General features: G+C 27.3%; 10 protein-coding genes, 2 long non-coding RNA genes, 1 other non-coding gene and 2 pseudogenes across 21 annotated transcripts; 8 read left to right on the plus strand and 7 right to left on the minus strand.

Moving 5' to 3' along the window:
• The first annotated feature begins 3,235 nt into the window (after nucleotides 1-3,235).
• LOC107167281 (fatty acid synthase-like) lies at nucleotides 3,236-31,450 on the plus strand. Its single transcript, XM_015516259.2, has 28 exons — nucleotides 3,236-3,628; nucleotides 10,464-10,619; nucleotides 10,702-11,073; nucleotides 11,132-11,370; nucleotides 11,439-11,672; nucleotides 11,727-12,050; nucleotides 12,122-12,355; nucleotides 16,832-17,021; nucleotides 17,084-17,310; nucleotides 17,379-17,828; nucleotides 17,895-17,999; nucleotides 18,068-18,179; nucleotides 26,095-26,355; nucleotides 26,438-26,772; nucleotides 26,851-26,997; nucleotides 27,067-27,476; nucleotides 27,539-27,733; nucleotides 27,791-27,836; nucleotides 27,916-28,092; nucleotides 28,154-28,333; nucleotides 28,415-28,613; nucleotides 28,683-28,863; nucleotides 28,945-29,287; nucleotides 29,363-29,624; nucleotides 29,733-30,007; nucleotides 30,066-30,278; nucleotides 30,660-30,809; nucleotides 30,901-31,450. The coding sequence occupies exons 1-28, from the start codon at nucleotides 3,484-3,486 to the stop codon at nucleotides 31,012-31,014; spliced, it is 6,276 nt and encodes a 2,091-aa protein (XP_015371745.2). The 5' UTR covers nucleotides 3,236-3,483; the 3' UTR covers nucleotides 31,015-31,450.
• On the minus strand, nucleotides 20,420-21,227 carry LOC149059076 (uncharacterized; annotated as a pseudogene).
• LOC149059077 (uncharacterized) lies at nucleotides 21,857-22,452 on the minus strand (annotated as a pseudogene).
• On the minus strand, nucleotides 30,393-36,615 carry LOC107167282 (endoplasmic reticulum aminopeptidase 2-like). 2 transcript variants are annotated; one of them, XM_015516260.2, is made up of 17 exons: nucleotides 36,476-36,615; nucleotides 36,099-36,391; nucleotides 35,819-36,007; nucleotides 35,599-35,757; nucleotides 35,404-35,510; nucleotides 34,978-35,342; nucleotides 34,750-34,867; nucleotides 34,611-34,692; nucleotides 33,783-33,861; nucleotides 33,587-33,700; nucleotides 33,276-33,498; nucleotides 32,894-33,156; nucleotides 32,623-32,816; nucleotides 31,835-32,002; nucleotides 31,618-31,764; nucleotides 31,452-31,527; nucleotides 30,393-31,379 (listed from the first exon to the last, which is right to left on the minus strand). In XM_015516260.2, the coding sequence occupies exons 2-17, from the start codon at nucleotides 36,377-36,379 to the stop codon at nucleotides 31,173-31,175; spliced, it is 2,772 nt and encodes a 923-aa protein (XP_015371746.2). In that variant the 5' UTR covers nucleotides 36,380-36,391; nucleotides 36,476-36,615; the 3' UTR covers nucleotides 30,393-31,172. The 2 variants fall into 2 exon arrangements, with proteins under 2 accessions (XP_015371746.2, XP_015371747.2); XM_015516261.2 differs by lacking the exon at nucleotides 36,476-36,615 and having other exon boundaries at nucleotides 36,099-36,445.
• Nucleotides 36,616-36,736: 121 nt separating this feature from the next.
• On the plus strand, nucleotides 36,737-47,215 carry LOC149059078 (uncharacterized). Of its 3 annotated transcripts, none has more exons than XR_016190378.1 (5): nucleotides 36,737-36,948; nucleotides 45,498-45,579; nucleotides 46,345-46,428; nucleotides 46,489-46,596; nucleotides 46,928-47,215. It is a non-coding gene; the product is annotated as an uncharacterized LOC149059078 (long non-coding RNA). The 3 variants fall into 3 exon arrangements; XR_016190379.1 differs by lacking the exon at nucleotides 36,737-36,948 and adding an exon at nucleotides 42,987-43,533; XR_016190377.1 differs by lacking the exon at nucleotides 36,737-36,948 and adding an exon at nucleotides 43,575-45,277.
• Nucleotides 47,216-49,665: 2,450 nt separating this feature from the next.
• CREG (Cellular Repressor of E1A-stimulated Genes) lies at nucleotides 49,666-53,654 on the minus strand. 2 transcript variants are annotated; one of them, XM_015516249.2, is made up of 6 exons: nucleotides 53,500-53,654; nucleotides 53,068-53,125; nucleotides 51,598-51,752; nucleotides 51,324-51,443; nucleotides 51,150-51,240; nucleotides 49,666-51,086 (listed from the first exon to the last, which is right to left on the minus strand). In XM_015516249.2, the coding sequence occupies exons 2-6, from the start codon at nucleotides 53,093-53,095 to the stop codon at nucleotides 50,902-50,904; spliced, it is 579 nt and encodes a 192-aa protein (XP_015371735.1). In that variant the 5' UTR covers nucleotides 53,096-53,125; nucleotides 53,500-53,654; the 3' UTR covers nucleotides 49,666-50,901. The 2 variants fall into 2 exon arrangements, with proteins under 2 accessions (XP_015371735.1, XP_015371734.1); XM_015516248.2 differs by having other exon boundaries at nucleotides 53,068-53,652.
• A 205-nt stretch (nucleotides 53,655-53,859) lies between these two features.
• On the plus strand, nucleotides 53,860-61,027 carry mRpL35 (mitochondrial ribosomal protein L35). Of its 3 annotated transcripts, none has more exons than XM_089220183.1 (5): nucleotides 53,860-53,924; nucleotides 54,861-54,921; nucleotides 56,860-57,049; nucleotides 60,316-60,423; nucleotides 60,725-61,027. In XM_089220183.1, the coding sequence occupies exons 1-5, from the start codon at nucleotides 53,919-53,921 to the stop codon at nucleotides 60,954-60,956; spliced, it is 597 nt and encodes a 198-aa protein (XP_089076309.1). In that variant the 5' UTR covers nucleotides 53,860-53,918; the 3' UTR covers nucleotides 60,957-61,027. The 3 variants fall into 3 exon arrangements, with proteins under 3 accessions (XP_089076309.1, XP_015371766.2, XP_015371767.2); XM_015516280.2 differs by lacking the exon at nucleotides 53,860-53,924 and adding an exon at nucleotides 54,630-54,784; XM_015516281.2 differs by lacking the exon at nucleotides 53,860-53,924 and adding an exon at nucleotides 54,686-54,772.
• LOC107167288 (major facilitator superfamily domain-containing protein 12-like) lies at nucleotides 60,657-75,650 on the minus strand. The gene is made up of 9 exons (XM_015516279.2): nucleotides 75,303-75,650; nucleotides 72,942-73,247; nucleotides 64,746-64,829; nucleotides 64,433-64,628; nucleotides 64,056-64,179; nucleotides 63,404-63,757; nucleotides 62,128-62,239; nucleotides 61,365-61,515; nucleotides 60,657-61,293 (listed from the first exon to the last, which is right to left on the minus strand). Exons 2-9 carry the CDS (start codon nucleotides 73,207-73,209, stop codon nucleotides 61,137-61,139), a joined length of 1,446 nt encoding a protein of 481 aa, XP_015371765.2. The 5' UTR covers nucleotides 73,210-73,247; nucleotides 75,303-75,650; the 3' UTR covers nucleotides 60,657-61,136.
• A 1,438-nt stretch (nucleotides 75,651-77,088) lies between these two features.
• Nucleotides 77,089-80,331, minus strand: Sf3b6 (splicing factor 3b subunit 6). Its single transcript, XM_015516250.2, has 5 exons — nucleotides 80,189-80,331; nucleotides 80,087-80,146; nucleotides 79,868-79,986; nucleotides 77,452-77,581; nucleotides 77,089-77,385 (listed from the first exon to the last, which is right to left on the minus strand). The coding sequence occupies exons 2-5, from the start codon at nucleotides 80,117-80,119 to the stop codon at nucleotides 77,293-77,295; spliced, it is 375 nt and encodes a 124-aa protein (XP_015371736.1). The 5' UTR covers nucleotides 80,120-80,146; nucleotides 80,189-80,331; the 3' UTR covers nucleotides 77,089-77,292.
• LOC149059079 (THAP domain-containing protein 3-like) lies at nucleotides 80,178-81,699 on the minus strand. The gene is made up of 2 exons (XM_089220607.1): nucleotides 81,558-81,699; nucleotides 80,178-81,473 (listed from the first exon to the last, which is right to left on the minus strand). The coding sequence occupies exons 1-2, from the start codon at nucleotides 81,620-81,622 to the stop codon at nucleotides 81,245-81,247; spliced, it is 294 nt and encodes a 97-aa protein (XP_089076733.1). The 5' UTR covers nucleotides 81,623-81,699; the 3' UTR covers nucleotides 80,178-81,244.
• LOC149059080 (uncharacterized) lies at nucleotides 80,841-81,804 on the plus strand. Its single transcript, XR_016190454.1, has 2 exons — nucleotides 80,841-80,953; nucleotides 81,096-81,804. It is a non-coding gene; the product is annotated as an uncharacterized LOC149059080 (long non-coding RNA).
• Nucleotides 81,805-85,505: 3,701 nt separating this feature from the next.
• On the plus strand, nucleotides 85,506-85,577 carry TRNAE-CUC (transfer RNA glutamic acid (anticodon CUC)). Its single transcript has one exon. It is a non-coding gene; the product is annotated as a tRNA-Glu (tRNA).
• A 6,040-nt stretch (nucleotides 85,578-91,617) lies between these two features.
• Nucleotides 91,618-94,248, plus strand: Uch-L5 (ubiquitin carboxy-terminal hydrolase L5). 3 transcript variants are annotated; one of them, XM_015516247.2, is made up of 8 exons: nucleotides 91,618-91,767; nucleotides 91,961-92,038; nucleotides 92,110-92,173; nucleotides 92,747-92,852; nucleotides 93,112-93,299; nucleotides 93,356-93,562; nucleotides 93,630-93,729; nucleotides 93,798-94,248. In XM_015516247.2, exons 2-8 carry the CDS (start codon nucleotides 91,966-91,968, stop codon nucleotides 94,026-94,028), a joined length of 969 nt encoding a protein of 322 aa, XP_015371733.1. In that variant the 5' UTR covers nucleotides 91,618-91,767; nucleotides 91,961-91,965; the 3' UTR covers nucleotides 94,029-94,248. The 3 variants fall into 3 exon arrangements, with proteins under 3 accessions (XP_015371733.1, XP_015371732.1, XP_089075213.1); XM_015516246.2 differs by having other exon boundaries at nucleotides 91,631-91,772; XM_089219087.1 differs by having other exon boundaries at nucleotides 91,646-91,772; nucleotides 91,857-92,038.
• Nucleotides 94,249-97,076: 2,828 nt separating this feature from the next.
• On the plus strand, nucleotides 97,077-101,034 carry LOC107167272 (microprocessor complex subunit DGCR8-like). Its single transcript, XM_089219086.1, has 3 exons — nucleotides 97,077-97,517; nucleotides 98,688-99,637; nucleotides 99,740-101,034. The coding sequence occupies exons 2-3, from the start codon at nucleotides 98,703-98,705 to the stop codon at nucleotides 100,758-100,760; spliced, it is 1,956 nt and encodes a 651-aa protein (XP_089075212.1). The 5' UTR covers nucleotides 97,077-97,517; nucleotides 98,688-98,702; the 3' UTR covers nucleotides 100,761-101,034.
• Nucleotides 101,035-112,494: 11,460 nt separating this feature from the next.
• Nucleotides 112,495-118,028, plus strand: LOC149059082 (uncharacterized). The gene is made up of 3 exons (XM_089218542.1): nucleotides 112,495-115,729; nucleotides 115,777-117,798; nucleotides 117,889-118,028. Exons 1-3 carry the CDS (start codon nucleotides 112,495-112,497, stop codon nucleotides 118,026-118,028), a joined length of 5,397 nt encoding a protein of 1,798 aa, XP_089074668.1.
• The last annotated feature ends 26,151 nt before the right edge of the window (nucleotides 118,029-144,179 follow it).

The following is a 144,179-nucleotide window of genomic DNA, read 5'->3' on the forward strand; positions in this document are numbered from 1 at the left end:
TTTAATATAATAATGAATAATAATATTAATAGATATTAGTCAACGCGTGGACCGCAGGTGATGCGCAACGTGTTTATTCACATTGATGTGTTACGTGGGTATAATTAATCACGACACGTAATAATAACTGTTGTAATAATAATTACAACGATGATAATAACGACAACAGAGGAGCGAGAGGGCACTTTAAAAAGGGAGCACTTCCCTGCCCGTAAAAGGTATACCTATCGCGGTTGCATGTTTGCTAATTCATTAGTAGTATTATATGCGCTCGTAAAACGCTTCTCGTAGACATACGATCAACCTATTACACATACATACACGACTCACATATTTTAAAACTATAAGAGGGTCCGTTGCATAAGTAATACCCTCTCTCGAAACACAATATAAAATACCTACTACCTACCCTACCTTATACAATATATATATGCATTATGGACTGAATTATATTTTTATACTACAGATGTGCATAAGTGCTTGTTGATCAGTAACGTATTTACCATGAGTAAAGATTGAGGTGACCGAAATCCTATATCACTCACCAGCAAGCATTTTATATTTTATTTTTCAAAAATTATTATAACATTTAATAAATGTATGAATTAGAAGATTTTTGTATGGTCATCATTCCTCAAAATAATATTATAATTTGTTATTGACTATGATAATGAACCAGTGACGTACCTAACCGGATAAGAATGTCCGACGAGGGAGCCTCAGGGAGCAAGTAGGGGCAGTTTCCCCCTTGGATTTTTTGTGGGTCAGTTTATCAAAATTTCATATGTAATATTTATAAAATATCATAATTTTTAATTTGAAAATTATAATTTTATGATAAGGTTGCTTATAGCTACTGGCCGCAGCTGTTAGCAAATGTAATAATTAATATTATATGACCAAGTAGCCGATTGGTATTAACCGATTAATAACTATATGATTTAAGTTAAATCATCACCAATATTTCTATTATGTTTACATAAATAATCAAAATAGTTACTTACTTTTTACAGGATAACTAATTACATAGGCATATAAATTACGGACATAAATACTAGGGAAAAAGTTGAAATACATTTTCCGTGTAGGTACTTTATTTTTAATTATTATATACATATAATATATTTTTATCATAAATTCATAATAGACAATGTCACAACAACTTTTATGTTGAATTCCAGTTAGAATATTTTTATTACAAAAATCTGCGGAATCGGGTAGATATGTAATAGCCAATAGGTATATATTTTTTTTCATTTAACTTTGCAATTATAATTAATAGTTTTAACAATTTGAGGTAATAGATATATATTTGGTACCTGCATAGCTGCATTAAGTTTTTTCCGTACAATTCGTACCTATTCAATTTTGCTTTATCTTTGGATTTTTAATGGTCTTCAAATTTAAAGTAAGATATTTAATAACTGCCTCCCTTCCTTGAAAATGTTTTACTGAAAGTACACCACTGTAATGTTTCGGTCCGGAACCGAAGGCGTATGAAATAATCCAGTGCATATTAGTTACCTCCCAAAATATACGAATTGCCTACCAGCCTTATCGTTACTAAAAAGTTTATTATGCATTATTTGCATCCGATAATTAGGTAGTTCATAATTATGTGCGAGTTGCCTTCCGTATCAAGTATAGTGATTCATAATCTTCACTATGAAACACCTCGTAAATACGTAAATCGAATTTAATTAAATATTATGTAATAATATACATTATCAGGTAGGTATATATTATAAACATTATACATTTAAATTTATACAAATAATAAATAACTTTAAAAAATAATAATATAATAAGTAAATAAAAATAAAAACTGCTGGTAGGTATAATACCTACAATTAGTCAATAAAATAAAATATATTATGTTAATGTAATTACCTATAGTCAATAAAAAAATTATTTGGCACAACATTGCTTAAGCTTATATTTACTATCTATGTAATATTTTTATGTATTCAAAATATGATTTTTTTTCCTTTCAACTTTTTTATTTGAGTACCAATGAAGTTTATTTTTTTATAATTTTTAAGCGTGCATGTAGTTTAGGCCTACAAGAAATTCATATTAAAATTACTGTCTCGGTCTGAATTAAACTTTGATAAATTTATAAATATTACAATGTGGAAACTCAAAATAGCTATTAAATTAGATATGGAAAGATCCACATGCATTTGTTGTGCGCTGAATGCTTGAACTCTTTCCTGTAATCCGTAATAATATAATATACAATATAAATATAATATTATCTTTAATGATTAGTGCCTTAAGTGCCTTTACTCGTTTAGGTATAATTGTATAATTGTATCAAAAATCATATATTATAACGTGTTACACTTCGAAATTACAAACTTATTTTGATACATGTTTGAAACTACATATGCATATTTTATTACCTGTTCATTAGGAGACAACTCGTATATAGTCAGGACTCAGGAGGCAATTCGTATAAAAATAATTGACCTTTTTGACTTCGAGAGGCAACTAGTATAGTAGTATGCAGTGTATGCACCCAAAAAATCCATCCAGTGTTGTTATTAATTTAAAACCCATTATTTAATTTAATATATGATTTTTATAAGCGGATATAAGTACATCACATATCTTAAATACACTGCAGATGCGTTGAGGTGGTTTATTCTCTAATTCCATATTATTATTATTATTGTTATTGTTATTATTATTATTATTATTATTTATCGAATTATATTATTTTAATTTTATACTGAACGTGGCCGGACACGGTGAGTTCGACGAGATTCTACAATAGGAGGGAAAAAAATATCAGTAAGTATACTCTTACATCACGCATCGGTATTACAGATGACTAGACATTTTGATGTTGCAGAGCATTTAAAACTCTAATATTACTCTTAAAATAGAGATGCACACTTCTGCAGGTTAATTATTTCCAAAACCGTAGTAACACTATGATGGATGTAATTTTTATTATTATACGTAATATTATATAGAATTTTGTATTGACATTTTATATCTTATCTTGTAATAACGAGACCCATCTTATGCAATAATATGAATTTTGTTTTAATTAAAAGAGAAATTAATTATGTATCACATTAAACACTTCTATTTATTTATGACTTTTTTTCTCACAAAGAGTAGCACATTCTGTCTTACGATCTAATTATCATTTGTCCCTGACCTTTAAACGTAGGAATACATAATGTAGAAACAATTGGTTATCGTGTACAGGTTTGAAATTAAAGTCTACTTACAAAGTCGTTCGCCGAGTGTCAAAATCTAACAATTGTAATGAATTTATTCGACTGTATCGATAATCAGATACCCCTTACCTAATTACGAATCTAGTGTATATAGTCGTAGGTTTTTTTATTCGGTCTTCCGTGCACGACGGTTGTTTCAGCTTATGTAGGTAAAGTGCATTTGGTTTCGTTATATACAATACAAACATATTTTTCACAATTTGTATAATTCACTATTCGGGTTTATAATATGGAGGACAAGGAAGATATTTTCGAAGTCGTCATATCCGGCGTGGGTGGAAAATTTCCCATGTCGGAAAACATGGATGAACTGAGAATACATTTGAACAATAAAGTGAATATGGTAACCGAGAATGATTGCAGATGGAATAAAGGTGAGTTCATCTCTACAGCATAGAATTTTAATTATTTATTAATAGTAATTTAACAGTATTACGAATAAAATAATAAACCTGAAAGTGGATAAAATAATAATTTATTTTTAATATTGGAAATTACTTTTACATATTAAAACAAATATAATAATATATAATAAAAATAGACACATTATTTTTTTTAATAATAATAGGATAATAATAAAATAATAATAATATTATTAAAATTGTTTTTCTTTGATTTTAGTAATACATATTTAATACTATAACTTGTATATACATACTAACCTAAACCCCTAACCCATGTATATACTATGTACATATATATTACTATCACCATATATTATTATGTAGTTTATTATAACTTTATATAAACATTAGATTACATTTTGATATTATTTTGTGTAACATTATATATAACAGTATACCTATATGGTATCGATTAACAAAATGAGAAATAACTCAAAATTAAAAAGACAAAATATAATACATAATTCTTTGATCAAAAAGATTCGGAGAATTTGTTTTCTAAATATTTACGTAAGAACATTAAAACTCAAATAGTTGGATTTTTAGTACCCAATACAATTAAAAATAAGTAGAAATTAAATCACAATTATTTTGTTTTAAGTCTTGTAATATAATTATGTTTATCTTTCGATGTTGGCTTTGGAGTGTTTATCCATCGGCTGCATTCAAATTGCATACCTAAAAAAAGTCCAAGCCACCTCTTAAAGGGGTCTGTCTGAATTATGTGCTGTATACCAACAAGTTTATTTATCATGCATTATGTGCACAACTTTTTTTATACATAAGAATATTTACCATCTGTATTAAATTTATACATTAGGTAATAATATGATGGTTAGATTACAAAGCTGGGTGGCTTGATTAAAGGGGTTTCCAAGCGACACTACTTCACAGTGTCAACAATTTAGACTTTTTTTGAACTTGAACTACTCAATTTTTTTTTTAAACGTATACCTATATATTATAGAAGCGCTTTACGATAAGGTTGTTATAATTTATTAGTTTCAATATTAAAATATTTTTTATAATATGAATTAACTAACATACCTAAACCTTTTTATGAAATGCTATGACTATTTTGTTATTCAAAATAAGATGATGTGACCGGTATTATTATTATTATATATTTTCCATATTTGCCTTATTTTATTATTAACAAATTGTGATATTCTACATCCAAAATGTCAACAAAAAAACTCCATCAAATTGCGTAATATTATTGAAGTAAAACTTCTTTCTTGAGGTATGGATGGAGAAAAAAATCGTAACGGAAAAATGAAACGTCACGAAAAAATGAAACGGTGTATGAATGCGTGTGTATGACTGCGAAAGAAATCGCTTGAATAGTTAAATGTTATTCAGTATGTATTTTATGTGTTTTTTTTAAGTAAATCTTCTTTCTTGAGATATGGATGGAGAAAAAAATCGTCACGAAAAATGAAACTAATTATTATTATTATATTATTACCTAACTTATGATTTAACGGACCAAATACTTATGAAAGAAGTTTTACTTCCCCAGAGTGTAACTCACACACTCTCATTTTTATTTATCTGAAATATGATGAAAAAATATAAAATACATTCACTAGATTACCTCTGATATTTATATATTTTATTGTAATGTATCAAAAGTTCTTTCCTTTAGTGGAGAAGTAAGTTAAATTATTTTATTTATTATAATATTAATAACATTATATTAATATATTATATACGGAATCAATTCGAGAAAACTCCCCAAGATAGGTATGGCATGCAATTTAAACATTCCAATTTATGATTATTTCTTTGACTTAAAATTTGAATGCACTGTTGCCTACCTATTACCGATTGATCTTTTTATTCCTTATTTTTTATATACTCCAGCATAACTTTTTAAATGTTTCAATTTTGGTTTTCTTGATCTTAAAAATTTTCAAAATTATTACGCCGTATGTGTACATTACCTCACTCCACACCAAACTTGCTGCCTTTATGGTGAAGAAGTTTTTCATTTTATAGAAAGCTGCTTTGGTTATCCTATTTCTTATATCCGCCACACCCCTTCTAATCTTCTATCATTTGTGATATTGTTTCTTATAGATATGTAAAATTATTAACTATTTCTATTATAGTATCATATAATACTATATTTTCGCGCCCATAACATTATGTTATCCAATGCATACAAGTATCCAAGTTTTCCCCTTATTAATTTTCATAGGATTCTATATTTACCTATTAATAACTATATGACTGTACCTATTCAGTGGCGGCTCGTGAGGTTCATATAAGGCGGTGCATAAAAATTGTATAAGATTGTGTAAGATGTTAAAAAATATTAACCATGAAGCAATATGATTTCAATATATTTTATTATCAATATTATATTGCTTATATTATACCTACTATAAATTATAGTTATTAAGTTGACTCACTAGTGAGCTGTACACCAGCGGCATTTAAACGATAATGAACATGTGGTACGTTATCATTTCGACGAACAACGCGACATCGCGGCATTATAAAAATAAGTTCGGTCATAACTCATAAATATTAAAGAATGGATAAGCCATAATCACGAAGTAGAGAAGATAAGGTGACATTACTCTCGTATCTTTCAATGTTACAATATTGACGCAAAAAATCTCGGCAGTTTGGTAGTTCAGAATTGATCACCAGAGTACGCTACCATTCGCACGAAGGCCGACTTTTACGAGTCATAAAGTAGATTATTTTATATTTTAATTTTATTTATTTTAATTGTTATTCAAATGTCAATAATGTGCATGCCAATATAATATATTTTATGTTATATTGTATAGATTATTAAAATACACAATTGTTTTGGAATCGTGTACCAATTATTATGTAAGCATTGTAATAATATATGGTATTCAGCCATATCGTACAAATATATTGATTTAAATAAAATGTGTGATATTTATATATTCATTCATTAATTGATACATATATGCACAAAAATGGAATTAGTAAATAGATACAATTTAGTACAATTTATAGGTATAAGGTACTGGTACTAGTTCAAACTGCTAATAAAAGCTCAAATATACTGACTGCTACTACCTACTAACCCAAGTCCCAAGTTACTTGGGCCAGTTGTGCCAAGTAGGTACACCCAAGTCCTAAATACCCAAACAAAAAAATCTTAATTATATTTATGTTTTATGTAGGTATCCATATTATAATATATAAAAAAAAAAATTAAATATTAAGTATGATGTAGAAAAAATAGATCTACAATAGAGAATTGAATATATTATCAATTAAAATAATAATATAATATACATAATAATAAATAATTATATTAATACTTATAAATTGATAATATTATATTTTTAATTCTCATTTAGGTACCTAATTGGTTATTTACTTGTACCATCTAAAGAACTATGAAATTATTTACCAAGTAATATAATAATATATAAATATATAATAAATATAAATACGCAATTAATTTACATAGGTTTAATATATTATGTATTTGTATATTAATTAATAATTATTATTATTAGTTTTAGCTCAAAGATGCCATTTGCTAAATTATTGCAAAAACTGAAATACAAAAAAAATTTATTATTTTTAATGAGCTAAGGACAGACAAATTTAATATAAAATTACTCGGGTGTGATGAACATGTAAATGCATTAACCAAAAATATAATAACATTTTATTTACATTCCAGAATGTATTTTGTATGTGAGAAAAAAATAAAAAACAAAAAAACTTAGCTAAGTACTAAGCAATCTAAACTCGTATTATAACAATGTAACATATAATTGTTAAAATATAATACATTTTAAACAAAAATTTCTTCATAAAATCTATATTAAATTGTACATATTTGAATAGAATAATTACTTACAAATAATTGTTACTTGGTTAATATCTTAAATTCTTAACTAATAGTATCGAAAACAATAAAAATGTATATAATTTTTATTATTTTACATTAAAAACAATGTAATCATAATATAAAAACTGGCCTTCAGGCGAATGGTGGCGCTACCTACCGTACTGCCTAGAAAATTTGCGACCGGAATATGTACAAGTGGTGTCACCTTATCTTCTCTTAGGGTGACCAGATGTCTCTTATAAAAAAAGAGGACATTTTTATTTTTTACTAATATTATGGATAGGTACTTTAAAATTATTCATAATATACAAAACATACTTGTGATATTTATTTAACACAATTTTATCATACTCAGTTGGCTGATTGAAGCACAATATAAACAGCATAATAAAAATCTAACATATCTATTAGAAACAATAAAACAAAAATAATCGACCAAAACTAAATGCAAATTCAAAACATTTATTTTTAACCTTTTCAAACAACCTTAGAGATTGCAGGCGTACAATCCATTGATCGGAAACTATGGTGATGTACAACTGTATGAAATGCGAGTGTACCCTCCACTGCACTAACTTTCAAAATTTCAGGTGTATTTTTGTTAATAACAAAATTACTTAAATTGTTAGATGATGAAACCGCAGAACTAGCTACCTATTCTTGACTTATGTTTAGTTGTGTCTAAATGAGCTTTTAAATCATAAGACCCTGACAAAAATGTAAAAATACTAAGCATATTAATGAATTTAAAATATATAAATCTGTTGAAGGAAAACATACCTTTATTGGCAACTGAAACATAGCAATCACAGACGATACATTTGGCTTCACTAACGTCACGGCCATCAACAAAACTTTTAAATGATTCCTTCAGTCGATCATTGAAGATACATTTTCTCTTAGGCATTTTTAAAAACACTAATGAAATGACTATATAGGTATTAATGTATTATTGTATTAACTATTACTGTCTATTAGATATTTATTTTTTTTTAAAGTCTTGATTAATAAATATTTATTAATTATCTTTTGGTCTTATCATTGTCTAGGAAAGTCAATTGGTTTAAATGTTTTTATATTTTATGGCATAATATTATATTCTTATTCCATTGTTAGTTCTAAAAATAACTATACTGTGATAGTAATAATAATAGAAAAGTTCTTGTAAATCTTATCACAATATCTTATCACATCAACACAATATATAACCACAGATTACATGTAATCTGTGATATAACTATCTACAGGACAACTTACAACTGTCTACAGCCATAACAAGCCATAATCAGAATTTTGTCTATAATCGTGTGCAATACTCATGTTATCACCAATTCTATAAATTATTTTTTGGAAATATAATATCGTTTAAAATACATTTTACCACTGAATAGAGACTACGTATAAAAAAGAGGACATTTTGACTTTTTATTTAAAAGAGCCCGGACAACAGAGGACACTCCTAAAAAGAGGACAAATCCTCGTAAAAGAGGACGTCTGGTCACCCTATCTTCTCTACATCGTGGCCACGATTTAAGATAGTACTATCTTAGGTTAGGTTAGGTAAACATTGAAACCTTTCTAGAAATTTACCACGGCTCAACCATCTAACATCCGTATGCAGTAATAAATCACAATTCTGAGAATCGTTTTCTTCTAATTGTAATTTAAAAAGTCGCCTTTGCAAGCTTCGTGAACGTATAGAATTGGCTATTTTAAAACTGTACAGTATACACAGACACAAAAAAAAACCACACATCATTGTAAAATCAATACATTCATCTCAGAATCTAAAACAGTTTTTCTCATTTCACTATTCCGGCACTTTTCTCGCTATTTCATTAATATAGCCATGGCCTATCCATTCTTTAATATCTATGAGTTCGGTGCACTTATTTAATAGAGGGTGCCACACCCGCATGTGTTGTCTCTGTCTTACAGTTAGTAGCGTAACATAGCAAAAACTCCAAACGTAACATGGCTAACCTAACACATTAATATCAAGGCTCTCTAGCAAAAACTGTTTGGCGCAGGAAAGAACTGATTATGCTAATTATGCTACAGTTATCACTATAAAACGAAATTTTCACCAGATAAAAAGGAGAATTTCGTCTTTTTTTTCGATATCAGAAATACAAAAAAAGTTATTCATGCTTAAAAACACACAGAAATCATGTATTATAAAAGAATAAGAACTTTTTTTGTATAATTGATATTAAGTAAATAAAAACGATATTGCACAGATAAAATTCTCCTTTTTATATGGTGAGAATTTTGTTTCTTATTTATAACTGTAACTTTCTCGGTTCTTTCCCGCGCGAAACAGTTTTTGCTATGTTACGCACTTGTATGACGGAGACAATACATGCGGCTTTGGCGTCCTCTAAAATGTGCTCCAAACTTCCATATTATATATTACTAAGTACTAACCGACGTGTTGAGGCATGTAACTAATTCTTACACCGTGTATAGATTCTCTTCTTAATACGAAAAGTTGTAAAAACTATTATTACAGTCTACAGAATATGTGTATATAATAATCAACTATAAATATATGTTACCACAGGAATCTAATGATTTTTTGGATACTTTTTTAAGCGGTACACATATTTCTATGCACCATATCATGATCCGCTACTGACTGTATTTTTGTGTGTAAATATGTAATAAGTACAAAGAATAATATCATCGTATATGATCATACTGTATCATAATTATTATTAATTAATAATTAATATTATATAGGTACCTATAGTTTGTACCAAATAAGAGCGCACCACGGCACGTTAGCGCATCTAAATAATCCCTGGACCCCCTGGACGAGTTTATTCACTCTGTCATTGTTTCGCCCGATTTTCGTGCGCTGCCCAGTGCGCTCTTATTTGATACAGACTATATTATGTACAAACGTATTGATGATATTTATTTTAATTTAAAATTATATAATTTCAGATGAATGGCCAGGAATTCCAGCTGCCACAGGAAAAATAAGTGTATATCAAAAATTGGATGATACATTTTTGGGAATAAATTCACGACTCGCAAAAGCATTAGATCCTTTGACAAGATCTTTATTGGAAAGAGTTTATGAAGCAATAATTGATGCAGGTATTTTAAGTTCAAAAATGTATATAAAATCAATTTTATTAAGGTATTAATCCTTTTTTGGTTTATCTAATTCCTTGATGAGGACTGAATCCGAAACATTTATATGGATCAAAAACTTCTGTTTACACGGCTTCATGTGTCAGTGATAGTGAAGCGATTGGATGTGATGAGAAATTAACTACACCATTTTGGCTTCTTGCACATGTCAGAGCTCTTTTGGCAAATAGAGTTTCTAACATATTTAATTTACAAGGACCAAGTTATACAATTGATTCATCCTGGATTGGTGGTATAGAAATTTTAAAACAAGCTGCTGCGGATGTAGCAAATGGTAGGATTAAAGCAGCATTGGTTGGCGTAACCAATATTATTTGGCATCCAGATATGGCAAAACATTGGTTAGGATTAGACAAACTTAGTGTTGATGGAATTTGTCGGTCATTCGATGAAAATGGTATGCAATTATGATTATTCATTTTTAATTTTTTTAAATGTAAATATGTTATTTACAGCTAGTGGATATGGTCGAAGCGAAGGTGTTGTTGTACTTTTACTCCAAAGGTCTACTGATGCATTACGTTCTTATGGTACTATTTTGCACTGTGATGCTGGACTTTACATGGAAAAAGCTATCAACTTTATACGACCATCTGAAGATTCATTCCGTGAATTTTTCAAATCATTCTATGAGGATTGTAAAATTTCACCAGCAAATATTTCTTATTTAGAATCAGATGGATCTGGTTGCAAAGTATTAAATTATTCATTTTTTTAAATACAGATGGGAAATGAATTATGTTAAAGTAAAATTATTTTTAGTATTATGAAGAAAAAGAGCTTAATGTATCATCAGAAATTTTCTGTGAAAATCAAAGGATCTCTCCCTTACTAATTGGATCAATTAAAAGTAACTTAGGACATACCGAAGGTGCATCAAGTTTGATAGCAATTGTGAAAGCATTAATAGTGTTAGATTCTGGTATTATTCCACCTAATATCAACTTTGTATCACCAAATAACAAAATTGAAGCTTTAAAGAAAGAAAAAATGAAGGTAAAAATTATCTAATATAAAATAATAGGTGTAGTTCTAAACAATTTTTGATAGGTGGTCACGGAACCTACAAAGTTAGAGGGTACTATTGTTGCAACAACAACTTTGGGAATGCCATCATCCATTGGTCATGTTCTACTTAAACAGAATCCTAAAACTAAGATGTATCTTCAACTAGGACCCAGTCAAAGACTAGTTTTATTGTCATCAAGAACAGAAAAAGGAATTTCTGAAGCAATAGACAGAGTCATATCTTTGCCTAGGGATGACGAATATTTAGGACTTATTCAAAATGCCTTCAGTGAAAATATAACTGGCCATTTTCACAGAGGATATGCAATAATCAACGAAGAAGTTTCAACAACATTTGGCGTACAAGCAAGTGCATTACACATCCAGAAAGATGGTTTAATGTTATACATTGCATTATAATTGTATTTATTTTTTAGGAGATAGGTGAATTCAATCGTCCAGTATGGTTTGTTTTTGCTGGTATGGGATCACAGTGGCCTGGAATGGCGTCTGATCTAATGGAAATACCATGCTTTGCTGATAGTGTTAAACGATGTGATAAATACATTCGTCCTATTGGTTACGATATTTTTGACATATTAACAAATCCAGATCCTGAAATTCTTAAACAAAAACCAATAATTTCATTCTTAGCAATAACTACTATGCACGTGAGTGAAATTAACTATCATGCTGTATAGAGTCGAGACGTGAATTTGTATCTTATGTAGATTATCTTTTTTTATTTACATTTTTTTTTTTTTTTTGGTATGAAAGACGTTATTACAATCTATTTAATACACAATAATATTCTAAATGGACTAACCTGTAAAGAGGTTAAAATTTGTATGCTTGACATAGTAACCGTTAGGTTGGCGTATTGGCGACGTCCATCGTCACTATTCAAACGTTATAGGAATTTATAGATGATTTTTTTTATCATCAATAAAAACATTTCGATAATTTACGATGGATGGCCAACTTTTTTCTATGGTTTGCAAAATAAAAAAAAAAAATTGAAATTTATTGTTTCATAACAAATCAATACTTATTATTTACTTTATAATAACATAATATACTTATTTCTTAACATGATTTTAAATAATTGATTTTTCTTATACTATTTTTATGCAACTAATTACAATGATTTTTTTAATAAGAATGTTGAATTTGTTTAGTATTATCTCTTTGTAATTTGTTTGAAGTTTAGTTGAAGTATTACATTTTTTAAAAGAAAAGTTTTTATATGCTTCGATATTTATTTTTTATACAAGAAAAACTTTTTTCACATAGGTATTCTGTATTTTGAGCCAAATTAAATATAAAGCCGATTCTAACGCCAAGCTATGAAGTTCTAGAAAATCTTCCTCTGCATTTCTGAAATAGTTTAATTTCTAACAACTCTTTGTATTTACATTTTAAAACTGTTGTAAAGTAAACTAGAAATAATTTCCAATTGCATATTAGGGTTATGTATATTTTTTAAGATTGTATGTCGCTATGATAAAAGGATAAACTTTATATTTATTTTAAGCTTTAAAGGATAAATCATTTTGGATTCTAATAAGAGCAATGAATGTATTGGTTTTACAATGATGTATGTGTCGTGTGTGTCTGTTTTTTTTTTAAATGTGTATTAGTGTACTCAGTTGAAGTCAAAATAATGTTTCAATTTCCAATTTCAGTATCTTTTTCAGTGTAAAAGGGAATCTAGTTGGTATATTAAGGAGGTAAACATTTTAAATTCCTTGTAGTTTTCATAGTTTTCAAAAGCACCGGAAAAAGCAAAAAAATTAATTTACGCAAAATCAGTTTTTGATAAAATAGATGTACATTACTGTAGATACCTATTTTAAATTTTTGCTGAATGTTAATATTATTATTTCCTATACACCATAACATTTTCTAAGTATTTTGATTCGTGTTTAACTATTTATAGGCATATGAAATATGAAATTTTTGATTATTATTAATTATTTTAGATTCTGAGCGGAGCGATGAATGTATTGATTTTACCATGATGTGTGTGTTTTTTTTTTGTCTGTCATCACGTTTTGGGACAGTAAAAATGCTTCGATTTTTGACTTCAGTACCTCGTTTAATCAGAAAGTGAATTTAGTTGGTACTTTGGGGGGTCAAAAGTAAAAAATTCTTAATACTTTTCTAAATAATCGAGGAAAACAAACTAAAAATTAAGGGAAAAACGGGAAATTTTACGCACAATCATTTTTTGACAAAATCAATTTTGGTTATTGATGTAACTTTAAAACAAATGACCATAGATACATGAAATTTTTACCGAATGTTTAAATAAGTATATTATATCCACCATGCAATTTTCAAAAAATTTCGACTCAAGTTGAACTATTCATAAGCATTTGAAATTTTCGATCATTATTAGTTTTTTTAAAATTAATATCGATACAAATTTATTTGTTAAGCAGAAAAGCTTGAAAATTTAATTCAAGGCTCTTAACATATTTTTACAATAGCAGTTAAAAAATAAAAGAAATTCATAGTCACATTTTTTTTTTTATAAGCATTCAAAGATTGAATTTTGACAAAATACGTAAAAATCACAAAAATTCACAAATTATTTTAAGCTAGAAATTCATAAAAAATTTTCTATTTAAATCTAAGATTTCAAAATTTAATACAAGATTCCTTACAAGTTTTTCAATCTTTATCACAAATAAAAATTCCACCGGAAATTCAAATTAAATTTTTATGAGCATTTGAAATTTAAATTTTTACAACATTGGATTTTCACTTTTAGCGATTTCCTTAATTTGGTGTAACTCTAAAAAAAATGACCGCAGATACTTGAAATTTTCACTGAATGTTTATATAGGCATTTTATATATTTGATAAAATTTTCAAAATATTTAGATTTGTTTTGAGCTATTTACTGACATTTTAATTTTTCAACTTTTTTAATTTTTTTTTCTATAAATATCGATAAAAATTTATTTGTTCGGTAGAAAAGCTTGAAAATTTAATACAAGACTTCTAACACATTGTAACAATAGCAGTTAAAAAATATTAAAAATTCGTAGGCACGATTTTTTTTAATAAGCATTTAAAGTTCAAATTTTTAATAAATACGTAAAAATTACGGCAATGTTCAAATTATCTTAGATAGAAATTCATAAAAGTTTATCTTTTTAATTCTAAGATTTGAAAATTTAATACAAGGCTTCTAACATATTTTTACAATAGCAGTTGCAAAATAAAAGGAATACATAGTCACAATTTTTATTTATAATCATTTAAATTTCAAATTTTGACAACATATTATGTAAAAATCACTAAAATTCGTAAATTATTTTATGCTATAGAAATTCATAAAAAAATTTCCTTTTATATCTAAGATTTCAAAATTTAATACAAGGCTCATAATATATTTTTACAATAGCAATTGAAAAATAAAAGAAATATATTGTCACAATTTTTATTTATAAGCATTTAAAGTTCAAATTTTGACTAAATACGTAAAAATTACGGCAATGTTCAAATTATTTTATGCTAGAAATCATAAAAAATTTTCCTTTTATATCTAAGAATTTTAAATTTTATATAAGGCTCCTAATATATTTTTACAATAGCAAGTGAAATATAAAAGAAATATATTGGCACAATATTTTTTTTTTACAAGCATTCAAAGTTTGAATTTTAACAACATATGTAAAAATCACGAAAATCACGAAAATTCGCAAATCATTTTAAACTAGAAATTATTAAAAACTTTTATTTTTAAATCTAAGATTTGAAAATTTTTAATAATTTATAATATATCCTAGACAAATAAACCGTCTTCGCTCAGAATCGTTTTTCGTATACAATGATATAATATCATTGGATTCAAATTTAATTCCATCCATTACAGTAACCCACTTGTAACCTACTGTACAGCAGAGCGACATCCACGACTTACCCGTATTTTTTTACTTGTTGGTAACAATATTTTTGATCGATCAATAAACTTGAAAATGTGTTACAAAGTTACTCATAAGTTTGTATACCTTTATAAAAAAATAAAAAATGTCCCCTTGTAACCTACTGTACTACAGATCATCAACCTGCCTTTTTGAATTTAAATTATTTTTAGATAGATTAAATATTTAAGGTATATTAATAACAAGTAAGATACTAGATATTTCAAATTATCTTTTGAATTTTTATTGCTTTAACACTTTCAATTGAAAAAAAAAAATACTTATCTTTTTGCATTATATCCATCTCTTGTTTTCAATCGTGAAACCTATAAATCATGAAGTGTTGTCTCCGTCTTACAAGTCCGTAACATGGCAAATTTTACGCTCATCAAATCACGATTAGCTTCGTTGGTTTAAAATATAATGTGAATTTACCTCTTATAAAAATTAAAGGTAACATTATTATCTAAGGTGTTTTATGGGAATTTCATTTTATTTTAATTTTAAAGCGAGTTATGAGTATTTTAAAGTTGTAAATTGTTTGTGTATCTTAAAATACTCATGACTCGTTTTAAAATTAAAATATAATGAAATTCCCATAAAATACCTTAGATAATAATCTTGTCTTTAATTTCTATGACAGGTAAATTAACTTTAAATTTTAAACTAACGGAGTTAAACGTGATCTGCTGAGCGTAAAATTTGCTTTGTAAAGATGGAGACAATACATGAGAGTGTGGCGTCCTCGTAAAATTTAAGAATTTAAGAAAAAACTTTTAAATTCTAACTATAGTAATTAATGTAGTAATTTTACATGTATTTCATTATTTATTAAATAATAGTATTTATATTCAATGTTTTTAGTAATAGAGACAGTTGGTTGAACTAATTAATTAGTAATGTTGGCTGATTGTCCGTTTTTACTCAGAATTGTATTTTGTGTATAGACGTATAGTGATTTTATATCGTTGAATTCAAATTTAACACATACATTCAATAACTAAATACTCTTCGATTTTAAGCTTCACTCAACATCAAATGTATATAGCAGTGCGGTTACCTATTTTAGCCCCTTTTATTTCTGAAAGTACATGTTTTACGAGCATATCTGATTATGATTCAGTTATTGGTTAAATACTATGCAAAATTCTGAAATGAAATTTAGTATATTTATTTATGATAGTTATTATTTGTGAATAATTGGTGTTTTAGATCGCATTTGTTGATCTATTAGCAAAACTTGGTATTCATCCCGATTTTATGTTTGGTCATTCTTTGGGTGAAAACGGATGCGCTTATGCTGATGGATGTTTCAATACGTATCAAACTTTAATGGCAGCATATGCTAGAGGCAAAGTATCTGAATTCTTAAAGCCAGAAAAAGGCCTAATGGCAGCGGTAGGTAAGTGTGCTATTTTAAATAATATATAGCAAGAAAATATTTTAATAATATGATTCTTTTAGGCTTAAGTTATCAAAATATACCAGATTTGCCATCTAGTATTGACATAGGATGTCATAATTCTGAAGATAATGTTACTTTAAGTGGTCCTTCTGATGACTTGGAACATTACTTAGAAACTCTGAAAAAACGAAACGTTTTTGTTAGAACTGTAAATTCAAATGGTATTGCGTATCATTCAAGAATGGTCATAAGACAAGCTGAATTTGTTCAGAAATTTATTGAAAAAGTAAATTTGTTATTGGTGAAGTAACATTTAACAGATTTTATTACAAAAATATATTTATATTTTATCAGGCAGTACCAAATCCAAAGAAACGATCTTCTAGATGGATATCAACTTCTATACCAGAAGAAAATTGGAATAGTGAATTAGCACAATTTAGCTCTGGAAAATATCACGCAAATAATTTTAAGAAAACTGTTTATTTTTCCGAAGCATGTCAAAAAATACCAAAAAATGTTATAGTCATAGAAATAGCGCCTCATGGTCTATTTCAAGGAATATTAAAATCGGCCTTAGATAGTTCATGTAAAATTGTCTCTGTAGCAAAACGAGGAAGTAAAAGTCCACTAAAGCATTTTCTAACAACACTTGGTGAACTCTATTCTAGTGGACTTCACATTAATTTAGATGCTATCTATCCTTCACCAGAGTATCCTGTTTCGAGAGGAACTCCGAGCTTAGCCCCTCTTGTATCTTGGAACCATGAAGAAACTTGGGCAATTAACACATATTATAGTGATGTAAGTATTTACTATACACAAAAAGCCATTTATTTTTATTTTATTCATGTATATTTTGGTTTTCAGTCAAATTCAAACTATGTACAACTTTGTTTATTTGATAAAACAACTAGACATCTTTTAGGACATAAAGTCAATGATGTAATTGTGGTGCCTTTGTCATTTTTCATTGTATGTTTGTAATGATAAATAGTTTATTTTTAGTGGTGTAATTTAGTAAATTAATTTTATTGTTCCAGACAGAAGTATTGAAATCACTAGAAAATAAGCAATCAGCCATTTTAAATAAACCGTACCAAATAATATTTGAAAACGTTTTTGTTCATACACCTCTAATTTCAACCGCCAAGGGTAAATATTACCTTTATTTTATATTAAATATAGATATTACCATGGTTATAACTATTTTAAATGTCAAAAATTGTAAATTAATTTCTAGACAAAGATGATTGTGATAGATGGTGATCAGTCCTTTCATTTTTTTTTAATTTGAAGTATATTCTAGCTGGCTCTGATCAAAGTGATGAGTCTATTTATTATACAAAATTATGCACATTTTTGCTATTATCACCTTCTAGATTTGTAAAAAATTGTTAAGTTGGTACTTGATGAAGGTCAAAAGTAAAATTTTCAAGTATCATTTTCAAAATGTTTTGGAAAATCAAAATATAATTATTAAAAATCTGGAATTTTCACGTAAAAAGTGTCTAAGGACTTAATTCTTTCCCCAACTATAATATCGGTTATGTTAATATTTTCATGCCGTATATTATTATTTCTTATACATGCAATTTCATTACACTGACCTCAATCATGATGCATTTTCAACAACTATTAATTATTAAATAGACTTTCCTGTTTATTATTTTTAAATTATTATTATTATTTAAAAATTGTACTGTAAGTATTTTGAAATGATATTTTAAAGTAATTTGCTTTAGGATGACCTTGTAAAAATTTCAATAAGCTTGTGTAACCTTTTTTAATATTCTGTGATGCATTTGGGCATTATTTTATCAATCCCTTCTTTTCGACATATTTGGGATTGTCCGTGAATCCCACGGGTAAACGAAAATTTTGCATTTTTCAAGTGATTAGATTCACTAAAATTATCATTTTAAATTGAACTGCATCGTTTCTTTAATTTTCTAGTAAAAATGTATTCAATCGAGGAACTAACTTAGCCAAGATTCATATTTGGAACATTGCATGTAAACGTAATAAGCTAATAACTAACAGTAACACAACAACGAGTTCACGCTTATGTTCACGCAATACTGATATTCGAGCTATAATTATTATTTATTATGTTTAGATTGAAATAATATTTGATTTTAATCCTAATAGTTAATCTTTCATAGTTTGTTTTGTACCTATACCTATTAGACTATCGTCTATCATACTCACTCAGCTCAACATTATATGTGATCTGCCATCCTAAGGGAGAATGCCGTAAGTTTCTTTCGTGCAATTTCGAGAAAAATGCATTTTTATGTTTAGTAGTTCTATTTTCATAAATATAATATTTTTCAAAGTAAAATACATATTTTCTTACGGAAATATACTCAATGAATGCAATGGAACTATTCAATTTTATTTAAAATGCAATTATTTAGAATAGGTTACTTGGCAAAAATGCCGTAATTCTGGTTACGGCTTCTTTCCGTAGCATACCAAAATGTACTAATCACTAACAATTGAAGAAATAACGCCGTATATTATCAATACTAATTTTTTTTTTAATTTATAACACAATTTGAAAGTAATTACAATATCTTTATCTTGAAATCAAAGTCATCTAGTCATTATACATTTTTAATATACATAAAAATTAAAATTAAAATTAAAATATATGAAAATATGAAATACACAAAATAAATTATTAAAAGAGATACATGTAGCAGCTTAACATATTATATAATTTAGATGAATTATTGTTTATGTACCGTTATATTTTCCCAAAATTGTTTTCTATTTTTTGGGAGAATTTGACTCAAATTTGAAAGAATATCGTCACGTTTTTCTTTTGGTATTCCACAATTTTCTGTATGCGAAGATGGCAGAGTTATTCCTTTTTTGTTCATATACTTTTTTTGAACGAAATCTAATGTTGTTCATCATTAAACTGACTTTTAGTAAACAATATGTATTTTCCACGTTCAGCTTTTATTGAAACAATGTCTCTCAACAAAACTCTATTTGTGGACTTTAATAGTTTCTGTTGTGCCTTATAATCTTTCCATTGAAAAAAATTAGAAAAACTCATTTTTTTTATGTTAACATTTCCTTTATTGGCCGCCCCTTCTGCTTTAGCAAAATCTTCGAAATCGTAGGTTTTCTTCTGACGTTTTAAAGAAAGTTCCAATTGATGGTGGAATTTATCGGCTGACATAAATGTGTGCCCGGCTTTAAAATAATTTAAAACAATTTCTTGGGCACAAATATCATCTGAGTTGACTATGTATACTAAAAATGATAATAAACACCAGTTCATATTTTGACTGCTGCAGTTATCCACCCAAATTGTCAATTTCTGGGCATTGCGATAGTGCAAGAAAAATGAATAAAATGTACTGACCAAGTCTTCCTTTTTACGTCCACTTAATACTTCCATGCCATACGCATGCAAATGGAAAAATATGTTTATTTCCTCCGACAGGTACAAAGCTTTCATTGTATGCAACTATTCGTTTAGTAAACAAAACTTTTTAGATGTATCACGTGGTTACACGTGGCAACATAATAACTTTTTGCAGATCTACTGTAACATAAATAGATTATGCATTGAATTCATTTTTCGCGTGCTCTTGGTACAGGGCTCTTGTAACATTGGCTTTTTTTTTATGTACAGAGTAAGTTCGGCAAATTTCACAATCGTCAACTAAATTGTCTTTTGCGTGTTCATGAATTTTTAAACTTTCAGATACCTCACACATTCATGACCGAGGGTACAGTAAACGATATATTTATTTTAGAAACCTGATTTCTATAATTATCATACGAAATCGAATATTGATGTTCAGGATATTTTTCTAAAAAAAGTTGATGCATTAGCGTAACTGTGATGTCACTCGGTAAATACCGAATATTCGGAGCATGCTCACGCCGATAGTGTGATACAGTCGGGTTAAATGACTCGATATGGTCTTCTATTAAATGTTGATATAAATATTTTTTAGTCGGTTTCTTGCCACGAAGATCATCAGGAGCTTCTACTTGACCATTGGGATAATGTCTTAATATATCTAGAACTCTATCATTTGTTTTTTTAAAGCCTAAAGTGGTTAAAAAAAAGGGTTTGCATACTTGTATTTTGATACCTTGGTCATCAGTTATATACAGTTTTAAAGCATTTTTGCGGTTAGTCAGTTCGGTATTTTTACGTGTTTTAACATCCATGTATTAACCAGTGTTAGGAACAGATAACAAAAAAATCATCTGGATAAAGATAAAGATAACAACACTAAATTTTATCTAAGATACAGATAAAAGATAAACAAATTTTATTCATCTAACAAAAAGATAAAAGATAAAAATATTTTATCCAGATAAATAACAAATAATTATATAAATTAAAATTAAAACAACTAATTTAAAAAAAACATATATAATGTCATGTAAGTACATGCCTATATAATATGTTTACTTTCGACTTAACTTATTATATCATGATGTGTATCACCAAACATTAACTTCAACACATATAATTATATAAGGAACCAATAAGATCCAAGGGACTCTAGGGAGTAACAAAGTATAAATAAAAATTTGGGAAGTCACCCTGCTGAAGAAGTTGTCGAGTGGACCAAAAACAAAATTCACATAGTTAATAATATTTTTGGTACAGATCTATCTAATTTTCACTAAAAAATTTATCTTTTAAATTTATCTAGATAAGTCAAATATTTATCTAAAATAAATACTTAGATAACTAATATTTATTTATCTAGATAAGATAAAAGATAAAATAATTATTATCTGGATAATTTATCTAGATAAATTTATCTAGATAAGTCCTAACACTGGTATTAACACGTACTCAATATGAAAACTCTACGTTCCTTCCCGGTCATATTCCAATATTGTAAGTTCACATCAAATCGTCTTTCTTCTGTAATTTTTCCAAAACACTGTTTTTGGCAATTTTCTTTATCGCAGCCTGGTAACACCCTGTGCCGATCTTTTTCTAAGTCTAATTTTATTTTTTTCGCATTTCTACACTTGTTAAATATTTTTTCCTTTTCCCAAGTTCTCCGGATTTCGTGAAAAGATCTACTTCATCGTTAACCACAATACCATCATTAAAATAAATAGGTAACTCTGATATATTATTTACGACGGATTCATTATCATCTGAAAATTAGATACACCCAATTCTTTATTTTTTTAATGAAATGATAATCATCTAATATTTTAAGTTATAATTTTACTATTTTACCTTGAATGAGTTCTTTAATTCCATCTAAATAAGTCTGATGCAATTGTAGTTGTTGAGTCTGGTGAACCTGGTATAACATTTATGTTTGGTTCATAAACAACTTCATGTTGTGTATCCATTGGAAAAATAAAAATTGAACTTCTTCAATTCACGACGATATACTCGTATCATAGATAACTGAACGAAATATAGAATGTGTATGGTGTACAACAGCAAAACTCCAAACATTATCAGTAATTTAAAATTAAATTATAAGATACGGCTTATTGATGACCAGTTTTCTAAACAACAATGCCGTAAATATAGATTAAAATATAATTAAGTGCTAAGTAAAAACGCCGTATTTTTTAAAAAGATACGGCAATCTTCCTTAGCAAACTGTGATTACGGCGTTTTTGCTAAGCATCGATTATATTTAATTACAATTGCTATATTAAATATAGTAATGTGTTAATTTCACCGTGTGTTTTATTTTTGTGTGAGTCTGTACACTGTCTGTGAAAAAAATTTATTGTTTTCAGTATCTTTTCCGATGGAAAGTGATTATTAGCGATGCATTCTGAAAGTCAAAATTTAAAATTGTCAGTACTTTTTGAAAGCACTGGGGGGGAGCGGGTAAGTAGATGTCGCTCTGCTGTACAGAAGGTTGCAAGTAGATTACTATAATATATGGTATTAAATTTAAATCCAATGATATAACATCATTGTATACGAAAAAAAATTCTGAGTGGAGACAGGTTGTCTCTAGTCTAGGATATTTTATACTATATTATTAATTATATTGTTATTATTTCAACAAAAAAATCTAGGTGTACCTACCTATAAAATAACTTTCAAATTTATCAAATCAGATTCATTATGTATCCGATACACTCATTCATTCATAGTATATACAAATATACAATATACTATAAAAAGTCATTAACGACATTCTAACTTTTAATATTAGAATATAAAGTAAAAGTATACTTTAGGAATTTCAAGTACCTACCCAAGAATAATATTTTTAAATTTTAACAATGTACCTTAAATTGTTTTTCTTGATTATTTAATATGTAATTTCATACAAATTTGAACTTAAAATAGCAATAAAAAAAATTGTGTTTGTATAATTTTTAGATTTTTTTGTTGCAAAATTAACTACTTACGAAAAACCTTGTTTTAAATTGTCAATCCTTATAGCTATAAAAGTTAAATGTTTTATACATTTTATCTACTAAATAATTTGTAAATTTGCAATTAAATACATTTTATCAAAATTTGGAATTTAAACGGTTATGAAAAAAAACTGTGTCTATGCATATTTAATGATTTTTAGTGTGAGTATGTATTTTTAATATTTTATAACTACCACTGTAACAATATATTATAGGAGCCTTGTTTTAAATTTTGAAGCTTTTTTACCAAACGAATACAATTTTATTGTTATTTATAAAAAAACAATTAAAATGATCGAAAATTTCAAATGTTTATAAATAACTTAAAAAGATATTTATATATTTTGAAAATTTTATCAAGTATAGAAAATGCCAGTATAAACATTCAGTGAAAAATGTGTCTACGGTAATTTGTTTTAGAGTTATGCCAATATCATAATTCGATTTTCCCAAAATTTATTTTATGTAAAATTTCACGTTTTCCCTAAATTTTTGAAAACTACTGTGAAATTCAAAATTTGACTTCTACAGTGCACCAACTAGATTCACTTTCCAACCGGAAAAGCTATTAAAGTTTAAAATTAAAATATTATTTCGACAACTTATCGTGTACACAGACACAAAAAAAAACACACATCATTATAAAATCAATACATTCATCTCTACGCTCAGAATCTAAAATAGGAATTTTCATGCAAAATCGGTTTTCGAAAAAATCAATTTTGGTTTTTAGTGTATCTCTAAAATAAAAATGTTAACAGTTAAATTTCTTACAATTTAGAACGAGATTCTTCGTAACTTTTTATAAGTGGAAATTAAAAATGTATAACTTTTTTTTTTGAGCACCTGCATTTCAAATTTCTATAAAATACGTTAGTCATGAAAATTTAAAAATTATTCTGGGTTAGAAATTCATGAAATTTTTTTTTAGATCTAATATTTGAAAATTTAATACATGGTTCCTCAAATTTCGTCTACCTTAAAAAATATCTACTGTAAAGTTAAATTTTATTTTTATGAGCATTTGAAGTTAAAATTTTTGCAACATTAGATTTACAACATGATTTATCATAGAAAAATGTTCTTATTTTGCTGTAGTTCAAAAATGAATACTTAAAATTCTTAAAATACTAGTATGTAGATACAATTTACACCAAGCGTTTATTTTAACATTTTCTATACTTTATACAATTTTCAAAATATTTTGACTAGTTTTTAGCTGTTTCCAGACATATTTTCAATTTTTTAAGTTTTTTCTTTTCATTAGTGTCAATAAAATTTTATTTGTTGGGTCAAAAAGCTTGAAAATTTAATACAAAACTCCTGATATATTGTTAGGTAAGTAGTTGATTCTGTGATTAAAAAATTTAAAAAATATTTAAACACAGTTTTTATAGTAGTTATTTATATTATGAAATTACATATTAAATAACCAAGAGCAACGAATTTAGTTATTTTATTATAATTTAAAAATATTAATTTATCAACTGAAAATGTCAAAGTACATTGTTATATGCAAATAATATTAATTCAACCTACCAGCTAAATTAGTTTTAATAACAATATAAATATAATAAAAAATATCCTAGTCTTAACAATCCACTCAAAATCTTTTTTCGTATACACTGATATTATATCATTGAGTTCAAATTAAACACCATCCATTACAATGATACTTGCAACCCACTGTAGGTTTATTAGATCGTCACCCACTAACCAACTTCTTTTAATTTTATACCTTTTAAATGTTTTGTAAAATATTATTAGAATAATCTATATTAAATTCTGTATAAAAATGTAAAATTATTAAAGTCTATGATTTGCATTTTAATCATCAATGTATTAAATCTTTTTAATATTACTTGTAGATTACAGTGGTTCTCAAGCTTTTTTGGTTCACGGCACATCGTTATACATCACAAGTTTTCACGGCACACTTAATACAAATGTAATGAAATAAATTACTGTTTTCAATATTTTTACCAGCATAATTACAAATATCAGAAACTTCTCGCGGCACACCTAGTCGATCTCCCGGCACAGTATTGTGCCGTGGCACACTGGCTGAGAACCACTATTATGATATATTCTACAGTGTGGAATATATTATAAATAAATAAAATGTTTTAAATTTACTAAATTGCTAATATTCCAGAACCGTTATTCAGATTAAATAGTTTAATTTAAGAATTTATATAATTTTAAATTCAAACACTTATCAAGACTTATTATTGTATTATAAAATTACTCATATAAGAAATAAGATTATGTAAATACCAAAAATACAAAAAAAAAATGGTGCAGTCACAATTATTTTTATGACCAATTCAATTTAAGATGTTGTCGTATAGGTTTATCGTGTATGAATTTTATCTGGACCACAATGAGACGATTACGTTATATTCGAATTTTATAGTAAAAAAATTAAACCATGTTTCCAACAAATTATCACCCTTCGTTGTTTATTTTCGTTATTATTGTAATTCTAGGAGTTTGTATTTTGTCGCAAAAAAAGCTTTAACAGATTACAGACACTTATGTTCAATTACAACTCAAATTTACTATGTATCAAATGTACTAATCATTACAAAATGATGTGCTTCAAATATTTAATATATGAATGACTAAATTAAAAATCATATATTTACTATAATATTAAATAATATTTTAGAATCCAATGGTTTCTATACACAAATTCAACCAGGTACTGGTTCTTTCGAAGTAATAGAATCTCGAGATGTATTATTATCTGGGTTGGTGCATATTGATGATAGTAACCATCTTATTAGTCCAGAACCGCCAACAGATTATGAAGTTAATATTGAAAATGAATGGATATCAGACAATGAAATATATAGATTATTTTCTGAAAATAATATTAATTTCTCAGATCCTTATTGTACCATTCAAAAAATACTTATTCTCGATAAAGGTATTGTATTTTATAAAATATAAAATAAGTACTTACAAGCTATCAAAATACTTGCATTACTACATTATTCATAAGTTTTTAGGTTTCCTGGCAAATATATTTTGGAAAAACGATCTTAACATCAACCTCAACTCACTGATGCAATTAAAAATGTTTGCTGATCTTCAATCACATCATGACATGCCTTTGCTTCCATCTTGGTTTAGAAGTTTAGTTATCGATGATGAAATAATCAAAAATATTAAACACGGATCGATGGTTTATATTACATATGATAATCGAACTAATGTTATTAGAGGGCCTGGGATAGAAATTGAAACTTTAAAGACTTCCACTTTCCCAATAATTGATCCACTGCCTATGAATTTGAATGTTCAAAAAGTTCAATTTGTTGAACAACCTAATCCCAAAATTAAAGTAATTTCAATTAACTATTATTTTAAATTCTAATAATAAAAATTATTCATTTGTTATTATTGTTGTTTATTTGTTTAGAACTTTGTGCAGTTTTTAAGCATTTGTGTACAACTTGTCAAAAATACAGTAAATTCATCATCAAAGTTAAAAACCAAATTAAAAATTAATGATGATATATTCGTAGAAACATTTAAAAGGGTTTTTGAAATACAGCCATTTTTAAAGGTTGTAATTTATTTTTATTTATATGTTCATTTAAGATACCTATTTATTATATATTTTTTTGTATATCAGGCAGATGTTGAAGAATATTCAAATTTCCAAATAACAGACTTAATACCAAATCATGTACTCCTCTTGATAACTGACCATTTAAATGAAAAATTAAATAAAGATATTAAAAATTGCACAGGAAAAGTATTTATTTTGATAAAGAATTCAACTGTTGACGATACATATACTACAATTGTTCAATATGAGCATAATGGTTCTATTTATCGTCTAATAACACGACTGGTGAAATTACCGAACAAAATTTTAGAGGTTAGCACTAAAAATAGTTCTTGGATAGATAACATAGTACAAGGACTTAAATCGCTATCTAGTAATATTTCGCCTATAGTTTTGATTAAAAATGATTCAGAAAATTCATTGCATAATATGGTGGAAAAAATCGAAAATATCAATTCTATAATTGGTTTTAGGTAAACATTTGTATTTATAATAGAAAACTGATTTACAATTTACCATTACATTCATTTTTTAGATATGTCTTACTTTACGATGGTGTACAATTGTTTGATTTGACAAAAACCTTCTTTAGGGAACAACTATTTAAAGGGTTAAGGCAAAACATATTAAAAAATAACTGCTGGGGTAGTTATAATATACTTCCTTGTATGGATAATCTCTCTTCAGAGTTAATTGCTAATGAATTGCAAACATATGTTAACCAGGAAAGGTCTGTATAAAAAACAAAACTATGAATGTTTTCCATCTAACATTTATTTACTTTTAGTGATTTATTCATCAAGTATATTGGATCTTTTAAAACAAATTTAATGGTAATAAATACTCATTAATATTTCAATGAATCTATTGCTTTATATTATATTATAATTGGTTATGGTATTTTTAATAAAGGAAGATGAAGTATGTTCTCAATATTCGGGTGTAGACAATGAAGGAAATACTGTAATGGGTATTTTAAAGTATAAATCTAAAAATAAGCGATACGAAATTGATAATATTCTTAAGTGGTATGTAAATTCTGAAATGACCTTGGAAGAATCAGTTAAATGTCCGTTAGCTTACTTAATGGTAATTATATTATTTGAATTTATTTTTATGAAATTTTAATAGTTTTTAAAAATGTTTACAGGCTTACTATTGTATGGTAAGTAAAGCACATGTTAAATTTGGGGATTCAATACTTATACATAATGGGTGTTCAAAAGATGGACAAGCATTTATAAGAGTTGCTTTCGGATTTAATTGTAAGATCTACGTAACTACATATAATAATGACCAATCTGACTTTATAAAAAGTTTATTTCCAAAGGTAATGAATAATAGAATCTTTAAAAATAGTTTTAGCTACTTTGATAAATGAAAAATTTTGAATTCTTGCAATAATTAATAGTTGAATAGCGGCAATATACTAGATCTAAATAATAGCAAGTTTGAAATACAATTAATGAGCTTAACAAATGGAAAAGGATGTGACATCGTTATTAATGCTATACCAACTGAATTCCTATTAGCTTCTCTTCGATGTGTAAAACAATTTGGTTCTTTTGTACACATCGGTGCACAAGATATAAATGTACATACAGAAATTGGTAAGAATGGTGTTAAAATATAAATATAACTAAATGATTACCTACATTTAATTTATTTAATTTGCACAGGCATGTACATGTTTATGAAAAATATTTCTTTATACGGAGTTCGAGATTTATTGAACATAGTTAATTCTCCTGTCGAAAACAAAAACCATCTCAAGCAACTTGTTGAAAATGGTATCAAGGATAAAATAGTTGTTAAATTATATGAAAATATTTCAAAAACTAATAAAACATCTACTAACAAGTACGATCTAAAATTTAAATGAAATTGTTTTTGAGATAAATTTTATTAATTTATTGTCATATTTTTATACATCTTATTTAGTGTCAATAATTCAGAAAAAGTAATTGAAACAAATAACTCAGATCATAAATTCGTTAAAAAAGAAATGGCATACATAATTATTGGTTCAGCAACGAATTTATGGATAAAAACCGTTAATTGGCTTCTTCAACAAGACGCAAAAAAATTGATATTTATCATTAATGGTACCAATTCAATAATGAGAAGGAGTCAAAGAACTATATATTCATTAATTCAAAAGTACTCCGATGTTTCGTTTATTATGACTTCGGCTGAAAGGTTTAATACTGTAAAAGAAGGGGAAACATTGTTACGGGAATTCGTATCATATTCAAAAATTGAAGCATTATTTTGTGTAGAAATGGTATGTGAAGTTACATAGTATAACATTCTATAAATTTAAACAAAAATCTATTTTTATTTTATTATAATTGTTAAGGGTGGTTCAAAATTAAGGAATGTTGACAAAGCTTGTAGAAATGTTATACCAGATTTAAAACATTTCATATGCATGCAGAGTGATGCGATCGAAGTCTGCGAGTCAAGGAGCAACGCAAATTCTAATTGCATTAACGTGCAGTGTGATAAATCAGTTCGAAAACCAGAAATCATATTAAAGTTTATAAACAAAGTGATAGAGTCTGTAAATGATTCTAAACCCATTTCAGTTGTTTTTAATGATCCGTTAATATCTGAACACGGTTAGTTTACGATCTAAAACACTAAATTTATATGTTTGATTATAAATATATATTTTAATAATACAATTATTCATAATGTATACCTCAACATTTTTTTTATTTTCTTAGAAAACATTGATTCAATCTCAGAATACTTACCTAAAACCATCAAAGAATTACTTGAACTCAATATTGATTTACCGGAATATCCACGATTTGAACAATGTACATCCAAAAGTATTCCGAATACTGGTAATAATAGTCTATCGCCAGTATTCATTGTTCCTGGATTAGGAATTTCTCGAATACAACCTTTAATCAATCAAATTATGCATCCGGTCTTTTGTGCTAAATTTCCATCGTACATTAACTCTGTCGAAAATGCAGCACTAGGATTACTATGGGTAACTATCATACAATTAATCTTAAAATCTTCATATTTATAGCACTATTTATTCGTAGCCCTTGAAACAAATTCAATCGGAAGGACCGTTCACGATCGTCGGCGAGACGTGGGGTGGAAATATTGCGGTTGAACTTGCAAAGATAATGGAAGGATTTGGTGAAACTGTCAATCTTATATTACTGGATGGCTGTCCATCTGATAATAAAAAGCGTTTAAAGCTTGTAGATAAAGTAGACTTTGAACAATTGAATGGAGATTCGAAGGCAAAGGTAAACTATGTCACCACAGTTAAAATCATTAGTAACAAACTTCAAGGTACCTTTTAATAGTAATAAAATTACTAATTTGTTCTGTCAAATATATCCACAACCATACAAATAAAATAAGAACAATTTATACAGTTAATTTATTTGAAAAAATGTTTGTTATCATATAAAACTTATAATGATATAAATATTATGTAAAAACATTTTAGTCGTACTTTGTAATTTCATTAAAAATAAATTGTTTTCTGATGACATACAAATGCTTAAATTGCAAATGCAACAATTGCATGTATTATGTATAATATATTCAGTATGAGTTAAAAATAGTTTTTCGAAAAAGCCAAATTATGAATCTATTTAATCTAATTTATCAAATTTTTTCAGGAAAAAATAAATGGTTCGATAGATGTGCTTATGAATCAATTAAGTGCATTAAGAGATTTCGTTCCTAATAACACTCAACTTGAAGCTAATACAATCATTGCTAGACCATTTACTCCGGATATTTTGGACTCCTGTATTCATTTTGAAAAAGTATGTTTACAAATATTTATATATAAATAATACATTTAGTTTATTTGATTTTACCATATTTTTATATTGTATTTATGAATTTTTTTTACAGAATCATTGTGGCAAACTAACAGTACACATTTCTAAAAAGTCATCGTATATTGAATTTATCAATAGTTTGGAAGCTGCTACTATTATAAATGAAAATGCATCATTTAAGTGGTAGTTTAATAAAATATTTAGTAACATATTGTGTTATAAAATTAATTTAGAAAATCATTTATTACTATACAAATTTTAAAATGTCTTAAAACTGGAAAATATTAACTTAATTAAAATCCTAATATTATGTAGTTTTAGTGTCATATATATATATATATTAATTTATCCAATGACAAATGATGGCACATCTCTGAATTGGAACTCGTGTGGTCTCCATGGTTCTTGCAAAGCGTTTGTGAGCCACCCGTCTAAGGGTGTGAGATGCTTCTTTACCCAATCAACTTGAATTTTAACTTTCTCCAGTGCATTTTTTATGATATCATCCACAGAAACAAAATGACGTTTATTTCTTTGATAAAACTCAGTAGCCTATAAAACAAACACATAATATATAGTATTATACTTTATTTACAAAAATATATTTTGAAAATCACGACAAACCTTATTCAATCCTTCTTCTGTTCTAAAATTGTTAAATGACGTTTTAACAAAATATTCCCATACAGTCTTCTCCAGCCTAAAATCCACAACATTATTATTATAGTATATTGGTTTTCAAAAAATACCATTATTTGCATATAGGTATTCTAATTATTATATTAATTACTTAGTGCTTAGATATTCGAAGTTTTTCATCATGAATTTAAACATTGTTTCGTGTCCTAATGATACGGAACTCATAACAGTCAACATTGTTAACATATCCTCCTCGCTAAACTTATGATCTCCACTCATCAACGTCAAATTCAACATTCTTTTATACATAGGTTAAGTTATTTAGTTTATATTTTTGATTTCAATATTTTTAGTTTAACATTTGTTACCTGACAAATTTCGTTTCATTTTTAGGGCAGCTAGCTAATGATCTGAATATAAATAATCGTTCTGTTTGAGACTTATTTTTTGGATAATACATAATCCTATGTAATCCAAACTCCCACTCGTCCAGTGTTCCATATCCGAGAAGTATACATAGGTAATTATCCAAGAATCTATAGTTATTAATAAGAATGTAACAGAAAAAAAAGTATAGTTAATTAGTCATAAACATGATTAGTGATTACATAACCATGCACACATACCTAGTTTTAACGATTAATGTACTACTAAAATCCGTTTTTTCTTTTTGTTACTTTAATTGAATCCTAAATCATAGGTTTATATAGGTGCAAGCGATTTGGTTAAGTTAGATTATTAATTTTCTAATACGAGTACTTTCGTATTTTTTTTGTTTAATTCTTAAGTTCTTTAAATTCAAAAATATTATTACTATATTTATTTTTGTTTGTATACTTAGGCTTTTAATCGAAAAAGATTATACTTTTATAATAAGTACCTAGGTAGGTACATAATATTAGATTAAATTCCTATATTATTATTATTATAATAATCACCATAAAAATTAATACAATTTGCACTGTCTAATATCATGTGAATATAAATGTATATATATATAATGTATCTACGATGAAATGTGCTTGTAAAAATCCAAAACCTATGAAGTGATAATAGGTTATCCCCCCCCCCCCTCACAAAAAATAAGAAGCTTCTAGTATGTGATTTACAATGAAAAATTACTCAAGTCAAATTTAGTAGAAAAATTACAACGTACAACTTATCCTCGTCGGGATTTGACGTATTCGTTCTCGATTGAACATCACGGGCTTCTGTCAGACAAGTTGAATGTCCTGTTTCACACAGTAAACGCTTATTTTCTGCACGAAAATTTGCCTTCCAACTAGATTCTCCTCTTTCTGGTTGTTCTAGCGCAGCGTTCACAGATTTCAACATTTTTTTCAAGTATATCTGTTGAAAAACGATATTGCATTACATATTTTAAATGAAGATATATACCTATAATAAATTAGTTGTTGAAAACGGACATCATATTTAGGAGCCACCGGCGTTCCCTGGAACTTAATGCGCAATCTCGTGGCTAATCCGAAATACGTTTTCCAAACAGCAGGCTCTGGCTCTTGCTCAATAAGTTTGCTGACGTTGAATGCATACACATAACACAATCGACCAGATAAAGCAAGTGTTAGGGAGTCGTGCAATAACTGTTGACGAATGCTTACTGGAAAACGCTTCGAATGTTGGGCTATTAGTTCCCAATTCTTTAGGTCATAGTTAACAATAAATGGTCCTGGAATAAGATGATAAGTATTCCGATTATCATTTAAGAAAAACTTGACCATATAAATTTCAAAACCAGTAAAATAGTTCAATATATTCATAGACTACGAAACCATAATAATGACCTACCTAAGCTTCCTGGATTTAAGAGTACGAATTGATTATTTGTGAAGTTATACTGTTTCATTTCTACCTCTTGACTTGCTATTGGTTTCAACCAACTTATATTTCTAACTGGTACGGTCAAATTGTTTTGTGATACAACAATATTGGGAATCCACCATAAATAATTTTTAGTGTTCTTAGCGGGGGATGACACGTCATCCTCGTCGTCATTTAATACAAATGGTTCCTAGTTGACATACACGTGTATTATATTGAATTGTAATGACTTTCGATACGATATTTGTTATTATTACAAATTAACTAAAAAACATTACCTGCATAACTTGAACGGTTGTGTTTATGTAATTTCTCCTAAATGTAACCACAGGTAATCGATCAGCTTGTAACCACGGCTTTACAATTTGTTCAATTGAAACTGGACTTCTATTCTAAAATATTAAATTGTAAATATTATTCAACTTGAAATAGGTACACAATTTAATGTAAAAATTTTAAATTATTATAACATACTCTGATCAATACACCAGCATGATACGCTCCATCTGACAATTTGTTCCAAAAATCAGTTTCAGAGTAAGCATGATATTCTCTTTGAAAAAATGTATTTCATTAACAACTTCAAAATAAATTATCTAATACTATAATAGGTAATTAATAATAATATGTTTTACAAAAACAATTTCAATTACAATTTCAATATTTAACTTCGATATAAAAATGTTATCAAACAATTATGGATATAACGAAATAAATAATTAAATATTATTATATATCAGCTATAAAAATTAAGATATACACCATTTATTCATAGGATGATCAATAACAGTATTTTGCCAATGATTTGATTTTAACACACGTAGTTGGTATAATTAAAAAAACTAGCCATTAGTGACACTTTAGTGTTGATTTACAAAATTGACATAATTACATGCAATTTTCAAGTTACAGCAAGGATTATCTGGAAGGTTTGGTATATGTAAACTTTTTACAAACTAAGTAGGTAGTAGTTTGGTATAACATGAAATGTATTACTAAAAATTTTACGTTTTTGTAAATTTTTTTGATGTTAAAATATTTATGAAGAATAAAATTAGAAATTATAATGAATGAAGTATTAGACATTTTTCAAAGTGAGATATTTTGAAATGTTTAAATTTTATTAAGTTCGGATGTTTGAGTATTGAGTTAGGTACATCCCATAGTTATAAACCGTAAATCTCAATAGGATTATAAGTGATTTTAAACAAAAGAGGATTTGAGTATTGTTGAATGAGCATTAAAGACAAAATTACTCAATACATTTTTAATTATAATATTATATTTTAAGCATAAACGTACTTGCTAGACATAAAATATTGGATTGTTTGTCGGAATGAGTGAGGTCCAAATATGTGTTCGAGCATTCCCAATACGAAACGAACTAAAAACATAAATTATTGGTTATTTGTACTAATTAGATAAATTTGAGAATCATTACTTTTTGTTGCATTTAGAGCTTCCATTTGAGATTTTATTTCTGTAAAACCAGGTTTATCGTATTCTAAATACATTCCATACATGTCACTAACATATGAATTGAACACCGGCTTCTCTAACTAAAATTAATAACACAATATTATTAATCATCCTATCCTCGTAAGTGCATACATACAATGGATATATAAGTGTATATTTGTATATATTACATTAGGTATAATAGTTTTACCTGCCATGCCACCTTATCGGCTAAAAATTTTGACAATGCTAGGGTTAATGAAGACGGAAACAGTGGCGTTGTGAGATGATCGGTCCATTGTAATGATGTGTATTTTGCAAGAAGATGGGCAATCCAAAAATCATCACGTTTCTTAGAAAGGTCTACTTCTTTAAACATTTGTAACCCCCAAGCATCGATAGGCTTATCATCAGTATAACCAGGAAGTGCCACTAAATTTAGTTCTGGCAGAGGGTATGGTCTAGACAAGTAAAGTTCTAGATTAACTAGAACTGCTGGAAGCATTTTTTGCGCCGTATTCAACGATCTTAAAATGTCTTCTTTACCCCACACACCAACTTTAGCTCCATTATTCTCTGCATATGAATTATTGTGTTATTATTTCTATAAATTGATTATTTTTGTAATACAACTTACCACCCATTGGCGGATGCTTAAAATCAGACTGGAACATGGCTAAAGAATTAACAGACATTGGCGGTGACCTAGAAAAATGATCTCGAACCCATACGCCTTCAGAAGTCCTGTAGGTAAGTATAATAAAAAAACTTAGTTCAATTCTGAACAGTTTATTGTAACCACGCATATAAAAATAATGTACATATTACATACACATTTGTTGTATCAACTAACGGCATAGTTGTCAGAACATGAAAGTCTCCTTTATGAGCAACTGAAAGCTCTATCCATGTTTTCAAATTAGGTTTTTCGAAACAAGGAAATACATAATGAGCTCCTCCTCCTTTCAATAAATTCATAGCTACATACCACCTAAAAATATATTTAAAAAATAATACAATTATGCTATAATTCTCGAAAATTAAAGACTAACTTCTTCAATTGTGAATGTTTTGAATTAGAATACGTTGATTGATAAAATGGACTAGACGAATCACTTCCTAAAGTCCCATCGAATAAAATTTCTACTTGATATGTAACATCTTTCTTAATGCTCTGTTTAGTTGTGATTTGAAACTTATGAATGTCCTTTCGTTTCACTAATTTTGTGACTGTTAATGAACTATAAAATATTTAAATATTCATTATTACATAAGTATTTTTCTATAATTTGTATTTTTTAAAATCATTTTTACGCATTACGCTATACATACATTTCTTCCATCGAAACTTCATCTTCTTCTGACGAGTCCAAATTCGCAACACGAGTGACTTTAACCTCACGATCGACCACATTGAGAGTTGAGTGTACGTCTAGTGTAATAGAATCAACCGACTGATTCCCTGTATTGATGATGTCGATGCGGACTTTACCTTTGAATACGCCGTCACCTGGATACGGATGTAAGTCTAAACGATAACCTCTTGGTACAATCAAACCCTGTACTGCGATGGATATAACTAAAAGGCACGCAGCCAAAAACCAGCGAGCCATAGCAACCTGCAGCTACAAGTCAAACATAAAATCACTTCAAAAATATACTTCGGTAAAAATGTTTAAGTCATGAAGTGCATTCAATTTATAACTAACCTAATGGTCAATGTTGCTGGTCGTCGATCAACATTTGAATGATTTTTACTATGCTAACAGTCTCAGTCAAGTCAATCTATAAGCACACTGTATTTATTTAAATACCAGTCCAAATAAAGAAAGGGTAAATTTATTATTGGACGTGTGAATTTAGGTAGGTAATAATAATATACTACATCCTTATCAAGTCCCTCAGTATACTTAAACAGGATGTTTATTTCACTTACGTGAATATCCTATTTTATTAAATAACAAAACACTTCATAATGGTTTTGTTAAGCTAAAAATTACGACCGGTTTTAAAAATGACTTGCTTGCTATTTTACTGTGTTCACGAGTATCTCTATGGAGTAACAGTGGTTTACTTTTCATCTTCCTTTAAAATTAAACATTTTTAAAACACTTGGGTTTTAGATCATATTTGTACGCGACACTGATATATTTGTGCACGTTGAATATCATTTTATCGCGAGGTTAGTTAAAAATTTTAAATTATATTTAAATATTCAAATTATAGTATTAAACAAGTGATAATGTTAATGTATTTTGCATTGTGTTCATTAGTTACTACAAAATTATATTAAATGTGATCAAGATGTATTTTATATTATAAGCTTATGCATTATAAATTGGTTATAATGGATCTCAAGATATCACACAATATTGCCCATTATAACCGATATCAATCAAAACATTTTAATCTCTTTCCATTACATTACATTTTTTACTTTCATAATGTCTAAGATATATTTTTTTTTAAATATTTGTTATTTTATAGTTAAAAAAATATATTTGATATGTTCGAACTATTTATTCATATAATAGTATACCTATTTACGGTATACAAACGGTCTATTTTTTTAAATTGTACCACAAAAACATGTCAGAATTATTTAAATGTTAATTTTTTTTTTTTAATTTTCATTCAAAAATATAAAAAGATGACACCGTTTTTAGAAAATATATTGTATCCAAATTCGTGTCTTATGAAATAAATCATAAAAGATAATTAATTGTTTACATTTCATAAAAAACAAATATTGTAAAAAATATTGCATGTTTGCTGTAAAAAAAATTTCAATAATATTATTCAATATATTCAAGGTAAGATAAGCTTATAAGTTAGTAAATATAGTTCTATATAAATCTATACAAATGTAAATTTTAAAATTTTTGTTAATTTCAAAATCTTTGATGGATGTTTAAAATATAGTCAATTACACTATTTTAGACATAAACCGGCTCATAACCAAAGTTATCATATCTTACAATTATAATTTTAAGATCAATCAAAAAAAAAAAAAAATGTAATGTATATATTATTACTTTAATTTATATATTATTATAACACAATTGATACAAGTATGAAAATATTTTGTTTAATTTATAAACAGATTTTATAGATTATTAAAAGATTTTTTTAATTTTGAAATTTACTTTAGATTTTTGTTTTTATTTTATTTGACTTTTTCTATTAACTTTTCATTGTTATTTTCATCTTATTTTAAATTTGAAAAGTGTTTACATTATAAATTTTAAATAATTATTTATCATAATTACATCTATTATGTTGCATTTCATATGGTTCTTCAAATATATCAAATATTACTTATAAATTATAAGTAGGTATTAATTTAAGGACAGTTTGATAACAATTTATTGTACATTGCTGAATTATTTTACATTTTTATTGAATTACATACATATTATAAGCACATGTACTTTTTTTTATATTTATTTAATTTTATACAAGTTTTTTTTTTAAACTGATCTACATGTTTTTAGATTCTGAGAAATAATTTACTTCCACATTTTATTCTGTTTAAAAAATATATGTATATTTATTTTTCATTAATTATTTAGTATTTTATATTTATAAAATATTTTAATTTAATATAATTGTTTTAAACTAAAAATGTGAACTTAAAAAAAACAATTGAATAATAAAAGTGAACTTGATACAGACTGACAGTTGGATATTTGTCTCCTCGTTTCACCATACTAAACCCAAATATTTTATTATATATATTCAGCCGACTGAACGAGCCATTCAATAACTGATGACTGGCAACACATTTTTAATGGTTTAAAATTCTGATGAAATATATCTATAGATTTAAAGTTTAAATCTTGATATCTATCTAATCTATATCCACAGATAGTGAAATTAATTGAAAAATTTTTAGATAATGATTTTTGATAAAACTATATCGTAAATACAACAAAGAAAGTAAGAAATAGAATAAAACATGAAATTAAATTTACCAATTATTTAACATAATATAATATTACCTGAAAATTATAGGTAAAACAGTAGGAATTCACAAATTCACAATGCTGTGCCTAATAATAAAATTGTTTGATTACATTAAGGGCTCTGAACCATTGTTCACTATACCACTAAACATATTATAAATCCAACATCAAGACATTTTTTTTTTCTAAAAATTATGATTATACTTACAATTGGTTATAATTTGAAGTTTGAACGAACTATTTATTTGATGTTGTTTAAATTGGTGAACAGAAATAATATGGTTCTGACTAAATATCGCCTCTATACTTCTGAAAGTCCAAAAGATATCTATTTTTTTTGTTACACATCCTGCGATCTAAAATTATTTTATATAATAATGTATTCATTTTTTACCAAACATGTATTATGTATAATTTATTTACTACACAGATTAAATTTTGATTTAGATTCCTTCAACACTCATGACGAAATTGAAGTTGTACTCATTTAGATATAATGTTATGATTTCGTTGACTAATTTCTTTGTCCGTTATATTTCAATTTTTCTATTTTTGTTCGATGTTCTCAATAATTTCATATTTTCGAAGAAAAAAAATTGTTGAATTTGTATAGTTTTTTTTACTGTTTAAAATTTGAATCTTTTTCTTGTTAAATATTGTACCTTAACTTTTTTCTCGTTATTCGTTATTTTGGCAATAGTAATAATAATTTCAAACGAAAAATTCCCTTTCCCTCCAAGTTTAAGTTTCAAAATCATTAATACAAAGATTTTTATAACTTTAACATTATCGTCTATTTAATATTGTATAAGTATAACATATTAAGTAAATAATTGTTTTTTTAAAAAGTATTTTCCAAATTATAACCTTTTAACAAATACTTACAAATATTATACCTATACGTTCGACATTGGTTAATAAAAATATAATGCTTACAAGTCTGAAGTCAATGTCAAATAGTACGACTAGTACGAGGATGGTATGAATTGATGAACAGAAATATGTCTGTGGTATAAATATTTTAAAATTAATCTAAATATTTTGAAAAATTTTTATGTAAAATACCTACCTAAATAATAATATAAAATATAATTGTAAAAAAGTTTTAAACTTCTTAAAAAAGAAGATTATTGAATTACAATTTACAACTAAATAAACCAAATCTATAGACTTTAAATGCCTTCAAATAATCTGTGCATTCTTATTTTTATATTTTTATATATTTAAAAAAATCAACTTAGAGGACTCTAGTATTAAATTGTAAAACGTTATAACAGTATATGCCAATATAGGTATGTACTAAAATCAATAATAATTTAATAATTGATACTCAAATCAAATTTGAGTTTGAAAATGTAATAGAAATTTCTATATATATTCTACTTGTATTGCCATTTCATGTTCACAAAAACATATAAAATATAACTTTGAACCAGTGGCGTAATTATGGGGGAAGATATGAGGATATATCCCCCTTCCCTCAGAGACTTTTTTTTTTTAAAAACAACCATAATTTTATTAAATTCCCGTAAACACTTGGCTTTAAAAGATTTTAAAATAAGAAATACAAGAATTCGTTTACGTTATTATAGTTGAGATTTGTTTTTATTTTATTAGTTTAAACTGGGATATACCTCAACAATTACAATATATGACAAGAAAATTGTACGATTCATACTTAAAAGATAACTTTTAAAACAATATTATTATATCATTTACCTCATTTAATTTATCATAACAAATTAATATATAATAGCATCATATAAGAAATGTAATGGTAAAGGGGATATACTATTACAGTTCCGGATAGACAAGGTATCGGCCCACCGAGTTTTAGTTTTTTAACCGGCCCTAAAAGGGGCCTTTTTCAAATAAAAATGTATAAATTGATCTAGATTGTACGTAGCGCACAGAGTTAAATAAATTTATTCAAATTTATGTTATGAAATAATTTCCCAAACACTTAAGATCGACATTTTTTGGAACACTCTTGAGCTATTTACAGCCTTACAGGCATAATAAATTTTCGATTTTTTTTCTATTGTCAATAAATAATTATTTGCTCTGTCAAAAAACTTGAAAATTGAATTAAAATGATTCATCATCATTATATATCATTTATAAAATTGAAAAAAATTTACCAAAATCGTGATCATTTGTAAATAATTTTGTAGTTAAAAATTCAAAAACCATTTTCTTTTTATATCTAAGATTTTAAAAAAAATCAGGTAAGTGGATATAGCTCTGCTGTTTAATAAATATTGTATGAAAAACTCGCATGATATTATGAAATCAATACATTCAACGCTCCGCTCAAAATCTAAAATGTAAAAGAATTAAAACATTTCAAAAATGCTACCATATATGAAAAATATTAATATAAACATTTTGTTAAATTGTCATGTATCAACTTACTATCAACGGGGGGCGGGGGGGGGGGGTTTGCTTAACAGTTTATAGAGAATTTTTCAAAAATCGGTTTTCAAAAAATTACCATTTTTATCACTTTTTTTGTGTTTTCTGACGCTTTAAAAAACTACTGGGAATTTTACCTCTCAAAAGTAATAACTTTAGATTCATTTTTCTATCAAAAATAATGCTAAAGTATCGAGAATCTGATCATTTTTACCACCCAAATGTTGATGACAGACAGAAAATGCTGAGTGTTAAAAAAATCTAAAGACATCACTTCAACAGTTTTGGCCTTTTTTTAAAATAATATAGTATGTATAAGATATACATTTTTAGTAGTATGTAAAATTTATGTTTTTTTTTGGAGGTAAATTTGTGTAAGTAAGTCGTTTTTAATTAAAAATAAATGCATATTTAAGCGCATATTTTTAAGATTTTTAGCACATAAAGTAGCAAGCCCTGGTAATAATATAAGACATTAACCAGTCCCTAAAATATCCAAATTTTCGTACTACACACATAGACACATAGTCCCAAATCAGTCAAATCTAAATTATACAATATACATAGTACCTATCAATTAATGATAATATGTATTTACAATAAATAATTTTATTTAAATAAAGTAGTACCTCAAAATTCAAATAAACAAATTTAAAGATTCTTTAAAAAAAATATTTGTGAAATAGAATTTTTCTTAAAAAAAATTTTTTTTGTATATAAACCATTTTAAGTGTACAAAATGCATGAAAATAATAATACATAATATCAGTAAATAAATAAAAATAAATTTAAATTACCTATATTAAGTATATAAATTATAGTTTTTTTTTTTTGATTCTTTGTGGCCGAAGAACTTTTTGATATCCTGAATTAATAGGTATTGTTGTATTAAAATTGTATAGAACATTATTATAAAGGTTATTATTATAACACACTTTTAAATTTTGTACTACACACTGCGTTTTTCGTACTACACAAAGTGTGTCGTACTACACACAATTTTAGGGACTGACATTAACTATTACAATGATCGTGCCTACGTATTTTTAATATTTTTTAACTGCTATTGTTACAAGTTGTTTGAAGCCTTGTATTAAATTTTCAAGCTTTTCTACCGAACAAATAATTTTTTATCGATATTTATAGAAAAAAAAACTAAAAAAAGTTGAAAAATTAAAATGTCAGTAAACAGCTCAAAACAAATCTAAATATTTTGAAAATTTTATCAAATATTGAAAATGGCTATATAAACATTCAGTCAAAATTTCAAGTATCTGCGGACATTTGTTTTAGAGTTACACCAAAATAAGGAAATCGCTAAAAGTGAAAATCCAATGTTGTAAAAATTTAAATTTAAAATGCTCATAAGAATTTAATTTGAATTTCCGGTGGACTTTTTATTTGTCAAAATTCAAACTTTGAATGCTTATAAAAAAGAATTGTGACTATGAATTTATTTTATTTTTCAACTGCTATTGTAAAAATATGTTAGGAGCCTTGTATTAAATTTTCAAATCTAAGAATTACAAAGAAAAACTTTTATGAATTTCTATCTAAGATGATTTAAACATGTCCGTAATTTTTACGTATTTAGTCAAAATTTGAACTTTAAATGCTTATAAAAAAAATGTTGATGGTGAAACCGTTTATTTAAAACAACTAGGTAGCTCATTTTTTACAATTTTTCAATAAGTATTTATATTTTTTTGAATAAATTATTTGAACCATAATTCTTAAAAAAATCGTTCAAAATACTATTATTGTGAATTATCAGACATCTTAGAATTCTTAGATCATTTATTATCCATTTAATTTTCATTTATTTATCATGTATCAATTTTCCATTTTTTCATTTGTCAGGTACCTACCTATGTAATAATAATCATATATTCTAATATATTAAATATAGATTTTTGTCTTTCATTTTCATTTAATACTATAAATTAATTATAAAAATGAATGAAAATTTTCTAATATAAAGCAATACTAATACATTTATAATATTTCCATATAGGTAGGTGGTAGGTACACTACGGTAAACGTTATTAAATAATAATATATTAGTTAGGTATAATACATTTCAATCTTCAGATACAAATTAGCGAAAATTCAAAATTCCAACCGACTTATGGCTAATATCATATTAAATACTTGCATAAATACGATACATTATGATGAGTTCGTTTATGAGAATACATGATAACGAGAATAGCAGCACGATAACAACATATTTTTGTTCGAGTCACGTAGGAACATTATACTCACTTTTACATCAAGTGTAGATTAGAATTTATAAGGGCATATCACTTAAAAATAATTAAACAGTTCCCGGAGCACACGTTTAATTCAGTTATTAAAAAAATATTCGAACGAGTACCTAATTGAATGTAAGTAATACGTGGATATTCGATTAATAAAATACAACAAGTTTAATCTGTATAAGTATCTATAAGTATTAAAAAAAAATTTTTTAACTAATAGAGATGAATCGGTAATTTTACTTTTGTTACATTTTTTTCATTACTTCAATAAAACATACTACAAAAGAAATAAATTGAAATAAAATGGCATGCCAAATTATTTGTTGTATATAGCCTTAATGGAAATACTAATACGTTTAAACAAGACATATAGTTATTTCTGTAGGTAAGGTACCTATTGAAGTCGTAAAAAACTTAAACATTTTTTGTCAACAATAGCTATATTATAATAGTGGTTTGTATTATTAAATAAGTGAAACTGCCATCTATTATATTTAACGACAATGCATAGTTTCCGACCATTTATTTCTATGTAGTCTAAAAGTGATGAAATGTTTTTAATATTTTTTTACTTGTTTAGTTGTATATTTATATCAAATACTAATTTAACTATTCAATTATATTAGGTACTTTAAACAGTTAATCTTAATTCTTAAGAGGACGCTACACAGGTCGATTCACTCTAGTTTTTAAATTAACGGAGCTAAATGTGATCTGCTGAGGATAAATTTGCCATTTTATGTACTTGTAAGACGAAGACAACAAGTGTCAGTGTTGCGTCCTCTTAATAATTAAAGAGGTCTTACTATAAAAAAATTCATCAAACTTTTCAAAAATGATCTATAGTTATATTTTATTATTCATTATATTTAATTAAGCAAGTAATATTTTGAAAATATTTGCAATTTTTGATATTCAAATTATTTTTCTTTGTGAAAACACTGATCTTAATATAATACCTAACTAATGAGTTATAGGGTGAGGATTTTAATGCAAAGTGCGTTTCTTTATTTCTTTATTTTTTTATTAGATAATGCTCTCCAAGTACACAATATTATTCGTCTCATGTAATGAGCAGTGACAGATATAGCGGGGGTGCAGGGGGTGCAATGCACCGGGGCCTCAAGACTGAGGTTATATTAGGCATGACAAAATAAATATTTTGTCATGATATTAGGGGCCTCAGATCAAAGTCCTATATTTTTTAAATTAACTATCAATATTTAATAATATATTATAATGAAATGAATAATTTATTTTAAGAAGTTACTGACAACTATTTATTTATAGATAGGACTGTTGCAATTTCAGATAATTCTATTTATCATTGTTATTGTCCGTTGTACAGATCTATTTTTAAACACATTACTTATAGACTTATAGTATACTAGTATAGTAGTATACACTATACGTCGTATACTGTTTTTGTATAATCTATAATCCTAACCTATCCTATCATTTTATTTTTTCGTCTAGACGATGATGGCAATGCATTACTGCCTTGTCTAGCTGGACGAACTATAGATAACCATTAACCGTTGTTATACTTTATAAATTTATTTATATAGTGAATGATATAATTTACGAATTACGGATACTCAATCAGTGTTATTGGATTTCGATCAAATTATTTTATACTTTATAATATTATTACTTATTTTTTACGTACGCTATTATGTTATTTTTTTTCATTTATTGACTAAAAACGTAAATTACTTATGTACACTATCTTTTATTGACTTTTTAAAAAAAAAGTCTAATAACAGACAGTTTGAAAGCGGAGCATCCAAAAGACGTAGAAAAAATATACAAAACAATGAATTAAAAACATATAAAGGATTAATGAATAATTTTGTATTCATAAATTCAGGTAATAATGCCCGTAATTATGCAATGCTCAATATTTTATACAATTATAAATTTTTCAATTTGTAGGTATAAATGAGCTAGTTTTTTTTTAATTATAAAATAAAGATCATAAATAGTAGATAGTATTAGTTAATAGTATTATACCTAGCTCAATCAGTTGATTGTTGTAAATTAATTGAAATTTTAGGTAATTATTATCAATGTAATTTTCTTATTTTTAGAAGTAGAACTGAAAGCACAAGATAACCCTGAATAATTGTAGTTATTACTAATGAGGAAAGTGTTTGCCAATCAAAAATTACTGTAAGTAATTTACTATTTTTTTGATTAATATTTAAGAACCTATATAAAATAATATATTTTATTTAGGTGGTGTAGAGCAAAAAGTTCAAAGTAATCATGAAAATATAGACATTTTTAATGAGTTAAATGAACAAGTTAACCAAATGAATAAAAATGAATCAATAAATAAATTTATTAATTGTAGTTTTATATAATATATTAAATATTTAAATGTTAACTTAGGTAAACTATAAGTACCTAGATCATACAAATTATGATTATGATATTTCAGTTCATCCAATTAGTTAAAAATAAAATAAACATACTAAAACTAGTAAAACTAAATCACACCAAATATTAACATTTTTCATGTAGGTTCTTTCAATCTTCAATTTTTTGTTTTTTTATTTTTTTAATTTATTTATTTCTGATATATCATTCATATAATAACAAGTATATAATAAATAATATAACAAATTTACTTAACACTTTTAAGTATGCTTGTGGTTATTTAAATATATAAAATTAAATTAAATGTAATAACAAATTTTTGTCAATACAATAGACAATTATAGTGTTTTTTGTTTTAAATTGATACCTACATAATATGAAGTTGTTGTACTAAGAATAAATTATACATTATAAATTAAGGAAAACTTTGAAAACTTTTTTGTATTAAATAAATCACAAATAGGAATTAGGTATATAGTTCAATCAAAATATAGTTAAAAATTAACTGAAATTTTAGGGAATTATAATTTATAAATGTAATTTTTTTATTTTTAGAAGAAGAACAAAAGGTACATGATCAACCTGATATTATAATTATTACTAATGAGGAAAATGTTTGCCAATCAAAAAATACTCAAAGTAGTGTACTTTTTTTGATTATTTTTTTTTTAAATTTATAAATTAATATATTTTATTTAGGTAGTGTTGAGCAAAAAGTTCAAAGTAATCATGGAAATATAGAAATTGTTAATGAGTTAAATGAACAAGCAAACCAAATTAATAAAAATGAATCAATGGAAATCCAAGGTAATTTATTGTTTATATTTTTATTAATTGTAGTTTAAATATAATTTAATAAAGTAGATGTGATCCTGCTTTATAAATCATAAAATTTATGATTGTGATATTTCAGTAAGTCAAATTAATAAATAATAAACAAACATACTAAAACTAAGTCACAAGAAGAATCAAGAAGTATTTACATTTTATTATGTATTGGTTCTTACTTTTTTTCAAACAAAGGTGTTCAATTCATTACAATTAACATTTTAGTATTGAATACAATAATAAAAAGATCATTAGTGATGGGTACCTTCAGTATTATTTTGAATTTAATGGTTTAATTTACTTTATTCAGGTCTGAACTTACTTCATGATTATCCAACTGATCAAGCACATTTTCTTGGAATAACATTAACAAGTGTAATCAAAAGATCTATTAAAATATGGACCACGTAGACCAAAAATTGAATTTCCTCGCAATGAAGACAAAAGAAAATTTTCAGTAGAATATTATTATTTATCATCAAAATCTGGTAATCATATTCCTTGTACATGGCTTTGCTATTCACCTATCCTAAATTATGTTTATTGTGAATCATGTTGGCTTTTTGCTGACAGACAATATATAAATTATAATTCTAAATGGAGTACTGGAATAGATAACTGGCAACATCTTTCTCAAAAAATATTTAAACATGAAAGTTCAATTCAACATATTGAATCTGTAAAAATTCGATCTATGTGGGCAAAGAATAAAGTTTTAGATAGTCAACTAGAAAATCAATTATCGGAAGAGGCTGCATTCTGGAGAAGTATACTGGAAAGAATTATAATGATAATTTTACATTTAACTAGTGGAAATACTGCTCTTCGAGAAAATGAAGGTAAATTTAGCTCAAAAAATCAGTTTTCCGAAGGTAAATTTTTACTAACCATTAGATTAGTTGCAAATTATGATCCCATATTGAGCAAATGTATTAATTGTGAGAAAAGCAAAATCAAGTATCTGAGTCACACAATAGTTGATGAATTAATTGGAATTTTATCTTCTGATCTACTCAAAACTATTTGTAATGAAATAAAGTTATGCTAATGTTTTTCCATTATAATGGATTCTACTTTAGATATAACTAAACTGGATCAGCTGAGTGTTATTATTCGGTATAGGTACTGTCATAAATTTTGAAGAGAAGAAACTAGGAGTTAAGGAGTCATTTGTAGGTTTTTTTGAGTTAAAACACCACTGAGCTGCTGATTATACACAGATGATATGAGAAATTCTATCAAAACTTGACTTGGATATTAACAAATGACGTGGATAAGATTATGATGGGGCATCTGTGATGAGCGGAGTCCATTCTGGCGTTCAAACTAGAATAAAAGAACTTGTTCCATCAGCTTCATATATTCATTGTTGTAGTCACAATCTTAATTTAGTAATTTCTGATGCAGCTAAATGTCATAGTAAAGTATTGAATTTTTTTGACACAGTTCAAGCAATTTTTAATTTTTTTGATAGTAGTGCGCCAAGATGGGCTCTTTTAGCATTTGGACATGATATTTCTATTAAAATTCGTACAAAAGTTCTAAAAAAAGTGTGCCCTACTAGGTGGGAAGCTCAACATGATGCAATATTTTCCTTGAAAGAATGTAATATAGATGTACTTAAATTGTTGACTCACATTATTCTAACTAGTAATAAAACATCACAAAAAACATTAGCCAATAACATTTTGTAGCTTTGAGTTTTGGTTTGTCCTTTGTGTCAGAATATGAGATTGGCCAATTATTATTGATTTTTTTGATTTTTCTATATCAGTGTTAACTGTTAATACTCCTCGAACATGTATGTTACTTTTTTTGCAGCAATGCCATGTAATTACATTTTTCTTAATGTGCTTTATAACTTCATAACATATGTAGGAGTGTTCTCAAAACATAGGTTATTTATAATTACCTATTTTGATTTTATTTAAATATATCCATTGTAGGTAAAATACTAAAATAACACTATAGCTGAAAATTTAAAAATCAAACAGTAACACTGGGGATAAGTGTAGGAAACTTCAAACTGAAAGTATTTTATGCAACAGTGCTATTCTAACCCAAGAAAAATCTTAGGAAATTTCCCCCATTAATATGTGAATAAGTGTCATAAATTGAACAAAAATAATAATTAATAGGGTATTTTGTAGATAAACTACCTATTATCTTAAAATCAATCAAATTTTTCTTAAATAGAATTAGACTCATGTATAATAAATTATATAATAATTTAAGTTGAAGTTTATATGTTTAGTGTAGGTAAAGTACTGAAGTGTATATACTAAGGTTATATACACTAGTGGATCTCAACCTTTTTATGTTGACAACCCAAAATATTTACCCAACTTTTCATGCTACCTTTTGGAAAATAAAGTTCATTAGGGTGCTACTTACCCTTCCCCACCACCTTAATTTTTTTTAAATTATCATAACTAAAAGAAACTTAATTAACTTTTTATCTTACTTATATTATTTTTTTATAACTCATATTTTGATGACCCATTAAAAATTATTCGTAACCCAAAACTGGGTAGGTTAGGTTTAGGCTAACCTAACCCTATGATTGAGAACCACTGATATACACTTTTATTAATACATGGTCCCCGTATTCCACCATAATTATATGACACATTTTTTAGTCATACACTAGGTATTAACTTCTAAGATACCTAACTTTATTATTTTTGGGTCCAAAAAATCATTTTATAGAATACTATTACTATTGTTATACAATCAATAGTATAATTAAGTAAACTTGATATTTTTATTTTTTTTAATAAACGTACAATCTATACAAATAGTACAATAAGTATATCGTATATGTGATGTAAGTAAATACCTGTTGTATAGATTGTACTATTGTACTGCTATTGATTGTATATTTATTATAGATACCCTTGATATAATTAATGTTTGTATAAATAAATAAGTAGATATTTCTTACTAGTTTCAAGAACTATAAATGAGTCACATTTTGATTTGATTTTATACTAGACTTGAAATCACTTTTCTTTTACTGATTGTCATAGACTCTACCAAATTAATCGCTTTCACATTGTATAATATTTATTTTAATGAACTATCTTATACATATTGATTTAGAGTAAGATGGTTAAGCGTGTAAGCTACCCACCATAAAATGCTACCTATCAAAAAACTATAAGCATTTAGTATGTTACCTACTGGAAAATATGACATAATTACATCTCACACTTATTCTTAATATACATAAATTATGTTATATTTTTTTATGGAAAAGTACCTGTGACTTGAGTTATTATTAAGAGTTAGGTATTCTATTTTTTAAACATAATTTTTACTAAGCCTTAAATACCTTATTAGTACTAGCCCTATTAGTAATTCTCTCATAACAAAAAACAGTTTACAATAAATTTATGATTTACAAACCAGATTATTATACATAACATAAAAAAGCATATACATTCATAATATATAAATTATTTTATTTTATTGAGCAATAAAAATTAACATTTAAAATGTCTTAGGAAATATTATATAACCTAACATTTATATAAAATTATGTTTATGATAAAGATGTTACCTAAATCAATTTCTTTAAAATATATAACACAAAAAGATACAAGTATATATACAGGGTGATTCTTTTATCAAACAACACTCATTATTTAAAAAAGTATTGACTTTTTTCAAAATATTTTTTTACATAGTTTCAAGTTGTTAAAAAACCAACGTTTTTATTAAAAAATTATATTTTTTATCCTTATCATTTTTTACTTTTTTGAATGACAACATAGAGTTTTAATTTCATATTCCAAAGCAGAATATTTTTCCAAGTATTTTGATTCATAAAAATCGAATTTAGGGCTAGTAGTTTATGAGTTATAAGTATTTAAAGTTTAGATTGGCAGAGTGGGTGGTACGGGGTAACCCTGCAAAATGTTTGCTCACTACTCCGCTTGTCTGAACTTTAAATACTTATAAAGTTATAACTCAAAAACTACTCGTCCTAAATTCATAAAAATCAAAATACTTAGAAAAATATTCTGCTTTGGAATATGAAATTAAAACTCTATGTTGTCATTCTAAAAAGTAAAAAACAAAAAAAACGATAAGGATAAAAAATATTTTGAAAAAAGTCAATACTTTTTAAAATAATGAGTATTGTTTGAAAAAAGAATCACCCAGTATATATATGAATTAATGAATAATACATTTATACCATAAATCAGTCTATAAGTTATGATTGGCCATTTTTAATATAATATTCATACATTTTATTTTAAAAAGAGCACCTATATAATTTTAAAATTCTTCATCAATAATGACATTTTCTTTAACTGTAATAATTGTGTGTCTTGATTTGGGCCAATATTTGAAAGTTGGAGTTGCATTGAAATATTCAGCAATAGTTGGATACTTACGACCACCAAATGTATCAATGAGTGTAATATGTTCAATATTTACTTTTGCAAATTGCCATTTGTGACCTAAGACAATAAAATAAAGTTTATTTTATAAATTAAAAAACATTTCTTAAATAATTAATTTACCTGGCACAAGAATGTTCCATTTACGCATAACAGGATGCCTGGTCCATAAAGCTGTTTTGGCTACATTCCATTCAGAATCAGTTTTATCCAACTAAAATTAATTAAAAAAATATTTGTGATAGAATAATTAAAATTTCAGAAAAAAATTTGATGTTCTGAGATTAGGTTAGGTACCTTAACAAACTTTCCAGTCAATGTAAGCTGTGCACATCGTGGATCTTCAGGGTCATAAGATTTTTTATTGCAATAACCAGACTGTGCCAAACTCAACACTAGAGAACATTTTTTTGTTTTCTGAAAAATAAAGAACAACCAATTTCAATAACAATACTAGCATGTCCATAATTTATTTTTATTATGACACGAAACATAGTAAATTTTACCAAATTCATTATTTAATATGTATCAATCATTTTTGACATGATGTATGGTAAACTATAATATTTACCATAACATCTTGAAATGATAAGTCCATTGGTGAAGCCATAATGTAGGGAACACCGGAACTATTATTGATTGTTCCGTCACTAACTGAATAGACCCTACCCATTGGCATACCATCCATAAATGACTGGTTTCCCAAATAAGATAGTGTTGCCCAATCTATTTAAAGACAGACATTTAAAAAATCATTTAATAGGTAAATTTATAAAATATTTAAATAAAATAATAATATAATATTTATAATATACCTATAACAGCTAAACCATAAACATAATATTTTTATAAGATAAAAATAAATTTGGTTTTATGCAATATTTTTTATAAATAATAAACATATTACACACTTTAAAAAATTCTAATATAATAGTATAGCACGTATATTAGTATAAAATATAAAATGTTAAAATGCAATATGTTATAACTAATAAGTAATAATCATTTGTATGTACATAAATACATAACTTTAAACATGTTATTTTTCTTAGATATTATAATTAATTCACAGTGTTAGGTAAATTACTTTTAAACAGTAATGAAGTTACTTTACTCGTTACTTAGAGAGAAATGTAATAAAGTTACTTTATTCGTTACTCTAATAAAATTGCAATGAAATTACTTTACTTTTCAAATTGAAAAGTGACTCATTACTTTCTCGTTACAAAAAAAATAAATATTATTTTTATATTTCTTTACAATATTATCATCATTATGCCTGGCAATAATGTTACTAGAAATACATTACTTATAGTAAATAGATATAATTTGAAAAAGAAATCAATATATTACAATATTATTATTTTATATTTATTTATGTTTTAAATTAACTTTACACAATAGTATATCTTCAAAGTTTTTGTCACTCATACGCGACCTTTTTTTAGAACAAATGTTCCCTGAAACACTAAACAACCGTTTTACAGAAGTACTGGATGGTAAAGCAGTGTTGTATTTAATAAAAATATTCTTTACTAATGTCATTTAATTCAAAATTGTGAGATCAGCTGTATAAAGAGCTTTAATAAATATATATAATATATTACTATACTAGATTGGTAAACATTTTAATACCTGCATTATAGATATATATATATATTTTTCAATTTGTAAAAGGTAGGTACTTAATAATTCGAAACTGTAACGCGTTATTCAATAGAAATTACTTATCAAAAGTAATTTCTATTACATTTTCGTTACTTGAAAATAATTCTAATGAAATTACGTAACACGTTACAAGCAAAGTAACACTGTTATAGAAACGCGTTACTTTTGTTACGTTACTACTCAACACTGTTAATTTAATATAGTTACCTATAAAAAAATTATACTTTTTTAAATAAACATTATTAATCATTAACAATTTTTAATAAAACAATTGGCACTTGGCAGTTACACATTTAATAGGTTCTTCAGTTCTTGGTTAGGTATTTATAAAATTAATTTCCTATTAAAATACAAAATAAGTTTGAAATATTACCTGAATTATGAACAATATATCTAGACATTAGGGCAATGTCCCTGACTGGTGGTGGATCCTGTGTAAAATGGAAGAACGATATGCATTCCACATTATTGTAAAATTGATTAATAAGTATTAATAGAAAAATTAACTGAACAAGAACCATTTTCGACAGTTTTATAAATTTTTTTATACTTTTAATAAACACAATACGTAACCTATTAGTGCGGCTACTCAAAAGAACATTCAATATGGTGGAATAATAAAATTATTGTGGTCTGTCGAAGTACAAAGTAGGTATTTATAGGAAATACAATCATCGATTACATGTAGTGCTATTGTGATATAAAAAACACCAATGTCACAAATGAGGAGTTCGAAAAACAAAGACAAAAGAAGGGCAATACGGGTTTAATTGTATGCGCATTATTTATTATGCTAAATTATTACTTCATTTCACAGGCCACAGCTCTAGTTGCTACGGAGTACGGAGTTTTATGCACATAAATAAATAATAATACTTAATAATAATATTGGAGTGTGCTAAATCAATAATATTATGTTGTTTGTTATTAATCTCAAGTATTGTTATTACAAAACATTAAACATACCATAGATAATAAAGAATGGATAGGCCATAATTCCTTATCATATGTTCTCAAACAATTATTTATTAAAGTAGGTGCTTTTTTTCTAATCCATGATTTTTTTTCATGAAATTTTGTATTTATTTCTAAAATATTTTTGAACATTTTATTTATAAATTTTATAAATTATAAAATATTTAAGAGTGAATAGTGCCCGAGTACCATAGTGGATATAAAGTCCAATTCTCCAATTTAATTTATATAGTTTTCAGGTATTTGTTTATGTATGTAAGTATAATATTATAGACAATATAAATATGCATATATAAATATATTATAAAAGTAAGTGAAATTATAATAAAAATTAAAATAAACAAATGCTACAAACGGCCAAATTTAATGTTTTGATCATTAACTTTCCTGATTTCATGAAATAAACGGATATCTAGATATTTTAGGGCAATCAATTTAATTAATTGATCCTAGTGTGAATCCTAAAATGATTCTTGCACTGGGAAAACAAATTTGTATAACGTTTATACAAATTCACTTTAACTTTTGTAAATAAATAAAATAAGTGGTGGGCTAAAATATTAGATTTTCACAAGTCGAGATAACAGGCACCTTTGTGAGACAGAAGATATCTGCTCTTTCGGAACGCGGCACCTAAATGTTATAAGCATAGCCGTGGCCTATGGCCTATCCATTCTTTATTATCTATGAAACATACTCCCTTAGAGGTACGATTTAAAATAGTATGGTTGCCCATCGACTACAGCACGATTAAATCTTTAATCGTGGACTACAGTAATGTGGTAATATGGCTTATCCGACAAGGCGACAAATGTCAATATGAACAGGGTACAGTCTACACTTTGCTGTACAACGCCACCTCATGTTGGTCACACTGTAACCACAAGGTAACCGTCGTATAACCACGACTCTGATCATTATATAACCACTCTTATCAATTTTCGGACAACTTACGTCAACAGCTGCCAGCCACCCATATAATATAAGTGATAAAAGTGATAACTTGATAAAATAGTAAAATTGACAAAATTGTAGAATGTAGATCTTCTAGGATTAGGAGGTAATCCATATTATTCTGCTTGAAAATACAAAAAATATAAAAGGTTTGATATCGAGTGAGTAGTATTTATCCACTATCAGTTTTTTAATTAACCACAGTCTTAAGTATGTATTATAATTATTAATTTACAGGTGACAATTGCAAAAACTTTCAAAACCATGTTTAAACGAGCTTGTGGTTCTATTATATCTGGTTAGTAACTTAATCTATATCTGTTGGAAGTATAAGTTTAGATTAGACTAAAATGAAACAAATGTTTGCAGATAATTAAGATAAACTTATTATATTATTATTTAGATACAATTGGGTACTACAAATATATCATCTACTCATATAACTTGGTTATACTAAATTAATTTTTGATTTGTTGTGTGATTAAATTTCTACCTATATATTATTTTTTTTAATGCAAATGAAGTACCTATTTAGTTATATTATGCTTGAAATGAAGCTCTTCTAAAGAAATTAAGGCATGATTTTAGTTTAGCTCCCTTGTGATTTTTCAATCTTTTTATTTATTCCTGTGTATAGTACCTATAGTAGTACCTATATGTATAACCTATAGTATGTATAGTTTTTTCAAAAATAATTAATGTGACATCAAAATTTGTTGGTCAGGCCTAGTTTCAAAATTATAGCAAATTGAAGTATTAAAATATTGTAGCAAAAAAAGTAACTCGGACTACACACAATTCATGGTAATCTTTGCTGGGTATAATACTATATAATATGTGCTTTTACATAACAAATTGAGAGATCTTTTTGATGTACTTTCTTGTTATACGAAACTACGGCTATTATCGGGACTACCTCCGTTATTGCGACTACCGCTGTTTTTTTGTGAAACATCACAATCCTGTTATCTAAGACTACCTTATTTTTATTTTTATTAAGAGAATGTCGTACATGCGGGGGCGATTTTAATTAATTTTTTTTAATCTGTAGGTATTGCAAAGATGGCCACATTCGAATTTTATTTATATATAAAGAAAAAGAAAAAGAAAATATTGAAATCATTTGTAATATAATTTTCACGGCGCACACTGGAGGTGCTACAGCCAGACTTGGCGTAAATATAAAAATTATAAATACAAAAATTATGGCCATATATTCAAATTATAACTATATAATATATATGAAAAAAAGAAATAACATTAATGTCGTCACCAAACACGATCAAAAATGGTAAAATAATATTATATTATTTTAAATAATAAATGTAAAAATGATAAATCCACAAATAAAATAGTAAAAAATGATGGACACATATACAAATTAATAAATATCAATAAAAAACTCATTATTTTATATTTATATTTATGTATAATATATTTGCGACGCTAAAATGCAGCCTATGGATAGGTATCATTCAGCTAATTGTGATGGCCACAATAACGGAGATAGTCTTGGGTGGTAGTCGCGAAAATAGACATAGTCTCGTATAACAGGAAAATACCATTTTGGTAGTCTTAGATAACAGGATTGTGATGTTGTCAAAAAACAAGTTAGTCTCGCATAACAGGAAAATATCCTTTTTTATTTTAATTGCCCGAGCATGTGCTGCGAGTAAGTGACCACACTAGCTAGTAGCTGTATATTATGTACTTCTAATAATTTCCTAATAAACTAGAATTATTCCGAAATTCAGTATTTTAAAACCACTGAAATATTTAAAGGTATAAAATATGTTTATCTCTCATTAGAATCTAATGTATTTCATTTATTTAGTATTTTTTTTGCTCTTAAATCTTTGAACAACAATAAGTTAGTAATATTTATGACTAATTGCACTTAAAATCATCTTAATAATTGTTTTACCCTTTATAAATTTCAAAAAATAAAAATAAGGTTTCTCCTTAAAGATTTCTTTATGACCCATATTTTTTCTCTTTTAAAATATTTGGTATTTGTGCCAATTCCAAGTATATTTATCTAAGCAAAAAAAAAAAAAAAATTATATCACTAGTTATCACGAATGTTATTTTAAAGAGAAAATAGGTACCTATACAAAAACTAAAAAGCATCTATAAAGAAAAAACAACTCTGGTTTAAATCCAGTAAAACCATACCTATACTAATATTATATAATAACATTCAAACTATCTACTAAATAATACTTTATATTTTTAGGTGTCCGCCTTATGCGGTTACAAGTAGAGAATGTTTCAAGTAAAACTACAGGATCTAATTTATTTAGTTCTTTAAATATGAACTTAAGCAATTTTGAAACAAATCGGTTCTATTCTTCCTTTTTATCCTTCAATTTGAAATCAGAAGGGATTATGACCAAGAATACACCTATTGCTCAATCTAGTATCATGTAAGTACTATTTTAAAATGTAGTAATTTTTATTTATGGAATATTTTTTTTTTTTTTTTGTGTCTGTGTACAGCATAACTAGTTGAAATAATGCTTCAATTTCAAACTTTAGGGGTGGTTTCCGATGTAAAAGTAAATATCCTTGGTGCATTATAGAGGTCAAAAAGAAACATTTTCCAATAGTTTTCAAAAAAATCAAGAAAAACAAAAAAAAAAAAATGATTGGAATTTTTACGCAAAACCAGTTTTCGACCAAATCGATTTTTTTATATGGTTGTAATTCAAAAACTAATCACTGTATATACTTGAAATTTTCACCAAATGTTTATGTTAGTGTTATCTATATACAGTTTAATTTTCAAAAAATTTCGACTTATTTTGAGATATTTATAAACCACTGAAATTTTCGATTTTTATGAGAATTTTTTTTTGAAGTGTTGGTAAAAAAATTTAAGATGACCAAAAAAACTTAAAAATTTAATACAAGGTTCCTTATGAGTTGTTCTTATTGTAGCTAAAAAAAATTAAAAATCGTAAGTCACAATTTTTTTTTATAAGCGTTTATAGTTCAAATTTTTACGAAATCTGTCAAAAACGTGAAATTTTGCAAGTAATTTTGAAGTTAAAAAATTATAAAAATGTTTGTGTTTATAACTAAGGATTAAAAATACAACACTAAGTTTTCCTTTAAGTAGCTATAGAGAAAACTCAAAGCATCATTAATCATTATAGGAAAAATTTTAAGTGCGTTTGAATTTTAAATTTTTACGAAATGGCGTAACGATAACGATTTATCCTCAAACGATTTTAAACATTTGTTATTATTCAAAAAGTATAAGTCGTAGATACTTGAAAATTTTACCAGTTATTTAGATTGGCATTTTCTTTAAATGATTTAATTTTCAAAATATTCTGACTTTTTTTGAGGTATTTATAGATAACTGAAATTTTCAATTTTTCTGAAAAATTTTTTTGGCCTTATCAAAATACTTGAAAATTTAATACAAAGTTTCTCATAAGTTATTCTTATAGTGATTAAAAAATTATAAGAATACATATGCACAATTTTTTTTATTAGCATTTGAAAGTTCAAATATTGACAAAAATTCATCAAAACTATGAATATTTGCAAATTATTTTGTAGTTCAAAATTCATAATATCGTTTGTATTTTTATCTAAGGTTATAAAATTCAACACTAAGTTTTCCATAAGTTTTGCTTCAAATAGCTCTATAGAAAATTTGAAGCGTCATTATAGGAAAATGTTTGAGCATTTTAAATTTTTATGAAATCAGGTATATGAATATCTTGATAACTACATGCAATGTTTTTGGAAAAATTGATTAACCATGTCTTATTCAAAATGTGTCATAATTGAAAAATAATATATTTGTTTCAAAATAGAATATAATATGACAATATTTAAATATAATTTATCCTAGACTGACAAATCATCTCCGTTCAGAATCGTTTTTCGTATACAATGATACCTATCATTGCATTCAAATCTAACCTAACCATGGGCGTAACTAGGATTTAATAGCTACAGGGGACCTAGAAAACCCAAGTCCAAGATAATTTGTGGGGGGCTTTGCCCCCCCCCCACCCCTCTAAGCATCCCTAGCATTTAGTAATCACAAGAGTCCTCTAAAATCAAAATTTAAAATAAACCATAGAATCAAAATATAACCTAGTCAATAAAAACAAATTTACATTATAATTTATAACTGTATACGCCTATATTTTGATGAAAATAGTTTTAAAATATCATCATCGTTTATTACATTGGATAGTTATCTTTCTATATTAAGTATAGTCAGATCACTAAATCTGTTTCGGGTCATAGTTGACCTAATCCTATTATACACATTTAGTGTATTACTATAATAAATTGTTAAACTATGACTTAATTCTCCTCATACAAGAAAAAGATCGCTCACACGTAGCTGAGCTGATGGGTATAGCAAATGCAGTCTTTAATAATAAATAAACATTTGGATAAACTTCTTGTTGTACAACTGATTTTAACAGTTGAGATTGTATTATATAATAGTACTATAATCACTAACCAGTAACTGCTGTACGATATAAGTATATAACTAATATGTCTATACAAAAATACGCTAATACGGGTAGGTACCTATTTAAAGATAACAAATATAATAAGTGGGTTTTGGTCTTCGGGACATACAATACAATCCTATAAATACTTTGTAGTTTGTGTAAAACTTTTAACTGATAAACAATCATAATAAGTCTCATACCCGCGTCGTACATTCAATAATTATTAATGTACCTACCATACTTTTACCTGTACATACCTTTACTCATTAGTATTTATTGACTCAATACAATACGTCAAGACAATTTCTTCCGCTATAACTATAGGTAACCAATTACTTATAAATTTGTTTTTGGTACATCCACAATAAAACAATGTCAATATGTATACAATATTTATTAATTATGACTATTATGAGTTATGACATATGAGTTATTTTAAACATTTTTTTTCTTATTTTATCGGATTTGGGTTTTAGCTAAAGGCTCAATTTGAGGCTAAAATGTAAAACCTTCTAGGGGGGCTAAATACAGTTGCAGGGGGGCTAAGCCCCCCTAGCCCCCTCCCCTAGTTACGCCGATGAACCTAACCTAGTCATAGGTCCATCCCACCACCTAATGTACAGCAGAACGACATTCACTTACCTGCTATTTTTATATTTAATGTTTTCATATAAACTTATAATGTATTGAAAACACTATATACTTACATATAAACTAGTATACTTTGTCTCATATAACATTAAAATTAGGCACTAGACAGACAGCTTCTGCAGCAGCATTGGGTGTGGTGAATATGTTCCACATTTCAGAAGTGTTACTTTATCATTCCAATAACAATGTAGCTTGTATTTTGCTAAGATTAACACAGTAAAGACATTTTTTGGAAACAAAATCTGTTAGCAAAAACCAATTTACTCTATATATTGGTGTAATCAGACCAAAATTAACAAAAATCTATCATTGCTATACCTAAGGATGATACTTTTATTTGAGGCATAGTATATGTATGTATTTGAAAATTATTTAAAAGTAAAAAATAAATTTTATTATCGCATTACTATGATATAATATGACAAAGAACTTAAAAATCAGGATATAGTATAAATGTATAGTATTATTGATTGATAATTATAATTTATAATAATAATATTTAGTTACCATACTTGTATTTTACTTTTATTAACAAATGTATCTTGTTTTAGGTTTGATTTCAACCTTCAACAAAAGAGAAATCTAACAAAGTTCTCATTGCAAAAAGGCAAAAGGAAAACTGTTAAAACAGTTGTTGATCGATTTTATCGCTTGGGATGGTAAATTTTAAATATTTAACAAGTTAAATTTTTTACTCACTTAATTTTAAATTTAAATTAATATAGGTATTTTATATATCTAATCTATTAACTTTTTGTTTTAGAAATCCTCTGATACCTTTGTTTAAATTATATTTTATACAAAAATGTGAACATTTATTTATTACAAATGGAATATTTTTTTAATTATATTAACTATTAAGTATACAGTATAAATTATGTTTAAATAAATATTTTAAAAATATGATATTTATCTCAAAATAATAATTCTTTTGTTTAATATTAGTATATACATTTTTAGGGGTATATGGATTAGAACTAAATGTGGACGACAAAAGAAGTTGTGGAAAAAACCAGCTGCTAGAAAACGAAGATTGAGACAACACGTGTTTTGTAATGCCAAACAGTCTACGCTTTTAGATAAAATGACTACAAAATATTGGAAGAAAAGGAGGTTTTATCCAGATGATCCATATGAACCATATCACGATAGAGAAGAGTATCCATTTACCAGAAAAATTCCAATATCTTAATGTAAAACAGTTGTAATATCTTTAAAGTGTTTGTAAGAAATAGATAATTAACATGCACTTATAGTATTTTATATTAGTTGTATTTAAATTATTTGTTATTATCAATAACTAAAATATTCAAAATATTTCTAACCTAACCTAAAAATAGTTAAGGAACATATTTTATTTTTACAATTCAATTTAAATAACTATCGGAGATGATGAACTCTTTGTCGTCTTTATAAGTCTTTTTGGTATTGTTAAAAACACCAATAAACCAATTAGGGCAAGTGATCCACTGCTAAATGCTAAAACATCTCTGTAATAATGAGAGCATTTTTCCAAATCTGTGCATTTCCTAGAAAAAAATATATATATATATAAATTATCATTTGTTTGTAATAAAAAACAATTTGTTTAACTTATTACATGAATTCTATTCCAATGATAACTAAACCATTAATCAATTTATCAGAAAATGTAACTGAACTGTATATGAATGCTCCACAATCTATATCATTCCCAATAAGGTTCGCAGTGACACTAAGGCTTAAAACTGAAGTTATTGCACTTCCTGAACCTTAAAAATAAAATAATAGTTTATATTTTAAAAATGTTTAAAATTATGTTCAAAAGATTTAATTTAATGATTAATTGAATACAACTTTTTTATAATTATTTTATACTTTGATACTAAGAATACACATAATGTTATAATAATTAAAGCCAATGCCCAATGCATAATTAAAATGAATCTTGAAACAAATTACTCATAATTCGTTGTTTAAATTTTGGTTAGAATTTAAAAAAAAAAAGGTTTAACCAGCTATCATAAAAACACATCATTTACTAACTTATCATATTTAAATAACAATTATAAAGTATTTAAGTACAATTATTTAACCTTTATAGCTTAAAATAAAATAGTATGTGCATTAAGTATTCATTTGAAACTCTTGCACGCTTACTTATGAATATATAACTAATAAGGAAAAATTTTTAAATGTACCTTAAAAATAACATTAAAAAGAGTACTCCTAAACATAGGTGCATTACATATATTATAGTCATTATATAAACATACTTGTTTATTTTTAAACAGACAAATAATATAATTAATATATTTAAATATTTACTTAATTTAATAATTTATTCTTATTATTTAATGGCTTAAAAATTAAAAATGTGTTACCATAGCATACAGCAGCTAAACATAAGTAGTGATAAGTCAGTCCGTTATTAGGATTGAAGAATACCAATAATGATCCAAAAATTGATATCATACTACCAATTGTAAATATCACCTAAAGACATAAACAAAATATTACCTTACATGATACATGGTTAACTAATACAACAATTAAAGTGTGATTTTTGGGGAGGTTCTATCATTAATTTACTTTAAAAATATGTTCTACATCAGACATATGTAAAATATTTGAGGATTATTACCATTAATTTAAACATTTGAATAACTCAGAAACTACTTGTAAGAATTTTAATTTAAATGCATCAACATTTTCAAAAAAAATCAGAGCTCTAACTTTAATATCATTTATACAAAAAAAGTTTTTACTGTTTCAAAATTTTTTTGTATTTTTTAAACTCAAATAATTTTGTTTGTAGTCCCGAAAAAATATAACCATATTTCAGATCCATATACTTTAACATGCACTATTTAATTATTAAAAATATAATTCATGGTTCAGATATTAAACGTTGAAAAAGATCATAGGGGATCATCCTGTTCGTCCCCAACCTGTTTGACCATCACTAAACCATTTAACTATACTTTTTTACCTTTAAAACGACTCATGTATGAGTACAAGATCTATTAGTAGATACTAACTTACCTACTGCTAACTTGGCTTTATTATTACTTATTAGTTAATTATTATTGTATTTACCATTTATAATTTATCATTAATTAGATATATTTAGGTATAAATGTAATATGGCTAAGAATTATTATAAATTATAACAATATATATTTTCACCGTACAGGATCCGGCTAAAAAACCTCCAGTTTTTCAAAAAGCAGTTAGGTATAAATACACAAAGATACAGAAAAAATCTTTTTATTTTTTAATTACAACTACTTAGCATTTTCTGGTGTTGTTATGGTCAAAAGTAGGTCAGACGGTTTTTTTTTTCTTAAATGCAGAACCCATTGCTCTAAAGTTGACCCAAACATGCGTTGTTTATCCATCTGGAACAGAATCATGTCGGTCAAGTTGGGCGAAATGCTCGCTGAGTATAAATCGCAGAACTACCATTATACGATTATACTCCTCTACGATGAATTGCATCTAATACCTATTAAAAATGGCATGTATACCGCTATCGGTAGATACCTGCTCCATATAGTTGTATCACCATTATACAACTCAAACAGCACAATCTCTGAAACTCTAAATATGGGAGATTTTTGCCGGACCTTGTAGTATACAAATACTATTCGAACTTACTTTATCAGATTTAAAACATGGTTCAACGTATTCCACGCCTATAGATGTGATCAAAGAAGACACATACGCCACCAACGGTATGCTAGCAATGGAACCAGATTCATCAATTGCCGATTCGTTGATGAAAAGCGGTATATAGATCAGAGCTATATTTATCAATAGCTTACAAGTTGTAAACACGACAGCCACTTGGTACAGTTGAAGGTTTTTACAAAATGTCAGTATTTTATCGAAATTTATCTTCCGATTCTGCCTGTACATCAAATTTTTATTGGTGTTTCGTGGGCTTTTCAATAGCCCGTGGAAAATAAACGCCGATACCACTCCAATCGTTGTAGCAATTAACGCTAACATCTATATTATATGACATAATATTTTTAAGTAAATTGTGTACGTTAAGTCGTTAACTAATACTTCCGTATAAGTTAGGTTAGGTAAGCTACGTTATATGTATATATGTAGGTGATTGTACCAATATATTATATTATGATATATAATAATTATAATTCAATAATTCATAAATCACGAGTAGGTAGTAGGTATAAATTATAAATATTATAATATAGACATCTAGGTGTAGTCCTAGATTAAAATAAATATACTAAAAATCTATGGTATAGTTAGTAGACCTCTGATATATTTTAAAACTAACTTGAAATTTTTCTGAGTCGTTAGGACCAATTAGACTACTCATATTTCCGTTTTTTCGTACACCTCTGAATACTAACCAAGCAATGATGAACATTAAAATATTTGTGGACACTGTGAATACATATCTATATAAACACGAAATATTTGCAATTAGACGATACGATGCAGGTAATATAACTATTACAGTACATACTATTATTATACACAGATGACTATGTAAATAAAATATAAATTATAAACAAACAATGAAATATGAAAATATTATTTTTCCATTTATTAGTCAATCTATTTAATGGCGAATGGCCGCTGTATATATAATATTATGTATTATAAATTATAAGTAATTACTAATCATATAATAAATAATCTCAAACACACCTTATTGAAGTTAATTTTCCTCTCTCTAAAGACAAATCAGTCAGCTCTGGTATCAACGACAAGTGAGAAATTTGAACTAGAGCCCATGCCATTTGGAATGTTAATATCGCGCAAATATAAATCAAGGTGATTACAGCTATGGATAAATTCCAAGCATAATATATTAACGGAAAACTTATGGCTTCTATTACTGTGCCTGGAAATTTTGTGAATGTTCAATTAGTTTTTACTTGAGTAATAATAATAAATAATACTATTGCATTATAAAAACTACCAACAGAAATAATTTATATAATATTAAAGTTGTATTTACCTAAAAGTACCCAATTTTTCTTTTTCCCAAATTTGTCCACTATGATTCCAACAAATGGTGTTGCTATTGCATCTACAGTTTGACCTATACATAAATTATTATCAGTAAGTAATAAGTATATTATATTATATTATATTCATAACGTAGGTACTTAAGTACTTTATGGTTGTAGGGACAACTGGATAATTGGGTGTGTCCGTGTGTGACGGGAATACGGGATGGTCTAGATGACAGTCGGCAGATAAACCCAAGAAGAAGAAAAAGTATTATCTAGACCACTAGACCAGGATACCAGGTATGTCAAACTCAAAATATCAAGTGGGCAAAATAATATATTGAAAAGCTTAATACTATGCGGGTCGCACATAAAAATTAGAAAAAAATTCTTATTCGGTTAGTTTATCAGTAGATTAGACAGTATAATAATGAATACCAAATATTCGGCAAATAAACCATTCTCAAAGAATCTAAGATATTTGTGACACGGAATTAATATTTTAGATTCTGAGCGGAGCGATGAATGTATTGATTTTACCATGATGTGTTTTTTTTTTTTTTTTTTTTTGTGTCTGTCATCACGTTTTGGGGCAGTAAAAATGCTTCGATTTTTGACTTCAGTACCTCGTTCGATCAGAAAGTGAATCTAGTTGGTACTTTGGGGAGTCAAAAGTAAAAAATTCTTAATACTTTTCTAAATAATTGAGAAAAACAAACTAAAAATTAAGGGAAAAACGGGAAATTTTACGCACACTCATTTTTCGACAAAATCGATTTTGGTTTTTGATGTAACTTTAAAACAAATGACCATATATACATGAAATTTTTACCGAATGTTTATATAAGTATATTCTATCCACCATGCAATTTTCAAAAAATTTCGACTTAAGTTGAACTATTCATAGGCATTTTAAATTTTCGATCATTATTAGTTTTTTTAAAATTAATATCGATAAAAATTTATTTGTTAGGCAGAAAAACTTGAAAATTTAATACAAGGCTCTTAACATATTGTTACAATAGCAGTTGAAAAATAAAAGAAATTCATAGTCACAATTTTTTTTTATAAGCATTCAAAGTTTGAATTTTGACAAAATACGTAAAAATCACGAAAATTCACAAATTATTTTAAGCTAGAAATTCATAAAAAATTTTCTTTTTAAATCTAAAATTTAAAAATTTAATACAAGATTCCTTACAAGTTTTTCAATCTTTATCACAAATAAAAATTCCACCGGAAATTCAAATTAAATTTAAATTTTTACAACATTGGATTTTCACTTTTAGCGATTTCCTTATTTTGGTGTAACTCTAAAACAAATTACCGCAGATACTTGAAATTTTGACTGAATGTTTATATAGGCGTTTTATATATTTGATACAATTTTCAAAATATTTAGATTTGTTTTGAGCTGTTTACTGACATTTTAATTTTTCAACTTTTTTAGTTTTTTTAACTATAAATATCGATAAAAATTTATTTGTTCGGTAGAAAAGCTTGAAAATTAAATACAAGGCTTCTAACACATTGTAACAATAGAAGTTAAAAAATATTAAAAATTCGTAGGCACGATTTTTTTTTATAAGCATTTAAAGTTCAAATTTTGACTAAATACGTAAAAATTACGGCAATGTTCAAATTATCTTAAATAGAAATTCATAAAAGTTTTCCTTTTTAATTCTAAGATTTGAAAATTTAATACAAGGCTCCTAACATATTTTTACAATAGCAGTTGCAAAATAAAAGGAATACATAGTCACAATTTTTTTTTAAGCATTTAAAGTTTGAGTTTTGACAACATATTATGTAAAAATCACGAAAATACAGAAATTATTTTAAGCTAGAAATTCATAAAAAATTTTCTTTTTATATCTAAGATTTGAAAATTTAATACAAAGCTCATAATATATTTTTACAATAAAAATTGAAAAATAAAAGAAATGCGTAGTCACAATTTTTTTTTACAAGCATTCAAAGTTTGAATTTTGACAACATATGTAAAAATCACGAAAATTCGCAAATTATTTCAAACTAGAAATTCATAAAATTTTTTCTTTTTAAATCTAAGATTTGAAAATTTTTAATAATCTATAATATATCCTAGACAGATAAACCGTCTTCGCTCAGAATCGTTTTTTGTATACAATGATATAATACATTGGATTCAAATTAATTCCATCCATTACAGTAACCCACTTGTAACCTACTGTACAGCAGAGCGACATACACGACTTACCCGCTTTTTTTATTATGTTATTTTATGTTTTGGTTCATCAATATTAGTAGCCGTGGGCCATAAAAATATGAGCTGAGGGCCGAATATGTTGGACATGCCTGATCTAGACTATAAAGTTAATCTATAGTGTTACACTTAAGATTTATACTTTCCTAGCAGAAAATATGCTTAAGTAGAAAGTTGAAACATTTTTACGGTCCAAAAAGGCGGTTACAGACATAAAAAACACATCATTGTAAAATCAATACAATATCATTTCTCTACTCAAAATCTAAAACCAGAAACCGCTATTTTAATAAGAGTAGGAAAATTTTTATTTTTTATTATAAATTCATTAGTGGTTATATTGTCAATATATTTCAATGTCAATAGGAACTAGTCCCTATGATTTCTTTCATGAATTAATTTTTTACCAATTGGAAATTATTAAAGAAGAAATAAACATTGGACCAAGGTACAATTTATAACTCTCCCATACATAATATTAAATTGGCAATAATATTTATTTTCTACATACCTAATGTGCACTAATTAATTTCTTAATAAATATGACGAATAAAGATATACTTAAGTGATTAATGGTTATATTATATTACATAAATATTATGAAATAGTTATACCACAAATAACGAACACATTACAGTAATATTCAACTCCATAATAACTACAGTAGTAGGTAGTGTAAGTTATTCATGCATGATCTCATCGTCATCACTCATCACTTGACAAAATAAAACGAAATAAAATCACGAGATAGGCACACGCGTGACGCGTCTTAGATAATCAGTAAAATTGTCATGTGATAAATTTATAATATTCAATGATATATATTACGGACTAAGTAGGAAATCTGGGCATTATAATATAACAATGCCCATGCAGTGGGCACTGTGCACAAGAATCATAATTTTAATATTCAAATGCATAGTCAAATTGTTCATACATTGGCCGGGCATTGTACTAGATTGCCCGTACAAAGTGTACCCTGCCTGGATTCAAGTGAGTAGGTAGTGTATATTAAAAACCGCGCGCTGCTCAAATGTATATATCGAATTGCATTTATACGTATTACGTAACAATATCATATAATTATCATTACAAGACTATACTTAGATATTTTATTCGTACGTGACAATGTGACAGCTGCTGCCGATATTACGAACCTATTTGTAATATTAACGATAAAGTGATCATATAGTATAATTATGGCTATTTAGATAATATTTCAAAATGGAATCGTAAATATAAAATTCCTATTCCATATTTTCTAATGATTATTGTATACTACATCATTGCGTCACTTAGTCTGCCATTAGGTAAGTGGATGACATATCCGTATGTGTCATCTCCTTCTTATAAGTTCGTATAACATAGATAATTTACGCTCAGTACATAGGTAGATCACGTTTAGCTCCGTCATAGTTTAAGATTTAATTTAAAATTAAAGGCAAGATTATTATATAGGGCATCTCTTGGATTTTTTATTATATTTTAATTTTAAAGTGAGTTATGAATATTTTAAGATATACAAACAATTTACGATTTTAAAATACTCATAACTCGCTTTAAAATTAAAATATAATAAAAAGTCTATGAGATGACCTAGATCAGCAGTTCTCAACCTTTTTTATATCCACGTACCAAATACACAGCTTGAAAATGTTCACATAGGTACCACATGATCAAATAACGTTTTTTTATTCATATAAAAAATGTATTCGTTATTCAATATATGTGAAACTGTAATTTATTAGCATCTACAAAATTATGATAATATTATAATTTATAAGCATTTAATGCATAAAAAAAAATGTACAGTTTGGTATATTGCTATTAACATCGAGTAAATCAATTAAACCAAATAATGTTTAATGTGAATAACTATTAATTATGTTTCATTCGGCGCATACTATAGTTGCCTCCCAAAATATACGAATCGCCTCCCATATATATAATTAAGTATAGTTATAGTGGTTCATAAACTTCACAAAACAGTTTCACATACCACATAAATAGGTAATGTTTATTCATTATTAAAAATATCAGACTTGGTAAAAACAATAATAATATAAAAATAATCAATACAAATAAAACATATTTTACTACTAATTAAAAATATATAGTGCAGTTAAAAAACATCAGTCTTGTAGGTATAATATATAGAATAATGTTATAATAGTAATTTTAGACAAACATTTGCTGTTTGGGATACGACATTTAAAAAAAATTATTTATTACTCATTATTTATAAAAAAAATTACACATCTATAAAAATAATAAATCAATAAGTCAAACAAAATAGGAAGTAGTACCTATTATTAGTCAATAACATAAATGCATGGTAATAATAATTGAATATAATATGTAAGTATATTGTATATAATGGAAAATTATTTATAACATTGCTTAGGCTTGTATTTTTTAGCCAATATTTGTAGGTACCTACTCAAAATTTGATATTTTTTTTTCACTCAGCTTTTTTATTTGGGTATCAATGAAAAATATTTTAATATAATCGTATCAAATACGAAAGTAATATTGTATAACAAAAGTCATAAATTACGACTTTGAAATTACAAAGTTATTTTGTTATACTGCTACATGATGTTTGAAAATGTTTGGAACCACTCATATATTTATTACTTGACTAATGGGAGGCAACTATAGTAATAGACCCTTTTCGTTTATGATAACATTTAGGGTACGTCGGGAGGAAACTCGTATATAGTCGGGAGGCAATTCTTATAAAAATTATGGGCCTTTTTGACTTCGGGAGGCAACTAGTGTGCGCCCAATTCATTTTATTTTATTTTTTATGAAAGGTGATTTTCTTAGGATAACATTCCGCTTACTACAGGTTGAAAAACGCTGCCCTAGATAATAATGTAACCTTTAATATGTATAAAAGATCAATTCACTTTAAATTTTAAACTAACGGAGCTAAACGCGCGTGATATGATGAGCGTAAAATTTGCAATGTTACGTACTTGTGTAAGACGGGAACAACACATACGGGTCTGGCATCCTATTAACGTAACATGTATAGTGTTCTTTTTTTCTTTTGGTCAACATTCTTAACTATTTTCTATTGCAATTTTGCAAAGTGGTGATGGAATATAATTCACCAATAAAGTTATAATTGAGTTGTGTAGTATATGTGGGGAGAACTTAAGATTGTCCATGGAAAGCCTTGACACTCATAAAATCAAAGATCTGTTGACAGAGCCAATCAAATAAGTCATTCAATATACCTAATATATCTATACTCGCAACATAAGCTTTTAAATTTGTTCAATTTATGAAGAATCGGAGTGTTCACCTTAGTATATAAGGATGTACGGAACTATGTTTGAAAAATTGAAACACCTGCTAAAGTTGACTTAAAATCAACCCAAATTCTAATACAAATTTACCTATCTTCTATTAATATATCTACCTATTAATCTCTACATTAAAATCAGAGGATGAATTAGAAAAAGTTCTAAGCTGTGGAGTTGTCATCGAAAACATAAACAAGACATACGAAATAAGTGTTGGAAATTATAAAGACGACAGTGCAAAATCATTTTTTAAGTAGATACTCGTAAGATGTTTTATTTAATTTTTAATATATTTAATCTATATAGTGTCCAAATCTAATTGGGCATCGTATACTTATACAATGACAGGGTAATTTTAACTTAAGTTATTCCAACTTTCCATTGAAATTTGGCTTTGTGCTTTGTGCACAATGCCCAACTTCCTACTTCGCCTATAAGATATATGTATACAATACCATACAGTGGACGCCGCTTATAAGACTGACGGTTCAGTCACTTAATACTTAATAGACTCAAACTCATCTGAACGGTCCGGATATAAAATCCAAATACATTATAAAAAATTTGGTTATAGAACTCAAATTTCGTAAATGAAAAAATGGTAGAAAATAAACATTTTTGGTTAAAATTTAGAAATAAATTTGGTTTCAAATTTTACCATGGTGTGATGTGATGTGTTTTTATTTTTTATTTTTTTGTGTCTGTCATCACGTTTTGGGGCAGTAAAAGTGCTTCGATTTTTGACTTCAGTACCTCGTTCGATCAGAAAGTGAATCTAGTTGGTACTTTAGGTGGTCAAAAGTAAAAAATTCTCAATATTTTTCTAAATAATCGGGATAAACAAACTAAAAATTAAGGGGAAAACGGGAAATTTTACGCACAATCAGTTTTCGACAAAATCGATTTTGGTTTTTGATGACACTTTAAAACAAATGACAATAGATACATGCAATTTTCACCAAATGTTTATGTAATTATATTCTATCCACCATGCAATTTTCAAAAAATTTCGACTCAAGTTGAACTATTCATAAGCATTTGAAATTTTCGATCATTATTAATTTTTTTTAAATTAATATCGATAAAAAGTTATTTGTTGGGTAGAAAAACTTGACAATTTAATACAATACTCTTAACATATTATTGTTACAATAGCAATTGAAAAATAAAATAAATTCATAGTCACCATTTTTTTTTACAAGCATTTAAATTTTAATTTTGACAACATACGTAAAAATCACGAAAATTCACAAATTATTTTATGCTAGAAATTCATAAAAAATTTTCTTTTTAAATCTAAGATTTGAAAATATTTAATAATCTCTAATATATCCTAGACAGATAAACCGTTTTCGCTCAGAATCGTTTTTCGTATACAATGATATAATATCATTGAATTCAAATTTAATTCCATTTCCATCCATTACAGTAACCCACTTGTAACCTATTGCATGTACAGCAGAGTGACATCCACTTTCCCGCTTTTTTTATAATGAGATTATATCTGTACTGCACTAAAGAACGCCAAAATATAAGGAAAGTATTTAATTTTTTTACGATAAAAGTATTAGAGAGAGGTTTAATTGACAACCAAAAAATTACTATTACATTTGTAATATATTTTTAAAAAAAAATTATAAAAATTAATTATTTAAATAAATTGTAGGTACGCGTATATTATAGAATTAAAGACCGATGACGACGATTGCGGGAAATACCACCGACAACGACACTAAAAACACTAAACAGTAAACAACAGCTGCTTTTTTCTATAATATTTATTAATTTTAAATTTTTATGGAGTGTCATATACATTATACATAAGACATAACTGAATAAGTATTGGCCAATTATCCGTAATTTCTTATTGGGCGTTGCGGAACAGTTTAATAAAAAACTTACTATACTTTTATTTATTACTTTCGATTAGCCTTATTTAATATAGCCAGTATAGGTACTTTTTAAATTAGTATATTCAAAAATAAACTAAAATGTTAAAAATTATATGTATTTCTTCTTTTTTTATAATTTGTTTGATTGTATATTAGGTAAATAGGTAATATATATAATAATAATAGGCTATATTACCTACTTTATACTTACCTAATATACAATCAAACAAATTATAAAAAAAGAAAAAATACATATAATTTTTAACATTTTAGTTTATTTTTGAATATACTAATTTAAAAAGTACCTATACATATATTGGCTATTTTAAGAAAAGCTTAAGAGTATACGGCGTATAATATGTAGTATACCTTATGGAAACATTACTGCCTATACTACATAATTAATAATTATTCATCTATAGTATTTAAAACGATGTAGATTAGATCAAGAACCTAGATAACCTAATCCCAATGCTTATATTATATGATAGGTATACCTACAACACCTATATATCTTATTATAATCTTTAAACGTTCAAATGTTGAAGAGCAAATTTCAAATCAGTGCATGTTAATCATAACTGATGCTTTCTCTAAATTGCATGAATATTTTTATGGAGAAATATTTATATAGGTACCTATTGATATTAGTGATGATTACAAAATACTAGATATTATAGTATGCATATTATGTATTTATGTATAGTATATTGTATATAATATATAAATAACTGTGTTAATAATACTCGCCGAAAAACAACAGAAATCCAGCGGTGGTTGCGGGTACACCAACTACGTTTTGCATGAATACCATGGTGTAAGAAAACCAAATGGCCGCGGTAATGTCATTGAACACGTGTCCAAAGCCGAAAGCCACGCGCCGACTGCTATCAACGGGCCGCTGTAGTTGTTGATGAAGCGGACGTTCGTTGCGATGATCCTCGGCTGCTGACGACCGGTCATCCTCCTCGCTCAGCAACCGTTCATATTCGTCGCCGCAGTTCTCACACCGATCCATTATTGTGTGTAACGTTTGTTATTATTGAATTATAATATCTAACATAACCACAGTTGCAATCAAAATTCAAAATATGTGGAACCATTATATAATTATTCGAATCAGTCATCAGCGAAGGATATAGAAGAATATTTGATATCTGACCGATCTGCAGGGGGTAAGGGAGGGAGATTTCATTTATTTAAACGTACGCAACACAAATATTTATCATATACATTTTTAAATATTACAAACGTATCAAATCAACCAATAGCAATATTAGCAATAATATTTTATTGTTATATATTATTATAATTTAGATATGACGTAATTAATGCGTAATATAATTAATATAATGTAGGTACCTACTACAACTACAGGGTCTTCCAGATATTGTATGAAAAATAACATTATCCCCACCACTTTGTTAGCCAAATTTGGAAGACCCTACGGTAGTGGCGTTCACCCTATGTACAAGATACAGGCACCGCTATTGCTACACCTTTGATAGAGTTTGTGGTGGGGAACGGGGGTAGGTGCATATGTCTGAGTAAGTTAAATTTAAAACTAACTTAAACGAATGGATAGAAAGTGGAAATAATGACAAATTTTTGATCTTTTTTTAATTATTGCTATTTGCTGATAAATATTTTTTTGCCAAATCAAAATACTTTATACATATAGTTAAGGAATTACAATTTATAATAAGGTATCAAAAAATCTAAAACATATTATATTAACACTAATTTTATTTTAAGGTTAGTATTTTTTAAATTACTAATTTAATAAAAAAATAACTAATCAAAGCTACACATTTGAAATTGCAGTTTTGACGAAATGACATATTTAAACGAAGAATAACGTCGTTAATTATTCTGTTGTGATTCAAAAATATTATTAATGGTCAATGGATACTTGTAAGTTGTAATTATAAATTTTTAGGTATATTATTATATTTTATACACACAATGACTTTCAAATGCCAAGTTTTCGGAAATAAATTACATCAAATGTCATTAATAGTGCTACCTAGACACCTAGTATAGTAGTATATTAAAATATACTTAATTAAAAAAGCTGATGGACGGCTTCGCTTAGAACGTTTTTCGTATATAATTATTTTATTACATTAGGTATTGAATTCAAATTTAACATATCCATTATCAGTGGCGTAGCCAGGGGGGGGTTTTGGGTGTTTAAACCCCCCCCATTGACTTTCAACATCTAATAAATTATTATATATTTCATTAATTCTAGTACCTACTATCTATGAAAATATATGACATAAAACGTTTCTGAATATTCAGAGAACTCGTCCAGAAACGACAGAAACCTGATTGATATTTGATAATAATAATAATATTATATTTTTAATATTATCTGCACGAGTTTTCAAAAACACTGTGGTTATGACCACGATTAAAGATATTATTTATGGTTATTATCTTTTTCCACATTAAAAAGATTGAAAACATATTTACGAAACACCACATGTGAAAATAGGTTGAATGGTTTAGCAATGATGAATATACATAATGATATAATAATAGACCCTGATGATGTCCTAAATAAATTAGCGACTAAAACAAGAAGAATACGGTTGATGTAAATATTGTAATGTGATTAAAATTTTGTTTGACATTAATAAATAAATGCTTTAATTGAAATTTGAAGTACAATACAATTTGAAATAATTTGTTTTATATATACCTAAACCGTAAACCCCCCCATTGAAAAATCCTGGCTACGCCACTGTCCATTATATTATACTTTATAGTGATTCACTCGAACTTACTGCACAGTAGAACGGTACCATCAGCACAGTTGCCTACCTCTCTAAAGTGTATTTAATTGCAAATTACTTATACATAAAGCTTAAATATCTCTTTAAAAATATGAAATATTTTTAGGAATCCCTTAGAATCATCACTAACTCGAACGACACGTGACGAATAGAAGTCGTTTTTATACCGCATTACCTACCCGTGTATAAAGCTAAGGCATAACCATATAAGTATACAATAACTATATGTATATCTAGTAATATTATTATTATAGTATACATCATTAATTTTAATTTACGAGTATAAATAATGAAATATATAATTGTGTACCTGAAAAACGCATTATAACACCATATGTTATGAGCGCTTTTTCACTTTTTCTTCACGCATATGTATCACCTCAACTTATAGATATTTCAGCCCTCAGGTACCTATATATCTATCGGTTGTATCTTGGAATCGCTGATATACGAACATCTAATGTAGGTATACAATTTGTTTATATAAGTACACCAGCCGATTTATAACGCGTGTAAATGATGGCGATTATGACATTTAAAAATTAAATTGTCTACGAACCATTGGCAAACAATACTGATATTGTGATTAACGAAATAACGAAAAAAGTACGCAAGACAGTGTTGTCCAGATCGCCGACAGACACTGCGCTATGACGGGTTTCTTGGGCGATGGAAGCCCGCGCAGTTCCGCCGATGTGTTGTGATGTAACCCGAACACATTATAAGCATAGAGGTAGATATATCATATTATAATGTACATGATATTATGTTATTATAATACCATTATAAAGGTAGGTAGGTACCTACGCACATTGTTGCTAATGTTCAAGTTAGCTGTGTGTAGTGGGGTGATGATCACGACCTGCCCGTACGGCGTTCTGTAAACTGTATAGTTTATAGTTGTCAGTTAGGGCGGTACTGCTGTCTACTAATCTTCCGGCTTCTCGTTACCACACATAAATACATAATGTATTCTTTGTTTATATTGGTAATAATTTATACGTCGCATTTATTACAAAATTGTAACACACTGATATATACATGTGTGTGTGTGTAAATATTTAATACACATTTACTAACTTACTACCGGATTTATGGCCATAAAGTCTCTTGTCTTTCAAATACTATTTGTTATAATAATATTTTTTAGAATATACCTAATTCATGTATTCTACATGACGTGTTGTATTATTGTCGTAGAATTCGAAAGTCACCATTTGACGTATTATAAAATTATATATGATGTTGGACGAAACTCATAACTCACAGGTTAAGTTATTAATAGTTTTCTTATAGGTACCCACTAACCAGATTGTTGTTACTTTCTTGGATTTCTTGGAACAATTCAAATTGTATTTTAAAAATCAAAAATATATTGTTGTTATTTTCTACTAATCTCATAGGTATTTACTCGAAATCTGCAAGGGACGTGCCGGACCTCTATTAGGACAAAAGTTATGGATTTTCTTTGAATCAAAGGCGATCAGGGCTGGACCATTTTATGAAAAAAGTAATAGGCCAGATCGTGGTGGACTTTCCTTAAATCAAACTACAAAAACTTCAGACTGGACTTTCTCATAAAATATTATTCTATGATAATACTGGAAAAAAATATATGGGGTTAACGGTTAACCGTACTGTGTTTAGTCAATACAATTTTTAGTGGACATTGGGCAGGATAAAAGAATTTAAAAAAAAATTGGTCTATTCAGGTCAGGCTTACTTACGACAAATTGTCCATGGATTGAGCCAGACTTTTTGTTTTAAATGGATATATCCCGAACAGGCAGTTTTAAAAAAATATGTACCAAACATGGGTGGGCTCGCTCACCAAATACTATTCCCGGGCTAGGTTTTCTAAAAATCATCCTGAGCCGGATTAAGACAGGCTTAATCGTGAAAAACTATTCTCGGCCTAGGCCAGGCTGTAAATCATCAGCCCGTGCAGACCCCTAGTATTTAGCAACTTAAGAATTAAGGCACATCTCAAAATTACAATCTATGCTAGCTTAAATCATTAGTTGTTATCGGTCATAACTCATAACCAATATTAAATGTGTATTAGACAGTATCGGTAAAGTTTATGATAGACTGAATGCTGTTTATAGTTGAATATATTTAAAATAAAATACATCAAAGTTGCTTATAGTTGAATATTTTTAAAATTAGATACATCAAAGTTATATCTATAATTTTAATTTAATATTTACATATTCTGTTATAGTTAATCAATATCATGCACATTATATGTATTTTTCAATCAGTTATCAGCAGAAAAAATTACTAGTCTATAATTAGATCTAATTTTCTTCACTGAGGCCATATTTCATTTTGACTTTTTCTAATTCGGCTTTCTTCTTGTCTGTATCCAATTTTTTAAATGCTTTGGTTGACTAAACAACATAAAACATAACATGATATTACAATATTTTTATAACTAAAAAAAATGAAAATGATACCTGATAATATAAGACGACTAGGTATCGGTTGCACACATTGAATCCAGACAAGTGATCACAGGCATTCTTTGCATCAAATATATCTTCATATACTACAAATGCAGTTCCTCTTGTATCTGGAGTGTTGCCTCTATAAAATAAAAATAGTTACTAACTTAATTTTAAGTTGAGATTAAAGTACAATTTATGGTATCATTGAAACTTTTCAAAATATAATGTAAATGCATTAGATTAGAACATTGAAATAATTGTGTTGCAGTATAACAATATATTAATTATCTTGCAATGTATAAATATGTAATTTATTTTTTATTCATGTAACAGCTTGTTTTAAAGGCAGTAGCAGTCCTCTTTAGAATTGATTTATAGAAATAGTTTGACATTATTGGAAAAGTCAAGAACTGACATTTCTTTTAAGCATTATTTAAACCAGGCATGTCAAAGTATTGACTGCATAAAATACATTGAAGCTTTCTATAAGATCTGCATATACAAATTTATTGGAAAAAATAAAAATATGTTATTAGTAACATAATGGATTTAAAATATAAATCATCCATTAATATTGCTATTTGTAGGCTATAAAAAAATAATCCATAAACATTTTTAAGACAGATACGACCAACACATGAGTAGCATTCTCTTAAAAAGGGAAGAATGGTATGGTTGGAAACCAGAGATTATTGTAAATGAAAATTGAGCTAACAGAAGACTAAATATTTTGAACAATAGAGTACTTAAAAAGCTTAGCTAAGTGTCATAAAATGGAGATAGTCCTGATGATATCTAATACTAATATCTTTAATATAAAACTGTGTACACAAATGAGAGAAGGCTGAATAGTCATGAAGATCAAGAACAATAGTAGTAATTAATTAAATAATAAACTGTAGATATTAAGCAAACAATGTTCAGTTATTTGACAAAAAAAAAGCTGAAAACATTAAATAGCAATAATACAGGGTGTCCCAAAGAGATCTGACATTCTGAGAAATGAAATAACTTTTGTTCTAATCAATATTTTTTAAAAATGTCTTTTAAATATAATCCATATTCATACTCTACATTTTTAATTTTTTAATACTGAAAATAAAAAACTTAAAAATTGATAAATTTTTATTTCGAAATATTCAATATAGCCAATTTGTAAATCTGATTTTTAGAAAAATGTATATGTTAAAAACACTTATTTAAGTCAAATGGCTGATTTTTTACAATTTTTTTAAATATCAATATTTTCGTTAGGTAAATAAATTATAGTAATTTATAGTTTATACATCACATATTATTAAAATAAATACAATAAAAAAAATAATTAGATTTTAAAATGCACTTATTTAAAAATGTTCTTATAAAATATTTTTAAAAAACTTTATTATTATTTGAAATTACAAGGTTTCTAACATAAACTAGATCGTAATTTACTTGGCGAAAATATTGATATTTAAAAAATTGTAAAAAATCAGCCATTTGACTTAAATAAGTGTTTTTACCATATAAATTTTTCTAAAAATCAGATTTACAAATCGGCTATATTGAATATTTCGAAAAATTTTTTTATCAATTTTTAAGTTTTTTATTTTCAGTATTAAAAAATAAAAAATGTATTCTAAAAATGTAGCACAAGGGTCTATGAATTATATTTAAAAGAAATTTTTTAAGAATATTGATTAGAACAAAAGTTATTTCATTTGTCAGATCTCTGTGGGACACCCTGTATATTGAAAATGATTAATAATTAATCTAATTTACGTATTTAAGAGTATGTAACAGTGGTATTTGTTGTCCCCATCTTACCAGTGCATAATATAGCAAATTTACACTCAGAAGAACACGTCTTGTAGCTCCTTTAGTTTAAAAATTACAGTGAATCGATCTATTATGAAACTTAATGGTAAGAACATTATCTGTGTTTGCACGTTAGTTATTTACGATAATTCAATTTTTAAGTGAGTTATGAGCATTTTTAATGTACTGTATATTATATGCTTATAACTCACTTAAAAATTAAATTATCGTATAAAACCAACATACAAACACAGATAATTTACTATTAAGTTTCATAATAGGTCGATTCACTGTAATTTTTAAACTAAAGGAGCTACAAGTGTTCTGCTGAGCGTAAATTTGCTATATAACGCACTGGTAAGACGGAGACAACAAATACCACGATTACATACTCTTAATGTAATGATAAATATGATTTACAGTGGGCAAGACTTTTGGGTTTGGAGAGACAAGTAAAACTCTATATCTAGTGTACGCCATTGGAAATTTCAAACATTTAACCATTTGGGACTAATACAAATATTGGGTTATTAAAGGTTTCAGTTATAAATATGATACATCATTACTGATAAGTCTAATTAAGTCTCCTGTTCTAATTTTATCAAAAATTATAGATTAAAAAACATACACTCTAATTTGACGAATGGCACCATATTTTCCAAAAATATCATACATTTCTTCGGCTGTTATTTTATAAGGTAAGTTCCTTATGTAAAGAACCCTATTAATTTCTGGAGGCAATCGTACCTGGAACGAATAATTAAACTAAATAATTAAATAAATCTTCTTAATAATTGTAAACATACAATATTTTGAAGCTTAAATCCATGCAATTAATTTTACTTACATTGGTTTTTCTTTGCATACTAGCAAGAGCCATTTTATTTTTAATAGAGTACACACAACCAAAAATAAAAAATAATAATTTATAATTTGAAAAGAAGCAACAAAAAAAAAAGAGTTTATATTTTCATATTATTTTAAATTTTTAAATCGTAATACAATTTTTAGTATCACTATTCACTATTCAAATTTCACTTAGTCTTAACTCTTAATAGTTAATACAAAAGACAAAACGTTTGTTCTTTGATTATACAAACATAAACATAAATAACAAAATATGGATATCATTCTTTATCTAAATAGTAAATACAGAAAAGCATAATATTCACAATAATATTAAGATATTAAACAATTTTGATATTTACAGTGTAACCAACTTAAGCAATCAAATCTTGTTAAAGTTGAATTCCGACTTCCATAAAGAATCAACCACGGTCCATGCATAGATAATATATTATCTATAGGTCCATGAGGCATGATGATTAAGAGGACGCTACACCCGCACACGATTTAAGATATACAGGTTACTCAACGACCCTATGCACATACACACCGTAAATGGTGCGCTTAAATGTTGGATTTAAACAGCTGATCCAACTATGCGAGAAAAGCTACTAACGCTCCAAGCGTGGATAAAATCAACCAACAACCTGATAGCACCATAGATATTAAAGAATGGATAGGCCATTTGAGCTTATCATACGGGAATGAATATGAAATTATTTTGAGGTTATAGAGGTCTTAACACAAATAGATAACAGAATTTGGTTTAATCACACATAATAATTATTTATTTTATTTATTTCATTTTATTCAATTAGTTGTCAATATTTAATACTCAATATTATAAATTAGTGTAATATACTAATATGTAAGTTTATAAATTAATAAATAATAATAATACAATTAATACATTAATATTAAACCATATTTTATATAATATAATAATAATAACATAAATCATTCATGTCTAAAATGTACTAATTTCGTCAATTTTGACCTTGTTTTTCCAGATTTAATATTTATATCATTTATTTTACGTAGTTCGTGGAAAACTCTAATGTCTACATATGTAACAGCAATTGAATTAATAAGTTTATTTTGATGAGTATCCAAAGCAGAAGTTTGACTTTGGCAATTAAATAGGCAGGTATTATTTGTTTTATATAAACTGGATTTCAAAAAAATACATACTATGAATAATTAACAGTTGTCGAAGTACTTGGAACTGGTGAACAAGATTAGGCTTTAATATTTTTCTTGCAGTACTAAAAATATAACAATCATTTGTGAAGTGATTTCCACAAACATATTGCCAATCACCAATTTCTTGCAACCCGAACCCTAATGCTGATGCCCATTTTTTCCTTTTTTCCAAATTCTTAGGAAATCTAACCATCATAATTATTAATTAATTAACATTAAATATCTGATATTACTAATTTAAAATAACCCATAAGGGACTATGATCCTACCTATGAAATGGTAAATCTTTGTTGTCTTTAGATGAAACATTACACACTTTGCAAATATGAACCATAGTAAGTTCTAATATAAATATTCAGTTTGGATTTTGGACTTAAATGGAGTAAATTAGTCAAATTATGCAATAACTAGGTAACATCCAACAGGTTCAATTAATACAATTAAATTTATATTATAATAAAATATACATATTACATTTATAATAATTATTATTTTATTATAATTTATAAATTCAAATATCTATTATCAGTATTATCTATGCGTCCAGCAATGATAATAATCACAAAATATAATTTATGATAAGACCTCTGCCAGAAAGAGAGGTAATGATAAAAATCTGTCTTTCTCTCTTCCCCATTCCGGCACACTTCCCTCTATTCGATTAATATAGCAATGGCCTATCCATTCTTTAATATCTATGGATAGCACAGAACAATATTATGCTGATAGTAAACATTTTCAAACAAATATTTTAGGCGGGCTTTAGAATTTGTAATTACTAATTTGTATGTATAATATTTATTATATAAATATAGAATTTATAATAATCAGATATTAATGTTTATATTTTTTATTATACACTTCCTGATTCCTATATCCTATACCAACATTTATGTTTATTATTTAGATAATAAAAGATATTTCATAATTCTTTTGTTTTCTTAATCTAGTTTTTTATTTGAGTATCTATGTAAAAACATTATTATGGTGTCAAATAAATGCTGTGTAAATGGGTGTCACAAAAGTTCCAAAACAAAATTTGGCGTCCCTCCTATTAAAGATATTGCTGTATGGGAAAAATCTTTAGGTACACAACTGACCAGTGTCTCTAGAGTGTGTGCTAAACATTTTAAAAATAGCGACATAATTAATACTTAGGTGTCTGGCAGTGGCAACAATAAATACTCTGTAAGTTTTTAAAGAGCTTAATAATAATTCAGTGCTGAGTCAAATTGGCTCCATTGCTCTACCAAAAGAATGGTTTTTTGATATATCATTGGTTGATAATAATTTTCCAGTTGCTGTAACATTCTTTACTTTAAATAAATTTAATAACTGTAGCCAAAGGTATTTAGAAAAACAGTTGATTTTAAGCAAAGGCATGTATTTTATAAAAATTATTGATATTATAAATCTATACCATTCATTATTCATATTTTTTTTTTTTTATCATAGATTCTGAAATTATTTATCAAATTAACACTAAAAGACTTAATGCATGTGATTTTAAAATGAATAATCATTACATTCCTTTAACTTTAATGGATATTCAAAATAGTATTCATGAATTCAATAATATCAATGTATGCCAAGGAATATTAAAAAATAACACAAAAAGTCTAAGAATCAATGTGGTGGAAGCTAATGGTCGTAGGTGGCATCCTAAATGTTTACATACATTAGTTAATAAGAACAGGTATATAGGTATAAATATTACTGTTAACATTTATAAATTGGTTGTAATTTATATTTTAGCATTTTATGCAACTTCTGTAAAAGGCTAGTTATATTTAAAGACAACAATATGCTACGAACATTTCAACATTATTAATAATAATTAATACCTAATTGACCATTGAACATTGAACACGAATACACAATTTAAGAATTAAGATATATCTTAAATCGTTAATAACTTAATTGAATAGGTATTTGAATTTTGATTTTTGAATATTGATATTTGACATTTGTTGATAATTTGATATTATTGATAATGATGTTCTTTGTAGTACCAGGATAAATCACTAAAATGCAAAAGCGCTAACTGTTATATCGTTAATTTTAAGCGCACCAAAAAATTAGTTTCGTTGAGTAACCTGCATAGTGCATATCTTAAATCGTGGTTCAAATGTTGTCTCCGTCTGTGCGTAACATAGCAAATTTTATGCTAAGTAGATCACGTTTAGCTCCGTTAGTTTATAATGTAGAGTAAATTGACCTCTTACAAAAATTAAAGGTAACATTATTATTGAGGGCATCTCGTAGGCTTTTTATTATATTTTAATTTTAAAATGAGTTATGTGTATTTTAAAATATTGTAAATTGTTTGTATATCTTAAAATACTCATAACTCACTTTAAAATTAAAATATAATAAAAAGCCTACGAGATGCCCTCAATAATAATGTTACCTTTAATTTTTGTAGGAGGTCAATTTACTCTAAATTTTAAACTAACGGAGCTAAACGTGATCTGCTGAGAATAATAGCGCCGTATAACGCTAATAATGTAAATAAAAGTAAATTAAACGTTATGTAAATTTGAAAAATGTATTTTAAATCGTATAAAAAATAATAATAAATAAAAATAACTACTAAGTTATGAAAATTAAATTTTTTTGTTTTATGAAATATATTTTAATGTTTTTATTGGCTAAAAATTCATATTTTATAATTTTTAGCGTTTTGTTGATTGCATACCAAAGTTAATTTCAATGCCCCTTCACATGTATATCTTGTTCTCATGTGACCTTCCATATTCATATCCGACACAAATTATCTGCAAAATGAACCTCTTAGGCGGATTATGTCTCTTGCCAATGAGTAATAACCAATTATTTGTTTCTTCTTAAACAGTGTTAATAAATTCTTAAGTCTATAAGCGTTTCAACTGTTTACTTAATTACTGTTTTAGATTCCGAGCGGAGCGATGAATGTATTATATAATTATTAATTGTACTTCTGCAGTTTTTTATATGTAATATTTATATTTCTTTAATATACTACCTTATCCTATAATTGTACTGTTACTTTAATATTACAGGGAAAACCCGTATATTAGTAAAAATAAATAAATAAATACCCATATCATATTTGTTTAGCGCTCACTGCATATAAATGCATGCATATTAGCATTGATTATAAATACTAGTATTTATAATCAATGATATTAGTATATTACAGTAGTTTTAAGTGCATAAACATCCGGGCCCTACGTCATTGCATAACGCATTCTTTGACACTTTTAAAACTTAAATACTCGAAATCTTTTGGAACTATATCAGAATGTTGTAAATTTTTCACTATTCTGCAAAAATAACCTATAATTAAAAAAAAAAGTTTTAGAAATTAATCCAAAAACTCGGGCACATAAACTTAAATCATTGTACGGGCCTAGATAGGCTTTGCGTTATGATGCTATAATGATTTTTAAAGAATTTTAGCAGTCAGTAGCTTCTGCTTTAGAGCAAATTGAAAATGATTCAAAAAAATAACGAATCAATAAAACGAGCACAAAGTCCTGTAAAAAATACCTCCAATTTTAATTTCTTGGTTGCCAAATTAATTATTAAGTTTTATTTATAAATTATTTGAATATTTATAAACTAAGAATATAGGATTTAGTAAACGTATTTGAGAGTGTATCCGGAGTCTCCAAGAAACTTCAAGATATTAGAGAAAATTCAAATGTCGAGTTTCGTAAAATGTATTAATGGAACTATGCCAAGTATGTCACATATTTGTGGTAGACAAAAAAATAAGGTTCCTTTAAACATCGAAGAATTTTACAGACGTGCAATATTTATTCCATACACATAGATGATTTGGTATGTTCACTTAAAGAACGTTTTATATCTCATAAAGATACTATTTATTTATTTATTGACTACATAAAGTCATTACAGTATTGCCGTATTTTGCTGTTAATAGCCCAATGTTCTGTTTAAAAACGGCCGTTCAATTTTATGAAGGAGATTTACCAGGTTATCAAGACATAATTGAAGGTGAATTAAAATTATGGCAATCCAAATGGAAAATAGTTGGGTCAAACTTCGGACCATTAAATGCAACAAACATGTATCGATGTATCAACTCCTATATAAGTAAACTTGGTTGGCATGATTGAAGATTATTATTATTACTGTTCAATAAGGGAACATACTAGTTCTAGCATATTTAAGTTACTTAAATAAATATTAATCAATCAGCTGTATAGTTATCCGGTATGGTCTAGTGGCTAGGATACCTGGCTCTCACCCAGGAGGCTCGGGTTCGATTCCCGGTACCGGAAGAAATATTTTATACGTTTTTGCTTAAAAATTCTATTTATGGACATATTATTTTTTTTTTATAGTTTCTATAGGCTATTAAGGCCTTCCGACTTTCGCTGCTTCTACCAAACTCTTCCATCGGTCTCTATTGTCTGCATCCTCAATTCTTGCCGTGTCATTTACTTGAATTAAATCTTTCATTACCCGATCTAGCCAACGCTGAAGTGGTCTTCCTCTGGGGTGTATTTTATTTAGTTTAGACACTATAATATGCACATATTATATTATTTTAAAATTTATCCAGCATTTGTTATTTGATCAGCGTTCACAATAATTTTTTTTTGTGCTATGACTCCGTTTTAACTTTTAAGTTTAACATCGAATAGTGCCTCACTTAAAATAAATATTTTATTACGATGACAATAATAAATATTAAATATTATGCAATATGCATCATATTTATATTATTGATTATAATTAGTATAATTGTAGGTATCAATATTATTTTAAATTTTTAATAAATAATGTACAGCATTGCAGCCTGACAGTTGTAAAGTTGGCACGCCATGTCGACTCAATAGTCTTATTCTCGTTACTAACTTCCTCCTGATGACGGGTAAGCATTATGATTTAAGATAATACTGGTTAGACCACAGAATATATAAAAGTGGTCAGAACCACGGATATAGATACTATGGTTGCACAACGAGCACGGATATGACGGCTCTTAAATGTTCTTATCAAGAATTTAAAAAAAGTCGTGTGGTACTAGCGCCCTCTATAGCCTTGTATATCATAATATTCTCGCGATTACATAAATTATAAAATTGTTTGTAAATCTAGGTTATATATTGAATACGTCTTATATTCTGCATTTATAATATATACTTTTTAGTTATTTTATATATTTAATAAAATGCCAAAAAATTGTTGCGTGCATGAACCTCATAATATTTTAAAACCATATTGTAGTTCATCCCCAACACAATTTATTTAAAATTTTGGAAGCATTAGAACTGTGTTTTATGAAACATTCAGATAAAGCAGATCCTTTTACCGACACATATGAAGAATTTTTTCAAAAAGAAAACTTACATTTATCATTTCCATGTGCTCTTCATAAAACTGAAATATTTATTGATATATTTGTAATGTATATAACCATGCGTATGAGATAGCATACTTATACTAGACCTACTATACTAGAAATAATGAAAATAAAAAAATTAATAAAAGTAAAAAAAAATTTCAAAATTAACAACTACATAAGGGGTCACAAATATATTTCTGACAAAATTCAATTGAAAACATTTTAATTAGTTCTTTCATATTATTTAGTTTATAAACTGTTTATAAACATTAACTTAAATATAATGTATAAAATATATACATCAATATGTTTAGGTATATGTTGTAACGTCACAGAAGTTTAGCCTCTACAATATCATTATTCAATTGAACCCACCTTTCCCTTTAATCAATATATCACCATACCTATCGGTCTGCGACCATTACTTTAATTGTATTTATCTAATCACCATAGCGCGTTGCGATTAAGACGAACAATAGTCCTATTACATAATTATTATTGTCCCCCGCCCCCTCCTCAAGGCAGTGTCCGGCGGTCTGTCTCGGCAGCTGTTACCACCTGCCGCCGTCGGCGATACGATCGCGTCCGCCAGTACCTGCTGACAAGACGTTATGAAGCCCAATAATATTGTCTTTCCCCGCAAAAAGCGACACTGCTTCCCCACTCTTTCAAGATTTCGTCAACGGTCACCGACAAGCCAAGCTGTCCGTTGATGCCTCGACACTTTTTTTTTCACGATCGCTGGTTCGAGTCCACGTACGTGTTGTTCTTTGTTCCTGCGTTCCTGTGTTCAATCTGCCGACGATCCGGTCCGGTCAACCCACGCGGTCAACATCGCCATTCTTTTTTTCAATTTTTCATCTGTTGCCGTCGACGACATGATGGGCTAAGTTCAGATCTGGGGCCGAGGATGGCTCGGCGACCAACATATTCAATCGTCATCATTGTAACCGGTGCAGATGGGCCATGTCGCTCACGAGTTGAGGTGTCGACGGCCCACGAGGCCAGCCTATCGCAGCCACCGGTTACCAACGTCTCAAGGCATCAGCTGCAGTCGTAAAATATCTTTTCCCCCCTACTTCCCCTGGTTTTTTTTATTATATATCACTATAATGTTTTTTTTTATATATTTTTTCTTTCATTTTGTCCGCAATGCCCCGGTAACCGTTTTGCGGAGCCGTGGGTCCTTTCTCTCTGATGTTTATATAATGGTATGTCGTCTGACATACCATTCCCTTGCCGGTAACCGCTTGTCGGAGCCGTAACATTGGTATTCCATCTTTTCATATTTTTTTCCCCTGTTTTCTTATGCATTGCCATGTGCTTAATTATTATATATTTTTTCCCCTGTTTTCTTATGCATTGCCATGTGCTTAATTATTATATATTTTTTTGTGTTATGTGCACTCTGCCATGTGCCTAACTAGTATATATATATATATTGTTTCTAAATAGTAATTGCCATGCAAAATACACTATTATAATTACCTTCAACTTTGCCACGTTTTCTTATTTATTAATATTATTTTATTTACTTTTTCCCTTTTAAATAGATCTTTGGGATTCAGTTCCCATTGCGTGTACAAAAGCCCATAGATTCTACCGACGTGTCCAAAGGACACCACGCGGTTCGGTCTATGGGTCATCACATAAGTGTTCCCCTTGTGTGATGGGTGATCAGTAAGCCCCTAAAAAGGCCGAAAGTTCACAATGTTTATAAGTCACTTGCAGATTTCATATTTCCATGTAACAATAAAATTATTACATTTTTGAATAAATTAAAGAAAATAAATAACGAACAATATTTTTATTTATTTGTTTATTGCTAATTTATTATTGTGAATTTGTGATTAGGTATGGTAACATGGTACAAGAGTTTAATAATAATTACTGTAGAGGGCGCTAGTAAGACGCGACTTTTTATCAGATTTGATGATTCCTAAAATAACATTTATTGTGATATTTCCAATGGGAATCAATAGACAATGTTTTTAGCTATCTTTTTATCTGATCCATCTATCTGTTCAAAGTCCGTTGCCATGTTCCCATATTATAATACACATTGAAATATATCGATATCAGTAACGTTCTTGCATTTAACAAAAGCATTTTAACTCGTGTCCTATATTTATTGGTCAAGTTAAGACTACCTATAGAAGTTTACAATGGTGGGCATTAACTTGTTAAAAAGTTAAAGTTAAGTTAAAAAGTTAATTTTTTTTAACTTTTTAACTTAACTAGTTAATTATTTTTGTTTTCAACTTATTAACTTATTCAGTTAAATTTTTTATCGTTTTAACTCAACTTTAAAAGTTAATTATTATTATGGTGCAGTTAAGTTAATTTTAATTTTTTTATATAATATCACGTGGAACTAACAGAAAACTTATGCTTTCGATTTTGGTAATTTATTTTTCTGATGCTATAATATCATCAATTCATAATAATCAGATTATATTTTAATCTTCACTAGTAAATACTAAATAGTATTAATATTAGAATACTGATAATTTTACGATTGTTTGGACTGACGATTTTCACGAGTTTTATTTAATGATCTACTCGGTATTGAATAATACGATTTTTGTTTCATCTTTCCAAGTATAGATCTAAAAACAGGTTTAAAAATAAATAGCATAATGTTTATGAAGATATCAATAATATATACAATATACTGATTAATGCTTAAGTGCTGAAGTGGTAAATAGTAAATACTAAATACGACAATATTATATTATTCCAATGGACAAAACAAAAAGTTAATGGTTAATTGGTCAAAATGACTTAAAAAATTTCAATCTATTTGAATTTGGTATCAAAAATACCAGTTCCTATTAAAAAAAAAAATAATAAGTTGCATTGCGTATGCAATGTAAAGGGGTTAAAAATTTGAAATTTATCTGAAAATGTGTATTTATATACCACTAGCTTGTAAAAAAAAATCCAATTTATTCCAACATAATCCGGCCGAGAAATCCAGTGTTCCCTAAATTGGTGTACACACGGTATATTATTTATAATTATTTTATACACATGGTATATATATAGCAAATATATACCATTATACCAACATAAGGTTGGTAGGTAGTAAAATACTGAAATTCTCAAATAATAAATTTAATTAAATCAATGTGTTATGTAGAAAAATATGTCTGATGGGGCCATGGGGGAGTGCCCCCTTCGCCCCCGATTAAATACGCCCTTGATATACATGTGTCTACACGTCTTATGTAGAGCTGAAGTGGAGTTCTACATGATACTAAATAACTAAATATATAATATTGTATAATATTAATTATTAATTATTTTAGTAAACATTATTTGATAAGTTATTATTATATACTTAACAGTATACAATAGAAAAGTTAATAATAATTAGTTTTTTTATGCAGTTTACACAGATATTTTCTCATTTTATATTACCATTAATTGTTATTTATATAATTATTAATTTGTATATGTATTTATGCCTATGTACCTATTGTAGTAATGTACTAATGTTCTATGATTTAAAAAACCTAACCTAGTAAAGATAATAAAATATGGAAAGACTGCAACATATAAGAATAGAATAAGACTTATAATATACTTACACTAAAAACATGACCATGGTGTTTTAATCATGCATAAAAAAAAACAAAACATAATAATTTACATTTATAGTTTGAAAAATATTTACATAGGTTTTGTTCAATATTTCCTTTAACAAAAATAACTTTTGTATGTAGTAACATTTGTTACAAAAATAGATTCAAAATTTACATTTCATAAATTATTTACAATGTACATAATATAATATCACATATTATATCAAACAAATTATTCTGTTGTATTATTGTATAAGTACTAGAGAGCCTATATTATTATTATATTATCTAGGCTCTCTAGGTATGACTGTATGAGTAATAAACTACTAAATCTACGTATGATATAAGTCAACATTTTCAATACCTACAACACTGTTTAGTGTATGTCACGAATTAAGATACATATCTTAATATTCGTGGTGTATGTCAACATAGAAACCGTTAGAGTTAGAGCTATAATATATAAGGTATATAATATATATATAATATAACCTATAGATATAACATGACAAATGCACAACTAGATCTTTGAATAAAATTGTACTTTTTATTAACAATAATAAATAACAAAATAAATACGAACCTCATAATAATAGGTAACTTAAATTCAAGTTCATCCAACCGGGATTCTACATAAAGGTCCGGCAAACCAAAGTCCTGTAAAAAAAATCCCGAAAAAAGTCCGGTTTACTTATTTATAATTTAATTATAAATTTATGTACACAATATTATACTTGTATAGTTTTATGTAATATAGGTACAGTGGTACAGAATATAAGAGGTTGGGAGTAAAAAAGGATAAAACATTTCATTTTTAAATATGCAAATATGTACCTATAAATCAAAATTTTTGGAAAGCCTGGGGAGGGGCCATGGCCACAGTGCCCAGTGCCCCCCTTGAAGCCGCGCCTGCCAACATTCCATGTTTCCTATGTCAAAATATAATTTGTGAACTTATGGACTACGGGAAAACTTTACCCGTCAATTAGATCCTCTATGGTCAATTACTTCCCCTCAGTCATTTTGATCCCCCGACTACTAGATACCCTGACAACTAGATCCCCTTGTGTCATTTTGATCACGGGGATTTAAGTGACGGGGATCTAGGTGGAACGTCACCTTTATTACCAGTACATAACTTAGAAAATCCTGATATCGGACAACACTGCCTACGACCCAGTGTTATAATATTGTGTGGTAACTCTTGATATAATTGTCTGTTTCCAAAGAAGATATTATATAAAAGTTCTGCACGAGTTGGCACCAAAGAGTATATAAAAAAGTAAATTTTGGTAAAAATGTTGGTTACTGTGTTTTGACGTTGTGCAGCTGAAGTGGTCGACGGTCGTAGACCGTAGTACATATTATTTATTTACACTACATTATCACAATCATAGTTATAATTATTAATTATAATAAATAATAATTGTTATTACTTATTATTTAGATTTGACTGATTGACTGTGAGAAATTCTTCGTCATTGGATTTTAAGTAACATTTTGAATTATTTCGAATCTGGATAAGTTGCACCTGTACGGTTCGTTTTGTTTGTATTACTATTATTTTAATGTTGCATAGTACTGGTACGTACTGCGTCGGTTGATTTATGTTTATTTCGTAGTTCATACGAATTACGATTTACGATACCGTCGCCAAAACGCCGATACTCGATAGCAATACATTGTCCAGATTTTGGTTATAAGTGTACATTTTTTTATAAAACAGCCGAGATGTCTGATTCTGTTGGTTGGTGCTTAATCGAAAGCGATCCCGGCGTGTTTACTGAACTGATTCGCGAACTAGGTTTGTGGTGTTTGTGTAGCGGTAGTCTTAACGTCTAATGTTGTACTATTTTTACCATTTCATTATTTCAGGCGTGACTGGAGCTCAAGTCGAAGAATTGTGGACACTGGACAGCAGCTTGTTTGACGCAATCAAGTGAGCTCTTCTTGTTTTTTTATTCTCTATTGAAAACATGTCGAAAGTTGATACTACATACAGGGCCAGCCCAAGGTATTTTGACGCTCTGGGCAATTTTTTGAAAGGCGCCCTTAATCAAATGCTCCATAATACATTTAATAATTTTTATACTTACCTACATATTTTGTTTAAAATTTTATGTTTATGGATAGGTAAATGGTAAAGGATTGCAAAACTTATTTGGATACAATTTATAGACGTATTGGCTGTAACATATACTTTTTTGGTTTTCCCGAGTTAATGATCATATATCATTGTATATTATTTTTTAATTATTTGTAATATAATAATAAAAACTAGAAAGTGGAGTAAAATCTATAAAAAAAATATATAACAGAATATTCTGTTATAGATAATTTAGTCATTTAGCTATATTATTGTCAATTTGAATAAATATTACGCTAAAATTTATAAAATATTCGTATATTAAAAGCGCCCTGGTCGACCACCTGGTACGCTCTTATCTTGGGCTGGCACTGATTACATGCCTACTAGCTACTATATCATACTATTGTTTTTATCATTATTTAGGCCTGTTCACGGTTTGATATTCCTCTTCCGGTGGATAGGAGAAGACCAACCTGATGGACCAATTGTCAGAGATTCAAGGATTGAAAAGTTATTCTTTGCTAAACAGGTTAGTGTTAAATCATTATTCTTATTCTTATGGTAGTCTGGGTTTTGTCTTTATAAATGTTTTTTTAATTTTTTTGCTATTGATGCTAAAACCTCATGAAAAGAAGTAATTATTAAAAAAATACTTTTAATGTTTTAAATTTTTAGGCCACATAATTTATACTAAAAAAATATTTGGTTTTAAGATTATTATTAAATTTGTTTATTTACATACCTAATTGTATACTGTATAATATTAATGCAATTATTTTTATTATTAGGTTATTAATAATGCTTGTGCTACACAGGCTATTTTAAGTGTACTATTTAACTGTCGTCATCCAGATATTGACATTGGCACTACCCTAAGCGAATTCAAAGAATTTTCTCAAAAGTTTGATGCTAATATGAAAGGTCTGGCTTTAAGTAATTCACAAAAAATTCGCTCTGTACATAATTCTTTTGGAAGGTATTATAAATAATTATTTGTTTTATTTTAAAATATTTATCGATATTTTGTATTAGGAGCAATTCTATTTTTGAATTTGATGATACTGCTAAGCCAAAATCAAAAGATGACGAAGCTTATCATTTTGTCGCAATTGTGCCTATTGAAGGTCGTCTTTATGAATTAGATGGATTGAAAGAAGGCCCAATTGACTTAGGATTAATAAAACCCAATACAGATTGGGTTGAAGCTGCAAAACCATTTATTGAGAAAAGGATAAATAAGTAAAAATTTTTTAGATCTCTGACAATTTGTTCATACTTTTTATTTATGTTTTTATTCGTATTTTAGATATAAAGAAGGTGAGGTTCACTTTAACTTGATGGCAGTAGTATCTGATAGGAAATTAATTTTGGAACAACGACTATTGAGTCTGAAAACAGAAGAATTGGTATGATTAAAAGTGTATTAATCTACTTAATGATCATTAATGTATGGTTTTTTAAAAAATTAAATTAGGATGAAGCAACTAAAAATATTGAAGAAAGTAACATCCGTATGAAAATTGCTGACGAGGAAGATAAAATGAAACGATACAAAATTGAAAATGCTCGCCGTAAACATAATTATTTACCATTAATTGTGGAAATATTGAAGTTATTGGCCAAGGATGGAAAGTTGGTACCTTTGTATGAAAGAGCTAAAGCAAAAACCTTAGAAAAGGAAAAACAAAAAGTTGGCAAAGTATAGTTAGAAATTATGTATCATGAAAACATCAACAGATTTGAAAACATAAAATTACAAAAATTTTTTTGAGAATAAGACCGATTGATATTAAAAAGTGATGCATATACTTGTTATTTTTCTTATGTATACATTATAAATTATAATTATGTATCTGTTTTTTGTGATACAAATTTGTCAACTGACGTTGCCAAAAATACAAACATCAACATTATCTTTAAAACAACTAGTTTTGTGAAATAGTTTTTGTCAAAAAAATTTATTTTTCATGAAACCCTATCATTTAAAAAATATTAGAATTTGCAATTGTGAATTATCTAGTGATTGGCTTATGCGTGATATTAAGATAATACAAAAACAAAAGTGTCGAATTAATTTCATTAATTATAAACCATCAATAAAAAAACAAAACTATAACTGTCTATAACCAATGTTAGGAACATTAAGTAACATACTAATATTTACAACATTTTTAATTTTTATGATAAAAACTTTGTTCTTATATTACAAATTAAAATGCATATATAACAAATGTTTAACCTTAACATCTTAAATAATCTTTACTACATAATATTAACTTAACGTTTATATGACACAGTCTCTGGGTAGACTATACCAATGTGTTATTAAATACTGTATTATCAAAAACTATTAAAGTTGTTAACCATATTTATAATGATTAATGAATATAAATATTAGTGAACCACAAATACTAACCTACCCTATACCATAATATTAATATGATATACAAAAATATGAGATATAAAAAAAATACGCACATAATTATTTTTTGTAAATATAAAGGAATTAATTTCCCAATTTGTTATTATACATTTGATGTTTTTTAATAACCCAGTACAAAATTTGTTGCCCTCCCCAAATTTTGCAACCCTAAGCCGCTGCCTACAGTGCGCTCCTTAATGGGAAAACCTCCTCTGATTATTACTATTACGTTTTTTCATAATTCTTTTATTTCCATCAATTTTATTTCTTGCCTGATCTTGAACTCTGGAAAAAAAATCTGTAGATGTCCACTACTAATTAACCGTTTCAGTTCTTTTTGAGTAATACTATTATTATACTTATATGTACAGACAGGTAAAGTACAAACATATTATATTATTATGAATTGCGGAAAAAAAATCCCCGGGAAAAAATATTCCTGGAAAAAAATCCCCCGACGAACGACCCCGGAAAAAATCCCCAGACCGCAATATTACTCACAACCTCATGAAAATGGTTGAACATATATTTTTAAACGTGAATTAACACCTATTCACAGTAATAACATATAGGTAGCATATAAAAATATTTCGAATAATTAATGCGTCAATAATACAAAATATAGATAATAATAATAAAATAAATAATAATAATAATAATATAATAATTATCAAACAATAATCATTAAACGGTAGGCACCTATTCACAGTAAAAACATAATATGATATAATTGTTTGTAGCCCACAACCAATATGATTTTTTTTTTGCGTCGGCTGTTATCATTATCTAGTTAGCAATTATGGGTATGATCCATTTCCTTATCACAATATTATATTATATTTTGAAATATTAGTATTTTCATATTTCATGGTTTAGTACACTGCACGACACCCAAGACAACATTTTATTCACAGACATTTTGTTAATAATATTATTGACATTTATTAATTGCTTGAACGAAAAAAAAAAATTTGAAAACACTAAACAAATAATAAAGAACAATACTTACTAGTGATAAACTCGTTTTGCAATCCCATACAATTCACAAATAAAACATGATTTTATAGGAAGGAACACATAAAAAATAAAAAACAACAAATTAATAACTTATTAGACATTTTTAAATAACATTATTTTTAAGTTGAATGTCTTTAAATTTGAAAATCTTAAAAATCACTTTGAAGCTAAACACTGAATTCGTATTGAGAATCAAAATATATAGGTATTTAATATTTACCTTCAATGTTTTTAAAATTTAGTACTGTTGACTCAATATTCATATTATGTGAATTCGATTGTAAATGGGAAATCAATCCGTTCATTGTATGAAAAGACTTGGTACATGTAGCAAATGAACATGAAATATTTAAATGCTCAGTAGTATTTATGTGACCTTTAACGTGTTTAATTAACTAATAATTAACATTGACTTAAGATTAAATGATTTATCACAATCATTACAGAAGTACACATTTCTTTTCAAAAGTCTGTGCTTTTTAAAACCCTCATGTTTTTTCCTTAAATGCTTATTTAAACCTGAAATGGACATACATTCAGCTTGGCAAACCTCACAGGAAAACATATTAAAAATAATATACTAATTTATAAAAAAAATTGTATGTCAAAATAAAACTTAAAATTGGGAAACCGGAAAATCTACTATATAGTCGGCGCTGGCTAAACAAGAAAAGTTTACTAACAAGGAGTACACTACTAAAATAGGCAATCTTCCAATAACCCCGAAATCTCCAATTTATTGTTGAGTGCCCTACTTTTATTTAATGCGATAAAATAAAATGCAATGAATACCTAGGTATTTTCGACGTTCAGCTTTGACTATCCTCTTATTGCTGTTATTATTAGGGCCCGTATTACAATAGTTTAACTCAGGTTAAACCACCGAATTCGGCCGGTAAAATCAGTGGTTCAAGCGTAACCGAGGTTTAAACTATGATTGTAAAACAGGCCCTTAATGTCTTACGAAATACATTGATGGGTAATCGTATAAATCATATTTCCCCGCATATTTTTAATTAATAAATCTAGAATCACAATTTATATGCAATATTATAATACCGTGATAAGTGATGTGGTTTTAAATAATAACCACGAACGTGGTCATTACCATGGTATAAGTGTGATAAGGAAATGGATCATACGAAAAATTTTTCCTGCGAAGAACAGCTGTTCGTTAAAAATTAAAAATCAGTCTTTCTCTCTTCCTCGTTCCTCATTCCATCCATACTCCCCCCTCTATTTTATTAATATAACCATGACCTATACGGCATTCTTTAATATTTATGCAAATGGTATATATTATTATCATCTTATCAGTTATCAGTAGTCATCAGTTCACTACTCACCACTCACCAGTCACCCGTTATTAATTAATCACGCGGTACGGACTAAGGCAGCGCTATCTTCGTAAGCACGGTCGAGTAGCGTCGGGCTACGGCCTACGGTTTTAGAAGACTCTTGGACTCTTCAGTTAGTTGCTTAGTTCACTTCTTCCGTGTTCAGTTCATAGTGTTCACACTACTCACTCACTTTCTAGTTTCTACTTTCTAGTCACTTCACCTGCTCACTACTTTACACTTGTGCACTGTGCAGTACTGCAGTAGTCCATCACTGCAACCAGTGTAAATGCAAATTGCAAATTGAGTTGTTGCAACAGTCCGCTCCCGGCGTCTAAGCCACTACAGTCTATGGTTCAATTTCAAATCTATATTTTTACACTGACATTGTATTGATAATTCGTCAATATCATATCTGGTACGTTGGAGCCTGTTAATAAGGCCAACATTTTTTGTTAAGAGAATAATTTACTTCAGTTGTTCAATATGCATAAAATATATGCAATTATTAAATACTAGTTACTGTAGAAGTATTTATTAAATTATTCAACTATCGCTTTAACATAAATAAATTCACACCAATAAAAGTTTAAAAAATGCAAAATATAATTTTTTTATAATCAATAATATAAGATACTATAATATTATAAATTATTATTTATTATGTTCATACATTTATTTTTATACTTTTCAAGGTTGGATTGGACAAATTCAGCCCACTGAGTTTTTTGTGCTTTTTATCGGCCCTTTTAAAAACTTTATTTCAACAACACCTATACAACTTACTATATATTATAGTCTGTGAAAGTCTAATACTTAGACTTATTTTTTCAACTTTAACTTTTAACATATTTTCAGTCAGCAGCCTCATGATTTGAGACTGATTCCTAGCTTAAAATACAATTTTTTATTAAAATTATTTTATAATTAAAGAACTTACTATTTTTCATGTAACACTAGCAAATTGTCAAAAATAATTTAAAGAATACTGTACAATGTGCTATATGTATTGTATGTAATATTTTGAAGATATTTTTACTTGAAGTATTCAATATTAGTTTAATTATTAGTTATTGGTAGATTTTATTCTGTTTATGTTGACTTTATGAAAACTCTTTTGAAGAGTTATTTAATTTTATAGTAAATCGACAAAAAAACGTAGTTAATAAAAAAATATGTACCTACTCAAGTACCTACTTAGGTTATATTGTTATTTATGATGTTTATGATTCGGTTTTGCGCTCTACTGAAATTTGTCTGAGTCGGTATGTGTGATTTTGACTGAGTTAGATAAAAAATGATCTCTATTCACGATTTGAACGTCTTCTAACATGACGAGAAAAAGGTCCTAAACCAAGGCAGTTAACACACACAGTAATTGTAGTCCAATATCCGTGTACCAAACGTAGACTGAGTGTAGAATGCCACGACCGGAAGAGCGCATACCGAATTAGCACTAAATTAACCTCAAAATTAGAATAATTTCTCTTTATTTTAAAGGACATAATATCATTGAACCTATTATATATTATTTTAAATTAAAATATTTAAAAAATAATAAAATGGATTCCCTTAATTTTTGTTTCAGATTAAAATTGTGAATATGCTACCTGCAGATTGTCGAGTTAATTCTGATTCTGATGACAGTTTAGATCGTTTTCCCAGGAAAAAAACTAAAATATCACATATAAATAGACAATCGTTTGATAGAGATATTTCAATTGATGAAGGTAGTCAAAATTATGATGAAATTGAAATGGACAAATATTTTGAAAATACAAATCAAAATTTGAACAATAATCAAACTGTATCTTCTGGAGTATCTGATGATGATGACTTTAATGTTAATAAGTATGAAGATAGTGAAAGTGAAGATTATTTACCTATTTCAGATGGTGAATTTGAATTAGAAAAGTATGTAATAAATGAAACAAATTCTAAGCCTAGCGATAATGAAAAAACTGATGTCAAATCTGTCAAAGATGTTTCTGGGAGTGTCAATGATCATAATAATGATAAGGAAACAATGATTAAAACTTATAAATCCATAGGTATAGATAATGACGAATTATATGATTTACTAGATAAAGCATATAGAGATAAAAATAAAACCCACAATGAACATAAAAAAAAGGCTGTTACTCAAGATGACTTTAAAGAATATGAAAAAATTGTGTTAGAGGAAGTATGTAAAAACCATTTTGATATTTTGCCTGAAAATTGGATCGAAGCAACTCATAAAAGTGGCATGCCTATTTATTTACACAAGAAAAGTAGAGTTGTAACATTATCAAGACCTTATTTTTTGGGACCAGGCGATCCTAAATCACATTTAGCACCATTATCAGCTATTAGTTGCTTACAATATCAAAAAGGTCTAAAGAATAAAGAAATTATAAAAAATGAACCAGATTTTCAGGTTAGTAAACTTGGTGATATGATTATACCAAATGCCAAAGTGGAGACTGCACAAGAAAATATTATCAAAGAATCTTTAACACATGCAGAGTTACGGGAATATTGTCAATCACTATTTAAGTAAATTAACACTTGTTAATTGTTTTAACAAACATAATATTATAGTTTTTTAATTAATATTTTTTTTTCATGCAATAAATTTTAACCATTCTTATTTTTCAGGTTCAAGGTTAAAGAAGTGAAATCTCCTTGTAAAATGTTGAAAGAACAAAGTATAATGACTGAAACGCCTAGAGGCTCACTAAAAAATACCAAAGAAAGACCTTCACTTCCAGATAGTACTAAACTGATATCATTTCCAGTTCAAACAGAGGATCATGATAAACGGTGTAATCGTCGTCGAGAATGGATAATGAATCCAAATGGTAAAAGCTATGTGAGCATTTTACATGAATATTTACAGCAAGCATTGAAAACCCAACCTTGGTATGAGTTTAAAGAACTTGAAAATACAGAAACACCTTATTCTGCAACTGTCGTACTTAATGATGTTCAATATGGTGTTGGTTTGGGTAATAGTAAGAAGCAAGCAAAACTTAATGCTGCTCAAGCTACTTTAGACATACTCATACCTGAAATGAAAAATAAAATAGATTCAGATATTAAAAACCAACGCGATCCAGTAATATTTGATCAAATTAAAGTTACCGACCCCAGAATTACTGAATTCTGTGCTAAAACCACAGAACCTAGTCCGTATGCTATGTTATTAGTGTGTTTGCAAAGGAATTTTGGTGAATGTGAAATAGGTATTGAATATAAATTGAATAATCGTCGTAGAATGTTAAACCAATGTACAATGATGGTTGGTAAACATACAGCTTCCGTTGCTTGTAAAAATAAAAGGGATGGTAAACAAAAAGCTTCTCAAGTAATATTGGGTTTATTACATCCACATATTGATAATTGGGGTTCGTTGTTACGTCTTTATGGTAATCGGAGTATTAAGAATGCTAAAGAAAAAAAACAAGAAGAGCAAGAAATCACTCAACTCCAAAGTAAAGCTGCTGTGAATCAACCAAATTTTGCTATACTAAATAAACTTAAAGAAGAAATGTTAAAAATTAGAGACCAAAGAAAATTAAAAGAAACTAATGAAATGTTAGGATTACCTCAGACAATGCTTGCTACAACATGTCCATATACCATAACAATTCCATCATCATCTACTAATCCTAACTAATAAATTGATTCAATTAGTTTATTTTTTATATGCTAAAGTTTAATACCAACCATTGATTTTGAATTAACTGTATTAAAATTTAATTCAAATTTTATGTTCCTAAAAGTACTTATTTATTTTGGCTAATGGTAATATATTTATAATATAAACCTATAACACAAGGTGTTTTTTGTTGTTGTTACCTTATGTTGCTTAATTCAACACTATTAATAGTTTAATTTATGAGCACAATCTTTGTAAAAAATTGTAAATAAATTATGTATTTTTGAAATTACCAGTTTTTATATTTAAATATCTACAGTATTAGATTAAAAAAAAAAAAAATTACAGTAGAAATCTGTTATGTGTTTCAAGAGCCAGCTATTTTTTCTCATTGTAACAGGTTGTTCATACTCAATACTCAAATGTGGTCAGAACAAGTGTTCGTTGTTACTGGTTAGAACCAGGAAATAAATATAACAAAAATCAAGACAATTTGTATAAATAGACAATTAATTATTAGATAATTCAAAATTATAAATGCAGTATGACACTATGACGAGCAGATTCATAGGCGTGTTTAGGACTTAGTGGTAGGTGTTGCTGAAAATTATATATAATAAGTAATTACATATTATTTATTTGATTATTACAAAAATGTCATTTATTTTATACAGTACGTCAATACATATTATTACTACAATGCTAGACTTCTTTCCCTGGGAACTAATATTAAATTCTTCAATGACATCATTGTAGTCAATTTGACTCAGTAGGTCTTGCTTTACAAATAGTAACAGTAAAGGATCAAGTCTATCCTGTTTCATTCTATTCCGTAACTTTGACTTCACTAACAAAAGGTTTGAGAATGATCTCTCACTAGAACAGTTAGTGACTGGAATAGCTAAAAATCAGTGTCGGCCTGGCTAAGGCAGCTAGGCAGCAATTGCTGCATGGCTCCCAGTCTTTTTTTTTTAAAAGCTTGAAGAATATCCCATGGATAACTGTACTGTAACAAAGTTATCTAATGTTAATAGAGATTCTGTATTACTTGAATTGAAACAATTTGCCTCTCATTATTTTAATATTATTCCTAAGGTCCAGCCTGTCTTGACAGTTGACTGTAAAGTCGCTAGCAATAGTGGTCAAGATGGGACTGCAAATGATTTAAAGAAACACCCCTCGTTTTTTTTAATACTTTAATTTTTGCGTCCAACCATGACCTCTCAATGTTTTGAGTGTGGGTTTCTCTATTTTCATTGACATATGACATTTGGTGATTTACCGTCTAGTGCAGTGTTTCTCAACCTTTTTACTGTGGCGACCCCTTTTTTAAATTTAAATTTTTTAGCGACCCCTACATATATATTTTTACATACTCGCTTAGATTATCATTATAAATAATCTAGAGTCTATAGTTACTACAAGTACTGTACACGAGAAATATAAAAGATACATATTATAATATTATATTTATTTAAAATTAAAAAAAACGTACATTAAATATTTCATTTTATTATATAAATATATTTTTATATTAAGATTTTTAATGGCTTGGTTGTTGCTGTTGATGTGATATTATTTCGTCAATTCTTGGTTTAATTGACTTCGTCAAGCTAATACTCATAGCCGATGAAATTTCCAGACGGTTTCTAGTTTTATTTTTTATTGTTGTTAATGTGGAAAAACCATTTTCAAATAAAGATAAAGTGTATAAATATGTGAAAAACAATATAAAAATGCAACTTATTAACCTATATTTTGCAACGGCGCACGGCACGGCGATGTTAACGATGAACTGTGACATAAATATATAATAATATAATATGTGCAGTGTGCACTGCGGCCGCGGCGGTGGCCTTATCTTAGGTTGATACTTGATAATCTATATTCAACGTTTATTATAGATTCTTTAATAGACGACAGACGTCATAGAGTAATATTGCTTTAAAAATGATAATAGTGTGTTTTCCATTTTAATATAAATAATCTATACTCGTAATAGGTATGTAATATAATAATATTTTATTGATTTTATTTTTTCATTATTTAAGCTTTTAATTTTCGCATTGATTTAAGTCATTCGATTACGACACTAAATAATAAGTTGGCGACCCCCAGGTTGAGAAACACTGGTCTAGTGTACAAAACCACAGCTTGTGAGACACCTATATACCGCCAATTCATCAGAATGAATAGTAATGAATAGTAGGTAATAGAATTTAAGGTAACGACAATCAAAGATAAGATAGTAAAGTCGAAAAATACATCCAACATAATATGTTACATATACATATTATGTATAAAAACGCAGATAATGCATGGCCAACCTCGTGTAGAAAAGCAAAACCTGTAGAGCGCATACCGAACTAGCACCCAAATTTCAGGTTTAGCTGTATTATTTATTTTGAGTGTGCAGGGAGAAAAAATGTATAGGTTAGGTTCGATTAAGTACTATTAAGGTGCTTACTGCTTTATACCCATATATTTACTTACCAAATACAACTGGGATCCACTATATAATATAAACTCATTAAAAGTACCCAGGCCCGTACTGGCTACCTTTAAGGGGCGCGGGAAAAATATATTTATAGGGCGCCAACTATAATTATAAATATACCACTTCAAAAGAAAAAATTAGTGTCTATAATCATAATGTCTACCTATGAATGTTTTGTTTAGAAACTTGAAACTACCACCTTAAGATGTTAAACACAAATTATGATTTATTCTGCGATTTTTAACAAAATTAAAATTAAAATAATATGTTTCATAGTATTTTATTCAGTTTTTTTTCCACAGTAGGTAAGTTGTTTTAACAACTAAGAAAATAAATTGTGGAGTTACTTTTAAAATTTAATTTAATTTATATTTGATATAAAAACATAAACCAATGTAAAATATTACATGGATAAGAATAACATTTTCCCAAACAATATTTGTATTAAAAGCTTTAAATTTATGTATCCTAAATTAGTAAATTGTAATTAAATATATTTGAAAAACATTATATCGTATTAAGTAAGTACAACACGCGCCTGCTCGTGTAATACATAGTAGCGCGCCTACCGAAAGATTTAAATATATGATATACATAGCGCATATTCGTGTCCACTACAGTTAACTAATAATATTTAAATAGTATGAATAATATTTTTAAATCATTTTTCATTTACTTAGCATTAATACACAGCAAAAATAACAAGTTTTATTAGAGTGCATTACACACTAATGAGTGTGACACTATTCACTAGCCACTAGGTGATTCGACCTTTTAAAAAAGTGTTAATCTTAAAAGTTAATTAATTAATAAATGCGGATTTTAAACGTACAGTGTGAATAATAATAATGGAAATACATGTTTTAATTTTAGAGCGTCCTCTCCCAAAATTAAACTATTGCGGTTCAACGTGACAAAACGCGCTCGTACGCCATTGCCCAAAAATAATAATAACAAGTTTTAATATTTTAAGTATCGTTCAATGACAAGTATTGAATTGAGCTCTAATCAAATCAATAATTAATGTTCTTTATGTAAGCCATAAGAAGTACGATTAATTCACTATAATAAGTATAAAATAAAATGCGACATCTCGATTCGTTTGAGAATTTTGCAAAAAATACGGCTACTACCTATGTGTTTATTTTAACATTTAACATAATATTCCAATAATAATTTTAAAATATCCAGATTTTGAAGTTATAAATCGAATTAAAAAAAAATCATCATTAGGGTGACAGTGGCATCACAGTGAATAATGAATATGCGTATACCGCGTACTCACGCATTTCAGAAACACCATGTATGTACGTAAGTTTAATTCTGAGCGATTAATTGCGCATCCGCGTTTGAATCACCTGGTGTTGTATAATGTATTTAAGATAACCTAATGGAGTAACGGCTAATAATAACAATTATTTTAAGTATATTCTTACCTTACGTATAAGTATAACGTCTTACAGGTAGTAAATCGTAATAATCGTAGTTGTCGCTTGACGATAGTTCACGAAGAAATTCAAGAAATGGGACAAAAAATATACAACTGTCAATAATCCAATAATATTTTCTATTATGATAAAATAGTACTATCAAAACAAAATTACGACGTACTTCATGGTTCTATTTTATATGGTCAGTGGAAAAACCGAAATAAACACAATAATCAATGTACACACACGTCTTACATCGATTACGGTGTTCGGATTTCACAAGTCATATCTATAACTAGCTCAATAGTTATAATATAATAAATGATAACAAAACAATTATTTACATAATATTACTGTAACAGTAGTAATACTAAGGCCGATCGCACACCAAAAGAGCAAAACTGTGTTAGTCATCGTTAGTCATATTTGTTTTAATCAACTTAAAACAATTTGTTTTCTATATACGCATATCAGTTAGTCAAGATAAGTCTAGACAAACAATATTTTAGTTATTTTTTAGTTTCAAAAATGTCATCTGACGAAGATGTTGCCATTTGTATGTGGTACTCTCTACACAATTTAGAAGAACGGGAAAAAAAAGATATGGGTACACCCATTAAACCAAAAACGTAAATTGTAAAATTGTAAAATTGTAAAATTGCAATAATATAATATAAATTATAATAAATTATAATAATATAAATAATTAATAATAATTAATAATTTGTATTATAATAATATTAATACTATACTATAATATAAACACGATATGATATATAAGAATATTCGTTGTTTAATTATGACTAATTATGACTATCGAAAAATGCAGACACTTCAGACAGTATCAGTCATGACTAATTGTGTTTTAAAGCAAAAACGTTTTGTTTTGACTATGTCTAATCAGTGTGCGTGTGCAATGTAATTTCCGATGTTCTATTTTTAACAAAACTGTGTTAGGCTGACTAACACTGTCTAACGCAGTTTTGCTCTTTTGGTGTGCGATCGGCCCAGTGGCGTATATAAGGGGGGGGCCTAGTGGGCTGCAGCCCCTCCCGAAATTACAGTCTTAACTGTTAACTATATTGTAGTCTCTAGGTGCTAGATAATTATTGTTAGTCGCTATATATATTATAGCCCACCCCAAAAATTATTTCTATATACGCTACTGGATCGGCCTAATACTTATGCATAACAATTACAAAATATATAATTTGTATAATATAATACACACATAACAAAATAGGTACGCTCTAATATATAGTAAATATATATTAAAATTATATAAAAAAAATGGGAAGAGGCCAAGAGGGGCGCTAATTTCTAAATTGATCATGGGGCGCACTGGGAAAACTCCCGGTGTCCCGGTGGACCAGTACGGGCCTGAAAGTACCTACACATAGTTTTTCAAAAATAGTAATAATATTGTGATGTTTTTATACTAATATAGGTGACATATTAAATAAAGTTTTTGTCACCATTTAACCCCCCCCCCTTATTCACAGAAAAAAAAATTCCATGTTGCCTGGTTATGAATTGATTTGAATGGCCTGCAAAAATTTTGGCACCAACAATAAAAAAGTTGAAATGACGCCCCTGAGTGATAGTGATATTATGTGTGTGAAGTTAGCCCCCCGACTTTGTCCAATCGATTCCAAAACTATGTCAATATTTTGCAAATTAATTGCAAATAATTACAAATTAATTGCAAATTGGTTTTTAGAATTTGCAAATCGATATTTTATTTTTGGGGAATTTTTCAAGTTTTTTTGGTCTTGGATGACAATACAATAATCCGTTGTCATTTTGGGACACGGACCTCCAGGTAGGCGATGACGGGCGGTGTGCAAAGTCATCTTCGAGGAAGTATCACACGCTCGTATCACCGCCGCTGATCGTCGATTAAAAAATTAAAAATTAAAAAATTAAAAAATTCTTTTTATTAAATATAAGAAATTTGTTTCATAAATATTTTTTAAAAACACTTCTAAAAAAACATTTAAAAAAAAATACATTTAAAAAAATAATGAAAAATTTACTGATAAAAAATTTAAAAGGGTGTGGTGCTCTTACACTTGACATATACTTCCAGTCACTATCTTATAAACAGGATTGAACAAAGAAGTGTATGTAAGAGTGTACTTAGCTCGGCTTTAAATGTTTTGTATAAACATTTTTACATATGTTGTCAAAATTCAAACTTTGTATGCTTATAAAAAAAATTGTGACTTTAAATTTATTTTATTTTTCAACTGCTATTGTTAAAATATAGAAATTGAAGAAAAGATTTCAGAAATAAAATAATATAATAAAATCTTATTGGTCAATAATTTTTTAACTAACAAAATATAATTTATACTTGTATGATAGATAATACCGAAGCTATAATGTTTTTTAGAAGTTTTGCTCTTTAATATCAAACATAATAGAACAAAATGGTTGATAAGAATAAGTTGATGGTCTATTCTTAAAAATCATAGACTTATTATTAATAAATGGACCTGCACTTAAAGAGAGAAATCATGAAACCGGTATTGAATGACACCGACAATTACAGTTAGGGGCAACCCATTAAGAATAATTTTTATTTATTTTATATTTTTATTGGTAAGTATTATATTTTTCTATTAAATTTCTATTTTTATTTAATTTTTTTCTTGATCTATTCCAATCTTTTATTTATATTACTTACTTTTTTGTTTTATTAATTATAAAGTTTTCCTGACAAAATCATCTAAACTTAGTTATATAAAGTACTTTTTTTTTTTTTTAAATGCCGGTTCATTTATTGCTATTATATTTTTTAATTATTTAGGCATTTATTTAATTTATTATTATAGATTAGAAACCAATTTGCAATTAATTTGCAAAATATTGACATAGTTTTGGAATCGATCTTTATTATTCGTTTTCTTTTTTCATAAGAGCAATAGCAGCAATAACATCTTTATTTCTTTTTTCAGAAACAATTTTACGTGATTTGAGTAAACATAAAGCATTTCCCGTAGGAATAATTGATGGATTGTTTCCTCCTAAAAAGTAAATGTAAAATATTTTAAATACAATTCCAAACGTAAAATAACAAAAAATATATATACAACTGGAGATTATAAAATATCAGAACTTATTTATTTTAGTGGAAACTTCAAATTTAGCGAGTTTATTTTGTTCTTAAGTTATATTCTTATATTCATTACTTCACAAGTACCTATGACTAATGATTTCAATTATTGTTAGCTATAAATATTTAAAAATCAAAACATCACAGTTGTCTACAAGATGTACAAAAGTGCACCATAAACTCGTAGATAATAAAATAATACAAAAATGTTATAAGCCTTATTACTTGGTAAAGAATATATGTTATATAATTATGTATAATGAATCTGTATAGTATTTCAGAAATAATGATATAAAAGTTTTTTGATTCGATTTCTTGTTTTATCAAATATGCATATTTTAGATTCTGAGCGGAGCGATGAATGTATTGATTTTACCATGATGTGTGTTTTTATTTTAATTTTTTTAAATTTTTTTTTGTGTCTGTCATCACGTTTTGGGGCAGTAAAAGTGCTCCGATTTTTGACTTCAGTACCCCTCGTTCGATCAGAAAGTGAATCTAATTGGTACTTCGGGGGATCAAAAGTAAAAAATTCTTAATATTTTTCTTAATAATTGGGATACACAAACTAAAAATTAAGGAAAAAACGGGAATTTTTACGCACAATAAATTTTCGATAAAATCGATTTTGATTTTTGATGTAACTTTAAAACAAATGACCATTGATACATGCAATTTTCACCAAATGTTTATATAAGTATATTCTATCCACCGTGTAATTTTCAAAAAATGTCGACTTAAGTTGAACTATTTATAGGTATATGCAACTTTCGATCATTATTAGTTTTTTTTTTAAAATTAATATCGATAAAAATGTATTTGTTGGGTAGAAAAGCTTGAAAATCACAAAAATTCACAAATTATTTTAATCTTAAAATTCATAAAAAATTTTCTTTTTAAATCTTAGATTTAAAAAATTAATACAAGAGGAAACGGTCAAAACGGTTAAACGCAATTTGGGGGCTAAAGGGTTGCGCACAAATTTTGATTCTGGTCACACAAATACACACAAATGGCGCACTAATTGTTGGCAAAAAAATTCGATTATTCACCCTCAAGGGGGGCTGGGGAAATGGTCAAAACTGTTAAATGTAATTTAGGGGGCTAAAGGGTTGTGCACAAATTTTGATTTTGGTCACACAAATTCATACAAATTGAACACTAATTAATGGTGAAAAATAAACACGATTTACCAACTTGGGGGGGGGGGATGGTGAAATGTTCGTATTTAATTCCATCCATTACAGTAACCCACTTGTAACTAGTGCTGGGCACCAAATCCGGATTCATCCGTATCCGGTTAGGTTAGGTTATATCAGGGCTTTAAACCGGTAACCGGTTTGTAACGAAAACCGGTAGAAAAACCGTATATACGAGAACCGAAAACCGGTAATCGCTTTTAGTATTGGAATCCTGGAAGCGGTTATTGTTAATCGGTAATCAAGGTAAATATCTAAATATTAACATCAAAGCGGTTACCTCGTATTTTCAATTATAACAATAAAATTTTTATTTTTTTATTTATTAAGATCGCCATTATTTCGATCATATGCTTTAAAAATTAAAGTTTAAACAGTTTAAACTTCAAAGTAGTTTGAAAAAATAAATATTTAAATTATTAAAGGAAATCCGAACAAATTAAAGCATATTAAGTTTTTGATTTTGTATTAAATAATAATACTTTTGTTATCAACCCACGAATGCCCTAAATAAATTGTTTTAAAAATATGATAAAAAACTGAAAAAAATGATTTTTTTAAAACCGGTTTTAACCGGTAACCGATTACCAAAAAATCTTATCAACGGTTTTTAAACGATTAACTGTTATTATAGTGTTTGAAATATCTTTATGGAAACGGTTACCGGTTACCAAAATATCACAATCAAACGATAACCGGTTACATCTAAAACACGTATTTACAATACATTTGGGTGAATACAAAAAATAGAAAAAAAATTTGGGAAAAAATTTGGTAAAAAATGGTGATAATTCCGCTAAATATCGTTTAAATTCATTTGTATTGAACAAATCATACTTTTTATATTTTTATCGTTAAGTTCACATTATTTTAATCTAAAACATGTCTTTACAATACATTTGGGTGAATATAAAAGGTCATACAAAATTTTGAAAAACAGGTGATGAATTCGACAAATATCGTCTTAAGTCATTTCTATTAAACTTCTCAAACTTTTTATATTTTTAACGTTAAGTTCACATTATTTTACATCTAAAACACGTCTTTAGAATACATTTGGGTGATTACAAAAAATAGAAAAAAAATTTTTGAAAAAATGGTGATAATTCCGCTAAATATCGTCTAAAGTCATTTGTATTGAACCAATCATACTTTTTATATTTTTATCGTTTAGTTCATATTATTTTACATCTAAAACACGTCTTTGCAATACATTTAGGTGATTACAAAAAATAGAAAAAAAATTTGGTAAAAAATAGTGATAATTCCGCTAAATATCGTCTAAAGTCATTTTTATTAAACTAATCATACTTTTTATATTTTTAACTTTAAGTTCACATTATTTTACATCTAAAACACGTCTTTACAATACATTTGGGTGATTACAAAAAATAGAAAAAAAAATTGGTAAAAAATGGTGATAATTCCGCTAAATATCGTCTAAAGTCATTTGTATTGAACTAATCATACTTTTTATATTTTTATCGTTATGTTCACATTATTTTACATCTAAAACATGTCTTTACAATACATTTGTGTGAATATAAAAGGTCGTAAAAAATTTTTGAAAAAATGGTGATAATTCCGCAAAATATCGTCTAAAGTCATTTGTATTAAACTAATCATACTTTTTATATTTTTAACGTTAAGTTCACATTAGTTTACATCTAAAACACGCCTTTACAATACATTTGGGTGATTACAAAAAATAGAAAAAAAATTTGGTAAAAAATGGTGATAATTCCGTTAAATATCGACTAAAGTCATTTGTATTGAACTAACCATACTTTTTATATTTTTATCGTTAAGTTCATAATATTTTACATCTAAAACACGTCTTTACAATACATTTGTGTGAATATAAAAGGTCATAAAATTTTTTTGAAAAAATGGTGATAATTCCGCAAAATATCGTCTAAAGTCATTTGTATTGAACAAATCATACTTTTTATATTTTTAACGTTAAGTTCACATAATTTTACATCTAAAACACGTCTTTACAATACATTGGGGTGATTATAAAAGGTCGTAAAAAAATTTTGAAATACAGGTGATGAATCCGCTAAATATCGTCTTAATTCATTTCTATTAAACTAATCATACTTTTTATATTTTTAACGTTAATTTCACATTATTTTACATCTAAAACACGTATTTACAATACATTTGGGTGAATACAAAAAATAGAAAAAAAATTTGGTAAAAAATGGTGATAATTCCGCTAAATGTCGTTTAAAGTCATTTCTATTAAACTAATCATACTTTTTATATTTTTATCGTTAAGTTCACATTATTTTACATCTAAATCACGTATTTACAATTGTCGACGCCATATAACACTATATAGCCACCGACCGGCTCACCACACACACACACCCACATCACATATCTGTTACCTGTTTGTACCTATATATTTATATTTTGTATTATTGTTTTTATTTCTGTTTTAATTGTCCGTATCAACTGTGAATTATTATATAATATGTAGATTACGTGCGATCGCCCGCCGCTGTTAAGCGAATATACTTAGCACGGCCGCCCAACCAAACCAGTCTAATTTTCGGAGTATCACGAGAAATACTCGCAAAGAATTACGTGCGCAAATCGCCGTCTTTTTATTTTATATAGTTTTTTTATTGGCACGACTTACCAAGTATTATTTTATGTCTTGTGAGCGCGAATCGCCACATTAATTTATTTAGTATTATTATAATTCGTAATTCGTGTGAGCGCGAATCGCCACTTTAATTTATTTAATATTATTATATTGTACGGGCGCTAATCGCCACAGATTATTATTTTTACTATTGTTCCGGCATAGTGTGTATGTCGTGAATTATTATTATTATTGTTATATTTTTCTATTTTGTATGTGTGAGTGTGAACTTTTCCGTATAGCTAGGACCAGCTGGCCAGACTGCGCTCCACAAATTGTGAGTTTTTACTATTATTGTTATTTATTTACACTATTATAATATTATTATTTTTACCGGCCAGAGGGACCGTAATTTATATATTTATATTTATTGTCTATACAAGCTCACATAGCAGCGTATATTATATCTTGTTGGGCCAGGAGGGCTACGTATTATATATTTATATTTGTCAATTATACAAGCTCACATAGCAGCATAATATTATATTTTTACCTGTTGGGCCAAAAGGGCCGTAGTATCATTATTACTGTTTATTATATATTTATCAGCATTTAAATTGAGTTACCATTTTTACTTAGAGTTACCTATCTCCTTTATCAGTTAAGAACACACACACACAAATATACACATCTACACACACCACCACACACTAGCACTCTCTGGTCTTGCTCGGCGACCCCGTCCACTTCCCTTGAGTCGCTATATACACGTATACACATTTACACAGGTCGGTCGGTGTGTGCGTGCGCTACGAAGTAGTTGGGTAACCGGGCGCGCGTATTATTATCTTACGCTCCCGGCCCGTTCATTTTGGTGACCTCGACGTGATATTGTATTAGTTCACATTGATTATGGGTTTAGACGAGAGCGATCAAAGGATCTTAACTGACCTAAAGAGGAAAAGAGGTGTCATAAAGGCTTCGTTAACACGAGCTCGAAATTTTATGAATACATTTAATCCGAGAGAACAAGCTATTACGTTAGTGGAGTTCAGGCAGGAAGAACTGCCGCAGATCAGCAGGAAGTTCGATGAGATACAATGTCAAATCGAACTTCTTGATGTTGACAATTTTGAGAATAATGAGCAGGCTAGAGAAGCCTTTGAAAATGATTATTATGCGGTTCGCTCGGAGATGCAAGAGTTGATTAACCAGGAGAAGTCGCATAACTCGTCGATGAGTAATAATTCATTAATTGCTAGTGCTAGTGCTTCGCATTCTCAACAAGCGCGGCTTCCTCCTATTGAAATACCGAAATTTGACGGTAATATACAGGAGTGGAATTCCTTCTTTGACCTTTATAAGGCAATGGTTCACAATAATGAGCATTATTCGTTAGCTCAGAAATTCTCCTACCTTAGATTGGCACTAGGTGGTCCAGCATCGGATATTATCAAAGGGATACCGATCACAGAACTCAACTATGAAGTAGCTATGAGAAAATTACAACAGAGATACGAAAACAAAAGCTTGGTTATTCAGTCGCATATTCGTGCCATTCTTGACGCACCCCGAGTAGAGGTCGCTTCGGCGAACGAACTGCAGAAGCTGCATTCATGTGTCTCAACTCATATCGCCGCACTTGAGTCGTTGTGCCAACCGATTGAGCACTGGGACGCATGGCTCGTAACAATTATTTTGAGGAAATTAGACCAGACCACAAGTCATGAATGGCAGTTGCGTCGAACTAACACAGATTTACCAACATATATCGAGCTGGAAGAATTCATTGCAAGTCGTTGTATTGCATTTGAGAGCTCCGAAACACTAGATGCTAATGAAAAGGGTGAAAGGGCAAGATATCCGACGAATAGCGCAATTACGAAGAAGACGTCTAATCATACAGCTACAAGAAAAGGACTCATAGCCTCAATCCCCAATAATATAAAATGCAGCTGCTGCTCTGAACCACATAAACTATACGCATGTGGTAAGTTTAAAGATCTATCAATAGGAGATCGTGTCACAGTGGTTCGAGACTCAAGATTATGCTTCAACTGTTTTTCTCCAACTCACATGGCAACTGTATGCAAATCTCTTTATGGTTGTCGTATATGCAGACGAAGGCACAACACACTGTTGCACTTTGACAAGGATCCAGAGCCTCAACAACCCACTGAAAGGGAACGGGCTACAACAGAGACGTCAAACGTGTCGGCAGCTGCATCCGCTTTTAATGGACTAGAACAAAACTACACGTTTCTAGCAACTGCAGTTGTCCTTGTTACTGATAGGCGAGGCAATCAGCGTAAGTGTAGAGCTCTACTTGATAGCGGCTCACAGGTGAATTTTATATCAGGGAACCTCGCCAAGTCACTGCAACTAGAATGTAAAAAGTCTAACCTACCAGTCGGTGGTATTGGGGCGAGCCAAGTGAGAGCTGTATCCTATGTTGAAGTCTTAGTTCAATCAAGACTAAGTGATTATTGTGTTAAGTTGGTATGTTACGTGTTGCCAACAATTGTGAATAATTTACCATCATGTGAAACGCCAAAAGAGGGTTGGCAAATTCCAGATGATTTGATGTCACAACTAGCAGACCCTTTCTTTCAAAATCCAGGGACAGTTGATTTATTAATAGGTGGTGGAGTATTTTTTGATGTGTTCTCAACTACTGTACCTCGGATACCATTAAACGTCAAAAATGTAGTTTTGAACTCCAGCAATCTTGGGTGGATAGTGACCGGTGAAATAGGAGTAGTGACCTTAGTTGGAATTCATTCAGTCGGCGAATCTTTAGAGGAAGATTGGAAAGCGATTATGGTCGGTGAGACTTCCAGTTTCGGACGGCTATCGAAGGCAAATCAAAGATGTTTGGAAGAGGCAGAAACGGTTGAACATTTTAATCAAACTACATACAGAGATGAGGAGGGACGGTTCATAGTACGTCTGCCAAGGAAAGACACAGTGAATGAGTTGGGTTCTACGTTGGCTATGGCGACATCCCGATTCCTCAGTGTGGAACGCAGATTCCAGCACGATGAGAAGTTTAGAACTGAATACACAAGGTTCATCAATGAATATATTGAAATGGGACATATGGTAGAAGTCGTCGATGAACTAGTGCTACCAAAACCATCTTTTTACCTACCACATCATGCGGTCCTTAAAGGCTCAAGTCTGACAACCAAGCTCCGAGTTGTGTTTGATGCGTCAGCCACAAGCTCGTCAGGGCTATCGCTCAACAAGGTATTGAAATGCGGTCCTACCGTGCAAGAGGACGTATTCGGAATACTTACCCGTTTTAGAAAACACCAATACGTCGTAACATCCGACGTCGAAAAAATGTTCCGTCAAGTACGCGTCTCAGAGGATGATTGGAACCTGCAACGGATTTTGTGGAGACAAAATCCGGAAGAGCAGTTGCGTACTTATCAATTGACGACTGTGACCTATGGAACGACACCAGCGTCATTTCTGGCTACACAATGCCTAGTTGCTTTGGCAGAAGAAGTGAAGGAACAATACCCCGAAGCGTCAAGGTCTATTCTTCGTGACTTTTATATGGACGATTTAATGACAGGCGCGGACAGTGTGGAGGACTGTTGTAGAATTCAGAAAGAGGTAAACTCTATCCTTGATTCTGCAAAAATGCCACTGAGAAAGTGGTGTTCAAACTCACGAGATATAATTGAACAAATGGGTAAACGGGAAGGTGATACGTTGTTTACACTTGAGATAGGAGATGGAGAAATAGTGAAATCGTTAGGACTGGAATGGAAGCCACTGTTAGATCAATTCTTTTTTACTATATCTCCTATTTTACAACCGAAATGTTTAACTAAGCGAGTGATATTATCAGATCTCAATAAGATTTTTGACCCTCTTGGGTTTTTGACACCCGTGCTGATAAAAGGAAAAATTTTTCTGCAACAAATGTGGGCAGAGAAAATGGATTGGGATAAACCGTTGCCAATAGCCATGCAAACAAAATGGAGCGCCTTTTACCAAAGTTTAGGGCAGTTGAAGGTACTAGAAATTCCAAGGAAAGCGATTCCAAGTCTGTCGAAGGACATCGAAGTCCATGGGTTCTGCGACGCTTCGGAAGAAGCGTACGGCGCGTGCATTTATGTACGTTCTATAGATGGCAACGGAATATGGAGTTCGAGACTCTTATGTTCGAAACCCGTGTAGCACCTTTGAAGGGAACTACCATTCCACGCTTAGAGCTGAATGGGGCGCTATTACTTGCCGAATTAGTCAACAAAGTGTCAGAGTCATGGGGCTTCCAGTTGGGAAGTTGCCAATTATGGACTGATTCGATCGTAGTCTTGAGTTGGATAAACAGTCAGCAAACCAGATTAAAATCTTACGTTCTAAATCGAATATCTCAAATTTTGGAATTAACTGATGCGAGCCAGTGGCACCACGTACGTACAGCCGAGAACCCTGCTGATGTTATTTCCCGTGGCATAAGTGCCAAGGAGCTGTTGGGAGCAGATCTCTGGTGGCATGGACCAAGATGGATGTCAGATCAAAAAGGCCAATGGAATACTTCAGAAGTACAGTTAATCAAAGATGAAGAGATCCCGGAACAACGAACAGTAAAACTTGCATTAGTGATTTCTCTACCATTAACTAAGCTCTTCGACGCGTTCTCGAATTGGCACAAACTAGTACGCTCAGTAGCATGGCTCTTACGATTCAAAAGGTATATGAAGCTAAAAAGAACTATTGAATATCCAAAGCATTTATTAGTTCCCGAGTTACAAGGCGCTAAGGTCGCTGTGATCAAATGGGTTCAGAGAGAGTCGTTTCACGAGGAGATAAAATCATTAGAAGCTAATAAGGAACTACCTCGAAGAAGCAAAATCAAGAATTTGCAGCCATTCATAAAGGACGGGATAATCCATGTCGGAGGGCGCCTAGAGTATTCCAACATATCTGAACAGCAAAAGCATCCATTAGTACTACCAGCAAGCCACAAAATAACGCGCTTAATATTTGAAGATCGGCACCGAGAATTACTGCACTGTGGACCACAGGCCTTGTTGGCCGAAATAAGAAGAATGTATTGGCCACTGAGAGGACGAATAATGGCACGTTCAGTAACATCACGTTGTGTTCAGTGTATAAGGGCAAGACCTAAGTTTTTGTTACCACTCATGGCCCCATTACCAAAGGATCGAGTACAATGCTCTCGGCCTTTTGCTATCGCTGGGGTAGATTTTGCTGGTCCGATTGTTATCAGAAGCGGAATCCGTCGAGTAACCGGCATCAAAGCCTGGATTGCTGTTTTTGTGTGTTTTTCGACTAGGGCAATTCACTTAGAGGCTGTGGAAGACCTAACAAGTGCTGCATTCGTAGCTTGCTTACGTCGATTTATGTCAAGGCGTGGAAAATGTAAGAGAATTTATAGCGATAATGGTACTAATTTCGTTGGGGCGCAAAAGGAGCTCACTGCATACATGGACAAAATTGATAAGCGAATGGAAGGAGAAGGAATCGAATGGAGATTCAACCCCCCATCAGCCCCTCATTTTGGAGGGCTTTGGGAGAATGCTGTGAAAAGCACAAAATTTCATCTCACAAGGATAATGAAGGACACACGGCTCACTTTGGGAGAACTCAGCACGTTATTATGCCAGATAGAGGCCTGTGTAAACTCAAGACCAATGACACCTCTGAGTAGCGATCCGGCTGATTTAGAGGCGCTAACACCAGCGCACTTTTTAATTGGTGGGCCCATGTTCCTACCACCTGAGAATGATCTCACAGAAGCCGAGCCAAATGGTATACGGCGTTGGAAAAAGGTACAATATCTGATGCAAACATTCTGGAAACGATGGGAGAGTGAGTACCTGCCACAGTGTCAAGTGCGCGGTAAGTGGTTATGCAGTACAAGACCAATGCAGATAAATGACGTAGTGATAATAAGAGGAGAAAGCAATCATCCAACCAAGTGGAATTTAGGAATAGTCATCCAGCTTCATCCGGGTAAGGATGGAGTTATTCGAGTGGTAACTCTTCGCACGGCCAGCGGAGTGGAAATGCGTCGACCAACAGTGAAACTATGTTGCCTTCCAGTGCATGATGAGGACTCAAGTGTTGAAAAATCAGATTTTCAACGGGGGGAGGATGTCAACGCCATATCACACTATATAGCTTCCGACCGGCTCACCACACACACACACCCACATCACATATCTGTTACCTGTTTGTACCTATATATTTATATTTTGTATTATTGTTTTTATTTCTGTTTTAATTGTCCGTATCAACTGTGAATTATTATATAATATGTAGATTACGTGCGATCGCCCGCCGCTGTTAAGCGAATATACTTAGCACGGCCGCCCAACCAAACCAGTCTAGTTTTCGGAGTATCACGAGAAATACTCGCAAAGAATTACGTGCGCAAATCGCCGTCTTTTTATTTTATATAGTTTTTTTATCGGCACGACTTACCAAGTATTATTTTATGTCTTGTGAGCGCGAATCGCCACATTAATTTATTTAGTATTATTATAATTCGTAATTCGTGTGAGCGCGAATCGCCACTTTAATTTATTTAATATTATTATATTGTACGGGCGCTAATCGCCACAGATTATTATTTTTACTATTGTTCCGGCATAGTGTGTATGTCGTGAATTATTATTATTATTGTTATATTTTTCTATTTTGTATGTGTGAGTGTGAACTTTTCCGTATAGCTAGGACCAGCTGGCCAGACTGCGCTCCACAAATTGTGAGTTTTTACTATTATTGTTATTTATTTACACTATTATAATATTATTATTTTTACCGGCCAGAGGGACCGTAATTTATATATTTATATTTATTGTCTATACAAGCTCACATAGCAGCGTATATTATATCTTGTTGGGCCAGGAGGGCTACGTATTATATATTTATATTTGTCAATTATACAAGCTCACATAGCAGCATAATATTATATTTTTACCTGTTGGGCCAAAAGGGCCGTAGTATCATTATTACTGTTTATTATATATTTATCAGCATTTAAATTGAGTTACCATTTTTACTTAGAGTTACCTATCTCCTTTATCAGTTAAGAACACACACACACAAATATACACATCTACACACACCACCACACACTAGCACTCTCTGGTCTTGCTCGGCGACCCCGTCCACTTCCCTTGAGTCGCTATATACACGTATACACATTTACACAGGTCGGTCGGTGTGTGCGTGCGCTACGAAGTAGTTGGGTAACCGGGCGCGCGTATTATTATCTTACGCTCCCGGCCCGTTCAACAATACATTTGGGTGAATATAAAAGGTCGTAAAAAATATTTGAAAAACAGGTGATGAATCCGTTAAATATCGTTTAAAGTCATTTCTATTAAACTAATCATACTTTTTATATTTTTAACGTTAAGTTCACATTATTTTACATCTAAAACACGTCTTTACAATACATTTGGGTGAATATAAAAGGTCGTAAAAAAATTTTGAAATACAGATGATGAATCCGCAAAATATCGTCCTAAGTCATTTCTATTAAACTAATCATACTTTTTATATTTTTATCGTTAAGTTCACATAATTTTACATCTAAAACACGTATTTACAATACATTTGGGTGAATACAAAAAATAGAAATAAAATTTGGTAAAAAATGGTGATAATTCCGCTAAATATCGTTTAAAGTCATTTGTATTGAACTAATCATACTTTTTATATTTTTATCGTTAAGTTCACATAATTTTACATCTAAAACACGTTTTTACAATACATTTGGGTGATTATAAAAGGTCGTAAAAAAATTTTGAAATACAGGTGATGAATCCGCTAAATATCGTCTTAAGTCATTTCCATTAAACTAATCATACTTTTTATATTTTTATCGTTAAGTTCACATTATTTTACATCTAAATCACGTATTTACAATACATTTGAGTGAATATAAAAGGTCGTAAAAAATATTTGAAAAACAGGTAATGAATCCGTTAAATATCGTTTAAAGTCATTTCTATTAAACTAATCATACTTTTTATATTTTTAACGTTAAGTTCACATTATTTTACATCTAAAACACGTCTTTACAATACATTTGGGTGAATATAAAAGGTCGTAAAAAAATTTTGAAATACAGGTGATGAATCCGCAAAATATCGTCCTAAGTCATTTCTATTAAACTAATCATACTTTTTATATTTTTATCGTTAAGTTCACATAATTTTACATCTAAAACACGTTTTTACAATACATTTGGGTAATTATAAAAGGTCGTAAAAAAATTTTGAAATACAGGTGATGAATCCGCTAAATATCGTCTTAAGTCATTACTATTAAACTAATCATACTTTTTATATTTTTATCGTTAAGTTCACATTATTTTACATCTAAATCACGTATTTACAATACATTTGGGTGAATATAAAAGGTCGTAAAAAATATTTGAAAAACAGGTGATGAATCCGTTAAATATCGTTTAAAGTCATTTCTATTAAACTAATCATACTTTTTATATTTTTAACGTTAAGTTCACATTATTTTACATCTAAAACACGTCTTTACAATACATTTGGGTGAATATAAAAGGTCGTAAAAAAATTTTGAAAAACAGGTGATGAATCCGTTAAATATCGTTTAAAGTCATTTCTATTAAACTAATCATACTTTTTATATTTTTAACGTTAAGTTCACATTATTTTACATCTAAAACACGTTTTTACAATACATTTGGGTGAATATAAAAGGTCGTAAAAAAATTTTGAAATACAGGTGATGAATCCGCAAAATATCGTCCTAAGTCATTTCTATTAAACTAATCATACTTTTTATATTTTTATCGTTAAGTTCACATAATTTTACATCTAAAACACGTATTTACAATACATTTGGGTGAATACAAAAAATAAAAATAAAATTTGGTAAAAAATGGTGATAATTCCGCTAAATATCGTTTAAAGTCATTTGTATTAAACTAATCATACTTTTTATATTTTTAACGTTAAGTTCACATTATTTTACATCTAAAACACGTCTTTACAATACATTTGGGTGAATATAAAAGGTCGTAAAAAAATTTTGAAATACAGGTGATGAATCCGCAAAATATCGTCCTAAGTCATTTCTATTAAACTAATCATACTTTTTATATTTTTTTCGTTAAGTTCACATAATTTTACATCTAAAACACGTATTTACAATACATTTGGGTGAATACAAAAAATAAAAATAAAATTTGGTAAAAAATGGTGATAATTCCGCTAAATATCGTTTAAAGTCATTTGTATTGAACTAATCATACTTTTTATATTTTTATCGTTAAGTTCACATAATTTTACATCTAAAACACGTTTTTACAATACATTTGGGTGATTATAAAAGGTCGTAAAAAAATTTTGAAAAACAGGTGATGAATCCGTTAAATATCGTTTAAAGTCATTTCTATTAAACTAATCATACTTTTTATATTTTTAACGTTAAGTTCACATTATTTTACATCTAAAACACGTCTTTACAATACATTTGGGTGAATATAAAAGGTCGTAAAAAAATTTTGAAATACAGGTGATGAATCCGCAAAATATCGTCCTAAGTCATTTCTATTAAACTAATCATACTTTTTATATTTTTATCGTTAAGTTCACATAATTTTACATCTAAAACACGTATTTACAATACATTTGGGTGAATACAAAAAATAGAAAAAAAATTTGGGAAAAAATTTGGTAAAAAATTGTGATAATTCCGCTAAATATTGATTAAAGTCATTTGTATTGAACTAATCATACTTTTTATATTTTTATCGTTAAGTTCACATTATTTTACATCTAAATCACGTATTTACAATACATTTGGGTGAATATAAAAGGTCGTAAAAAAATTTTGAAATACAGGTGATGAATCCGCAAAATATCGTCTTAAGTCATTTCTATTTAACTAATCATACTTTTTATATTTTTATCGTTAAGTTCACATAATTTTACATCTAAAACACGTCTTTAGAATACATTTGGGTGATTACAAAAAATAGAAAAAAAATTTGGGAAAAAATTTGGTAAAAAATGGTGATAATTCCGCTAAATATCGTTTAAAGTCATTTGTATTAAACTAATCATACTTTTTATATTTTTATCGTTAAGTTCGCATAATTTTACATCTAAAACAACTCTTTACAATACATTTGGGTGAATATAAAAGGTCATAAAAAATATTTGAAAAACAGGTGATGAATCCGTTAAATATCGTTTAAAGTCATTTCTATTAAACTAATCATACTTTTTATATTTTTAACGTTAAGTTCACATTATTTTACATCTAAAACACGTCTTTACAATACATTTGGGTGAATATAAAAGGTCGTAAAAAAATTTTGAAATACAGGTGATGAATCCGCAAAATATCGTCCTAAGTCATTTCTATTAAACTAATCATACTTTTTATATTTTTATCGTTAAGTTCACATAATTTTACATCTAAAACACGTATTTACAATACATTTGGGTGAATACAAAAAATAGAAAAAAAATTTGGGAAAAAATTTGGTAAAAAATTGTGATAATTCCGCTAAATATTGATTAAAGTCATTTGTATTGAACTAATCATACTTTTTATATTTTTATCGTTAAGTTCACATTATTTTACATCTAAATCACGTATTTACAATACATTTGGGTGATTACAAAAAATAGAAAAAAAATTTGGGAAAAAATTTGGTAAAAAATGGTGATAATTCCGCTAAATATCGTTTAAAGTCATTTGTATTAAACTAATCATACTTTTTATATTTTTATCGTTAAGTTCGCATAATTTTACATCTAAAACAACTCTTTACAATACATTTGGGTGAATATAAAAGGTCGTAAAAAAATTTTGAAATACAGGTGATGAATCCGCAAAATATCGTCCTAAGTCATTTCTATTAAACTAATCATACTTTTTATATTTTTATCGTTAAGTTCACATAATTTTACATCTAAAACACGTTTTTACAATACATTTGGGTGATTATAAAAGGTCGTAAAAAAATTTTGAAATACAGGTGATGAATCTGCTAAATATCGTCTTAAGTCATTTCTATTAAACTAATCATACTTTTTATATTTTTATCGTTAAGTTCACATTATTTTACATCTAAATCACGTATTTACAATACATTTGGGTGAATATAAAAGGTCGTAAAAAATATTTGAAAAACAGGTGATGAATCCGTTAAATATCGTTTAAAGTCATTTCTATTAAACTAATCATACTTTTTATATTTTTAACGTTAAGTTCACATTATTTTACATCTAAAACACGTCTTTACAATACATTTGGGTGAATATAAAAGGTCGTAAAAAAATTTTGAAATACAGGTGATGAATCCGCAAAATATCGTCCTAAGTCATTTCTATTAAACTAATCATACTTTTTATATTTTTATCGTTAAGTTCACATAATTTTACATCTAAAACACGTTTTTACAATACATTTGGGTGATTATAAAAGGTCGTAAAAAAATTTTGAAATACAGGTGATGAATCCGCTAAATATCGTCTTAAGTCATTTCTATTAACCTAATCATACTTTTTATATTTTTATCGTTAAGTTCACATTATTTTACATCTAAATCACGTATTTACAATACATTTGGGTGAATATAAAAGGTCGTAAAAAATATTTGAAAAACAGGTGATGAATCCGTTAAATATCGTTTAAAGTCATTTCTATTAAACTAATCATACTTTTTATATTTTTAACGTTAAGTTCACATTATTTTACATCTAAAACACGTCTTTACAATACATTTGGGTGAATATAAAAGGTCGTAAAAAAATTTTGAAATACAGGTGATGAATCCGCAAAATATCGTCCTAAGTCATTTCTATTAAACTAATCATACTTTTTATATTTTTATCGTTAAGTTCACATAAATTTACATCTAAAACACGTCTTTAGAATACATTTGGGTGATTACAAAAAATAGAAAAAAAATTTTTGAAAAAATGGTGATAATTCCGCTAAATATCGTCTAAAGTCATTTGTATTGAACCAATCATACTTTTTATATTTTTATCGTTAAGTTCACATTATTTTAAATCTAAAATACGTCTATACAATACATTTGGGTGATTACAAAAAATAGAAAAAAAATTTGGTAAAAAATGGTGGTAATTCCGCTAAATATCGACTAAAGTCATTTGTATTGAACTAATCATACTTTTTATATTTTTATCGTTTAGTTCATATTATTTTACATCTAAAACACGTCTTTGCAATACATTTAGGTGATTACAAAAAATAGAAAAAAAATTTGGTAAAAAATAGTGATAATTCCGCTAAATATCGTCTAAAGTCATTTTTATTAAACTAATCATACTTTTTATATTTTTAACTTTAAGTTCACATTATTTTACATCTAAAACACGTCTTTACAATACATTTGGGTGATTACAAAAAATAGAAAAAAAAATTGGTAAAAAATGGTGATAATTCCGCTAAATATCGTCTAAAGTCATTTGTATTGAACTAATCATACTTTTTATATTTTTATCGTTAAGTTCACATTATTTTACATCTAAAACATGTCTTTAAAATACATTTGTGTGAAAACAAAAAATAGAAAAAAAATTTGGTAAAAAATGGTGATAATTCCGCTAAATATCGTCTAAAGTCATTTGTATTGAACTAATCATACTTTTTATATTTTTATCGTTAAGTTCAAAATATTTTACATCTAAAACACGTCTTTACAATACATTTGTGTGAATATAAAAGGTCGTAAAAAATTTTTGAAAAAATGGTGATAATTCCGCAAAATATCGTCTAAAGTCATTTGTATTAAACTAATCATACTTTTTATATTTTTAACGTTAAGTTCACATTAGTTTACATCTAAAACACGCCTTTACAATACATTTGGGTGATTACAAAAAATAGAAAAAAAATTTGGTAAAAAATGGTGATAATTCCGTTAAATATCGACTAAAGTCATTTGTATTGAACTAACCATACTTTTTATATTTTTATCGTTAAGTTCAAAATATTTTACATCTAAAACACGTCTTTACAATACATTTGTGTGAATATAAAAGGTCATAAAATTTTTTTGAAAAAATGGTGATAATTCCGCAAAATATCGTCTAAAGTCATTTGTATTGAACAAATCATACTTTTTATATTTTTATCGTTAAGTTCACATTATTTTAATCTAAAACATGTCTTTACAATACATTTGGGTGAATATAAAAGGTCGTAAAAAATATTTGAAAAACAGGTGATGAATCCGCTAAATATCGTTTAAAGTCATTTCTATTAAACTAATCATACTTTTTATATTTTTAACGTTAAGTTCACATAATTTTACATCTAAAACACGTCTTTACAATACATTGGGGTGATTATAAAAGGTCGTAAAAAAATTTTGAAATACAGGTGATGAATCCGCTAAATATCGTCTTAATTCATATCTATTAAACTAATCATACTTTTTATTTTTTAACGTTAATTTCACATTATTTTACATCTAAAACACGTATTTACAATACATTTGGGTGAATACAAAAAATAGAAAAAAAATTTGGGAAAAAATTTGGTAAAAAATTGTGATAATTCCGCTAAATATTGATTAAAGTCATTTGTATTGAACTAATCATACTTTTTATATTTTTATCGTTAAGTTCACATTATTTTACATCTAAATCACGTATTTACAATACATTTGGGTGAATATAAAAGGTCGTAAAAAAATTTTGAAATACAGGTGATGAATCCGCAAAATATCGTCTTAAGTCATTTCTATTTAACTAATCATACTTTTTATATTTTTATCGTTAAGTTCACATAATTTTACATCTAAAACACGTCTTTAGAATACATTTGGGTGATAACAAAAAATAGAAAAAAAATTTTTGAAAAAATGATGATAATTCCGCTAAATATCGTCTAAAGTCATTTGTATTGAACCAATCATACTTTTTATATTTTTATCGTTAAGTTCACATTATTTTACATCTATAACTTGTTTTTACAATACATTTGTGTGAATATAAAAAATAGAAAAAACATTTGGTAAAAAATGGTGATAATTCCGCTAAATATCGTCTAAAGTAATTTGTATTGAACTAATCATACTTTTTATATTTTTATCGTTAAGTTCACATTATTTTAAATCTAAAATACGTCTATACAATACATTTGGGTGATTACAAAAAATAGAAAAAAAATTTGGTAAAAAATGGTGGTAATTCCGCTAAATATCGACTAAAGTCATTTGTATTGAACTAATCATACTTTTTATATTTTTATCGTTAAGTTCACATTATTTTAAATCTAAAATACGTCTATACAATACATTTGGGTGATTACAAAAAATAGAAAAAAAATTTGGTAAAAAATGGTGGTAATTCCGCTAAATATCGACTAAAGTCATTTGTATTGAACTAATCATACTTTTTATATTTTTATCGTTTAGTTCATATTATTTTACATCTAAAACATGTCTTTAAAATACATTTGTGTGAAAACAAAAAATAGAAAAAAAATTTGGTAAAAAATGGTGATAATTCCGCTAAATATCGTCTAAAGTCATTTGTATTGAACTAATCATACTTTTTATATTTTTATCGTTAAGTTCAAAATATTTTACATCTAAAACACGTCTTTACAATACATTTGTGTGAATATAAAAGGTCGTAAAAAATTTTTGAAAAAATGGTGATAATTCCGCAAAATATCGTCTAAAGTCATTTGTATTAAACTAATCATACTTTTTATATTTTTAACGTTAAGTTCACATTAGTTTACATCTAAAACACGCCTTTACAATACATTTGGGTGATTACAAAAAATAGAAAAAAAATTTGGTAAAAAATGGTGATAATTCCGTTAAATATCGACTAAAGTCATTTGTATTGAACTAACCATACTTTTTATATTTTTATCGTTAAGTTCAAAATATTTTACATCTAAAACACGTCTTTACAATACATTTGTGTGAATATAAAAGGTCATAAAATTTTTTTGAAAAAATGGTGATAATTCCGCAAAATATCGTCTAAAGTCATTTGTATTGAACAAATCATACTTTTTATATTTTTATCGTTAAGTTCACATTATTTTAATCTAAAACATGTCTTTACAATACATTTGGGTGAATATAAAAGGTCGTAAAAAATATTTGAAAAACAGGTGATGAATCCGCTAAATATCGTTTAAAGTCATTTCTATTAAACTAATCATACTTTTTATATTTTTAACGTTAAGTTCACATAATTTTACATCTAAAACACGTCTTTACAATACATTGGGGTGATTATAAAAGGTCGTAAAAAAATTTTGAAATACAGGTGATGAATCCGCTAAATATCGTCTTAATTCATATCTATTAAACTAATCATACTTTTTATTTTTTAACGTTAATTTCACATTATTTTACATCTAAAACACGTATTTACAATACATTTGGGTGAATACAAAAAATAGAAAAAAAATTTGGGAAAAAATTTGGTAAAAAATTGTGATAATTCCGCTAAATATTGATTAAAGTCATTTGTATTGAACTAATCATACTTTTTATATTTTTATCGTTAAGTTCACATTATTTTACATCTAAATCACGTATTTACAATACATTTGGGTGAATATAAAAGGTCGTAAAAAAATTTTGAAATACAGGTGATGAATCCGCAAAATATCGTCTTAAGTCATTTCTATTTAACTAATCATACTTTTTATATTTTTATCGTTAAGTTCACATAATTTTACATCTAAAACACGTCTTTAGAATACATTTGGGTGATAACAAAAAATAGAAAAAAAATTTTTGAAAAAATGGTGATAATTCCGCTAAATATCGTCTAAAGTCATTTGTATTGAACCAATCATACTTTTTATATTTTTATCGTTAAGTTCACATTATTTTACATCTAAAACTTGTTTTTACAATACATTTGTGTGAATATAAAAAATAGAAAAAACATTTGGTAAAAAATGGTGATAATTCCGCTAAATATCGTCTAAAGTAATTTGTATTGAACTAATCATACTTTTTATATTTTTATCGTTAAGTTCACATTATTTTAAATCTAAAATACGTCTATACAATACATTTGGGTGATTACAAAAAATAGAAAAAAAATTTGGTAAAAAATGGTGGTAATTCCGCTAAATATCGACTAAAGTCATTTGTATTGAACTAATCATACTTTTTATATTTTTATCGTTAAGTTCATAATATTTTACATCTAAAACACGTCTTTACAATACATTTGTGTGAATATAAAAGGTCATAAAATTTTTTTGAAAAAATGGTGATAATTCCGCAAAATATCGTCTAAAGTCATTTGTATTGAACAAATCATACTTTTTATATTTTTATCGTTAAGTTCACATTATTTTAATCTAAAAAATGTCTTTACAATACATTTGGGTGAATATAAAAGGTCGTAAAAAATATTTGAAAAACAGGTGATGAATCCGCTAAATATCGTTTAAAGTCATTTCTATTAAACTAATCATACTTTTTATATTTTTAACGTTAAGTTCACATAATTTTACATCTAAAACACGTCTTTACAATACATTGGGGTGATTATAAAAGGTCGTAAAAAAATTTTGAAATACAGGTGATGAATCCGCTAAATATCGTCTTAATTCATTTCTATTAAACTAATCATACTTTTTATATTTTTAACGTTAATTTCACATTATTTTACATCTAAAACACGTCTTTACAATACATTTGGGTGATTACAAAAAATAGAAAAAAAATTTGGTAAAAAATGGTGATAATTCCGCTAAATATCGTCTAAAGTCATTTGTATTGAACTAATCATACGTTTTATATTTTTATCGTTATGTTCACATTATTTTACATCTAAAACATGTCTTTACAATACATTTGTGTGAATATAAAAGGTCGTAAAAAATTTTTGAAAAAATGGTGATAATTCCGTTAAATATCGACTAAAGTCATTTGTATTGAACTAACCATACTTTTTATATTTTTATCGTTAAGTTCATAATATTTTACATCTAAAACACGTCTTTACAATACATTTGTGTGAATATAAAAGGTCATAAAAATTTTTTGAAAAAATGGTGATAATTCCGCAAAATATCGTCTAAAGTCATTTGTTTTGAACAAATCATACTTTTTATATTTTTATCGTTAAGTTCACATTATTTTAATCTAAAACATGTCATTACAATACATTTGGGTGAATATAAAAGGTCGTAAAAAATATTTGAAAAACAGGTGATGAATCCGCTAAATATCGTTTAAAGTCATTTCTATTAAACTAATCATACTTTTTATATTTTTAACGTTAAGTTCACATAATTTTACATCTAAAACACGTCTTTACAATACATTGGGGTGATTATAAAAGGTCGTAAAAAAATTTTGAAATACAGGTGATGAATCCGCTAAATATCGTCTTAATTCATTTCTATTAAACTAATCATACTTTTTATATTTTTAACGTTAATTTCACATTATTTTACATCTAAAACACGTATTTACAATACATTTGGGTGAATACAAAAAATAGAAAAAAAATTTGGTAAAAAATGGTGATAATTCCGCTAAATGTCGTTTAAAGTCATTTCTATTAAACTAATCATACTTTTTATATTTTTATCGTTAAGTTCACATTATTTTAAATCTAAAATACGTCTATACAATACATTTGGGTGATTACAAAAAATAGAAAAAAAATTTGGTAAAAAATGGTGGTAATTCCGCTAAATATCGACTAAAGTCATTTGTATTGAACTAATCATACTTTTTATATTTTTATCGTTAAGTTCATAATATTTTACATCTAAAACACGTCTTTACAATACATTTGTGTGAATATAAAAGGTCATAAAATTTTTTTGAAAAAATGGTGATAATTCCGCAAAATATCGTCTAAAGTCATTTGTATTGAACAAATCATACTTTTTATATTTTTATCGTTAAGTTCACATTATTTTAATCTAAAACATGTCTTTACAATACATTTGGGTGAATATAAAAGGTCGTAAAAAATATTTGAAAAACAGGTGATGAATCCGCTAAATATCGTTTAAAGTCATTTCTATTAAACTAATCATACTTTTTATATTTTTAACGTTAAGTTCACATAATTTTACATCTAAAACACGTCTTTACAATACATTGGGGTGATTATAAAAGGTCGTAAAAAAATTTTGAAATACAGGTGATGAATCCGCTAAATATCGTCTTAATTCATTTCTATTAAACTAATCATACTTTTTATATTTTTAACGTTAATTTCACATTATTTTACATCTAAAACACGTCTTTACAATACATTTGGGTGATTACAAAAAATAGAAAAAAAATTTGGTAAAAAATGGTGATAATTCCGCTAAATATCGTCTAAAGTCATTTGTATTGAACCAATCATACTTTTTATATTTTTATCGTTAAGTTCACATTATTTTAAATCTAAAATACGTCTATACAATACATTTGGGTGATTACAAAAAATAGAAAAAAAATTTGGTAAAAAATGGTGGTAATTCCGCTAAATATCGACTAAAGTCATTTGTATTGAACTAATCATACTTTTTATATTTTTATCGTTTAGTTCATATTATTTTACATCTAAAACACGTCTTTGCAATACATTTAGGTGATTACAAAAAATAGAAAAAAAATTTGGTAAAAAATAGTGATAATTCCGCTAAATATCGTCTAAAGTCATTTTTATTAAACTAATCATACTTTTTATATTTTTAACTTTAAGTTCACATTATTTTACATCTAAAACACGTCTTTACAATACATTTGGGTGATTACAAAAAATAGAAAAAAAAATTGGTAAAAAATGGTGATAATTCCGCTAAATATCGTCTAAAGTCATTTGTATTGAACTAATCATACTTTTTATATTTTTATCGTTAAGTTCACATTATTTTACATCTAAAACATGTCTTTAAAATACATTTGTGTGAAAACAAAAAATAGAAAAAAAAATTGGTAAAAAATGGTGATAATTCCGCTAAATATCGTCTAAAGTCATTTGTATTGAACTAATCATACTTTTTATATTTTTATCGTTAAGTTCAAAATATTTTACATCTAAAACACGTCTTTACAATACATTTGTGTGAATATAAAAGGTCGTAAAAAATTTTTGAAAAAATGGTGATAATTCCGCAAAATATCGTCTAAAGTCATTTGTATTAAACTAATCATACTTTTTATATTTTTAACGTTAAGTTCACATTAGTTTACATCTAAAACACGCCTTTACAATACATTTGGGTGATTACAAAAAATAGAAAAAAAATTTGGTAAAAAATGGTGATAATTCCGTTAAATATCGACTAAAGTCATTTGTATTGAACTAACCATACTTTTTATGTTTTTATCGTTAAGTTCAAAATATTTTACATCTAAAACACGTCTTTACAATACATTTGTGTGAATATAAAAGGTCATAAAATTTTTTTGAAAAAATGGTGATAATTCCGCAAAATATCGTCTAAAGTCATTTGTATTGAACAAATCATACTTTTTATATTTTTATCGTTAAGTTCACATTATTTTAATCTAAAACATGTCTTTACAATACATTTGGGTGAATATAAAAGGTCGTAAAAAATATTTGAAAAACAGGTGATGAATCCGCTAAATATCGTTTAAAGTCATTTCTATTAAACTAATCATACTTTTTATATTTTTAACGTTAAGTTCACATAATTTTACATCTAAAACACGTCTTTACAATACATTGTGGTGATTATAAAAGGTCGTAAAAAAATTTTGAAATACAGGTGATGAATCCGCTAAATATCGTCTTAATTCATATCTATTAAACTAATCATACTTTTTATTTTTTAACGTTAATTTCACATTATTTTACATCTAAAACACGTATTTACAATACATTTGGGTGAATACAAAAAATAGAAAAAAAATTTGGGAAAAAATTTGTTAAAAAATTGTGATAATTCCGCTAAATATTGATTAAAGTCATTTGTATTGAACTAATCATACTTTTTATATTTTTATCGTTAAGTTCACATTATTTTACATCTAAATCACGTATTTACAATACATTTGGGTGAATATAAAAGGTCGTAAAAAAATTTTGAAATACAGGTGATGAATCCGCAAAATATCGTCTTAAGTCATTTCTATTTAACTAATCATACTTTTTATATTTTTATCGTTAAGTTCACATAATTTTACATCTAAAACACGTCTTTAGAATACATTTGGGTGATAACAAAAAATAGAAAAAAAATTTTTGAAAAAATGGTCATAATTCCGCTAAATATCGTCTAAAGTCATTTGTATTGAACCAATCATACTTTTTATATTTTTATCGTTAAGTTCACATTATTTTACATCTAAAACTTGTTTTTACAATACATTTGTGTGAATATAAAAAATAGAAAAAACATTTGGTAAAAAATGGTGATAATTCCGCTAAATATCGTCTAAAGTAATTTGTATTGAACTAATCATACTTTTTATATTTTTATCGTTAAGTTCACATTATTTTAAATCTAAAATACGTCTATACAATACATTTGGGTGATTACAAAAAATAGAAAAAAAATTTGGTAAAAAATGGTGGTAATTCCGCTAAATATCGACTAAAGTCATTTGTATTGAACTAATCATACTTTTTATATTTTTATCGTTAAGTTCATAATATTTTACATCTAAAACACGTCTTTACAATACATTTGTGTGAATATAAAAGGTCATAAAATTTTTTTGAAAAAATGGTGATAATTCCGCAAAATATCGTCTAAAGTCATTTGTATTGAACAAATCATACTTTTTATATTTTTATCGTTAAGTTCACATTATTTTAATCTAAAACATGTCTTTACAATACATTTGGGTGAATATAAAAGGTCGTAAAAAATATTTGAAAAACAGGTGATGAATCCGCTAAATATCGTTTAAAGTCATTTCTATTAAACTAATCATACTTTTTATATTTTTAACGTTAAGTTCACATAATTTTACATCTAAAACACGTCTTTACAATACATTGGGGTGATTATAAAAGGTCGTAAAAAAATTTTGAAATACAGGTGATGAATCCGCTAAATATCGTCTTAATTCATTTCTATTAAACTAATCATACTTTTTATATTTTTAACGTTAATTTCACATTATTTTACATCTAAAACACGTCTTTACAATACATTTGGGTGATTACAAAAAATAGAAAAAAAATTTGGTAAAAAATGGTGATAATTCCGCTAAATATCGTCTAAAGTCATTTGTATTGAACCAATCATACTTTTTATATTTTTATCGTTAAGTTCACATTATTTTAAATCTAAAATACGTCTATACAATACATTTGGGTGATTACAAAAAATAGAAAAAAAATTTGGTAAAAAATGGTGGTAATTCCGCTAAATATCGACTAAAGTCATTTGTATTGAACTAATCATACTTTTTATATTTTTATCGTTTAGTTCATATTATTTTACATCTAAAACACGTCTTTGCAATACATTTAGGTGATTACAAAAAATAGAAAAAAAATTTGGTAAAAAATAGTGATAATTCCGCTAAATATCGTCTAAAGTCATTTTTATTAAACTAATCATACTTTTTATATTTTTAACTTTAAGTTCACATTATTTTACATCTAAAACACGTCTTTACAATACATTTGGGTGATTACAAAAAATAGAAAAAAAAATTGGTAAAAAATGGTGATAATTCCGCTAAATATCGTCTAAAGTCATTTGTATTGAACTAATCATACTTTTTATATTTTTATCGTTAAGTTCACATTATTTTACATCTAAAACATGTCTTTAAAATACATTTGTGTGAAAACAAAAAATAGAAAAAAAAATTGGTAAAAAATGGTGATAATTCCGCTAAATATCGTCTAAAGTCATTTGTATTGAACTAATCATACTTTTTATATTTTTATCGTTAAGTTCAAAATATTTTACATCTAAAACACGTCTTTACAATACATTTGTGTGAATATAAAAGGTCGTAAAAAATTTTTGAAAAAATGGTGATAATTCCGCAAAATATCGTCTAAAGTCATTTGTATTAAACTAATCATACTTTTTATATTTTTAACGTTAAGTTCACATTAGTTTACATCTAAAACACGCCTTTACAATACATTTGGGTGATTACAAAAAATAGAAAAAAAATTTGGTAAAAAATGGTGATAATTCCGTTAAATATCGACTAAAGTCATTTGTATTGAACTAACCATACTTTTTATATTTTTATCGTTAAGTTCAAAATATTTTACATCTAAAACACGTCTTTACAATACATTTGTGTGAATATAAAAGGTCATAAAATTTTTTTGAAAAAATGGTGATAATTCCGCAAAATATCGTCTAAAGTCATTTGTATTGAACAAATCATACTTTTTATATTTTTATCGTTAAGTTCACATTATTTTAATCTAAAACATGTCTTTACAATACATTTGGGTGAATATAAAAGGTCGTAAAAAATATTTGAAAAACAGGTGATGAATCCGCTAAATATCGTTTAAAGTCATTTCTATTAAACTAATCATACTTTTTATATTTTTAACGTTAAGTTCACATAATATTACATCTAAAACACGTCTTTACAATACATTGGGGTGATTATAAAAGGTCGTAAAAAAATTTTGAAATACAGGTGATGAATCCGCTAAATATCGTCTTAATTCATATCTATTAAACTAATCATACTTTTTATTTTTTAACGTTAATTTCACATTATTTTACATCTAAAACACGTATTTACAATACATTTGGGTGAATACAAAAAATAGAAAAAAAATTTGGGAAAAAATTTGTTAAAAAATTGTGATAATTCCGCTAAATATTGATTAAAGTCATTTGTATTGAACTAATCATACTTTTTATATTTTTATCGTTAAGTTCACATTATTTTACATCTAAATCACGTATTTACAATACATTTGGGTGAATATAAAAGGTCGTAAAAAAATTTTGAAATACAGGTGATGAATCCGCAAAATATCGTCTTAAGTCATTTCTATTTAACTAATCATACTTTTTATATTTTTATCGTTAAGTTCACATAATTTTACATCTAAAACACGTCTTTAGAATACATTTGGGTGATAACAAAAAATAGAAAAAATATTTTTGAAAAAATGGTCATAATTCCGCTAAATATCGTCTAAAGTCATTTGTATTGAACCAATCATACTTTTTATATTTTTATCGTTAAGTTCACATTATTTTACATCTAAAACTTGTTTTTACAATACATTTGTGTGAATATAAAAAATAGAAAAAACATTTGGTAAAAAATGGTGATAATTCCGCTAAATATCGTCTAAAGTAATTTGTATTGAACTAATCATACTTTTTATATTTTTATCGTTAAGTTCACATTATTTTAAATCTAAAATACGTCTATACAATACATTTGGGTGATTACAAAAAATAGAAAAAAAATTTGGTAAAAAATGGTGGTAATTCCGCTAAATATCGACTAAAGTCATTTGTATTGAACTAATCATACTTTTTATATTTTTATCGTTAAGTTCATAATATTTTACATCTAAAACACGTCTTTACAATACATTTGTGTGAATATAAAAGGTCATAAAATTTTTTTGAAAAAATGGTGATAATTCCGCAAAATATCGTCTAAAGTCATTTGTATTGAACAAATCATACTTTTTATATTTTTATCGTTAAGTTCACATTATTTTAATCTAAAACATGTCTTTACAATACATTTGGGTGAATATAAAAGGTCGTAAAAAATATTTGAAAAACAGGTGATGAATCCGCTAAATATCGTTTAAAGTCATTTCTATTAAACTAATCATACTTTTTATATTTTTAACGTTAAGTTCACATAATTTTACATCTAAAACACGTCTTTACAATACATTGGGGTGATTATAAAAGGTCGTAAAAAAATTTTGAAATACAGGTGATGAATCCGCTAAATATCGTCTTAATTCATTTCTATTAAACTAATCATACTTTTTATATTTTTAACGTTAATTTCACATTATTTTACATCTAAAACACGTCTTTACAATACATTTGGGTGATTACAAAAAATAGAAAAAAAATTTGGTAAAAAATGGTGATAATTCCGCTAAATATCGTCTAAAGTCATTTGTATTGAACTAATCATACGTTTTATATTTTTATCGTTATGTTCACATTATTTTACATCTAAAACATGTCTTTACAATACATTTGTGTGAATATAAAAGGTCGTAAAAAATTTTTGAAAAAATGGTGATAATTCCGTTAAATATCGACTAAAGTCATTTGTATTGAACTAACCATACTTTTTATATTTTTATCGTTAAGTTCATAATATTTTACATCTAAAACACGTCTTTACAATACATTTGTGTGAATATAAAAGGTCATAAAAATTTTTTGAAAAAATGGTGATAATTCCGCAAAATATCGTCTAAAGTCATTTGTTTTGAACAAATCATACTTTTTATATTTTTATCGTTAAGTTCACATTATTTTAATCTAAAACATGTCATTACAATACATTTGGGTGAATATAAAAGGTCGTAAAAAATATTTGAAAAACAGGTGATGAATCCGCTAAATATCGTTTAAAGTCATTTCTATTAAACTAATCATACTTTTTATATTTTTAACGTTAAGTTCACATAATTTTACATCTAAAACACGTCTTTACAATACATTGGGGTGATTATAAAAGGTCGTAAAAAAATTTTGAAATACAGGTGATGAATCCGCTAAATATCGTCTTAATTCATTTCTATTAAACTAATCATACTTTTTATATTTTTAACGTTAATTTCACATTATTTTACATCTAAAATACGTATTTACAATACATTTGGGTGAATACAAAAAATAGAAAAAAAATTTGGTAAAAAATGGTGATAATTCCGCTAAATGTCGTTTAAAGTCATTTCTATTAAACTAATCATACTTTTTATATTTTTATCGTTAAGTTCACATTATTTTAAATCTAAAATACGTCTATACAATACATTTGGGTGATTACAAAAAATAGAAAAAAAATTTGGTAAAAAATGGTGGTAATTCCGCTAAATATCGACTAAAGTCATTTGTATTGAACTAATCATACTTTTTATATTTTTATCGTTAAGTTCATAATATTTTACATCTAAAACACGTCTTTACAATACATTTGTGTGAATATAAAAGGTCATAAAATTTTTTTGAAAAAATGGTGATAATTCCGCAAAATATCGTCTAAAGTCATTTGTATTGAACAAATCATACTTTTTATATTTTTATCGTTAAGTTCACATTATTTTAATCTAAAACATGTCTTTACAATACATTTGGGTGAATATAAAAGGTCGTAAAAAATATTTGAAAAACAGGTGATGAATCCGCTAAATATCGTTTAAAGTCATTTCTATTAAACTAATCATACTTTTTATATTTTTAACGTTAAGTTCACATAATTTTACATCTAAAACACGTCTTTACAATACATTGGGGTGATTATAAAAGGTCGTAAAAAAATTTTGAAATACAGGTGATGAATCCGCTAAATATCGTCTTAATTCATTTCTATTAAACTAATCATACTTTTTATATTTTTAACGTTAATTTCACATTATTTTACATCTAAAACACGTATTTACAATACATTTGGGTGAATACAAAAAATAGAAAAAAAATTTGGTAAAAAATGGTGATAATTCCGCTAAATGTCGTTTAAAGTCATTTCTATTAAACTAATCATACTTTTTATATTTTTATCGTTAAGTTCACATTATTTTACATCTAAATCACGTATTTACAATACATTTGGGTGAATAAAAAAAGGTCGTAAAAAATATTTGAAAAATAGGTGATGAATCCGTTAAATATCGTTTAAAGTCATTTCTATTAAACTAATCATACTTTTTATATTTTTAACGTTAAGTTCACATTATTTTACATCTAAAACACGTCTTTACAATACATTTGGGTGAATATAAAAGGTCGTAAAAAATATTTGAAAAACAGGTGATGAATCCGTTAAATATCGTTTAAAGTCATTTCTATTAAACTAATCATACTTTTTATATTTTTAACGTTAAGTTCACATTATTTTACATCTAAAACACGTCTTTACAATACATTGGGGTGATTATAAAAGGTCGTAAAAAAATTTTGAAATACAGGTGATGAATCCGCTAAATATCGTCTTAATTCATTTCTATTAAACTAATCATACTTTTTATATTTTTAACGTTAATTTCACATTATTTTACATCTAAAACACGTCTTTACAATACATTTGGGTGATTACAAAAAATAGAAAAAAAATTTGGTAAAAAATGGTGATAATTCCGCTAAATATCGTCTAAAGTCATTTGTATTGAACTAATCATACGTTTTATATTTTTATCGTTATGTTCACATTATTTTACATCTAAAACATGTCTTTACAATACATTTGTGTGAATATAAAAGGTCGTAAAAAATTTTTGAAAAAATGGTGATAATTCCGTTAAATATCGACTAAAGTCATTTGTATTGAACTAACCATACTTTTTATATTTTTATCGTTAAGTTCATAATATTTTACATCTAAAACACGTCTTTACAATACATTTGTGTGAATATAAAAGGTCATAAAAATTTTTTGAAAAAATGGTGATAATTCCGCAAAATATCGTCTAAAGTCATTTGTTTTGAACAAATCATACTTTTTATATTTTTATCGTTAAGTTCACATTATTTTAATCTAAAACATGTCATTACAATACATTTGGGTGAATATAAAAGGTCGTAAAAAATATTTGAAAAACAGGTGATGAATCCGCTAAATATCGTTTAAAGTCATTTCTATTAAACTAATCATACTTTTTATATTTTTAACGTTAAGTTCACATAATTTTACATCTAAAACACGTCTTTACAATACATTGGGGTGATTATAAAAGGTCGTAAAAAAATTTTGAAATACAGGTGATGAATCCGCTAAATATCGTCTTAATTCATTTCTATTAAACTAATCATACTTTTTATATTTTTAACGTTAATTTCACATTATTTTACATCTAAAACACGTATTTACAATACATTTGGGTGAATACAAAAAATAGAAAAAAAATTTGGTAAAAAATGGTGATAATTCCGCTAAATGTCGTTTAAAGTCATTTCTATTAAACTAATCATACTTTTTATATTTTTATCGTTAAGTTCACATTATTTTACATCTAAATCACGTATTTACAATACATTTGGGTGAATAAAAAAAGGTCGTAAAAAATATTTGAAAAATAGGTGATGAATCCGTTAAATATCGTTTAAAGTCATTTCTATTAAACTAATCATACTTTTTATATTTTTAACGTTAAGTTCACATTATTTTACATCTAAAACACGTCTTTACAATACATTTGGGTGAATATAAAAGGTCGTAAAAAATATTTGAAAAACAGGTGATGAATCCGTTAAATATCGTTTAAAGTCATTTCTATTAAACTAATCATACTTTTTATATTTTTAACGTTAAGTTCACATTATTTTACATCTAAAACACGTCTTTACAATACATTGGGGTGATTATAAAAGGTCGTAAAAAAATTTTGAAATACAGGTGATGAATCCGCTAAATATCGTCTTAATTCATTTCTATTAAACTAATCATACTTTTTATATTTTTAACGTTAATTTCACATTATTTTACATCTAAAACACGTCTTTACAATACATTTGGGTGATTACAAAAAATAGAAAAAAAATTTGGTAAAAAATGGTGATAATTCCGCTAAATATCGTCTAAAGTCATTTGTATTGAACTAATCATACGTTTTATATTTTTATCGTTATGTTCACATTATTTTACATCTAAAACATGTCTTTACAATACATTTGTGTGAATATAAAAGGTCGTAAAAAATTTTTGAAAAAATGGTGATAATTCCGCAAAATATCGTCTAAAGTCATTTGTATTAAACTAATCATACTTTTTATATTTTTAACGTTAAGTTCACATTAGTTTACATCTAAAACACGCCTTTACAATACATTTGGGTGATTACAAAAAATAGAAAAAAAATTTGGTAAAAAATGGTGATAATTCCGTTAAATATCGACTAAAGTCATTTGTATTGAACTAACCATACTTTTTATATTTTTATCGTTAAGTTCATAATATTTTACATCTAAAACACGTCTTTACAATACATTTGTGTGAATATAAAAGGTCATAAAATTTTTTTGAAAAAATGGTGATAATTCCGCAAAATATCGTCTAAATTCATTTGTATTGAACAAATCATACTTTTTATATTTTTATCGTTAAGTTCACATTATTTTAATCTAAAACATGTCTTTACAATACATTTGGGTGAATATAAAAGGTCGTAAAAAATATTTGAAAAACAGGTGATGAATCCGCTAAATATCGTTTAAAGTCATTTGTATTGAACAAATCATACTTTTTATATTTTTATCGTTAAGTTCACATTATTTTAATCTAAAACATGTCTTTACAATACATTTGGGTGAATATAAAAGGTCGTAAAAGATATTTGAAAAACAGGTGATGAATCCGCTAAATATCGTTTAAAGTCATTTCTATTAAACTAATCATACTTTTTATATTTTTAACGTTAAGTTCACATAATTTTACATCTAAAACACGTCTTTACAATACATTGGGGTGATTATAAAAGGTCGTAAAAAAATTTTGAAATACAGGTGATGAATCCGCTAAATATCGTCTTAATTCATTTCTATTAAACTAATCATACTTTTTATATTTTTAACGTTAATTTCACATTTTTTTACATCTAAAACACGTATTTACAATACATTTGGGTGAATATAAAAGGTCGTAAAAAATATTTGAAAAACAGGTGATGAATCCGTTAAATATCGTTTAAAGTCATTTCTATTAAACTAATCATACTTTTTATATTTTTATCGTTAAGTTCACATTATTTTACATCTAAATCACGTATTTACAATACATTTGGGTGAATATAAAAGGTCGTAAAAAATATTTGAAAAACAGGTGATGAATCCGTTAAATATCGTTTAAAGTCATTTCTATTAAACTAATCATACTTTTTATATTTTTAACGTTAAGTTCACATTATTTTACATCTAAAACACGTCTTTACAATACATTTGGGTGAATATAAAAGGTCGTAAAAAAATTTTGAAATACAGGTGATGAATCCGCAAAATATCGTCCTAAGTCATTTCTATTAAACTAATCATACTTTTTATATTTTTATCGTTAAGTTCACATAATTTTACATCTAAAACACGTATTTACAATACATTTGGGTGAATACAAAAAATAGAAAAAAAATTTGGGAAAAAATTTGGTAAAAAATTGTGATAATTCCGCTAAATATTGATTAAAGTCATTTGTATTGAACTAATCATACTTTTTATATTTTTATCGTTAAGTTCACATTATTTTACATCTAAATCACGTATTTACAATACATTTGGGTGAATATAAAAGGTCGTAATATAATTTTGAAAAACAGGTGATGAATCCGCTAAATATCGTTTAAAGTCATTTCTATTAAACTAATCATACTTTTTATATTTTTAACGTTAAGTTCACATTATTTTACATCTAAAACACGTCTTTACAATACATTTGGGTGAATATAAAAGGTCGTAAAAAAATTTTGAAATACAGGTGATGAATCCGCAAAATATCGTCTTAAGTCATTTCTATTAAACTAATCATACTTTTTATATTTTTATCGTTAAGTTCACATAATTTTACATCTAAAACACGTATTTACAATATATTTGGGTGAATACAAAAAATAGAAAAAAAATTTGTTAAAAAATGGTATTCCGCTAAATATCGTTTAAAGTCATTTGTATTGAACTAATCATACTTTTTATATTTTTATCGTTAAGTTCACATAATTTTACATCTAAAACACGTTTTTACAATACATTGGGGTGATTATAAAAGGTCGTAAAAAAATTTTGAAATACAGGTGATGAATCCGCTAAATATCGTCTTAATTCATTTCTATTAAACTAATCATACTTTTTATATTTTTAACGTTAATTTCACATTTTTTTAATCTAAAACATGTCTTTACAATACATTTGGGTGAATATAAAAGGTCGTAAAAGATATTTGAAAAACAGGTGATGAATCCGCTAAATATCGTTTAAAGTCATTTCTATTAAACTAATCATACTTTTTATATTTTTAACGTTAAGTTCACATAATTTTACATCTAAAACACGTCTTTACAATACATTGGGGTGATTATAAAAGGTCGTAAAAAAATTTTGAAATACAGGTGATGAATCCGCTAAATATCGTCTTAATTCCTTTCTATTAAACTAATCATACTTTTTATATTTTTAACGTTAATTTCACATTTTTTTACATCTAAAACACGTATTTACAATACATTTGGGTGAATATAAAAGGTCGTAAAAAATATTTGAAAAACAGGTGATGAATCCGTTAAATATCGTTTAAAGTCATTTCTATTAAACTAATCATACTTTTTATATTTTTATCGTTAAGTTCACATTATTTTACATCTAAATCACGTATTTACAATACATTTGGGTGAATATAAAAGGTCGTAAAAAATATTTGAAAAACAGGTGATGAATCCGTTAAATATCGTCCTAAGTCATTTCTATTAAACTAATCATACTTTTTATATTTTTAACGTTAAGTTCACATTATTTTACATCTAAAACACGTATTTACAATACATTTGGGTGAATACAAAAAATAGAAAAAAAATTTGGGAAAAAATTTGGTAAAAAATTGTGATAATTCCGCTAAATATTGATTAAAGTCATTTGTATTGAACTAATCATACTTTTTATATTTTTATCGTTAAGTTCACATTATTTTACATCTAAATCACGTATTTACAATACATTTGGGTGAATATAAAAGGTCGTAATATAATTTTGAAAAAATGGTGATAATTCCGCAAAATATCGTCTAAAGTCATTTGTATTAAACTAATCATACTTTTTATATTTTTAACGTTAAGTTCACATTAGTTTACATCTAAAACACGCCTTTACAATACATTTGGGTGATTACAATAAATAGAAAAAAAATTTGGTAAAAAATGGTGATAATTCCGTTAAATATCGACTAAAGTCATTTGTATTGAACTAACCATACTTTTTATATTTTTATCGTTAAGTTCATAATATTTTACATCTAAAACACGTCTTTACAATACATTTGGGTGAATATAAAAGGTCGTAATATAATTTTGAAAAAATGGTGATAATTCCGCAAAATATCGTCTAAGGTCATTTGTATTAAACTAATCATACTTTTTATATTTTTAACGTTAAGTTCACATTAGTTTACATCTAAAACACGCCTTTACAATACATTTGGGTGATTACAATAAATAGAAAAAAAATTTGGTAAAAAATGGTGATAATTCCGTTAAATATCGACTAAAGTCATTTGTATTGAACTAACCATACTTTTTATATTTTTATCGTTAAGTTCATAATATTTTACATCTAAAACACGTCTTTACAATACATTTGTGTGAATATAAAAGGTCATAAAATTTTTTTGAAAAAATGGTGATAATTCCGCAAAATATCGTCTAAAGTCATTTGTATTGAACAAATCATACTTTTTATATTTTTATCGTTAAGTTCACATTATTTTAATCTAAAACATGTCTTTACAATACATTTGGGTGAATATAAAAGGTCGTAATATAATTTTGAAAAAATGGTGATAATTCCGCAAAATATCGTCTAAGGTCATTTGTATTAAACTAATCATACTTTTTATATTTTTAACGTTAAGTTCACATAATTTTACATCTAAAACACGTCTTTACAATACATTGGGGTGATTATAAAAGGTCGTAAAAAAATTTTGAAATACAGGTGATGAATCCGCTAAATATCGTCTTAATTCATTTCTATTAAACTAATCATACTTTTTATATTTTTAACGTTAATTTCACATTTTTTTACATCTAAAACACGTATTTACAATACATTTGGGTGAATATAAAAGGTCGTAAAAAATATTTGAAAAACAGGTGATGAATCCGTTAAATATCGTTTAAAGTCATTTCTATTAAACTAATCATACTTTTTATATTTTTATCGTTAAGTTCACATTATTTTACATCTAAATCACGTATTTACAATACATTTGGGTGAATATAAAAGGTCGTAAAAAATATTTGAAAAACAGGTGATGAATCCGTTAAATATCGTTTAAAGTCATTTCTATTAAACTAATCATACTTTTTATATTTTTAACGTTAAGTTCACATTATTTTACATCTAAAACACGTCTTTACAATACATTTGGGTGAATATAAAAGGTCGTAAAAAAATTTTGAAATACAGGTGATGAATCCGCAAAATATCGTCCTAAGTCATTTCTATTAAACTAATCATACTTTTTATATTTTTATCGTTAAGTTCACATAATTTTACATCTAAAACACGTATTTACAATACATTTGGGTGAATACAAAAAATAGAAAAAAAATTTGGGAAAAAATTTGGTAAAAAATTGTGATAATTCCGCTAAATATTGATTAAAGTCATTTGTATTGAACTAATCATACTTTTTATATTTTTATCGTTAAGTTCACATTATTTTACATCTAAATCACGTATTTACAATACATTTGGGTGAATAT

The sequence above is a fragment of the Diuraphis noxia genome, unplaced genomic scaffold, assembly GCF_037042655.1.
Source record: "Diuraphis noxia isolate RWA-SAM2 unplaced genomic scaffold, SU_Dnox_SAM2 contig0002, whole genome shotgun sequence".
NCBI lineage: Eukaryota > Metazoa > Arthropoda > Insecta > Hemiptera > Aphididae > Diuraphis > Diuraphis noxia.

Coding starts and splice junctions, on each gene's coding strand:
- LOC107167281 (XM_015516259.2), top strand. CDS start 3,484: ATGGAGGACAAGGAAGATATTTTCGAAGTCGTCATATCCGGCGTGGGT. Junction 18,000..18,067: donor TGCCTTTGTCATTTTTCATT/GTATGTTTGTAA, acceptor TTATTGTTCCAG/ACAGAAGTATTGAAATCACT. Junction 27,734..27,790: donor ACATATGTTAACCAGGAAAG/GTCTGTATAAAA, acceptor ATTTACTTTTAG/TGATTTATTCATCAAGTATA.
- LOC107167282 (XM_015516260.2), bottom strand. CDS start 36,379: ATGGCTCGCTGGTTTTTGGCTGCGTGCCTTTTAGTTATATCCATCGCA. Junction 36,008..36,098: donor GAAGTTTCGATGGAAGAAAT/GTATGTATAGCG, acceptor AATATTTTATAG/TTCATTAACAGTCACAAAAT. Junction 35,511..35,598: donor TTAGTTGATACAACAAATGT/GTATGTAATATG, acceptor ACTTACCTACAG/GACTTCTGAAGGCGTATGGG.
- CREG (XM_015516248.2), bottom strand. CDS start 53,215: ATGGTTCTTGTTCAGTTAATTTTTCTATTAATACTTATTAATCAATTT. Junction 51,753..53,067: donor ATATATTGTTCATAATTCAG/GTAATATTTCAA, acceptor GTCTTTAAATAG/ATTGGGCAACACTATCTTAT. Junction 51,241..51,323: donor TGACTGGAAAGTTTGTTAAG/GTACCTAACCTA, acceptor AATTAATTTTAG/TTGGATAAAACTGATTCTGA.
- mRpL35 (XM_089220183.1), top strand. Junction 54,922..56,859: donor TTGTGGTTCTATTATATCTG/GTTAGTAACTTA, acceptor TTATATTTTTAG/GTGTCCGCCTTATGCGGTTA. Junction 60,424..60,724: donor CGATTTTATCGCTTGGGATG/GTAAATTTTAAA, acceptor ATACATTTTTAG/GGGTATATGGATTAGAACTA.
- LOC107167288 (XM_015516279.2), bottom strand. CDS start 73,209: ATGGATCGGTGTGAGAACTGCGGCGACGAATATGAACGGTTGCTGAGC. Junction 64,830..72,941: donor TGGATTTCTGTTGTTTTTCG/GCGAGTATTATT, acceptor ATTTATGTATAG/GTCAAACTGTAGATGCAATA. Junction 64,180..64,432: donor GGAAAATTAACTTCAATAAG/GTGTGTTTGAGA, acceptor GTGTTTATATAG/ATATGTATTCACAGTGTCCA.
- Sf3b6 (XM_015516250.2), bottom strand. CDS start 80,119: ATGGCTCTTGCTAGTATGCAAAGAAAAACCAAT. Junction 77,582..79,867: donor GCCATTCGTCAAATTAGAGT/GTATGTTTTTTA, acceptor TTTATTTTATAG/AGGCAACACTCCAGATACAA. Junction 77,386..77,451: donor TAGTCGTCTTATATTATCAG/GTATCATTTTCA, acceptor TATGTTGTTTAG/TCAACCAAAGCATTTAAAAA.
- LOC149059079 (XM_089220607.1), bottom strand. CDS start 81,622: ATGGTTCATATTTGCAAAGTGTGTAATGTTTCATCTAAAGACAACAAA. Junction 81,474..81,557: donor AAAGATTTACCATTTCATAG/GTAGGATCATAG, acceptor TATGATGGTTAG/ATTTCCTAAGAATTTGGAAA.
- Uch-L5 (XM_015516247.2), top strand. CDS start 91,966: ATGTCTGATTCTGTTGGTTGGTGCTTAATCGAAAGCGATCCCGGCGTG. Junction 93,563..93,629: donor ATTGAGAAAAGGATAAATAA/GTAAAAATTTTT, acceptor TTCGTATTTTAG/ATATAAAGAAGGTGAGGTTC. Junction 93,730..93,797: donor GTCTGAAAACAGAAGAATTG/GTATGATTAAAA, acceptor AAATTAAATTAG/GATGAAGCAACTAAAAATAT.
- LOC107167272 (XM_089219086.1), top strand. CDS start 98,703: ATGCTACCTGCAGATTGTCGAGTTAATTCTGATTCTGATGACAGTTTA. Junction 99,638..99,739: donor TATTGTCAATCACTATTTAA/GTAAATTAACAC, acceptor CTTATTTTTCAG/GTTCAAGGTTAAAGAAGTGA.
- LOC149059082 (XM_089218542.1), top strand. CDS start 112,495: ATGGGTTTAGACGAGAGCGATCAAAGGATCTTAACTGACCTAAAGAGG. Junction 115,730..115,776: donor TTATGTACGTTCTATAGATG/GCAACGGAATAT, acceptor AAACCCGTGTAG/CACCTTTGAAGGGAACTACC. Junction 117,799..117,888: donor ACATCACATATCTGTTACCT/GTTTGTACCTAT, acceptor TATAATATGTAG/ATTACGTGCGATCGCCCGCC.